Genomic DNA, 144179 nt, shown 5'->3' on the forward strand with positions numbered 1-144179 from the left:
TAAATGTGTGCCATGGTGGTTTGCTGCACCTATCAACCCATCCCCTAGGTATTAAGCTCAGCATGCATTAGTGCTGGGATTACGGACGTGAACCACCTTGTCCTGCCCTGTCTAACCCACTTTGAACATTTAAAAACCTCCACAGCACAGACCCATTTCAATCTTATGGGTCCCTAATCTCTTCCCCTACTCCAACATGTCAAGCAACGTGAACTATTATACTTATGGTTTAATAAGAACACATACGCAGCCAGGCGTGGTGGCTCATGCCTGTAATCCTAGCACTTTGGGAGGCAGAGGAGGGTGGATCACCTGAGGTCAGGAGTTCGAGACCAGCCTGGCCAATATGGCAAAACCCCTTCTCTACTAAAAACACAAAAATTAGCCGGGCATGGTGGTGGGCTTCTATAATCCTAGCTACTCAGGAGGCTGAGGCAGGAGAATCACTTGAACCCAGGAGGAAGAGGTTGCAGTGCACCAAGATTGCGCCACTTCACTCCAGCCTGGGCAAAAGAGCAAAACTCCATCTCAAAAAAAAAAAAAAGAAAAGAAAGAACACATGTGTACTCTTACTCCTGGCCCCACCCCTCCACCCAAAACTGTCTCTCTGCCCTCATATTACCTGCACCTATAAAACAAAGTCTCCCTGTTCCTCAAGGCCCACCTTACTGTCACTCTCTTCCTGCAGCCTTCCTCAGTACCCTACTATTATCTCTTTGACTTTTGGCAACCTTTGTACTTCTTTGATGCTCTATATTACAGCTATTATCTTATTGTCCTGTGTGACAGTTACCTGCACAATTCTCTTAACCTTGTTCATTCAGCCCTGGGACCTATCTAGTAACGTGAACAGTACCCTACTCGTATGTGATCAAGGGTCAATTGATACTTGTTAAATTGATTTTAAATATTAGTGCATATTCTGGGACTTGAAAGTTAACACAATGATGTTGTCAGAAGTGATTGCTAAGATTTTCAGGCTTTGAAAACTTCTGTTTTGCAAAGCTGAATTAGACAGCAAAGTCCTGTAGCTCCCTTCTGGCAAGGGGTTTGAGTTTTCTGTTGAGATCAAGGCAGTCAGCAGCCTTCAAGGGTTCTTGCACTTGGGCAAAGAAGTCATTAATGGAAATTCATATCAGCAATTACAGTATCTACCTCATTTCTTTCTTTCAGTCGCAGTGTTCAAAGGCAGGCTTTATTCTCCTTCTTGCTGGGCACTATAAGCTACACTTGCCTCTCGGTTTTATGTCTTCCTACTCCAGCTGTCTGGTGTGGATTTTCCTTCTGCTCCAAGCTTCCTTCATTTCTTCCTCCTTATGCTTCCTACTCTTAGAGTGGCCTGGAAGTGTTGCTGGGCAACAACTGTCCCCCAGGTTCTCTCCACAGGGGCAGCCTCAGGCCATGCTGACTCTCCTAGTGTCATTCTTGCGTGGGCACATGTCCGGGGGAGATAATATGTATGACCTGGTGTATCCTGAGTACAGTGTTTTAAATCAAGAAATTGCATGTTTAGTGAAGTTCGGTAGACCAAACAAGACCTAAGGGTCAGGAACTCTTAAATGTTTATCCCATTGTGGATTCAGATGTATTGGGGAATTTTAGCAAGTCATTTAACCTCTCCGTGTCCCTGTGAGCTTCCTATATAGTACTGATACGGCTATTTTACAAGATTTAACATTTAACATTTTCATGTGACAGTTTTATTGAAATTAATTTTCAATAGAGAGACTTGTTGCCTTGCAGTTTTATTATTTCTGATTTTTAATATGGATTTTTACTTATGCAGATTTAGATCTTCCCTTTTAATATTAACCTTTCAATGTGGTTACATTTCTTAAAGAGTACTTACATTTATTTTGAAACCACACAAATTTAAATTTTGGGAGGCTTTCTTCTTCTTTTACAAGTAATGTACAATCATAGCGAAGCTATCGGAAAAGAAAAGGATAGAAACATGTTAATGCTTTGAAACTGCAGGAGAGAATTTGGAAGAGGTATTCTGCTAACTACAGATGGAATCTTCATTATCATGTGGACTTCAGATATTCTTTTTGAAAACTTTACATTTATTTATAATCTAAACCTTACCTGTTTAAACAAGTCATGAAATGTATAGCTTAATAATTGCCTTTAAGAAAACTGTTGCCCAAAACAGAAACCATATTGAGTATGTAAAGCCAAGTTTAGTTACCAAGACCTCCTGATTTCCTTTCGTATTTCTATGGTCACATCTCTCACCTGGACTGTCCTGTTTCTTGTTTTACTAGTGGTCCTTTGGCGTACTCCTCTGGGAGCTCATGACAAGAGGAGCCCCACCCTATCCTGATGTGAACACCTTTGATATAACTGTTTACTTGTTGCAAGGGAGAAGGCTCCTACAACCCGAATACTGCCCAGACCCCTTGTAAGTAGTCTTTCTGTACCTCTTACATTCTTTACTTTTACAGAAATGCCTGCCTTCAAAGGGTCTCTTACAGCATTTCTTTCTTTTTGAAACAGATACGAAGTAATGCTAAAATGCTGGCACCCTAAAGCCGAAATGCGCCCATCCTTTTCTGAACTGGTGTCCCGGATATCAGCGATCTTCTCTACTTTCATTGGGGAGCACTATGTCCATGTAAACGCTACTTATGTGAACGTAAAATGTGTCGCTCCATATCCTTCTCTGTTGTCATCAGAAGATAACGCTGATGACGAGGTGGACACATGACCAGCCTCCTTCTGGGAGACATCATAGCGCTAGTAATATGTCAAAGCAACAGTCCACACTTTGTCCAATGTTTTTTTCACTGCCTGACCTTTAAAAGGCCATCGATATTCTTTGCTCTTGCCAAAATTGCAGTATTATAGGACTTGTATTGTTATTTAAATTACTGGATTCTAAGGAATTTCTTATCTGACAGAGTATCAGAACCAGAGGCTTGGTCCCACAGGCCATGGACCAGCGGCCCGCAGCCGTGACAACACTCCTGTCATATTGGAGTCCCAAAACTGGAATTCTGGGTTGAATTCTTTAAAAATCAGGTGCCACTTGACTTCATATGGGAATCTGAAGCAGTGAATTTTGAGGGCTTCTTGATCACAGAAAACTCAGAAGAGATAGTAATGTTCAGGACAGGCGTGGCAGCCCCAGAACAGGCCACTCATTTAGAATTCTAGTGTTTCGAAAAACTTTTGTGTGTTGTATGGTCAATAACATTTTTCATTACTGATGGTGTCATTCGCCCATTAAATAAACATTCCCTTTTAAATTTTTGTTTCTTTGTTTTTTGAGACAAGGTCTCGCTCTGTTGCTGGGACTGGAGTGCAGTGGCGTGATCACAGCACACTGCAACCTCCGCCTCCCAGGCTCAAGCCTCCCAAATAGCTGGGACTACAGGCACACACCACCATCCCCGGCTAATATTTGTATTTTTTGTAGAGACGGGGTTTTGCCATGTTGCCAAGGCTGGTTTCAAACTCCTGGACTCAAGAAATCCAACCACCTCAGCCTCCCAAAGTGCTAGGATTACAGGCATGAGCCACTACACCCAGCCCTTTTAAATTTTTGTATAGACATTCCTTTGGTTGGAAGAATATTTATAGGCAATACAGTCAAAGTTTCAAAATAGCATCACACAAAATGTGCTTATAAATGTACAGGATGTATTGTACATAGATGACATTAAGAAGATTTGTATGAAATAATTTAGTCATCATGAAATATTTAGTTGTCATATAAAAACCCACTGTTTGAGAATGATGCTACTCTGATCTAATGAATGTGAACATGTAGATGTTTTGTGTGTATTTTTTTAAATGACAACTCAAAATAAGACAAGTAATTTGTTGATAAATATTTTTAAAGGTAAGTCAGCATGTTTGTAAAGCAGGATACATCTTATTAAAAGGTTCATTGGTTCCAATCACAGCTCATAGGTAGAGCAAAGAAAGGGTGGATAGACTGAAAAGATTAGCCTCTGTCTCGGTGTCAGCTTCCCACCACACAAGCAATTGGAAACAAAACTTTTGGGGAGTTTTGCTTTGCATTAAGGTGTGTTTTGTGTTAAGCAAAACATACTTTAGAAACAAACAATGAAAAAGGCAATTGAAAATCCCAGCTATTTCACCTGGATGGAATAGCCACCCTGAGCAGGACTTTGTGATGTTTCATTCTGTGGAATTTTGTGCTTACTACTGTATAGTGCATGTGGTGTATGTAGGTTACTCTAACTGGTTTTGTTGATGTAAACATTTAAAGTGTTATATTTTTATAAAAATGTTTATTTTTAATGACATGAGAAAAATTTTGTTAGGCCACAAAAACACTGCACTGTGAATATTTGCGAAAAGGTATGTCAGACTGGGATTAATGACAGCATGATTTTCAATGACTGTAAATTGCGATAAGGAAATGTACTGATTGCCAATACACCCCACCCTCATTACATCACCAGGACTTGAAGCCAAGGGTTAACCCAGCAAGCTACAAAGAGGGTGTGTCACACTGAAACTCAATGGTTGAGTTTGGCTGTTGTTGCAGGAAAGTGATTATAACTAAAAGCTCTCTGATAACGCGGAGACTTACCAGAAGACACAAGGAATCGTACTGAAGAGCTATTACAATCCAAATATTGCCATTTCATAAATCTAACAAGTAATACCAATTCACAGAGTGTTGTAAATGGTGGATGACAAAAGAAAATCTGCTCTGTGGAAAGAAAGAACTATGTCTACCAGGGTCAAAAGAATGAACACATCAAGAACAGAAAGAACTCGGGGAAACATCCCATCAAGAGGACTACCCACTTATATATACATTCTTGAGAACACTGCAATGTGAAAATCATGTTTGCTGTTTATAAACTTGTCCTTAGATTAATGTGTCTGGACAGTTTGTGGGAGTAAGTGATTCTTCTAAGAATTAGATACTTGTCACTGCCTATACCTGCAGCTGAACTGAATGGTACTTTGTATGTTAATAGTTCTTGTTCTGATAAATCATGCAATTAAAATAAAGTGATGCAACATCTTGTATACTGATAGTTGGTTATTGCCAGTCATGCTTGATTACCTACATTTGCATAATGATAGAGGAAGCCTAAGATTGATTTCACCTGGCTGCATGGAGCTCATCCACATAGGAGAGCCTTAGTCAAGTGAATGCTGAGGAAGTAGTAAAACAACATGCATCCCCGAATCTCAGGAAGTCTCTGTCTTTCCAAGGATTTGGTCTAAGTTGCTGATTACCTGCATTTTTCTAATGATCTTTCAACTGCTAGAGCACCTGGTTCCTGTTTTATCATGGTGCTCTTCTCCAGCAAGGTGTCTCCTTAGACTAGAAGACACAAAAATGGAGCAGCAGCCCCAGCGTTGGCACACAGATACCTAGGTGCGGGTTGGAGAGAGAGGCCTTCTTGCCCCATCAAAACTACTCTTTATCTACACAGGTGCCCACCCTTTCACCCCCAGTTACCAGAGAAATTACCTTCAGGTTATCTCCATGTATATTCTTGTAATGGTAAGGGAATTCAAAGGTGATAACTTCAGCTATCTAAGAATTGTGTGACACTTTGGGGAAATCTAATTTTTAAAAAACCCAATTTAAAAGAATGCTTACAAAATACAGTGGAGACTGATTCTTTACTGGGAGATAATTCAGTCCCCGCTCATGGCCAAACTCTCTCCTACTCAAAAGATGCATTTCCACAGGAAGTTCAATCCAACTCTCTCCCATAAGGACAAGAACCTGTCACCTTTACATCTCTAGAATCCAGCACTTAGTAGATTCTCAAATAATTGCTGAACTGAAGCAGCATTTTCTTATTCCCCATCACTTTATTTATTTATTTATTTATTTATTTATTTATTTATTTATAGACAGGGTCCCACTCTGCCCCCACCCCCACTCCCCCGCCTGGAGTGCAGGGGCATGATCTTGGCTCACTGCAACCTCCACCTCCTGGGTCCAAGCCATTCTCCTGCCTCAGCCTCCTGAGCAGCTAGAATTACAGGCACACGCCATCACGCCCAGCTGATTTTTGTATTTTTTGTAGAGACAGGGTTTCACCATGTTGGCCAGGCTGGTCTCAAACTCCTGGACTCAAGTGATCCACCTGTTTCAGCCCCCCAAAGTGCTGGGATTACAGGCGTGAACCACCACACCCAGCCTACTTTAAACTACCAGGGATAGAGTTATTGCCTATGTAGCTCCCATGATGTTTGGAGAACACTGATATGGAGAAGGCAGACTTTTCTGGGGAAAGAGAAATAGAAAGATATAACTTTATATAGTTTGGCTTGGTGCTATGCATTTTTAATTATCACAGGGTTTTCGCTTCACCATATAAGCATCAATTATATTTTTGCTCTCTGACCTACACAGTGGATTCCGTCTTTAAAGAAATAGGGAGAAAGGATATATAACATGTAGAAATACATCACATGCTTGAATGCTGACATCTGGCATTGTTAATCTACCTGATTTAGTTCAGGAAATGAGTTAGCATTATATAAAAGAAATTGATTAGTATTTTATTTAACTCAACGAATATTCATCAAGCACCTATGTATGTCAGACACTGCTAGGTAATGGGGATATAAAAATAAACAGTCCTTCTCACCCCAAGGAATTTGATGAAACAGACAGATAAAATTACATAATTAATGAATATTAGAATTATTCACTTCTTAGATTTGTAAGTTGTCTTGAAGAGGCATCACAGTTTAAACATATACAAAGTGCAGGTTCCTGGGCAAAAGACCAAGCCCTGACTCAGGTTGGGCAACATATTGCACTTCTCTAAACCTGTGTTCTCATCTGTCAAATACGTTAATCATGGTTACCCCCACAAAGTTGTTTGAGAACTTTAAAAAAAAGTGTATAAAGGCACCTGGCACACCATAGTTGCTCAATTATCATAATATCATTATTATCTTTAGTCTTAGACAATAAAAGCCCATGCATAGGTAGCCTTAGTTGGCTAAAGCGAAATGAGGCTAGGAGGGGCATTACAGATGTTTAAATCCAAATTCTTACCCCATTCTTTTTGTCTTTGTTTGTTTTAGTTTGTTGTTGTTGTTGTTGTTGTTGTTGTTTGGTTTTGTTGGTTTTTTTGTTTTTTTTTTTTTTGAGACAGAGTCTCGCTCTGTTGCCCAGGCTGGAGTGCAGTGGCATGATCTTTGCTCACTGCAACCTCCACCTACTGGGTTCAAGCGATTCTCCTGCCTCAGCCTCCTGAGTAGCTGGGATTAGAGGTGTCCGCCACCACACCAGCTAATTTTTGTATTTTTAGTAGAAACGGGGTTTCACCATGTTGGCCAGGCTGGTCTTGAACTCCTGACCTCAGGTGATCTGCCCGCCTCAGCCTCCCAAAGTTCTGGGATTATAGGCATGAGCCACCATGCCCAGCCAATTTCTTACCCCATTCTTCACCTCACACCTGCTTTATATACAGTAGAAACAGCTATGATTCTGCCTCATCCTGAGCATTGATAATGACAGTGAGGGTGAGAGAGGAGAAAGGTGACAAGACAGTGGCACTGGCAAGGGAACTCCCTCACTTCTTTCTCTGCACTCCCCACTATCATTCTAATCACTTCTATGATAGGTTCCTTTTTTCTGTTTTAGCCTTTAGACCTGGAATACACAACAGACATGGAAGAGAACATTCTGTCTAAATGACAGGCATGTTGCATGAGGATGCAAGAATAAGACCATAGTCTTCAGTATTGGTGTCTAGAAATTATTATGGTTCCTTATTTTTGCTCAAATGTTAATAGATGGTTAATGATCATTCAGGTTGAAGAAAACGTAAACTAAGTAAAGTATTGTTTTAGTTATGTGCTATGTGTTCGGAAGACAAGGAATACATGACTAGACACACATAACAAGTTACACAGGCACATATGACTCACTGTTGTAGCACTTCAGACAGTTTCAAGACACAGAGAGGTATGCAGACGTTATGCCCCAAAGGAAGAAATGCTTATTGCTGTTTTTCTTTTTCATATTTGAGGGGTTCTTTCAGGACTATCTCAATTCCTTATCTATCAAAGAATTGGAAAGAACTTCAGTCATAAACCAATGAAATATTTCAGTTGGTGAATTGAAGGTAATAAAATGGATGGTTGCCCAAATTGTCCTTTGCTGTAAATTATTCCAGAGATCTAGATTACGTCAGCCAAAGATATTGATCACAATGCTGAGAGGTTTATAACTACTATTGACTTACTATGTGACCCCGGGGCAGAAATCTAGGAAAATTGCAAAAGCATATCTACTGTAATGAAAAGCCCATCATTAATAGGACTTACTATCTTGTCATCCAACTAGTACTATGTTGGCTTCAAGGCAAATATTTAACAAACATTTGAAACCGAAAGCACTTCTGTCTTCTCCCTTTTATCTTCCATTGATGTTCCCGAGCTATTCTGATGAATGTATTTTTGTTCTTATCAATAAAACATGTAGGTTAAAATAAGCAAATATATTTATAAATATTAGTGTATATAAATTAGCATCCAAATATTCAAATAGCTCCTACTCCTTTATTATTACCCTCATTATTTTAATAAAGAGTTAGCTCCTCATATAGACCAGTTTAGAACAGGGCTCAAGTCCAATTCTCCTGGGTAGTTAAACCCTAACTGTTCAAGCATTCTGAAAACTAATTACTCTCTTTTTTTTTTTTTTTTTTTTTTTTTTGAGGTGGACTCTCTCTCTGTCATCCAAGCTGGAGTGCAGTGATGCGATCTCAGCTCACTGCAACCTCCGCCTCCTGGGTTCAAGTGATTCTCCTGCCTCAACCTCCCAAGTAGCGGGAATTACAGGCATGCATCACCACACCCAGCTAATTTTTGTATTTTCAGTACAGATGAGTTTTATCCGTGTTGGCCAGGCCGACCTCCAGTTCCTGGCCTCAAGTGATCCCCTCACCTCAGCCTTCCGAAGTGCTGGGATTATAGGTGTGAGCCACCACACCCGGTGGAAAACTAGGTACTCTTAGAGAAGCGATTCTGAGATGAAAATGGCCATATTTAGGATGCATAAACCGAAATCTCTGATTTAAATTAACTACTAATTTAACGTTATTTTCAAAGCACTGGGCCCAGATTACAATGAGAATTAATTCTTATTCCTTTCTTGAAAAGAAGCCTTTTGTCTTTGTGCATTCAATTTTTCACTGTCACATGAGTACATTCTTTTCACCACATGAGTTCCAGGCTGGCAGAAACATCCACTAATCCTTAGACCTCTTGGCTGGAACGACAAAAATGCATAAAATCTTACCAGGCCAAAAGAGATCAACTTTAAAAATCTTTGGCATCCAAACATGTCAGAACTGTTTTTTGCTGGTTCTCCAAACCATTTGTGTTGTTCATTTATGGTCCAGGGGATCTGTAATGTCAGTTCCTACTTTTATTGGGCAGCCTGGAATTTTTAAGCACCATATTTCATTTACCTTTCTTGGATGTTTATAATTTTCACCGCTGTTTTTACGAGTTTTCTTCTCTATGTCTCTAAGCCTAAGTGTGGAGATGTGGTAATAGCCCGTTCTCTGCCAGTCAAAGCCCTCACTTTGACGTTGGCCACTTTGTTCCTGTGACATCTGCTCCTTCCATTATAGACAAACTGGGGCTTTCCTTCTGCAGAACTGTGACTAAACAACCACCATATTCATCAGTGGCAACAATTCTTGTAAACAAGAAACGCTGAATTCACAGGCTTTGTGAAATCCTGCCCCCAAGAGGCCACATGTCTAAAGTCAGTCAGGTGGTCCTCAGAAATGATTTTAGAAGTCTCAGTAAAGAAAAATTACGGAGACACTCAGATATCCTAGTGTGATATTGTTGCAAAACTTTTTCTAATTTTTTGTTAAGCTGTGAGAAAGCGCCTATGGAAACACCCGGATGAAGAAGCGGCAAATCACCGTCCCAAAAGCACTAAAAAACATATTTCAGAAAGGAAATATGTAGCGTTAAAACAACATAGATGCGTTTTTGAAAACAAATTTAATTGAGAAAAATAATAATGACAACAATAATGATCTAATCCCAGGACATGTCATGGGAATTAATGACTGCCTAAAAGCAAATGGTCTAAGGTAATGCTCTCAGGAATTAGTCTTGCTTAATGAACTGCTATTGGTTTAGTAAACGAATGCTTACAGTGACAGAAAGTAAAAAATCAGGGCTGCCATTATGGAGACTGGTTGATTCAAAGAGGGGTGGGGGGAGAAGCTAATGCAAAAAAAAAATGCATCATTTGCTGCTCTTACTCAATTTTTTAGATTTGTTTGTTGTTCACAAATTATAGATCCTTTATTACTTTCTTCTTTCATATATCTGTATGAACTTTTACTTTTGTACTTTTGTACTTTTAGTCTAAGGATATGTTTACTTATGCATTGTTTTACTGACAGAGAAGTAATCTGGTAATACAAATTCAACTCCCTCTAGTGCAGGCATATCAAAGATCTAACATTACGTTTACCTCAAATAGTTTTATTTTAAATACTGTGATCTGAAGAAAATGTGGATCCTTGGCCGGGCGCAGTGGCTCACACTTTTATCCCAGCACTTTTGGGAGGACCAGGCGGGTGGATCACCTAAGGTCAGGAGTTTGAGACCAGCCTGGCCAACATGGTGAAACCCGATCTCCTACTAAAATACAAAAATTGGCTGGGCATGGTGGCGGGTGCCTGTAATCCCAGCTAGTCGGGAGTCTGAGGTATGAGAATCGCTTGAACCCGGGAGACGGAGGATGCAGTGAGCCGAGATCAGGCCGCTGCACTCCAGCCTGGGCGACAGAGTGAGACTTTGTTTCAAAAAAAAAAAAAAAAAAGATGATCTTCCACGTGGGCTTTAGAATACTGCTTCAAAATTATACTTCACTTAGAACTTATTACTCAACATCTTATTTTAAGATTATTCTAACAGCTGACTTCTTGATTCTACCTCTCCGTATTGCCTCTGCCTTATAATCCCAAAAGAGCTACTAAAATTATATATCTGATCACTTCACTTTCCTGCTTAAAAACCTATGCCCATTCCTAGATGTTCCCTGAGCAGATCCTTTGTTGTTTCGTTTTGTCTATTTTTATCGTAAAATACATTTTTGAGGAAAAAAATTTAAACTGGACAAAAAGATACAAAGTGAACAGGAAATATCCTCTGACCACTTTCTCTCCCGCTTCATCCTCACTCCCCCGGAGTAACCAATATTAACGCACTTTTCCAGAAATGTTCCACTCTGCATCAGTGGAACTAAACTAAACCAGACAGTCTACTACATCCTTCAATAGCCTTTGTCTTATTGACTGGACTATGACTCAGCACACCCTTCCCCAGTCAAGAAGATTGTTCTTCTACCTCTGTGACTTTGAACTCCCAACAGAAATTCCCCCCTTTGGGGTATGAGCCATATAAACAGGGCTAGACCAAGCTCTGGGAACTGCCCCCTCCCCCACTGACGTATAATTTGATATTACTTCAAACCAGTATCCTTTACATTTGTTTTGCTCAACTTTTATTTAAATGGAGAGGAGATTAAAATGATTTTCTCTTAATAAAAAAATTCAAGAAGCAGATTCACCTGTTTCTATTTGCCAAAGCAGAATAAATATATTTTTAATCAACAAAATAGTATGCTTTTCTAAAATTCTAGTTCTGTTTTTCAATGGAAATTTGCAGTGAAAGTTTCCAGATGCTTGGAAGTTATAAAAAGTTTAAACTTAGGTAATAAAAATAAATCACCCATTTATGATAAGCAGCACTCTGTGAAAGATTATTTCAGAATCTCAGCTGACTGACAACTTTTAGGAGGCTGAACTGTACTTAAGTGTGGCAAACATGCATCATGAAGATGGGTTGTTTACTGTAGCAAGTTACTTGCCTTCGGTCCAACTGTCCTTTTGGCAGAAGCACACCAATCTAATTTTGCCTGTTACATAAAGAGCCACATGTGGAAACCTGAGTCCCCTGACATCATATTACTGACTTAATCCAGTCATAATTCAGTGCCCAGAGACCGCTCAGCAGGCCCACCCACCCCCACTCTCACTCTGGATATATTCATGATAGCACAGAGGTTAGCTGACACACTCGGGAATCAGACACGCTGGGTCAGACTCATTTCCACCACTTATCAGTAGTATGATTTTGGACCAATTGCTTAACCCTCCTAAGCCTCAGTTTCTGAATCCTTAAAGTAGAAATACTAACAGTGGCCTCCTCTTAAGATTGTGCAAAGATTGAATGAAACGATGTGTGCAAAGCTCTCAAAGAGTGGCTGGCAGTCATTGTTGGAGACGTTGATTTTACTTTTGTTATTTTTATTCAAGACTCTAGAATAAAATTACCTCCAAAGGTGTCCAAAGTTTGGCACAGTTCAGAAAAGTCTGAAGTTAAAAATCACGAAAACAGACATTGATTTTCTTCATTCTTTTTGGTAGTATCAACCTAATAGAAACTGGACCAGGTTCCTGATCCAGTTTGACTTTACTACCTGTGTGACCTTCCACATCACTTAATCTTTTTAAGTTGTGCTTTTCTGGTCTATAAAAAATTAAGATTATACCTCACAGCATTGAACGTAAATATTAAATTGTATAAGATTTTATACAAGTACAAAGTGTTATTATGGTTCATCAGAATGTATTTTTTTTGTTTTGTTTTGTTTTTACTTTAAAAATCTCCGTAGAACTCATCTGATTCACAAAATTCCCTCTAACCAACCCCAGCACTTCATTTGCTCCCACATAATTGCTGGAGTTGTTTACACAAATCCGTCCTCAGAATCAAAGAGCTCAAGGCTGGAGAAGGCGGTGAATCTGGCCCCGGGCCTCTGCTTGAACATTCTGGGTGCTGGTCGCTAGCTGACCCTTAAACAACTCCATGTCCTCTTTGGAGTTCAAAGTTTGGGGGTAAAATCACTACCCCCTCTCAAAGATAAACACAAATGGAGTTCCGCGGTGGTGTCCGGTGCTAACATGAGACATGTTGAGCGTGAATCTCATCAGAACAGTGTTTTTCCAACATAATAAACTGCTCTTTGTTCAAATCAGAAACTGATTTCACTCGATTTTCCCAAATCGGCCCTGCCAGGTTTCCTTGATTTAATTGTATATTTTTTGTCGGCTGACAATGGAAAGCAGAAGAAAATAGTCTCGCTAAGGAAATGAAATACTACCAAGAAAAACAGGCATTCTCACACTGTATGAGGGTTTTTTTCTTTCTTCACATTCAATTTTTATAAGAAAAAAGGTCTCTACCCTTTGAAACAACAGCATTATTGCAGTGACTCTTAGGTCATATCTACATGGCCCAAAAGAAAATGTTGGAAAGAAAATTAACTAGTTCATAAGGGTATGGGCAACTTTATTTTTAAAAGGAAATGGTTCTTCATACATAGAAAGAATAATAAATGGGAGCAAAAAAAGATGTGTGTTAGGCAGTTATTTAAATAATTCCAATTTTAAAATATGTACTTAGCCAAAGTATCCATGGAGTTCAGGTAAAATCATTTAGAGGGAACACAAATTAACCAAATCATTACTGAAATTCTTTACCTTTTTAGCTAAAATTGCGCATTATTCCTTTAATACCAGAGAAGACCTGAGTCCTGGTTGACTGTTAGTGAGGAGTTGTATCAAAAGAACAAAGGTTTGAAGCCAGTTAGGGCCAGGTTCCTATCTCAGCTCTGCCATCTAGTCATCATTTGCCCAATGGCAAATTCGATTTTTCATTTATTTGATTTAAAAATATTACTGAGACTCTTCTACAATGATAGGTGCTATTGTAAAGAAGGAAGATACAGCAGGCAATATATTTGCCAAGACTGTTGCTTCCAAGGGGCATTTATTCCAAAGCAGGGAGAAAGAAAGAGAGACAAAAGGCAGGGGGAGGGAGGACGGAAGGGAGAAAAGGGGAAAGGAAGAAAAGAGAAAAAAGAGAAAGATGACAGATAAACAACAAAACTATCAACATTTGGTGGTATGAAGCCATGGAACCAGAATGAGATTATCTAAGGATCGATACCAGAGAGGGCCAAGGATGCAGCCTTAGGGCACTACAGTGTTTAGAGGTCAGGGAGGTAAGATTGAAGAGGCGTTACTTATCTCATCATAAAATGCTAGCTTATCACCTACAAAGATTTTTTTTTTTTTTTTTGAGATAGGATCTTGCTATGTAGCCCAGGCTGGAGTGCAATGGCTTGATCTCAGCTCACTGCAGCCTCCACCTCCCAGGTTCAACTGATTCTCCTGCCTCAGCCTCCTGAGTAGCTGGGATTACAGGTGTGCACCACCATTTCTGGCTTTTTTTTTTGGACTGAATCTCACTCTATCGCCCAGGCTGAAGTGCAGTGGCACAGTCTCAGCTCACTGCAACCTCTGCCTCTCAGGTTCAAGCAATTCTCGTGCCTCAGCCTCCCGAGTAGCTGGGATTACAGGTGTGTGCCACCATGCCTGGCTAATTTTTGTATTTTTAGTAAAGATTATGTGTTATCTGCCCACCTCAGCCTCCCAAAGTGCTGAGATTATAGGCATGAGCCACCATGCCTGGCCGATTTTTTAAAAATTATGTACATTTTGCTACTAGCCTATTAAAGATACCCAACAATGTTAATTTCTTCTTTTTGTTTAAATCCTCTCCCTCCTCACCAACTCCCACCATGCAAATATAATCAATCTCTGGCTCTAAAAAAAAAAAAAGACAACTGAGCGCCTGCATAGCAAAGGAGTAAAAACTAACACTTCCTTTAGCTCAATTTATCTAGGCCCCACTGACTGTAACAGTGAGGAAAGATCATACCCTAGTAAATCATTATAGATCACAACTAGTAATCCCAAATGACAGGTCTCCTCTGTTCTTCTGAATTTCATTTCATTGAAATTGTTCCAGAGTTTGCATGTTAAATTACACAAATTATATCCACTACTGTCTTCTATTTTGAAAGAAGAAAATTATGCATTTCTCTTTTACCTGTTCCCTTTAAACATCTTAACTCCTGCTTACACTTATATGAAAGCATTTATCTTATCATAATTAGACAAAGTTCCTAAAAACAAAAAAAAGCAATGACCCACAACTAACCTACAGCATGTATATCAGAATTAGGTTCAGAAAATCCCAAAACAACTGTAGCTTACAGGAGATGAGCTTTTTCTCTTAGACAAAACAGGTTGAAGGATGGGCAGCTGGGGGCTGGTGTAGAAGCTGCACGATGTTGGCAGGGACCCAGGCTCCCATCCTTCTACTCCACTATCCCCAGGCATGTCTTCTATCTTCAAGGTCACCTTGTGGTCCAGATGGCTTCCTGCCCTTCAGGAAGGAGGAGAGAAAACCTGAGTCAATACACTTTAAAACCTTCCTTATAAAAGAAGGGATTGAGGAAGGTTATGTGGAAGATGCTTCTGAGTTGGGCCCAGATGGATAGCTAGGAAAAGGACATCCTCCATAAAGAGGATCATGTCAGCAGTGAAGTCAGAAAAGTACAAGTATGGTTAAGGAACAAGAAAGATTCATCTGAATATAGTAATATTTGGGAAAAACAGTAATGTGTCTATTGATGATGAGCCTTGGTGTGCAATTTATTATAAGTCTCCCCACCTATAACAGAATGATTCTCTTATTTTCTCATGATCTGGGGAAGTAGGTTTGGATATTCAAGGCTGGGGTTGAGTAATAGGAAAATATAATCAGAATAAAAAAGATGAGTTTTTTTGTTCTTTTGGGCTTCCAGCCCCTCAGCTCTGGCCATGCCAATGCACACCTTTCCGGGATCGAGTCCGCCCAGAACGCTTTGTGCCATGGACATGCTGCAATGCTGTTCACTGGGTTACCTCTCTTGGAAGAACACAAGCACACAGGCTGGTGCACAGGAAGCACTGCAGAAATATTGGGGATGAAGAATCTAGAAACTGGGGTGCATGCTCCAGGAGTGTAGAGAGAGCCCAAATCAAGATGCACCTTTAATATCACTCTAAGGTGTTAGGAAATGGGGAATGAGGAGAGGCTTTCAAAACAGAGGGGCAACAAAATCAGAACTATTATTAGAAATAATAACTCCAACAGCATCAATTGTTAGAGGAAATATATTAAAAGATGAGTTAGGAGACTATTTCAATCACACAGCAGGATCTAGATAACTAAAACAGAAACAACAGTCATATTGAAGAAGATTGGCAAGAGGTCAGCATCCCATGATCACGTTGCACTGTTGCTTTATAGGATTGTGTTTGATGGCACTATTGTTTACAACCCTCAACTTTCTTCCCTGCTTTATCATTAGTGTTACTTTAGAATAATGAAGCCTGTTCCATCCGTTAACTCCACTAACATTTGATCTCCCCATAGGTTGAGGTTAAAAATTAATTACTCTTCCAACATATTGATTACATGACTATAAATATAAAAACAGAACTACAGAGCAACTACAGGGACCCTTTGTTTAAATAGCATGTTTGCTCTTTTTAAAGGAGGTAATTAACGGCAAAGGACTTTGGAACTGGAGGAACATGCTAGAAAAGCAACCCTTGAGTGCCATCTAGTGTTGACAACACATTCAAATGTAGTGTATCAAAGAAGGGTCTGGTTTCTTACACTGTAGGTGACTTAATTGTTGAAAGCAGGCAATGTTTGAATAGTAAAAACCAAACTTACACATACTTTGTTGCTTGCCACCCGGGTATTAACATGAATCTTCATTTTTGAACTACAGTGGGAGGAAGGCTTCATTTCAGCTTCTAGGTCAAAGTGCGTTCACAGAATTGTAGGGCGCTGAATGTAGCTCATACAACTCTTTCTTTTATCATTCCAGGAAAAGGTTAGCCCTAAGGTAAAGCTAGCATGTAACTCCTCCTTTTCCTCCCTTTTACCAGTTAGTTTCAGATCATTTCACCTAATTAAAAATGAACTCATAATATTTCATGAATTAAAGAATACAGAACATGGAAGAGGTTAAGAACTGGTGTTGAAATCTCCTGCCATGGAAATTCATTGTTACTGAGGCGGCTCATATATCAGAGCACTGCCTTCTGCGGACATTAAAATTCACTTTGTTTCGTGTCCCTAATACCGCCCAGCCCTTGGGAAGCACGAAGCTGACATTGTATTAGGCAATTCATGCTGACCTAGTAACTCAAAGCAATCATCACTGGTAACTTAAAGTGACTATACTCCAAAAGAAATAGAGCCTAAGGTCACAGTTATAAATCTTACCACAGGAAGGCCAAAGATTATAATCTTTATGCCAAGTGCTGCAGATTCCTTTCTGCTGAGGAGAGTCATATTTCAAAGACTTTACTAATCTGAAACCTATAGGTGGTTGTGACAATAGCAGATATGGTTTACATGACATCAATCCCACATTTTAAAGAACACTGGGTTAATCAGTAAAAAAAGGGGCAATTACATTTATTATATCTGCAGCCAAGACTGCATACTTTTACCTTCACACTATACTGAAATGCAATGTCATAATTGTTTATGAACTAAAAGGCCTAACATATAATAAAAGCATAGTTAACTAAGGAGGTGTGTGATCCTGTACCAGTGTATATTTGCATAATTTGCAAGCAGTCTCTGAGTTTGCTATGATGATGTGTAAACAGCGGGTATTTGTTCAGTTGGAACTTTGTGCTGTTGAGACTAAAGTCAAAGGTTTGATCCCTAATCAGGACAGACAGCTTCACCATTGGGTGCCTGAAAGCACTGCATCATTATGCTTCCTCAAGATCGACGGGCTTTAGCAGAGTGAACATGTAAGTTGCCCACTGCTAAAGAAAAACATTTTAAAATGTTTTTATTTGACTTTTTTTACCTAAGGAATGTATGCCTTCTATGTGCAAAATAAGATGTGATTTTTTTGTAGCCAACATTCTAGCAGACTCTAACAATCTCCTCCCGCACCCCTCTGTTCCCGTAGATTCTCTCACCTCCGTATTTACATGCCTCTCATTTTTACAGAAAGATATACACATATGTTGATTTTAGAGTTTTAAACAAAAATAGGATCATGCTGTATACATAATTTGCAACAGTTCATTTTGACTTTGCAGCATATCACAGGTATTCCTCCAGTTTCTAATTCAGTCTTTCTCATTGCTACCTGACCATCTGTAGAATGGATGTTAGAATCTCCTCAGGCTGTTTCCAATTTTCTGTGTTTATTTTGTTCACTATTACACACAATGCTACAAAAAAGATCTTTTACATATAATCTAACATATTGGCCTTCTACTCTAGGATACAGTCCCAAAAGTGGGGTCACTAAGTCAAACACTGTATTTTGTTGGATATTAGGCAAGTTATTTTCCCCAAGGCCTGCACATTTTCACACTCCCAACGATATTTGAAAATACCTATTTCCCTATTTTGTACCAGCATGGGACATCAGCATTCTTTCTCATTACTGCCGACTAAGTAAACAATGGTTTCTTACTGTTGTCATAATTTGCTTTTTCATGATTAACAGTGAAGTTGACTTCCTGTGTTTGTGTTTTGTAGCCATCTGCATTTCTTCATATTGCCTTTCCACAGCCTTTGCCCCATTTTATCCTTTCTTCAATTTTTTATTCAATTGTTTGTCTTTCAGCAGGTGGCAAAATCTTCTTGTATAATAGATATATTAACCTTTTAGCTGGGCGCAGTGGCTCACGCTTGTAATCCCAGCACTTTGGGAGACTGAGGAAGGCAGATCAGTTGAGGTCAGGAGATTGAGACCAGCCTGGCCAACATGGTGAAACCCTGTAACTACTAAAAACACAAAAGTTAGCTGGGCGTGGTGGTATACATCTGTAATCCCAGCTACTCGAGAGGCTGAGGCAGGAGAATTGCTTGAATCCAGGAGGTGGAGGTTGCAGGGAGCCGAGATCACACCACTGCACTCCAGCCTGGGCAGCAGAGTGAGACTCTATCTCAAAAAAAGAAAGAAAGAAAGAAAAAGAAAAAAGAAAGATTAACCATTTTTATTTATTACAAATTATTTTCCCAGACAATCATTTGTCCTTTGACTATGTTTATGTCTTTTGTCATATAAAAATTTCAAATTTTCATGTAATCCAACATATCTGTCTTTTCTGGCATTATGTCCTCCACCCTTGAAAGGTCTTAGAGAGTCTTCCTGGACCCAATATTGCAGAAAAACAATTTCAAGCACATACCTTAATGATGGTGGACTTTTAACTCTAAGGATCTCAAACAAACCCCCACAGAAGTCTGGCAGGTCATGGAAAGTTATGATACCCAACGAATAAGAAAGATAGGGTATACCGGGGGCTGTGATAACATGCAGGATGTACACCCCATCTAAAGGAGACAGTCAGGACTGTCAACCTAAACTAAACAAAAGAATCAGGGTCTAATTTAAAGACAGTTTATTCAAGCATAAAGTTTGAGGATGGCCCACATGGAAACACAAACTCCAAAGGAATGGAATCAGTGCTTCAAAATGGGAAATTAAGGTTTCACTTGTTCATACAGAAATAAAGAGTTTTTAGCAAGATTATGACATTTTTCATACAAGGTTGGTGCATAGTTATAGCAATTTAATATGTTACAGGCAGCATTTCTTTTGGGAAGGATACATTTAACATTTTTTACAGAGAGTATAAGTGTCATGAGATTTTTGTCACGTGTTCTAAGCAAAGCAGGACAATAAAGGGAAAGTTAATCCGTAATAAGGACTATTAACTAAGAAAGAGGAGGTTTTTGTCCCTGGCATCACTGACATCACTTAATTCTCTCCAGTCACTGTACAGAACAAGGAAAATAAAATAGCAAGTTAATCTATAATCTGAGAAACAGAAGTTGTAACTATATGTGACTCAGATTATGGTCACATCTCTTTCAAGACTTAAAGTGTTTGAGGGATTCCAGCAGCTTTTTTTTTTTTAGATGGAGTTTCAGTCTTGTTGCCCAGGCTAGAGTGCAGTGGTGGGAGCTTGGCTTACTGCAGTTTCCACCTCCCAGGTTCAAGCTATTCTTCCTCAGCCTTCCAAGTAGCTGGGATTGCCCACCACCACACCCAGCTAATTTTTTGTATTTTTAGTAGAGATGGGATTTCACCATATTGGCCAGGCTGGTTTTGAATTCCTCATCTCAGGTGATCTGCTTGCCTTGGCCTCCCAAAGTGCTGGAATTACAGGAATGAGCCACTGCGCCCAGCCTCCAGCAGCTTCTAAGTTATGTTTATTCTCACAGTTCTAAACTCCAGTCAAGATTGGCCCTTTAGTAATTCACACTAAATGTTACCACATCTTCTTTTTTTCTCTCTGAGAAAAGCCAGCTAACCAGATTTTTATATAAAATTTCCCAGCTTTATAATATATGTTAGCCCTTTTTATTATTTGTTTATTTGGAACAAGGTCTCACTCTGTCACCCAGGGGGCTGGAATGCAGTGGCACGATCATGGCTCACTGCAGCCTTGACTTCCTGGGCTCAAGTGACCCTCTCACCTCAGCCTCCTGAGTAACTAGAACCACAGATGGATGCGTGCCACCACACTCAGCTCATTTTTTAAATGTTTTTGTAGAGGTGGAGTTTCGCTCTATTGCCCAGGCTGGTCTCAAATTCATGGGCTCAACGGGTCCTCCTACCGTGACCTCCCAAAGTGCTAGGTTCACAGGCATGAGCCACCGTGCCTGGCCTTAAGCCATTTTTTTCCCCCGAGACTGAGTCTTGCACTGTCGCCCAGGCTGGAGTGCAGTGGCATCGATCTTGGCTCACTGCAACCTCCACCTCTTGGGTTCAAGCAAGTCTCCTGCCCCAGCCTCCCAAGTAGCTGGGATTACAAGCACATGCCACCACACTCAGCTAATTTTTGTATTTTTAATAGATGGGGTTTCACCATGTTGGCCAGGCTGGTCTCAAACTCCTGACCACATGATCTGCCCACCTCGGCCTCCCAAATTGCTGGGATTACAGGTGTGAGCCACCATGCCCTGTCAACCCATTTTTTAGAAAATAAAATTGCCCAGGCCGTATCAAATGTGTCTGTGAGCCCCCGATATAAAGCTTGGTTCCTCATGGCACTTGCACTATGAAAGGAAAAGAAAAAAGCCAAGGATTTACTATGCATTGGGCATTGAAACCCATATACATCATTTTTTTTAATCCTCCAAATAGCTTACCACTTAGGTGTTAGTATGATCATTTTGCAGATAAAAAAAAAACTGAAATTAAGGATGGATTAAACATTTATCCACATTATTCAGCTAGTAACAGAGCCAAGATTTCAGCCCAGTTTTTCTAGCTCTAAAGAGTAGCTCTTCAACCTTATCATGCTACAACTCTCACCAAATTCCAAAGTAGAAGGTCATCTTTATTTTCCCACTTTTTAGAAAGTGAACTGTAAAGATCTTAAAGGACATCTCCAGCATTGTTTCAAATGTAGAACTCTGCCGGGCACAGTGGCTCACGCCTGTAATCCCAGCACTTTGGGAGACTGAGGTGGGTGGATCACTTGAGGTCAGGAATTCCAGACCAACCTGGCCAATATGGTAAAACTCCATCTCTACCAAAAATACAAAAATTAGCTGGGCATGGTGGCAGGCGCCTGGGATCCCAGCTACTTGGGAGACTGAGGCAAGAGAATCGCCTGTACCCGGGAGGCGGAGGTTGCAGTGAGCCGAGATCGAGCCAGTGTACTCCAGCCTGGGCGACAGAGCAAGACTGTCTCAAAACAAAAAAATAAAAAATAAACAGAAATGTAAAACTAGATGAGAGTTTCCACATGTCAGAGATGAAGATTACTACCCAATTCAATATTAACCTCAGAATTAAAATTGTCACTGGACATCAGGGAAGACTTTTCCAGTGTGAAGTATGGGAATAACATGGAGTTCTTTTGGGATAAGGAGGTGGCAGTGGCTGAAAACTCAAAAATAACCAGCACCAACCTCAAGACCTGCCCTTGGTACTGAGGATCTGCACTTCAGCTTCATGATCCCATAGGAGAGCCTTAGAAAGATGTGTGGCCAGATAAGCTACAGAGATTGCAGACAAACCAGAAAGGAGAATAGAGTGGTGATCAAAGAGGTTCCTTTGAAAAAGGAATGTCGCCGGGCGCGGTGGCTCAAGCCTGTAATCCCAGCACTTTGGGAGGCCGAGACGGGTGGATCACGAGGTCAGGAGATCGAGACCATCCTGGCTAACACGGTGAAACCCCGTCTCTACTAAAAAAATACAAAAATTAGCCGGGCGAGATGGCGGGCGCCTGTAGTCCCAGCTACTTGGGAGGCTGAGGCAGGAGAATGGCGTGAACCCGGGAGGCGGAGCCTGCAGTGAGCCGAGAGGGCGCCACTGCACTCCAGCCTGGGCGACAGATCGAGACTCCGTCTCAAAAAAAAAAAAAAAGAAAAGAAAAAGGAATGTCATTTCTCTCTTTCTAAGAAACTGAAAACCCATTGCGAAGATTAAGATTTTGCCAAACGTGGGAATTTGGAGAGAGCAGTACCTGCTCCATTAGAACTTTTGTTTGAATGAAGTAACCTGTTAACAAGGACAGATAATATTGATTTGTTTTATGTGAATTTGCCTAGGGAGGTAACCACGGTCATAATAATTTATAAGTTCCTGGGTTCTGAGGACCATGGCTCCTGTTCTTGGTATTACTCCCATTGGTTTTCTTTTTTTTTAATATATTGATTAAATTAATCCAGGTCTTGGAATAACATATTCTGCACAGAAATCAAAGAGACAGAAAAGGTGATAAATAATTGATGCAGCCTCTGATATGTTAAACACGTGATGTTGAAAGAAAAGTTTTCTCCTTGACACACAGTAAGTCTGAGCATGTGTCATAACAAAAAGACCTTGCCACATTCTTAAGGTTGGGAAGAAAACTATGAAAAAGAACAATTATGTTGATATCATGATCCTCAGCATACTCTCTGCCAAAATTACATCATATGCAGTGATTTCATAAGATGTAGCAACATTAAATTTTTATCTTTGTTCTGCAATTCAGGTACGAGTTAAGTAAAAATCTAAACAAGACATTCTTGGGCCTAAGATGCTCCCCAAAAGAGCATTTCAAAAGAAATTTGTTTCCACTTGATTTTATAAGTATATGACAAACTTGAATGATATAAAGTTAGAGCAAAGAACTGGTCCAAGGCCTGACTTAGTCACTTTTTAATAGTTAGCATTTATTGAGACATTACCATGTGCCAAACATTACATAAAATGCTTTACATTGATTAACAAATATAATCTTTACCCCATCTGATGAGCTACATACTATTATTATCCTCATTTTGAGTAAAAAAAAAAAAAAAAAAAAAAAAAAAACTGGTCACAGAGGATTATAGAATTCACCCAAGATTGTATTACTACCAGAAACCAAACACAGGTAGTGTTCCTCTAGGAATTCATGCTTTTAATCAATGTCCTATAAGCAGATAACCTTAAGCCCTTTCCTTCCTAAGGCTCAGATAACTTGTCTCAAACATGAGGATAATAAAACCGATTCTACCTATTTCCCTTGGTTATTTTGAGGAACAAGTGAGATCATTACATGTAAAGGTCTCAATAGGCTGAGCACAATGGCTCATGCCTGTAATCCCAGCACTTTGGGAAGCCAAGGCAGGAGGATCACTTGATGCCAGGAGTTCAAGACCAGCCTGGGCAACATAGTGAAACCCCATCTCTCCAAAAATTAAAGTTAAAAAATTGCTGGGCTTGGTGGCACATGCTTATAGTCCCAGCTACTCGGGAGGCTGAGGCAGGAGGATTACTTGGGCACAGGAGTTCAAGGCTATAATGAGCTATGATCATGCCCTTGGGCAACAGAGTGAGACCGTGTCCCTAAAAAAAAAAAGGCTCAGGAAGTTATAAATCATTACAATCTTTAGCTTATTTCCTAACTTTCAGAAATGAGCAAGCTGAACCCTAAGTAAAATTCTTTAGATGTCCCTTTTCAATAGAAAGGTTTCTGTGCTTAGGCAAATCACATAGCATTGACCTTACAACATTAGTGTACTTTGAAATTGGTTATAATATCCTTTCTATAGAAAATATAAGAGTGCTATGTGGAAAGCAGAGTTGAACTAGAGTCAGAGGGCCCAACACTCGGTTCAGCCCTTACCAACTCATATTCACTCACTCTTAAAATGTCCCATCTGTAAAACATGATTCCCCATCTCACAGGTTATTAAAGTTATATACCTGCATGTGCTTTGTAAACTACTGAACAAGAAGCAGTTCTTTGTATTACTGCCATGTCAAAGAAGAATAATGTGCAACTTACCCAGGAGAAGAAGGAAAGGATGTCATCAGCAGGGAGCCAGCCCCAGGGGCCAGTGTCCCAAAGACTGTGGAGAGACTGACTTTGCTGACTTTGGGTGGGTTATTTTGGGGGAAAGGGTTGTTGTTTTAGTCACAGTTGGCTGGTGCTATTTCCTTGATTTTGGCCCCCACCTTCCACATGGAAATTATGTTTTCATTCATCCTTTCATTCATGTACCAAAATATTTGGTGTGCATCTATCATGTGCCTGGCATTGTGTTAATTCTGTTAAACACTGGGGACACAACAGTAATGAAAATAGAGTCCCTATCCTCATAGAATTTACATTCTAGAGAGGGAGACATGTAACAGACAAAACATGAAACTAAATTATAACAGCATGGGATAAGTGCTAGAAGGAAATTAACATCGACAGGCGAGATGCTGGTGTGGGAAAGACCCACTTCAGGTGGGCAGTAGCAAAAGTGGGAATGCTGAATGTGGAAAAGGACAGACAGATTTGAGCCATCTTTTAAAGGAAAAATAGACATACTTCTTGATGGATCTGATGTAGAGGATGAGGAAAGAGAGGATTAGGAGATGACTGCTAGGTTTCTGCATTAAGCAATTAAAGGACAAGGACCCTGTCACCATTCACTCATATGTGGACAATTGGAAGAGGTGGGTGTGGAAGTCAACAACACCATTTGGAATATGTCACTTTTCAAATGCCTGTAAGACATTCAAATGTCAAATTGAATGTATGAGCCCAGAACCCAAAGGAAAGTTCTGGATTGAGAAAAAGGTGGGATGTCATGAGCTTATAGACAGTATTTAAAATCATGCTAACATTCTGTTTAAGCCAGGCGTGGTGGTTCACGCTTGTAATCCCAGTACTTTGGGAGGCTGAGGTGTGTGGATCACCTGAGGTCAGGAGTTCAAGGCCAGCCTGACCAACATGGAGAAACCCTGTCTCTACTAAAAATACAAAATTAGCCGGGCATGATGGCGCATGCCTGTAATCCCAGCTACTCAGGAAGCTGAGGCAGGAGAATCACTTGAACCTGGTAGGCAGAGGTTGTGGTGAGCTGAGATCGTGCCATTGTAGTCCAGCCTGGGCAACAAGAGCGAAACTCCATCTCAGAAAAAAAAAAAAAAAAAAAAAAAATCTGTTTAGTAAGTCTGAAAAAGCTTCAAGAACAGGTTTTCTTTAATCCCTAATAGTGAAATTTCAGGAAGGCAATAATTCAAAAAATATATTTCCACCCAGAAATTGAGAGGGAATTCTTAGGTCCCTGCAAATCATCCCAATGGAGTAACCCACTGCTCCGGTGAGAAAATGGTGTAACAGAATGAGATAGGACTTAAACTAAGAAGGACCTGGGCTTGAATTCCAGCTCTACCATTGCTAATGATGTGGCCTTATGAGAGTTTCTTTACCAGTTTGATCCTCTTTTTAATTATCTATACAATGGAAATTTAAAAATACCTTGAGGGTTGTTGTGAACAATGTAAATAACATCTGCAAAAATGTCTAGCACAGGGTAGAATCAGTAAGCAGTAGCAATATTAAATTTCTCTCTTTTTTTGCACTAAAATGTCTTGAAAGACACAACCTCTACTTGCAGGCCTCCTTCTCTCCTGGATTCAATCCAGTCATGTTTCCTGTCTCTCATTCCACTGGATCTGCTCTTGTCAAAGTCACCAATGGTGTTGATTCTGCCTTCAATTGTATACTCCTTCTCAACAGCATTTAACCCAATTGATCACTTCTTCTTCCTTGGTTAACTTTCTTCTCAGCTTCAGCGACACCATACCATCCTGATTTTCCACATACATCACAGAAAGATCCTTCTCAGTCTCCTTTGCTTAACTGTTTTCCCAAGCAGAAATGCTAAATGTTGGAGAACTTAGGCTCAGTCCTAGAACCTCATTTTTTCGATCCTCTCTCCCTCCATAGGTAACATTATCCAGTCTTATAGTTGAAATAACATCTATCAAATCCCAAATTCACATCTCCCCCTCAACTCTAAATTCATATATTTAATTGTCTCTTTGGCATCATGATGTGACAAGCACCTCCAGTTTAACAAATAAAAATAGAACTTTTGACCACCAACAGCCCTTCCTCAAGTCTTCCACCATCCAGCAAATGGCATCATTATCCATCCAATGGTGCTCTGTTGACATCCTACCTATAAGTACGTACTATTAGCTCCATTCCTAAAATAGAGCCACAATCTGCCTCAACTCTGCTTCCAAACCCCAAGATCAGGCCACCATCGTTTCTCATGCTTTCAGGCTTCCACTTCAATCCATTCTTCCATACGAGACATTGTGACCTTTCGAAAACATAAATCAGGCCATGTAACTTTCCCATCTAAAATCCTTCCATGGCTTTCTGTTGCACTTAGAATGAAATCCAAGTTGTTCACCACAGTTTGTTAAGGCTTACATGGTTGGGCCTCAGCTTCCTCTCCAGGCCGTCTCCTTTCACCACCCCCTCTAGCACACTACCCTCCCACTTCACCAGTCTTCTTTCTGCTAAGCTTCTTTATGCTTCAGGATCTTACCCTAATTGTTTCCTCTGCCTGGAACTCTCTGCTCCAGATCTTTCCATCAGCTGGCCCCTTTTCATAATTTTCAGAGAGGCCTTCCCTCCATCCAGTCTCAAATAGCTTCCACTCTCTCAGTGATGCCCTGTCGTGTAACCCTGTGTTATTTTCTTTTTATTATGTGTAATTACTTGAAATCACTTTGTTGATCTATGTGTTTACATCTGCGTTATCTGTCTCTCCTCCACTAGAATATATGCTCCAGGAGAGCAGGAACTGATTTCTCACTCATCTCTGTATAGTGCCTAGACAGAGCCTGACACATAATAGACATTCAAAAATATTTGTCAAATGGGTGAATGAACGAATTCACAGGAGTTGTCATTGCCCTGCTATGTACAAATCTATGGCACAGGTGGTATGGAATACCACCCTTTACTTGGTTACATTTTTGCCACCTGTCCAGCTCCTTCTACTTTAACCAACTGTGTTTTCTTCTCTTTATCTGCTTCCACCCACATTTTATTTATTTATTTATTTTAACTTCTATTTTAGGTTCACTGGCATATGTGCAGGTTTGTTATATAGGTAAGTTACATGTCACAAGGGAGGCTGAGGCAGGAGAATGGTGGGAACCCAGGAAGCGGAGCTTGCAGTGAGCCGATATCATGCCACCGCATTCCAGCCTGAACGACAGAGCAAGATTCCATCTCAAAAAAAAAAATATATATATATATATATATATATATATATAGCCTGATTAGAGTTAGGATTCAACCTCAAGAATCTCTGGACCCCAGATGATTCCCAGTTCTCCAAAGAAATGCAACCTTTGTTTTGTGCTTACTTACTTCAGTAACAAAGTGAGGACTCCTGAGTTGATGGTCTGCAAAAGCATTGAAGATTACGAGCAGTAGGCAGAGCTCCTAGCTTGGGGTGGGCTTCCCTTACAGAGCCTTCCATGAGACCTGACCAAATGAAACCATTCTACATTTTCATTTTTAATGAAAGTTGAGAAAGTCTGAGAAAACCAAGAACTCTTCCTAAAATGTCAGAACTAGGAGGAAAATCCACAGTACCTTTTATAAAATGGAAGTTTATTTAAATGATTGTAATTGATAACAATATTAGAATCCATCCTGCTTCTGCCAGAGAACTTTGCCTACATTTGGCTGGTCTGCTTTTTAATTTCTCCATTTCCTGCTTCCTACATTGCCACTTGTTTCTATCTCAAAGGTGATCAGTCTTCAGTGGCCTGTTCTACGTACCTACCATTTTGAACTTGCAATATCTCCCATTGATTTCATGCTGTTCTTTCTGGAATCTGTTGGCTGTGGGGGTCTGTTCTGCTATGGTATAGTATGTACAGGCAGTTCTGTGTTTGTCTTATTTCTTGCTTTGTCACAAGAAAAGTATTTCATTACTGTGGTTTTTTGTTGTTGTTGTTTTTGTTGTTGTTTTTTCTTTGAGACAGGGTTTTGCTCTTGTCGCCCAGGCTGGAGTATAATGGCACAGCCCCGGCTCACTGCAGCCTCCACCTCCTGAGTTCAAGCAATTCTCCTGCCTCAGCCTCCAAAGTAGCTGGGATTACAGGAGCCTGCCACCACACCCAGCTAATTTTTGTATTTTTTTAGTAGAGATAGGGTTTCATCATGTTGGCCAGGCCAGTCTCGAACTCCTGACCTCAGGTGATCTGCCACCTCCGCCTCCCAAAGTGCTGGGATTACAGGTGTGAGCCACCAAGCCCAGCCTACTGGGGGTTTTTATAGGTCATTAACTCATGCATTTGAGACTGGGGCAAGAAATAAATAAGATAGTCCTTTTGGAAATACACAGTAATTGGGCAAATTCCTAAAGAAAGATACTTGATGTTATTTTGGTAAGTCCTGAAAATACCCACCAAACAAGATGATCCTGGAGCATTTTCCAGTGCTAGAAAAGTAAGAAAATCCTAAAATAAAGATACATGTATACATTGTGTAAAGATACACAATGATGGGAACATAAAACCTAACTGAAAGAGTTCCCAGTAGCCAAAGCTGGTACAATTTGAGCAACAATATAAAGAAATATCATAGGCTGGGCACAGTGGCTCAGCACTTTGGAAGGCTGAGGCGGGTGAATCACGAGATCAGGAGTTCAAGAACAGCCTGGCCAAGATGGTGAAACCCTGTCTCTACTGAAAACACAAAAATTAGCCAAGTGTGGTTGCAGGCACCTGTAATCCCAGCTACTTGGGAGGCTGAGGCAAGAGAATCACTTGAACCTTGAGGGCAGAGGTTGCTGTGAGCCGAGGTCATGCCACTGCACTCCAGCCTGGGCAACGGAGCGAGACTCTGTCGCAAAAAAAAAAAAAGAAAGAAAAGAAATATCATATTATAACCTAAAGTATAAAATAAAATTTATAAATCAGTAGTAATATAAATAATTGATTGAATAAATAAATGGAGGAGAAGGGAAAAGTCTCCCATGCAGAATTCCAAATAATTTACATAGCCTCTGCTCCTCGAAAAATCAAGCATAATCCCCCATTCCGTAAGTAGGATCTGAGCATAGTGACTTCCTTCCAAAGAGTACAGTTATGGAAAGGGGGAGAGAATGAGAACTTTACAGTAGAGAAACCTGGCAGGCACTACCTCAGCCAGGTGATTAAAGTCAGCATCAGCAATGCTAAGTCATGTTGGTCGTAGGCAACCTTAATACGATATGGTGAAAACAGCACTTGACCTCTGTGGTCTTCCTCCTGAAAACACACAACCCCAGTCTAATTATGGGGAAAATGTCAGATAAATCCCAAATGAGGGACAGTCTACAAAATATCTAACCAGTGCTCCTCAAAACTATTAAAGGCATCAAGAACAAGGAAAGTCTGAAAAACTGTTATAGCCAAGGGGACCTAAGGAGATGTGAGGGCTAACTATAATGCAGTGTCCTAGATGAGATCTTAGAACAGAAAAAGAACATGATGGCATGGCACGGTAGCTCACGCCTGTACTCCTAGCAATGAGACTTTGGGTAATCAGATAAGAGAAATTTTATGTAAATGAAACTATGCCAACATGTTACTTTCTCCAGTTTACATTTATTTTCCAACAAATATTCCACAAATGACCCCGAGCGATATAATGGTCAGGACTGGTCAGCACGGGAAAAATATAGGTAGATACATTCTGTTTTTAAAAATAAGCTTTTAATTTTAGAACAGTTTTAGATATACAGAAAAATGTGGCCAGGTGTGATGACTCATGCTTGTACTTTGGGAGGCCAAGGAAGGCAGATCACTTGAGCCCAGCAGTTCAAGACCAGCCTGGGCATCATAGCAAGATCCCCATCTCTACAAATAATTTTTAAAATTAGCCAGCATGGTGGCACATACGTGTGGTCCCAGCTGCTCAGGTGACTGAGGTAGGAGGATCAACTGAGCCTAGGAGGTCATGGCTGCAGTGAGCCCTGATTGTGCTACCACACTCTAGCCTGAGTAATGCAGTGAGATCCTGTTTCAAAAAGAAAAAAAAATTACCTAAAAACTGAAGAAATCTGAATAAACTAGAGGCTTCAGTTAATAATAGTATATCAATTTTGGTTTAACAATTGCGACAAATGTAGCATACTGATGTCATAGGTTAATAATATGGGAAGCTAGGTGTGGCACATGGGGGAACACTGTGTACTATCTTCACATTCTTCTGTACTTTTTTTTTTTTTTTTTTTTTTTTTTTTTTTGAGACAGGGTGTCACTCTGTTGCCCAGGTTGGAGTGCAGTGGTGCGATCTCGGCTCACTGCAACCTCTGCCTCCCAGGTTCAAGCAATTCTCCTGCCTCTGCTTCTTGAGTAACTGGAATTACAGGGGCACGCCACCACACCCAGCTAATTTTTAAAATTATTTGTAGAGATGGGGATCTTGCTATGATACCCAGGCTAGTCTCAAACCCCTGGGCTCAAGTAATCTGCCCTCCTTGGCTTCTCAAAGTGCTGGGATTACAGGCGTGAGCCATCACACCCAGATACATTTTTTTGTGTATCTAAAACTGTTCTAAAATTAAAAGCTTATTTTTAAAAACTAAATGTATCTACCTGTATTTTCCCCTGCTGACCTGTCCTGACCATTGTATCACTCAGGGTCATTTGTGAAATATTTATTGGAAGATAAACGTAAACTGGAGAAAGTAACGTGTTGGCATAGTTTCATTTACACAAAATTTCTCTTATCTGATTATCCCAAGTCTCAATTTGTGGTCTGTAGATTCTTCAGAAGGCCCTAAGTAATGGTAAGGGCTCCCCAATTTGTATGGCTGTGTTTCTCACCCACGTGCATATGACCCTTGAGTCAGTGGCAACACACCAGCAAATGAGTGAAGTCACATGACAATTTTACCAGAAGATTGGTTCGGCGCACGAGGAGAAGGAGTTAGTGGTTAGGTTTAATACATCATAAAATACAAATTTCAAAGTAAAATACACTTTCAGGGTCCTGGTTACACTTCTTTTGCCATTGAAAATACTCCAGCATAAGAGTTTGAGAAGCACTGCCATGAACAACACAAGTATTGTTCATAGATTGAACACCTGATACATGATATATAACGTGACTACAGATACACATTCATACATATTACTATTTTTCAAGGGAACATGGATGCTGCTGTGATTAATGAAACACACTCATATATATCAATCAGAAGAGGAAGGCTCAGTGGAGGCTCAGCTACTGCCTTAGCCAAAGTCCTTGCCCTGCATTCCCTCACTCCATCCTCAGCACCTTGCCTGGGGTCTCCTGTTTCTGACCTCCAGCTTCTCCGGCACCTGAGTTCCTCTCTAGCTGGGCGCGAATTAGCCCTTCTCTACCTGTCAGCAACTGTTGCCCAGCATCTGCCTGTTGGCCACACTTCCTGCTCCTGCAGCTCAGAATGAATGATTTCAGTGGCACTGTCCCTTAAAACTCCTCCCAGCCTAGCTCTGGTGTCAGAATGCTTCTGTTTTTAGTGTCTGCTGCCTTTCTTATTTTTTTCCCCACAAACTGAAAAGCTGAATCAGTACTCGATTTTCCCAGCTTTAACAAGGATTTACTTTGAAAAGTTGTCCAGCATTTTTAGACTACTTCCTTTGACAGAAACTCAGTCTTATCAAAACATGTATACTCTGCTATGACTGCTTTCCTCTCATGGTTGGGCCCATAGAATATATAGACAGAAGGGAGGCAGAGAAAATGAGAGACTACTTTAATTTCCTGGGACTGCCATAACAAAGTACCACAAACAGGCCAGGCAGGGTGGCTCATGTCTGTAATCCCAGCACTTTGGGAGGCCAAGGTGGGCAGATCACCTGAGGTCAGGAGTTCGAGACCAGCCTGACCAACATGGTGAAACCCAATCTCTACTAAAAATTAAAAAAAGAGCTGGGTGTGGTGGCAGGTGCCTGTAATCCCAGCTACTCAGGAGGCTGAGGCAGAATCGCTTGAACTCAGGAGGTGGGGGTTGCAGTGAGCCAAGATCACACCACTGCACTCCAGCCTAGGCAACAGAGGGAGACTCCATCTCAAAAAAAAAAAAAAGTACCACAAACCAGCTGACTTGCTTACATGACAGAAATGGATTCTCCCATAGTTCTAGAGGCCAGAAGTCTGAGATCAAAGAGTCAATAGGGTTAGTTCCTGAGGAGGGCTGTGAGAAAAAATCTGTAATTATGAAAAAAAAAAAGAGAGAGACAGAGAATAAATAGTAACGGAGCATCCTTTGTGCGCGCTTCCATGTTAAGCTCAAAAACATAATATTGAAGGAAAGGACTGAAATATATAAATATATATATGTAATGTGTGTATATTTTATATATATATATATATACATATCATTATTTTGCTTTTCTTTATATTATTGTCCCAAATAAACACTTACCTCTTGGGATAAATATTTCAGGACATTTATCCTATTATTTGGGATAATAATATAAAGTAAAACAAAACAATGATTAACACAAAACTCAGGATAGTAGTTACCTGGGTGAAGGTGCAGGCAGGAAGGGGATGCAATGGGGGAAGGGGGATATAGTGGCTTCAAAGCACTGGTAAAATACTCTATGTCATTAACCGGATGGATGGAGGGTGCATGAATGTTTATTCTTCTTTAAACAACGTAAATGCCTTATACACCTATCAAAAGTTGGAATTACAGGAAAAGTCTCTGAGATGGAGATTATTATGTAAGAGATTTATCTGGGTGTGTTTCTTGGAATCAACAACTGTGGGAGGAAAACAAACGAAGCAGAATCCAGTAGGGGAAGAAGTTGATCGGCAAAGTAGTCTCAATGGAGGTCTGGCCAACCACATAGAGAGTTTTGAACCTTGGATGGCCCTTCGGAGTTGTCCTGATTTGGTGATGGGAGACAGCTCTTTGTACACCATGTTAGTCAGTCACTGCATGCAGCCCACCTGGGAGAATATCTTGACCTTGGGCAAAGCAGCCCTCATCAGCTGAGGCCATCCACACAGGGTGCTGAAACTAAAGGCTTTTTGCTGGCAACATTCCCAACAGCCAAGACAAAGTCCTTCATTCCTGAAAGGAATTGAGCAGCACCTCAGTGTCCACCACAACGTGGGTCTATATATTTATATATTTTTCACAATAAAAGTTGTCATTTTAAAAAAGAAAATGGTTAGGCAGGAAGGCCAAGCTGTAAAAGGGTATCCTTTAGGAGTGGTACAAAATCTCAGACAAAACGAAGTCAAGAGCATAGCTGGAGGAATACTGATGTGGAAGAAAGCTGAGCACAGGCTTGGGAGTGTCTGCCCATGGAGTTGCACGCAGGTTTTCTGCTGGTGGAGGTGAAACCAGTGAATCAGATGTGATTCGGTAACATAACCCAGGCTATGACTAACAGCCATCGTGGAGTCAGCTTCACCAGGGTGAGTTAGTTTGACAACTCCCAGAAAATTAATGTTGCTAACTGGCCTCTGCTTGGTCCCCACCCAATTGTAAGGAGCATAAGTAGATACAGACTTTTTGTTTGTTTGTTTGTTTGTTTGTTTGAGATGAAGTTTTACTCTTGTCGCCCAGGCGGGAGCACAATGGTGCGATCTCGGTTCACTGCAACCTCCACCTCCTGAGTTCAAGTGATTCTCCTGCCTCAGTCTCCTGAGTAGTTGGAATGACAGGTGCGTGCCACCACGCCTGGCTAATTTTTTTGTATTTTTAGTAGAGACAGGGTTTCACCATGTTGTCCAGTCTGGTCTCCAATTCCTGGCCTCAGGTGATCCATCTGCCTCGGTCTCCCAAAGTGCTGGAATTACAGGCATGAGCCACTGCGCCTGGCCTGTGGATGGAGATATGTGTTTCTTTCATTATACAATGGAAGAGGGTCTGCTCAGGTGCTGAAATATACCATGAGAATTCTAGTGTTAAAATATACTCAAATCATCATAGGAGGCCACTTCGTCTTCTTTTCCATTGCCAACTATCTCATAGGAATAAAAGCTACTGTTTATTAATTCTTTGCTATGGATCAGCCACTGTCCTAAGCGCTTTATCTGTATTATCTCAATCGTTCTTTACAACAGCTAAATGACACAGATACTGTCAATATTTTCATTGTGTTGATAAGAAACGGGAGGTACAGTTGAGTGTGCTTCAATTGCTTACTCAATGTCTCCAAGCCAGTAAGTAATAAGACCAGCACTGTTTGTAGGCTGGCTGCCCCAGGGGCTATCTTTTGTCTGAACACTTATCTGCCTGCCAGAGATAGGAGAGCATCAAGCTCAGTTTTGACAAGAGCTCCATGTGTTGCACAGTTCTCTGGACATGGATACAGCTTGACTTACTGGTCAAGTAGGAAGGGCTCAGTGCTGAGATGCAGACGTGGTGTCCAGGCACGGAGGGCATGCCTGTGGGGAGAATGCTGGTGGGAACAGACAGCAAGCGCTCTGAGGTCCAGAGACAATCTGAACCTGGCTCCAGCTCTGACTCTAAAGCAGCCCCCAGAATCTCCACTCTAAACCCCCAAGACAGTTCCACATGGGAATTCACTCCTCATGAGCACAAATATGGGGATCAACTAGAATCATGGCCCGAAGCTCTTACGTGGAGATGGATTTTGGAGTGAGGCGAGCAATACCACTAGACAAGGAAGGATGCTGAAGATTTCTTAATTCCTTGGAGAGGCGACAGAAGCTAAGTGAAAAATCAAGAGGAAAAAATGTCTTCTCGAAGCAGAAAATGTCAACACGAGGATGGGAACTTTTAGGGTTATTCCCATTGAAGATGGATTAACAGCCAGACCCTGGAGGCAAACTGGCTAGGTCAATGACCTAACTCCAAAACTGGGTAATGAGTGACCCTAGAAAAGTTACTGAAATTCTCTGTTCCTTCATTAGCATGGACACCCACCTCCTAGCACTGCCACCAAGTGTATACAGCAACAGCTGTCAAGTGTTTAGAACAGGGCCTTATCTTTTTTAAGTACCTATGTGCTATTATTATTAGCAATCCCTACTTCTTTCTAGGTAGAAGAACATCATTGTTCACCTTGACAATTCCATCCCAGCCTTTCTTTTTTCCCTCCAGGAAATCAGGGTGTGGTTCAGGGATCAAAATCATTCAGAGTAACAGAGTAGTGAGTCATCATTCTGTCTAGAAGGCAGGCAGGTATCTACACTAATAAGCCAGTATACCTGGAAACACATCAAACTTTATGATTTAAAAAATAGAAGAAGTCAGACTTGGTGGTACACACCTGCTACTCAGGAGGCTGAGGTGGGAGGATCGCTTGAGCCCAGGAGTTCAAAGTTAAAATGAGTAATGATCGTGCTATTGCACTCCAGCCTGGGCAACAAAGCAACACTTTGTTTCTAAAAAAGCAAAAAAAAAAAAAAAAAAAAAAAAAAAAATTAAAGTAACAAAAATTAAAAATAGAAGACACAATCACACTCTCTGGCCCTCTGATTCCTTATGTGTAAAGTGTGGTAGATGTTGTGGATTCTATTGGGGGCTCACAAATTGGGTTCTGCAGGGCCATTCCCCAGAAGTGTACTGGCCTCCCAGGACGTATGGAGGGGAAGCCGTGCAGTGCAGGCAGGAGCCCAGCCCCCACCTCAGCCAGAGCAGTTCCACTTGCATCTGTTTTCTACATTGTAACTGTAAGAATAAAATACCTGTAGACTGAAATGGAGCAGGCCCCTAATGAAAAATGTAATCAACCTTTCCCTGGAGAAGAGTCTCAAAGCTCCTCTTTTTGTAATTAAGGACGCAGCCATTAAAATATTACACCCTTTTCTTTTATTCATGACAAATCCAAATGAGTACAATTTGGAAAGCAGCAGGGAGGGGAATGAACAAATTGAATTAATTTCTATGCTGAATATTAATATCGTGCCACAGAAAGGAAGATGCTTTGCAAATTTAAGGCAGTTAAGAAAATATTTTTATCCTTCTTAGTAATTGAGACAGCACTGCTTCTGAAAAGTGCTTTTCTCCTGGCAGTTGTGTACGTTTGGTCCAGCAGGCAGACTCACTACAGTTGACTTCTCTGTTAGGTATGGTGCCTAGGGCCCATGACACCTTTAGGGGCCCACAAAAATGTTGTAACTTTCGTTTCTATTAAAATCCAAATATATGTGTATACATATATAATTACATATAATAATGAATTCAGCCTGGAATGATTCCTCTTTGGGCCAGTGTAGTCATAAAATACAATTTTTAATATTTGTACGAGGACGGGGTTTATGAAAGCAAAATGCCCACAGCCCCCTAAAGTCATAAATCTGTGCTGATGACTGCAACTCACTGCAGTGAAAGGGTCACAACGGGGACCTGCTGTGCAGAACCCAAGCCCAGCTTAGACTCCACCTTAAGTGTCAAGTCCGTGCAATATGTTGTGGACTTAGCTGTGTCCACAGCCTCCTGTTTTTCCTAATGATCCTTTGCCTGTGAGTGTGATCCCTGTCTATTCAAACTGTGGTGGCAGATCGACAGGATGGACATCACCTGGGGACTTGGTAGAAATGCATCATCTCTAGCCCTACCTAAGACCAACAGAATCAAAATCTGCATTGTACCACATTCTCTTCCCCTATCTAGCCTCAGATTGTAGCGATCATATCCCAATCAGGGCCTGTGCACAGGACTTCAAGGAGGTGACCAGCAGCAAAGTGACCGAGGTGCACAGCCAAGCCAGAATCAATGCAGAAGATTGGAGACACCTACCTTCGGCTTCCAAGTAACCACTTTAGTGGGGGTGAAAGACAGAAACATCTGCTTTCTCCCTATGTCCTAGATAAAAGGGAGACAGATGCTAGTTCTTTGATTACATTAAGTTTTCTTCTTAAAGAGATGTTTGCATCATTTTGAAATGTTTGAAAACTCTCTAAATTGAATGAACTCATAAGTTCCTTCCTGCTATACAGGGCCTATTTCAGCCCTAATCCTCCTGGCCTGGGGAAGTTTGCCAGCACCAATCACTTCTTCTCTCCAGCTTCTAACCGGTTGGAGAAACATGCACAAGCAGCCTGAAGATGATAGAAGGACAGCGCCAGCTTTACTGCCAGTAAAGCTGAATGGGGAAGAAAATAAATTCCCACCCCCTTGGAGAGGCCTGGTTGTCCTATAGCCACATTAATAAGTGGCACTCAGAACCAGTTTGGAACCTGGTCAAGCCAGCAACAGCAATTTGCTTTGGTGAACAGCTTTCACAAGTTGTTTACAATCGGCATTAGCTGCTTACTTCTGAAAGCCAGCCAATCACAGACTCACCTCAATAAATACACCATAGTGGCAACCCACTAACAAGAGCCTCATCTGTGCACCCACACCTCTGCAGATGATGTTGAAGCTCTTGAGCCTCTGCAGCTTCGCCAATCACTGAACTTCACACTTCTGTGAGACTCTATATAAAATGTGGCACATATACACCATGGAATACTATGCAGCCATAAAAAAGGATGAGTTTGCGTCCTTTGTAGAGACATGGATGCAGCTGGAAACCATCATTCTTAGCAAATTATCACAAGAAGAGAAAACCAAACACCGCATGTTCTCACTCATAGGTGGGAACTGAACAATGAGCTCACTTGGACTAGGGAAGGGGAACATCACACACTGGGGCCTATCATGGGGAGGGGGAAGGGGGGAGGGATTGCATTGGGGAGTTATACCTGATATAAATGATGAATTGATGGGTGCTGACGAGTTGATGGGTGCAGCACACCAACATGGCACATGTATACATATGTAACCTGCACGTTATGCACATGTACCCTAGAACTTAAAGTATAATAAAAAATTTAAAAAAATAAACAAAATAAAAAAATAAAAATAAATAAATAAATTAGCGATCTGCTCCGAGAGACTGTACTCCCTTTCCTATGCTTAACAATCCATTCAATTTTGTCTTTTTTTATTTTTAATATGGGTTGATAGTCTCATACTTTGATACCCTGAACCTCGGAATCTGCATGAATATAACCTCCCCAACCAAATCCAGGTAGAGAAGTTTAATTGGCTAACTAAACTTCATATTTTAACTGCATAGAAGAGGCCAAGAGGGCCCTGGCATCCTCTTAGTGGTATGTGCAGCAGGTAGGGGAAGAGAGAGAATAAGAGGAATCCTGGTTTTCACTGTCCATGGAGTGGAAGGTCCACTGGACTCTCTCTCTCCATCTTACCAGCCTGTTAGTTACTTCTCAGGAGAGAGAGGATAGGGAAGAGAAAAGATGAGGGGATGGAGAGAGGAGGTGGAAATAATATTTTTAAATGGTTTACTGTGGTGTGAATGTTTGTGTTTCCCCAAAATTCATATGTTAAAATCCTAACCCCAAAGGTATGATATTTAAGAGGTGGGGCCTGTGGGAGGAAAGTACATCGTGAGGGTGAAGCCTTCGTGATTGAGATTAATGTACTTATAGAAGAGACCCCGGAGAGCTATATAGCCCCTTCCACAGCATGAAGACACAGCAAGAAGACACCATCTACGAAGCAGAAAGCCCTTGCCAAAACCCAAATCTGCAAGTGTCTTGATCTTGGACTTCTTAGCTTCTAATTGTGTGAAAAACAAATTTCTGTTGTTTATAAGCTACCCAGTTCATGGTACTTTGTTATAGCAATCTAAACAGACAAAGATACTGTTCCTTCCAGAGATTGGAGCCAAATCTCCTCATAGAAACAAGAGAAAGAGACAATAAGGGCTTCCCCTAAACATTCTTTATCCTAACAGTTTTTAAAAGTTGGTTGGGGAGAGAAGGTGTAAATACTTAAAGCAATTGATATGGTTTGGCTCTGTCTCCCCACCCAAATCTCATCTCAAACTCTAATCCCCACCTGTTGAAGGTGGGGCCTGGTGGGAAGTGATTAGATCATGGGGGTTGTTTCTAATGGTTTAGTACCATATCCCTAGTGATGGCTCACGAGTGAGTTCTCCCAAGATCTGATGGTTTAAAAATGTGTGGCACCTCCTCTTTGCACTCTTTCTCCTGTGCCATGTAAGATGTGTCGTGCTTCCCCTTTGACTTCTGCCATGACTGTAAGTCTCCTGAGGCCTCCCCAGCCAGGTGGAACTGTGAGTCAAGTAGACCTCTTTTCTTTGTAAGTTACCCAGTCTCAGGTAGTTTTCTATAGTAGTGTGAAAATGGACTAATACAGCAATTGAGAAACACTTTTAGGGAAAAAATATTCTGAGAATAAGACTATTGGTAATAACGTGAAGAAGGACTCGTAGAAAAGATGGAATTTGAGATGATCTTGGAAAGGGGAATTAAATTCATCAAAAATCACCCGGTGATTATGAAGCACCACTGTGTCCAGCATTGAGTCCTGAGCTGTATAAACAAGCAGTCAGCATTTCTACCCTTAAGAAGCTCACAGTCTGAGTCTTCTGGTTCTCTAAATCTAGTTACACTTTAGAATCACCTGAGAAGCTTTTTTTAAAAATGCCCATAATCCTGATTTAATTGGTTTGAGTGAGTCCTGACCATCAGTACCTTTTAAAGTCTCAGGTGTAGGAAAAGAGTTCTTGAAGAGACAAAAGATAACCATAAAAGAAAAAACTAAGCTTAACTTAATTAAAATTAAGACATCACCAGGAAAGTGAAAAGACAAGCCACAGACTGATTGAAGAGATTGACAATGCATATATCCAACAACTGGAAACAACACAAATGTCCCTCAGTAGAAGAATGGATAAATTGTAGTACATTGATACAAGGGGATACTAGACAACAATAAAAATTATGAACTACTAACACATGGAACAAGATAGATGAATCTCATAGACACTTTATTGAGAGAAAGAAGACAAAAGAGTACATACTGAGTAACTCAATTGTTAAAATTTTAAGAACATAGGTAAAACTAATTTATGGCAATCAACAGTCATCTTTTAGTGACTTAACTGGGAAGGGACACAGCAGAATGTTCTGAAGAACTGTGGATGTTTGTTTTTTGAATCTCAAACTGGGGGGCATGATACAGAGGATATATACAAGGGTAGTCCTTAGAGAAGATGGCTGGAGCCATCAGCAACCAACACACCCAGCCACTGGGGGAAATGAGCATCTTAGTCCTGGGAGGGAGGTCTGGGCAGAGTCTCAGCATCCACTACACCCTACACCGGGTGATCCTAATTTGGAACTCGGGGCTGAGACATACTGGTCTAAAACAGTGATTCTCAAAGGGCAGTCCCTGACTAGCAGCATCAGCACCATCTGAGAACTTGTTAGAAACGCAAATTATTGACCCTCTACTGAATTGGAAACTCTGGTTTGAGCCTGGCAATCTGCCTTCACAAACCCTCTGAGTAATTTCAATATGCACTAACATTTGAGAACAACTGGTCCAAAGGGCTTTCACTTGAGATTGAGAGGGGAATTTTTTTTTCTTTTTTCTTTCTTTTTTTTTTTTTTTTTTTTTAAGAAATGGAAGGAATCCTGGCAATGTCACAAAGCATGTCAAATATAACATGAACAGAGAATGCAGTTTGGAGAAAAGTGAACGAGAAAACTGTTTAGCAAATGGGACTAATTACTAGATCTTGTTTAAAATTTTCTCTCTTAAGCCAATAGACCATATAGAAATCATGTAGATTCTTTAAACAGCCTGGCAGAGGAACAAAGATGGAAGACCGTGTCTATACAGTGAAAATTCTAATAAGAGACATTTGAAATCATCTATGTGAAAACTAAGGACGACAAAAAGTATGAGTGTTAACAGTAAAAATGGGAAGGAAAAAATGACTCTGAGAGACTCCACAATGATTTGCATCAGAATTTGAATCTCCAGTGGGGTGAGGAAGCAAACATTCTATAAAGTATTTTTGTTTTTACATTAAAAATAGAGACAGGGTCTTGCTATGTTACCCAGGATGGTCTCAGATTCCTAGACTCAAGTGATCCTCTCACTTCTGCCTCCCGAAGTGCTGGGATTACAGGCATAAGCTACCACGCCTGGCCATTACAAAGTTTTGAGATTTTCATCACTAGGACAATAGGAGTCGCCAGCACAAATGGGGAAGTCAGGAAGAGAATCCACACTGAAAGGAACATGAATTTTGTCTTCTGTTTTGGAAAGTTAAGACTATTACATCCAGATAGAGCTGTTTTATAAACAGCTAGAAATGTATGACAAGCCAAGTGCTGTGGTTTATGCCTGTAATCCCAACACCCTGGGAGGCCAAGGCAGGAGGATGGTTTGAGCCCAGGAGTTCAAGACCAGCCTGGGCAACATATGAAAAAATGTCTTACATGTTGACAGAAATGTGTTTGGTAGAAATCAAGCAAAATGAGGCATAAGAAAGCATCATTGAATGATGATAAAAATGAGGTCCGAAGTGATCTTATTGCATGTTTTGGTCCACATAAACTGAATCCTACACATTTCTCCAACATGTAACACTCCTATAACTAGTCACCTTTCCACTTATACAGTAAGGTATTCAGGAAAGTGATTTGGAGCTGTTAGAGTGGAATCCAGAATGTGACCCATTTCTTCCCTTTGCACTTCTTTCCCTCTTCCTGCCTCCTATCCCCGTAACTTGTCTGGCTCATTTCATCCATCGGGCCTCAGCTCAACTGGCACTCCTCAGAAGGACTTTCCATGGCTACCCTCAGTGCTACCCTCTAGTTACCTGTTTATTTCTCCTACAGTACTTTTAGAGCAAACCCTTCTTAAAAATAAACTCTAAAATACAACTGAGGGCTCTTTTCTCAGATGCTTGACCAGCAATTCATGTTACTTATCATCTTGCTTCCAATGTTCCACCACCCTACATCTTGAATTTGGGTACAGACACCTTTCCCAGGGCTTAGGCATGGCTTTCTAAGATTTACGTTGCTCAACCTAGGGTTAAAACCCTTTCAGGCTGCTGGCACTTCTGCTTGCACTAGTGTGAGGGCTTATCTAACCACTGACATGCTGGTTCTCCTGCAGTTGCACTTGCTGGGTCCAGTTTCCCTTTTCTGTAAGCTACAGAGGGTGGGGAAAAGAACTCTGCCTTTTCCTGTTTCTGTTCACTCTTCTTTCCCCCCTACTCCCTCAGTGGGCCACACCCCAGGCTCCCAGCCTCCTCCAGCCCAGCCAAAGGAAGCCTCAGAAGACCTTTCTCATCTCCCAGTAGGCCCTGGACACTCACAAAAACAATTCTGAATTAGCAGTCAAAAATACGCATATAAGTTTTGTTTACATAGAATCTCAACTCTCTCAAAATCCCCTGTTTACCCCACAACTGGATTTTACATGTATCAACAAGCACAGCAAAATGCAAGATAATTTTTATGAATATAACCCTCTCTGTGACTTATAAGGGGAGAAACGTAGTCTTTTGTTCCCATCTTAGATCTGCCAGAGTTGCCTGCTTAGTTTGAATACAAATTTGAGTTACAATAAATTATCCTGAGCCATTCCAGGCTAACCACTATTTTGGTTTCCAGATCAGTCCCCATTATACATCAGTCCCCATTATACATCAAAACTGCAAGATACGTCACCTCGGTGGAGCCATTGCCTAAATTTGCAATGTTTAATCTGGCACCAATACGGTTTCTTGACTTCTTAATATACTCTTTCTTATTTTTTCACTAAAATTAACAAAAATGAATTTAGTATTTTGCTTAAGTAGGAAACTGAAATATTCCAAGCATTACACATCTTAAATTATATAAGTATGTAAGTATTTTTTTTTTTTCTGCTTTCTTTCACGCTCATTACCACCTCTGCAGGATAAGTAAAAATGAAACCCAGCTGGACACGGTGGCTTACACCTGTATTCCCAGCACTTTGGGAGCCTGAGGCGGGAGGATCACAAGGTCAGGAGATCAAGACCATCCTGGCTAACACTTTGAAACCCCGTCTCTACTAAAAATACAAAAAAAAAAAAAAAAAAATAGCATGATGGCAGGCACCTGTAGTCCCAGCTACTCGGGAGGCTGAGGCAGGAGAATGACATGAACTCAGAAAGTGGAGCTTGCAATGAGCCGAGATCATGCCACTGCACTCCAGCATGGGCGACAGAGCGAGACTCCATCTCAAAAAAAAAAAAGTGAAACCCAAGAATCCTCTAGCTATAGGAAAGGAATGGCTAGAGGCAAGAGAAAATCAAACTTGACTAAAATGTGTCATATAATTTCTTATATTTCATTGGGCTATCCTTCCCTCCCATGAGCACTGGATTTATTTAGGAGAGTCATCACCTTATAAGTTACTTTAATACAATTGTTCCAGAAAACAAAAGAATTATTAGACTTGTATTTTGAAAAATAAGCCTCAAACTCAGCAGCAGGATCCCACATACCACAACAATTAAAAAACGAGCCAAAGGCCAGATGCGGTAGCTCATGCCTGTGATCCCAGCCTTAGAGAGGGAGGACTGCTTGAGACCTGGAATTTGAGGTCAACCTGGGCAACACAGCGAGACTCCATCTCTACAAAAAATAAAAAATTAGTCCAATGTGGTAGTACTGTAGTCCTAGCTACTCAGGAGGCTTAGGCAGGAGGATCATTTGAGCCCAGGAGTTTAAGGCTCCGGTGAGATATGATTGTGCCACTGCACTCTAGCCTGGGTGACAAAGTGAGACCTCACCTCTTAAAAAATAAAGAACCAAAGACCTTAAAAGACACATCACCAAAGAAGACATACAGATGACAAATAAGCATATGAAAAGATGCTCCACATCATATGAGAAATGCAAATTAAAACAACAATGAGATACCACCACTTACCTGTTACGATGGCCAAAATCCAGAACACTGACAACACCAAATGCTGGTAAGGATGTAGAGCTACAAGAACTCTTACTCATTGCTGGTAGGAATGCGAATTGGTACAGCCACTTTGGAAGACAGTTTGCCAGTTTCTTATAAAATTAAACATATTGTTACCATACGATCCAGTAATCACACTCCTTGGTATTTACCCAAAGAAGCTGAAAACTTATGCCTACACAAAAACCTGCACACAGATGTTTATAGCAGCTTTACTCATAATTGTCAAAACTTGGAGGCAACCAAGATACCCCCAGTAGGTGAATGGATAAATAAACTGTGGTACAACCAGACAATGGAGTATGATTCAGTGCTAAAAGAGAATGAGATATCAAGCCATGAAAAGACATAGAGGAAACTTACATAAATATTACTAAGTAAAATAAAGCAGTTTGAAAAGGCTACACACTGTATAATTTCAACTATATGCCATTCTGTGTGAAGGTAAAACTTGAAGACAGCAAAAAAAAAAAAAAAAAAAAAAAAAAAAAAAATTCAGTGCTTGCCAGAGATAAGTGGGAGGAAGGGATAGATAGATAGAGCACAGAAGATTTTTAGGGTTCCTATTGCTTTACTCTGTATGATACTATAGTGGTAGGTATACATCATTATACGTTTGTCCATTTGTATAATGGGTGAACCCTCATGTAAACTATGAATTCTAGTGATAATGATGTGTAAATGTAGGTTCGTCATTTGTGACAAATGCACCACTCTAGTGGGATGTTGATAATGGAAGAGTCTATGTATGTGTGGGGGATGAAGATATATGAAAAATATATCATCTATTCAATTTTTCTATGAACCTAAAACTACTCTAAAATATAAAGTCTGTTTTTTTAAACATGCATCTGTGTTTTAAAAACAAGGACTGTAGAATTGTTAATGTTTTCCAAGATGAAAATCACTGTAATCACTTATCAATGAAAGGAAAATGTTATATATTATCAGTTAGATTCTAATAAACAGAATACAATTTATTTGAAGAAGCACAGAATTGATTTATCTCCAGAGATGATTTTAACATTCAGATCATCAGAGATACAGATTACCAACAATGAAATACTATGCTATAGCATGGTAATTTCCAAGCTTCTAAAGTATAAAGACGTATTTTCAATATCAAAAATATTTTCAGAATGTCACTTCATAATAAGTACCATTTATTAATCATTTAATAAGAAAATGGCACCTAAGAGTAGACTATGAGGCCATATGGAATGAGATCTTTGCCCAGCAGAGATGACAGGTACTAACTCTGCCAATCAGATTCTCCTTATTCCAAGTTTGAAATGGAGACACAGAAAGTCATGAACCAGCAGAGAGCCTGAGGGAGCAAAACCCTTGAGTAACCAAGAAGCCTCTCGAATGAACAGGAGACCAGTTGAGTGGTACTTACCTCCCTCCAACCACATTTCATCTGGTTTATCTTTTTTTATTTATTTTTGCTTTTCCAGACAACTGAGAAGGGGCTGGGCAGAGGGGAGTAGAAGTAAGTTAATTAATTTATAGCTTTGGAAGGGGCAGCAGCAGGGCCAGGAAGGAGTTGAGTCACGTTACCGGCTCAGCAGCATGGGGACTGCTGGGGTGAACAGATAACCTAGAGCTGCCGTGAGCCTGTCTGGAATGATCTTGCCAGTCCAGAAGGAGTCTGTTCTCCAGGAAGCTCAGGCACAATTAGGTTCCTATTTTTCTGCTCAGAGATGGAGGAGTTCCTGTCCTTGATACCTCATCACCTGACTGAGACCCCCATCTTCCTTAATTCCCCCATTTCCTTGTAATAAATACTTCAGAATCGAGGTAACTTGAGTTTATCTTTGTTCTTTACAACTAAAAATTATAGCTAACACAGAAATTAAATTTATTTTATCATAGTGAATATTTGTCAACCATGAAGACAAACAAAAAATATATTTAGTATTGTTCATGATTTTTCTTGCTCCTCCTACTTTTTATCTTTTTAAAAGGAAGGCAGAAGGCAGTCTTTTAGGTAATAAGCAATTGTAAAATAAAGAAAACCTACCTTCTGTTTTAATCACTGGTACAGTAAATGTATTCTTTCTCAACAGGATATAGTTACCTATAAATGAGGTTCTTTTAGTTTAGAATACTGTCCCTTAAAGTCCCAAATGTTTGTAGTGCAAATAACCAGTTTCACTGATGTTTAGAAGGGAAAGTAAAGAGGAATATTATGATTCACAAGCATCATGAATGGTTCTCTTCAAAAGTTCATTTGGATAAAAATTTGCCTAATTTGGAGGTACTGGTTACAGTTACTGTACAGAGCCTATTTTCATATATCATGTTTCAATTTGTTACTTTTGTTAACAAGTGTGTGATAATCATGTTTGTGTGTGTGAATTGTTTTAAGGTTTATCATTTATTAAAGTTAGGGTTATGCAATATGGCAGAATTATAATATTAATAGTATAATGTGATTTAATCTGGAATTAAATGACTATCTTGTTGAGGGTGACTACTAGAATTAGAATTTTTTTTATACAAGACGAATGTTTACTTTCATGTTCAACAATTGAGTAAATGATCTGTAATTTTAGGATATCTAATCCATCAAGGACACTATAACAATTGCAGTGTGGTTATCTTAAATATTTATCACTGAAGAGAATCAAACTCCCAAATCATATTTCCACTTATTTAGGCCTCCAACATTTCTACCTTCCATTTTTATTCCTCAGAATATCCAGGTGTAATGGGTGTAAGTATTAAAGTGTTTAGAGGACATATCTTCACATTCTGATATTACTGTTTTACTGTATTGCTTTTTTGGAGGATTTGTTTGCTTATCATTGCTGTACTCCCAACAACAACGTGGATGCCTAATAAAGAACCAGGCAAATCATTGCCAAAACATTGTGTTGTTTTATATTTTGTTTGTGTTCTAAGGTTAATTTTGTTTTTTGCTTTCATTTGCAAAACTCAAATAATGAAAATATTTTATTGCTGCCTAGAAAGCATCAAGTGGTTTAACTTGACTATATCATCCAGTGATCAAGGGGCTTACAAAGAAGCAAAAGAAGTCCAGTGATGGAGCTGAGAGAATGAGGGAATGTAGTAAAAGATGACCTGGTGACACCAAAAATTGCAAGGCAGAGGTGAATGATTTGAGTACCTAAATGCCTGGGGAGATAATGTGTAAAATGACCATGTATTCAACAAGATGGAGCTGCAAAACCAATGGTCAAATGGAGAGTACAATCCTTGCCTACAGACACTCAAATTCAATTTGACTTTGAAACAAGCAACGCTGTGCTGCAAAAATATATATCTATTTCACCACAAATTTGTGCCCCCATATAGTTTTGGAACTCAGGCTTAGGAATTTGATCTTTATCTAAAAGCATTAGAAAAGAAGCTGATGAAATAGAAGTAGGGTGGAGAGAGTGACACTATCAGATTTGTATTTTGAAAAATAGTGTTTTAGAAAAAAACACAAAACCCCAAAAACTTCTCAATAATATTCTTACTGTGATAGATAGTGCATCCAAGCATCCATGAAACAAAAACCGGATGTTCTTTCCAGCTGCAGTATAGTAACTGCACTTTGAGGCCCAGTTACTCAGGAGGCTGAGGCAGGAGAATCACCTGGGATTATAGGTGTGTGCCACCATGCCTGGCTAAGCTTTGTATTTTTAGTAGAGACGGTGTCTTGCCATGTTGACCAGGCTGGTCTCGAACTCCTGATCTCAGATGATCTGCCCACTTGGGCCTCAAAGTGCTGGAATTACAGGCATAAGCCACTGCACGTGGCCAAAAAAATTATCTCTAGAGGGTTTAGTGAAGAAAAAAAAATCAGACAAGTATTCTGTTCACCAACTCTACCTACAACCTCCTGTTCAGTTACTATCATGCCATGGACCTCTGGGGATTCTGTGGTTACAAATCAGGCTGGTTCTTGGCTTTCACCATCACCAGATTAGGATTTGGCTTTTTGAGGTCTCCAAGTTGGCTACAACCCTCCGTCTGCTTTCTGGCCTCAACATTTCAGGTGCTCTTGTCTCCTTCCTCTTTTTCCATTTTTTTTTTTTGTGTGTGTGCTTGTTAACTTAAAAAAATTTTTTTTTTTTGAGATGGAGTCTTCCAGGCTGGAGTGCAGTGGCGCGATCTCAGCTCACAGCAACTTTCACCATCCCCTCTGTGCAGCTGAGCAACTTGTCCCTTCTGCACCTGGGCTGGGGTGAAGTCTATTCTTTGGAGAGGGTAAAATAAATGGATTCTGGACCAGTGGATACCAAACATAGTTGAGGATTAAAATCTTACACCAAAAACAGGACTTAAGGGAACATGTGGATAGTGGATGCTGAGACAGCTTTCCCTCTTTCTCTACTTGGCTTCTAAAATACTCCTAGCCAGGACTTTCAGATCAGGAGAGTCTTCTGTGCTATGCAATTTCTGACCAAAGCAAGGTGAGAATCATAAAATGGCCCATTCCTACCATCCTAAGGTAAAATTCAACTATTTAATCAAATACTCATAAGCATGAGTCAATAACAAATAACAGGAAAAACTCAGTAGTAGGGTTAGTCAGGACCATTAAAAAGTAGAACCAAAACAAAGATACATTAACTATAAGAACGAAAAACATTTTTTAAAATTAGAGCACCAAACCAGGAGAAAGAACGTTCAAACAACTGAAGTTGCAGGGTAGAAAAAAACAACCAAACCAAACAAAACAAAACAGGGAAAGAGGAAGAATGCAAGTCATCAATGAAATAATTTAAGAAATTTTTTCAAAACAAAAAAACATGATTTTCCAGAATGGAAGGACCCACAGGTCTCTGCTACTGTGATGTGTGGTAATAAGAAATGTATATTCTGTCTTCATCCCCAGTTCCTGGCACAGAGCTTCTAAAACCCTTGGAATTTTCTGTGATAGGAGTGAAAGGTTTTTTTCATAATTTCATTTGTAATAAGTTCCTTTCAACCACACCTGAGTTTACGTTAAGTAGGTACCTCTGAGAGGATGGGGCTGGTGGTCAAAGAAACCAACAACCATGTGGCTAGAGGGTCAGAACTTTCAGCCCCAGCTCCAGGGAGGGAAAAGGGGCTGGAGATTGAGTCAATCAGCAATGGCCAGTGAACACATGGAGGTGCTGGAAGGGTGATATTTCCAGAGAGGGCATGAAAGTCCTACACCTCTTCGCACATACCTTCCCTATACGTCTCTTCCATTTGGCTTTTCCTGACAGGAACTTACCAAAAAAATTCTAGAGATAATGAAGCAGTCTTCAAAATTCTGAACGAAAGTTAATTCCAATCTAGAATTCTATGCCCATCCAAACTATCAATGAAACATAACGGTCAAATAAAGACATTTTCAGATAGGTGCAGTTACAAAAATGGACCTCCTGGATATTTTTCTCAGGAAGCTTTTGGACAATATATTCTACAAACATGAGTAGACCAAGAGAAAAGAAGTCACTGGATGCTGAAAATAAATAGGAAATCTCAAGAGGATTTAACACAGGATACTAAAGGAATTTCCAAGAAAACGAGAGAGGGAGACACCAGATGATGCCTATGCACCTAGCAAAGAAGGGAACAGATCCAGAAAAAATACTTGTCCAGGTGTGTGGCTTACACCTGTATTCCCAGCACTCTGTGAGTCTGAAGTGGGAGAATGGTTTGACGCTAGGAGTTCAAGACTAGGCTGGGCAACACAGTGAGACTCCACCCCTATAAAAAAATTTTTTTTAATTAGCCAGGCATAATCCTAGGTATTTGGGAGTCCGAGTGGGGAGGATCACTTGAGCCCAGGAGTTCAAGGATGTAATAAGCTGTAATCATGTCACTGTACTCTAACTTGGGCAACAGAACAAGACCATGTATCCAAAGGAAAAAAAAAAAAGAACTGGAGGGAGGCTAAATCTGAGGCCACTTCCTAAAATTGATCCCCTTTTATAATAGGTCTATGATTCTATCCTACTTTCAAGCTAGCAAGTTAGCTTGCTATAGTTTCATGGATGCTAGCAGAAAACATAAGACTCCAGATTCAAAGGCAAAGGATTTTATTTCTCATGGCACATCAAACACCAAGAGCATCAGTGTATTTGCATTAGTTTCTCTTATTCCCATGTCTCATGAGACAACACAGATGGCTCCCGATGGAAGCCTGCACACACAATAAGGTGCATGACAGAAGAGAAACCTTGAGCTTAGGGAGCCCAAGTTTCTTATATGGGCAGTAAGCATCCTTGTGCTTTGGTCTCAAGGGTGATGCTATCTTCCAATGCTGTTTGCTATGCAAACTTCCTTTAAAAAGGTAGTCCAGAGCACAAGGTGATCAGTCTGCTTGAAAGTTGTGCAGGAACATGAAAGACCCATCGAGAATTCTCTCTCCAGCCTATGTACTCAAATGACCCTGTACATTTCTTTCACTGTACTTATTACAATTGCAATTGCATAGTTACTTGAGTGATTGTTTACTATTTGTTTCTCCTCTAAATCATAAGCTCTATGAAGGTAGGGACCACGTCCGTTTTGTTCATTGCTACATCTCCAATGACTGGCAGAGTGCAGATATATAGTAGAAGCACAATAGATGTTTTTTGAAGAACTACTCATGGATCACCAAACATCAGTACACTAGATATACAAATGAAAGATGAGCAACAGGCTACAGATGTCACAAGGCATAATGTACTTTAATGATATTTCTTTACATTTACCCGGCACTTATTTTACAAAGCACCTTTCATGCATTATTTCATGGAGGCTTCACAATGAAACTCTGAATTAGATGAAGATGTTAAGAGACTTGTCCAAGATCACTGGACATTTTACGTGGAAAAAAAAAAAAAAAAACAGGCCTGAAATCTGGGCATTTTAGGCCAATACTTTGTCCTCTATTTTTTTTAGTGATACTGTCTCTGTCATCCAGGCTGGAGTGCAGTGGCACAATCACAGCTCACTGTAACCTCAAATTCCTGGCTCAAGCAATTCTTTCAAATAACTAGGACTACAGGCATATGCCACCGTGTGTGGTTAATTATTTTTAATTTTTTTTAGAGACAAAGTCTCACTATGTTGCCCAGGCTGGTCTCAAATTGCTGTCCTCAAGCAATCCTCCAACCTCAGTGTCCCAAAGCACTGGGATAAAGACACGAGTCTCTGTATCTGGTCTTTGTTCTTCTATTTCATAAGATGTTATTACCTATGACAATCACAAAGTGGAATAATGTCAAAAGCAAAACTAGGGGAAATATTTTCAATGTTTACTTTAAATGAAAGGTTAAACATCTGTGAAAATATTTATTTATTACAGTTATCACAGTGAAGATAAAAGAGCAGAATTCAGTTTTCATCATTCTATGAATTAAAAATAGCAATGCTTTATGTATTTATAAAGCGTAAAATATTTATACATCACTTTATTCTCACAAAATGCAATGAGCTAGATATTACACTTCTTTCCCTTAACAGATGATGAAATTGAGGCTCAGAATGCTTTAGCTACTAAACAGAAATCACAGAGCTAATTCTCCCATGAGTTAAAATACAGATATATTACGCTGAAAATATGATGCCTTCTCATAAAAGGAAATTACTTTCGCAAGATGCAGATGTTCCTTTCTTCAATATCTCTCAAAACCCAAACATAATAGAACACACTCAGTGTATTCTAATATGTTCTACTATTCATTACTCTGTTACTTTGTCTTACTATGATACATATTGTGAAATTAAGAAACTGTTTTCTAAAATAAGCCACTTATCTAAGAAGTGATTGGAAAACATTACATGTACACTTATCTTTAGAATTAGATTTTCTCTGGAAGTATTAAGAATTCGATTAAAAATAAATATTACTAGTTTAACATTGTAATATACCTCCAACTCGTATTTCAGTCACGAGATAGTCACTGTAGCAAATTAAGAAATACATAATACAAGTATAATTTTAAAGTTTCAATTTCTTCCTTCTATTCATTGCTTCAATATGTTTCACATCTAATTTCATATATATCAATGAAATGTTTCTCATTTCTGCCATTTATTTTGCACTTATAAATTGCTTTGTAGGGTTATCTTTTTACACATTGATTTCTAGCCTTTCACAACCAGAATGTAAGCTACTTTAGGACATGCATCATGTCCTATAGTTTAAAACTTTCTTTCCTCTCTGGGCCCAGTAGATCATTGTAATCCCAGCAATTTGGGAGGCCAAGGTGGGAGGATCACCTCAGGCTGGAAGTTCAAGGCCAGGTTGGGCAACATAGTGAGGCCTCATCTCTACAAAAATTTAAAAAATTAGCTGGGCCGGGTGCGGTGGCTCATGCCTGTAATCCCAACACTCTGGGAGGCCGAGGCGGGCGGATCACGAGGTCAGGAGATCAAGACCATCCTGGCTAACACAGTGAAACCCCGTCTCTACTAAAAAATACAAAAAATTAGCCGGGCACAGTGGCGGGCACCTGTAGTCCCAGCTAACTGGGAAGCTGAGGCAGCAGAATGGCGTGAACCCGGGAGGCGGAGCTTCAGTGAGCCCAGATGGCGCCACTGCACTCCAGCCTGGGCGACAGAGCGAGACCCGTCTCAAAAAAAATAAATAAAAATAAAAAAATAAAAAATTAGCTGGACATGATGGTACCTTCCTGTAGTCCTAGCTACTAAGGAGACTGAGGCGAGAGGATCACTTGAGCCTAGAAACCCAGAAGCTTGAGGCTGCAGTGAGCTATGATTATGCCACTACACTACAGCCTGGGTGACAGAGCAAAGCCCTGTCTCTAGAAACCACAATCACAACAACAACAAACAAATTTCTCCACTCCACCTCTGTGTTTTGCACCTTGTTAAGCTCAGATCAGGTGAATTCCTGGCTTTGCTCTCTTTATTCCTCTCCCCATTTAAAGTCACCTGAAAAATTAGCCATACTGTATTCCCAGGGTTAACCTAACTGAAGCAAGAGTAGATTACCACCCTTCAAAATCAGCATCTTGGAGCTTATTCTCAAAGACAGGCCAGCCCTGATGACCTGGCTCCAAGGTTAACAACTGGCCTCCCACCTCCAGTCTGGAGCCCAAAGTGGCCTCACGTGTATAACATGCCTTCTGTTCCATTGCTGTTCCCATGTTGCTGATCTGATAATTTTTCATAATAGTCATTCCCAGGAAAGAGGGAAAAGGCAAACAAAGTTGAGACTGGCTTTCTCCCTCAGGAAGATCTGAAATGTAAATTACACCTCAGAGTTTTCCTGACATGAAGCAAGGGAACTGGGTCTTCTTACTCCATCATCTGGCAGCCATTGGTTAAGAGCTGCCCCAGGGGACCTAAACTCCCAGCTCTGTGCTTACTGGCAAAGCGGCCCCAGCCGCACAAGAGCAGTCCTCCAAAGAATAAATACAGGTGCTGTGAACCAGAGGAAAAAAATCACTGAAGCACAGAAATAGTGAAAGTGATCCCAATGGATCTGGTCAAAGCACTTATGGTGTCTGCTGCAGCTCTATCCATCAGAAGAGAACCATAAAAACCTGGGCCCCTACAACACAGCCTGGGACAACTGCTGGGAATGGCCAGAGCCCACTTGCAATAGAAGCAGCTAACTAATCCCACAAGGAGAACATGAGGTGATATGAGCACAGAGCCGTATGTCCCAGGAGAGGAGCATCAGGACGGATTTTAGAGCTGTAACAATGGGAGAGGTCTGATGAAAGGAAGCTCAGAGATGATAAAGGCCAATGTCAAAGTACAGAAGAGGACAGCAGCGTGAGCAATTTTGAATGCAAATGAATCACCGTGGCATCCCCAAAGAGCCAAAAGGAAGGCATTTGAGTGGGTGCTCCTGCAATTCCTTGGGGTAGACCTGAGTTAGAGAAATATAATTGTATTGGAGGTTGGTGTGGCTTGGGGAAAGATAAACCACAAACTTCATTTTCTGCTACACTGCTCTTCTGCTATTACTGAGTCCAAATAAAAGTTATAAGTATTGTCAGACATTAAAGGTAAACAAATTAAAGATACTGGATCTGTCGTTTCACTCTCTACCAGCAAGTCTATGCATTGTGTTGCTTCATCTTTCCAGGTCAAGAGTCTGACTTATCTTTTCATTTATGCCTCACAATTTATACTGCCATATAGGGAGATTTTTAAAAAGACAGTAATCAGTCTAAAGCTCTCAATCCATGTTGTCTACAAAAATATGCAAAAAATACTATTTATTTATTTATTTATTTAGAGACAGAGAGTTTTGCTCTTGCTGCCCAGGCTGGAGTGCGATGGCGCGATCTCAGCTCACTGCAACCCCTGCCTCCCAGGTTCAAGCAATTCTCCTGCCTCAGCCTCCCAAGCAGCTGGGATTACGGGCATGAGCCTCCATGCCCAGCTGACTTTGTATTTTTAATAGAGGTGGGTTTTCTCCCTGTTGGTCAGGCTGGTCTCGAACTTCCGACCTCAGGTGATCCGACAGCTTCAGTCTCCCAAAGTGCTGGGATTACAAGCGTGAGCCACCGCGCCCAGCCTCATAAATATTTTTAAAGTTAGGTGCCACATTAGGCAGATAAAAAAGGAGTGTTCCTGTGTTGAAAAAGAAGCAACATATATGGAAATGATAAACATGAAATTCAGGTTGGTGGTTACCTGAAGGAAGAAGAAAAGGGAATGGGATCTGGAAGGGATAAACCATGTTTTTTTGTATGCCTGAAATGTTGTGTAACAATAATTCAAATACGTAAATGAAAATAGAGGCCTGGCACAGGGGTTCATGCCTGTAATCCCAGCACTTTGGGAGGCTGAGGCAGAAAAGATCACTTGAGTTCAGGAATTCAAGACTAGCCTAGGCAACACAGAAAAAACCTTTGTCTACTAAAAGTTTAAAAAACTTGCCAGATGTGGTGTTGCCTGCCTGTAGTCCCAACTAGTGAGGTGGCTGAGGTGGGAGGATCACTTGAGCCCAGGAGATGGAGGCTACAGTGAGCTATGGAGTCACGCCACTGCACTCCAGCTTGGGTAACAGAGAAAGACTTGTCTCCAAAAAAAAAAAAAAAAGAAAAAAAAGCAGAAAATAGAAGCTTTAGTATTTCCTTGCTTCACCCTAAAGGATCACTTTGAATACTCCCTGTCCCCTGCACTTTATTTGGGACATGGTATGAAGATACTAAAGGCTTGAACTTATAGTGACAGGAGAATTAAAGAGTAAGAAATCAACTAGGGAGATATTTAAGTGGTGACTGAATATGGAGTTGTAAAAACTTGGAGATATTTGTATGATTTTGAGGTTTTTGGGAAAAAATTGTTCACTTTCCCATTCTGGAGTCCCCAGTCTACGTTTTAGAACAATCTCTAAACCCCATATGTGTTGCTAAATCAACTTTTCAGCTATCATTTAGGGATGCGAAATAAGTGTCGTTTAATCAATATGCATTCCAACAAAGCTTTTCTAAGCATTTATTTGCCAGACATTGTATGTGCCAGACATGTCCTTAAAGACCAGATTGGTATTATAACACGATGATAATAGCTAATATTTATTCAGGCCTGCACTATGTGCTAAGCACTTTGCCTGCGTTGTCTTGTTAAATCCTCACAGTGGCCCTACCAAGGTGGTACTGTGGTTATCCCTAATGTATAGATGAGGAAATGGAAGCCTGCAGAGTAAGTTCCTTAAAGTTAAGTAGAGCTGGAGCAAAGACCAGAATCCAGGATTTAGTGATTATAAAATCTTTGTACCGGTCACATGTGGTAGCTCACACCTGTAATCCCAGCACTTTGGAAGGCCGAGGCGGGTGGATCATGAGGTCAGGAGAGTGAGACCATCCTGGCTAACACAGTGAAACCCTGTCTCTACTAAAATTACAAAAAGAAATCAGCTGGGCGTGGCAGCGGGTGCCTGTAGTCCCAGCTACTGGGGAGTCTGAGGCAGGAGAATGGCATGAACCCAGGCGGGGGGAGCTTGCAGTGAGCCGAGATCGTGCCACTGCACTCCAGCCTGGGCGACAGAGCGAGACTCTGTCTCAAATAAAATAAAATACAATAAAATCTGTGTACTTCATCACTGGGATACACAACAAAAATCAATGGAAAAGTTTCTATGGTAATCTAGGAGAAATTATTAGCTTAGTTAGAGGATTCAATGAGTTTCAAAGAAAACAGATAACTGAACAGAATTTTAAAGGATAGGTGGCAAACAACATTCCAGAAAGAACTTCGACAGAAGCCTGAGAGAGTGTGATATATAAGCAGCTTTGTGTGTTTCAATGACTTACGCATTCAGGGGTAGTGGCAGAGGTGGGTCTGGTGAGGTTGGTAGGAAGGAAACTAGGAAGGACAGCACATTCGGGAGGGAGGAGGGGTTGAAAAAGAAGTGTCAGCCGGGCGCGGTGGCTCACGCCTGTAATCCCAGCACTTTGGGAGGCTGAGGCTGGTGGATCATGAGGTCAGGAGATCGAGACCATCCTGGCCAACATGGTGAAACCCCGTCTCTACTAAAAATACAAAAATTAGCCGGGTGTGGTGGTGCATGCCTGTAATCCCAGCTACTCGGGAGGCTGAGGCAGTAGAATCATTTGAACCTGGAAGGCGGAGATTGCAGTGAGCAGAGATGGTGCCACTGCACTCCAGCCTGGCAACAGAGTGAGGCCAGACTCCATCTCAAAAAAAAAAAAAAAAAAAAAAAGAAAAAGAAAAAGAAGGTAACTCTAGAATGATCTGTCAGGCTTCTCCAGGGACACGACTTGTGTGTACCTTTTCAAAAGTAGCTGAGGAAATGGACCACAGGTAGGATACACTCAACTATCAATAACTTAAGCAATTATTTGTTTAGAAAGACAATTACTTTTAAAATATATGTGATTTTTAACACTTTTCCAGAGCCATAAAGGACTTTACTTGAGACCAGTTGTGTTAATTAACTATGACATTAACAAACAACCAAATGTTAGTTGTCTAACATGGATAGTTTTTCTCAGAAGTGAGGTAAGTCAAACTTTTAAGCTGCAGATGTTAGTTTTCTGCTGCAGAGATGGTATTATAGAAGTCTATATCTGGTACAATAATTTAATGATCACACAGTAATACTATTAATCACCTTATTTTACATTATTTGATATGGATATGTACATGAAAGAACATGAGTCTGACCATCAGGATACTTGGATTTTAAAATAATATTAACTAGATATGCAATTTTTATTGTGATGTCATTTATTTATCTAAGGCTCAACTCATCTGTAAAGAGAGAGATTTGTAGTAGATGCACCCTAAGACTGTTTTTCTATGAAATTGGGTAACCTCTGGTCTTGACAAGTTTAAAATGTAGTTGAGTAGTTTCAGTATATCCATAGGAAAATAGATGTAAAAGTATACAATTAACTTAAAAACAAACACTGTAAAAGGAAGAAAAATTCCAGTGATGTTAATTGGAAAGACCAAGATCAGACCACGAATAAGTAAAAGAGAGGTAAGTTTGGCAAGGCGCGGTGGCTCACGTCTGTAATCCCAGCACTTTGGGAGGCCGAGGTGGGCGGATCACAAGGTCAGGGGTTCGAGACCAGCCTGGTCAACATGGTGAAACCCCCGTCTTTACTAAAAATACAAAAATTAGCTGGGCATGGTGGCAGGCACCTGTAGTCCCAGCTACTTGGGAGGCTGAGGCTGGAGAATAGCTTGAACCCAGGAGGCAGAGGTTGCAGTGAGCCAAAATCACGCCACTGCACTCCAGCCTGGGTGACAGAGCGAGACTCTATCTCTGTCTAAAACAAAAGAAAGAAAGAAAGAAAGAAACAAAGGAAGGAAGGAAGGAAGGGAAGAAGAGAGCTAAGTTTGGAAATTAATTAAGAAAAGTTAAAAATTTAGTAGGTAAAATCATGGATAGGATAAATATTTTGTTTTTTTTTTTCTCCTCCTCATAAAATAACTGATTATCCAAGAATACCAGCACATTTCTCCTTGCAGTCATATAACAATCATTTCGTATTGTACCTATTTGTGTAACAACTTAAACTCTTTCTAGAATACAGAGGCTATGTAAATTTTAGAATTCCTTTTAATTCTATCAAGAGGGTGGTATTGGGAGATTACTGAAAAGATTATCAGAAATTATACATAATTGTGGGTTGTGTCACTATGGCAAACCACATACAGTGATACATGTATTGTATCACTAAGGTTACAATTATAAACACACTCTGACTCAAATTATTGCAAAACATTACCATATTTGGGTGAGGTTTCTAGAGGAAGAGAGCAGCCAATGAATCAAGCAATATTTGCTGAGTATCCACTGTATACAAAATACTAATATAGGTGTCGCTGAGTAAACAGTAAAAAAGAACAGAAAAAAACAAAACCAGAAGTATTGCTGATGCAGCACGGGGTGGTGAATTGAATTTACAGGATGGGATAGTAATTGCCTTCATTAAGTTTTATTTGGTGGAGAGTGCCCAGACTTAAGAGGAAGAAAGAAAAATCTTGCAGTGGAAAGAACATGAAATATAAAATAAGATGCCTATGTTCCAATCCCAGCTTGGTCACTTAGGAGCTATGCAATCTTTCTTTCTTTCTTTCCTTCTTTCCTTCTTTCCTTCTTTCCTTCTTTCTTTCTTTCTTTCTTTGTCTCTCTCTCTCTCTCTCCCTCTCCCTCTCTCCCTCTCCCTCTCTCTCCCTCTCCCTCCCTCTCTCTCGCTCTCTCTCTCTGTCTTTCTTTTTTTCTTGACCGGAGTTTTGCTCTTGTTGCCCAGGCAACCTCCGCCTCCTGAGTTCAGTGATTCTCTTGCCTCAGCCTCCCAAGTAGCTGGGATCACAGGTGTGAGCCACCACTCCCAGGTAATTTTTATGTTTTTAGTAGAGACAGGGTTTCGTCATGTTGGCCAGGCTGGTCTCAAACTCCTGACCTCAGGTGATCTGCCCACCTCAGCCTCCCAAAGTGCTGGGATCTATGCAATCTTAAATCATTTAGCCTCATTTTTTTCTTCCGTAAAATGGGTATAATGGTACTGATAAGCACCTCACTTCATGAGGTTGCAGTGAGAAATCAATGAAGCAATGATTTGTAATCTGTAAGAGTAAACATGTTAATTTTCGTCCATTGTTACCCTCGGTTAAACTACGTGGTTTATCCTCTTTATCTTCTTCACAACGTTTATCATCGAAAGGACACCTGCTTTTTTCTGCATGTGTCAGCATGCTTCTCCTTCCTGTTCTCTCCCCAAATGAACCATCAGTTTTTCAATAGCATAGCTGCTGTTTGCTGTCCATTCACAAAAAACAATGATTTGCACATTACGAACACCCAGTAAATTACTTAATAATAGGGTCGTCCATCTGAACATTTATTTGATACGCTCACATTTCATTTATGTGCAGCTGTCAGATTCATCTTGCCGCACGTTTCTGATCATGTCATGTCACTGTTCAAAAGTTCTCAACAGTTCCTCACAGAATCTGAACGCCTGTTTTAAACCCTAAGGCCTTACCACTCAAAACGGGGTCTCCAGATCAGGAGCACTGGCATCAGCTAGGAGCCTGTTATTCCACAGGCTGTATTCTGGAGAAAACAGATTCTCCAGCCTCATGCCAGATCTATTGAATTAGCAACTTCATTTTCACAAGATTTCCAATTGATTCATATATATGCAGCTTTGATTACATGTTTAATCTCTCATAAACTTCAAGCTTCAAAAGCAGGGTTGCTAGATTTAGCAAATAAAAGTAAAGGATGTCCAGTAAAATTTGAAAACAATTAGTAATTTTTAAGTTTAAGTATGTCTCCAATGCTTCATGGGACATACTTTTCAAAAGATTGCTTATCTGCAATTCACATTTGATTAAGTGTCCTATATTTAATATGGCAACCCTATTCAGGAGGGTACGATCCATGTCTAACATAACTTTGTATTCCCCTGGAATAGTACAGTGCCTTCCCCAACTGTTTTTGTTTTGTTTTGTTTTGTTTTTTGGGACAGACTGGCGCAACCTTGGCTCACTGACACCTCCGCCTCCCAGGTTGCAATAACTTCTGCAACTCTCCTGCCTCAGACTCCCCAGTAGCTGGTATTACAGGCATGTGCCACCACACCCGGCTAATCTTTGTATTTTTAGTAGAGATGGGGCTTCTCCATGTTGGCCAATCTGGTCACGAACTCCTGACCTCAGATGATCTGCTAGCCAGGTCTCCCAAAGTGCTGGGATTACAGGCGTGAGTCACCACGCCCGGCCCCAACCGTTCAATATATGCTTGTTTAATGAGTAGAAAAATGAGCTCCTTGAGAACAGAAGTTTCTCTTTTTATTTCAATAGTTTTGGAGTATAGGTGGATTTTTGGTTACATGGGTAAGTCCTTCAGTGGTAATTTCTGAGATTTTAGTGCACCTGAGATTTTAGTATCACCTGAGCAGTGTACTCTGTACCCAATATGTAGTAATTTATCCCCTCCCCAGTCCCCAAAATCCATTTTATCATTCTTATGCCTTTGCACACTAACAGCTTAGCTCCCACTTATAAGTGAGAACATAAAATATGGTTTCCCATTCCTGAGTTACTTCACTTAGAATAATGGCCTCCAGCTCCTTCCAAGTTGCTGCAAAAGGCATTCTTTTGTTCCTTTTTACGGCTGAGTAGTATTCCATGATGTATATACCCACATTTGTTCTATCCACTCATTGGTTGATGGACACTTAGGTTGGTTCCATTTCTCTTCAATTGCTTATTGTGGTGCTATGAACACGCGTGTCTAGCTTGTTTTTTTCCCCCTCAACACTATAGCCCCAGAGACTAACACAGTGCCCCGCAACCCGTTAAAGGACCAAAAAATATTTGTTGGATGAATAAAGAAATATATCAAGAGCAATCTTTCAATTATGGAGCGGGTCGTGTGTGTGTATTTTAATGAAAGTCGACTATTTTATCTAATATTTTTTTAAAAAACAATGTTTAAAAAGCTTCTATTTGTCCACCTTTTCACATTTTTTTTGGCAGAGTTCAAGACTTGATAGAAACATAACGAAGGGCTCAGAATGTACTCATCGCAGACTGAGCCCATATGGTCACTGTGGGGAGAGAACGTTACACTCCCGATGCTAGCAAGCCTGCTGCAGGCGGCCCTGGGAGACACCGTCCCCCGCCCGGCCACCAGGCGCCCGCGCACGCGCACAGCCGCACTCAGTCCCTGAGGGCCGGGTCGAGGGAGGCGCGGCTCCCGGGGCGCGTGCGCGGCGACCTGAGCGGCGAGCCCCTCCCTTAGCGGGGGCGCGCGGCGCTGAGGACCGCACGGAAACGGGGAAGTCAGGTGGCCGCTGCCGCCGCCGCCGCCGCGGTTTGTCGCCAGAAGGAAGATGGCGGATCTGGAGGAGCAGTTGTCTGATGAAGAGAAGGTAAGAGTCGTGGGGGTGGCGACGCCGGCCGTCGGGAGCCGGCTCAGCCCGGGCGGGTGGGCCCGGAGTCTGGTCGCGGGGGATGGGCATTGGCTCGCAGCTGGCGGTGCCCTCGTCTGCCCTTCCTCCCCATCCTTGCTGCGCCGAGTGCCTGCCCCTGTCCGTCACCCGAGGCCCCGCGCGGGGGCAGGTCTTTGCCAGGCCTGCTCGCTCCGCTCCTTGTAGGGTGTGTACTCCGAAAATAGGAAGCAGGAGCCGGGCGATGGCGGGCGGGGGCGAGGGCGCGGGGGAGGGCGGCGGCTGCCCGGGACTCTCTCCTGCTATCCGGCCGCTGAGCCTGCGCTGGGGTCCGGGGACCAGGGACGCAAAGGGGTCTGCGTCCGTGCCTGGGAGCGGCCCAAGGGCAGTGCCCAGCGCGGCGGCCTGGCCTGTGAGTGTAGCGGCGGGTGAGGGGGAAGGGAAAAATCGCTTAGGAAGCAGACCTTCACTTCTCCCTTCTACTTCCCCCTCCCCAAAGCAAAACGCTTCCTTTTCTGATTCTCTACGGTTTATCCTTTTTTTTTTCCCTTTCCCTGTGGAGGCCTCTCTCTCTCCCTCTCTCTTTGGTTTCGTGGCTCTAGCAGTAAGCTTTGCAGCTCCCATGTTCCCCGGGAGGCAAGCGGAGTTGCTCACAAAAAGACAACCCCCTCCCCATAGTTGTTTTCTGCCCACGTTGGCAGCATTCTCCCCGGGGGTCGATTTGGTGGCACCTCACCTTCCTGCTAGGACTTCGTCCGAGAGGAGAAATTGTTCTACTCCTTTTACTGTATGTCAGATGCTGTGACAGCAGTGGAACCAGGTGAACTACTTAAGTTCTCAGATATTTAATACGAGCAATGGAATAATTCATTGAACTGCTGCTCTCTTAATTCGCCCCTTTCGTTTGGCTTTCGTGAACGTCCCATTCCCGAGGGTGGTGGGATAGGGGAGAACCCTGCTAATTTTTACTGTTTCTCGGAAAGGACCCTGACGTTTCTCAAACTTAGAAGTAACTGACAGAACATACGAGTGAGTTAGTTGTAGGGTTGGAAATGTCCACTCTTCGTTAAAGAGTGCTTCATTTTTAAATTTCAAAGCAGTACAGCCAATGGAGGAAAATACAGGTACATTTAGGTACGTCGTGGTGTTTAAGAAATCCTCGTGTAAGTCTGAGAATATTTTCATTTGAGACCCTCTGCTCTAGGTGTTTTTATATGCTGTGTTCTTGCACCGAAATAGAAGGTTCTGTCCCATTCCCAATGTGAATGGTCAGAAGTCAGCCTCATCTTTATTTTCGGAAATCTGTTTTTCTCTTGTGTTGTTTGGTGGAAGTGATAATACAACAACAAAATGGGGGCGAGCAACGTCTCCATAACCCACAGACCCAGTAGGCAGATCCTTGTATCCACAAAAGTTGCTGTACAGTATTCAATGTATAATCTTGGTAAATAACCCTAAGTAGGTGACTGAAAATGTACAAGAGCGCACAAACACATGTTTAAAATTGAGTCGTGCTAAAAAGCTTAAAAAGAGATTGTCGTATTTTTATTCTACCATTCTTAAGTGGTGATTAGTAGCTCAAGTGGCTAGAAATCTAGGTGAAGAGAGAATACTCAGTGTGGGAGTTAATAAGACCTGCCATGTGTTGTAAAGGCCTAAGATTAAAAAGTTTTTTTAAAATGAGATAACAAGATGCCTTATTATCCGGCACTCTCAGGGCACTAAGCTTCATAAAGAGGAATGAGGAGGTTCTGTGTCTTAAAGCCTGCACCGCCTAGTAGCAGAATGTTTTATGGTTAAATGAATGAAAATTCTAATTTGATTTTTGGTGTTTTGTAAGAATATTATGTAGATATTTTACATATAAATTTCATCACTATATTTACTAATTTAAAAACTGACAAAACTTTTAGGTTAAATTCAGGTAACCAGTTAAGTGAAATTTTAACGTTCTTGTCAATTGAGATATCTAAAGGTTGTTTTCATTTTGGGGGAGGAGGATGTGTCCAGTATGGGATCAGAAAACAGAGAGGACTTAAAAGTGATATTTTGATATTACTCTTTCTACGCCTTATTGGAATTTTCAAAAATAAGCTGTCAAGCTGGGCACGGTGGTTTGCACCTGTAATGCCAGCTACTCTGGATGCCAAGGTATAGAGGATCGCTTGAGCCCAGGAGTTGTAGACCAGCCTGGGCAACATAGCGAGACCTCATCTCTAAAAAAATAATACTAAGTTTTGAATACTTTTAAGTTTTTGAGATTTCCGTTCTAGATTGCAAATCTGAGGAAGGGAAGCTGTTAAGATGTATCTAGTACTGTACTTTATATATGCTTGGCTCAGTTAGATCCATTCATTACTTAATTTGTTGTTGTAAGAGGTAGTTGTTCTATTTCCATTTCACAGATGAGTAGAGTGAGGTTCAAAAGCTTTAAGTAGTTCACCCAAGGACAGTCAAGATGAAGGTCTTGTTACATTATGCTCTCTTCTTTTTTTTTTTTTTTTTGAGACAGAGTCCCCCTCTGTTGCCCAGCCTGGAGTGCAGTGGTGCAATCTCGGCTCTCTGCAACCTGTGCCTCCTGGGCTCAAGCGATTCTCCTGACTCAGCCTCCTGAGTAGCTGGGATTACAGGCACGTGCTACCATGCCCAGCTAATTCTTGTATTTTTAGTAGAGGTGGGGTTTCACTATGTTGTCCAGGCTGGTCTTGAACTCCTGACATCAGGTGATCCACCTCCCTCGGCCTCTCAAAGTGCTGGGATTACAGGTGTGAGCCACCGTGCCCAGCCAACATTATGCTTTCTTAAACAAAATTGATAAGAACCTCTTCTGGTTTTGTCTCTTCATTTTTAATTTGTTGACAGCTTATTTTGAAAAAGGAGAAACGTTGGTTCTTCCTCTTTTCTTTTTTAGACAGGGTCTTACTCTGTCACCCAGGCTAGAGTGCAGTGGTGATCATGCCTCCCTGCAACCTCGACTTCCTGGGCTCAAGCAGTCCTCTCACCTCAGTCTCCCCAAGTAGCTGGGAGTACACGCAGGCGTGCCACCACACCCAGCTAATTAAAAAAATTTTTTTTATAGAGACAAGGTGTCATGATGTTATCCAGGCTGGTCTCAAACTCCGGCTCAAGCTGTCCTCCCGCTTGGGCCTCCTAAAGTGCTGGGATTACAGGCATGAGCCATGATTCCTGGCCCTGTTTTAAAAAGTAATACCAAACAAGTAGTGTTAAGTTCTAAATTTTTGTCTTGATCATTTTAGAATAAAGCTTATTATTAACACATTTAAATGTGTTATGCTACTGGTAGGAAGCATTTTAGAAATTAATCTAGAATGATAGTTTTGTTTTTTAAAGTCGTACACAATTGCTTTTTGAGGCTATCACTATGAAATTTAATAATCTTTTCTCCTTTGGCCACTGGGTGAATGGGAAATAAATTTAGCTGAAGACCACAATGAAGTTCTTTAAAGCTCTTGTATAGTGTGTCCCATAGACTTTTTTACATAGTTATAGAAACCCTAGACCCAAAACAGTTCATTTTCATTCCTGGGTCAGCTGTATTGTACAGTAAAGCATTTTTGTGAATTTGAAATTATATGAAATAGTTGTGTAAGACTCAGTTGAAAAGACCCATTCCGAAACCTCTCTCTGGATGAGAGATTCAAGTTCCAGAAGGAATACACTTAGTTACTGATGGGAAAGGATCTTTTTTCTTCCTGTAACCCTTTACTTCAGTGATTACAGTAATCTATCCCATAGCTTCAACTTTTAGGTCTTTGCAGGTGTCTCCCAGGTACATAGCTGTAGCACTAACTTCTTTCCTGATTACTGGTCAGATTTTTATCTGCTAGTCATGTTCACTGGAGATGGTTAGTTAGGTACGTTCAAATGGAGCTTGCCTAGAAGTAAATTTATGAGCTCCCTTCTTCTTTCCTCTCACACAAAGGGGGGTATAATCTATCTTCTCTTGATGATTTTTCTCTTTATATCTTTATTCCCATTATTCCAGTCATCCTGGTTTTTAATTTCAGCTTTATTCTAACTTTTTTTGGCCCTGTACCTTACAATCAACTGGTAAAAGTTGTCACTTCCGTCATCAAAATGTATTATACAAATAACTTATTTCTTGCTTGAAAAGTCCATTCATTTATATTAATACTTGGTTTATTATCTCTTCATTGACCTGATTATTAAATCATGTTTGGTAACAAAATTTCACTGTACAAACAATGCAACTTCATTATACTTGTTCTGTGCCAACAGTTAAGAAGTAAAGTCAAGAAAAATGTCTCATATCCATTCTTTCCCTTCTGTTGTATTTGCCACTGTTAGGTTTTTACTATAAAGTTTCTAGACTAATTCCTCTTGTTTCCTGTATCTAAGCCATGCTTTATTATGTCATTTCTCTACTCTCAAAATTTTAGTGCCTGGATCCTCCATTGCCTTTACAAGGAAGTCCAGCTCTTAAAAAATGGTATTCATGGCCTTGTATTCCGTTTTAACCTAAATAGTTCTGACATTTTCAATATATATTGTTACTTAATCGTGCTGTGAATTTAGAGAGACTTCAGAGAACTGCATACTAGTTCATTTCTGTCTCTCTCTCTTTTTTTTTTTTTTTTTTTGAGACAGATTCTCACTCTGTCACCCAGGCTGGAGTGCAGTGGCACAGTCTCGGCTCACTACAACCTCCGTCTCCCAGGCCCAAGCAATTCTCCTGTCTTAGCCTCCTGAGTAGCTGGGACTACAGGCACACGCCTGCGTGCCTGGCTGATTTTTGTGTTTTTAGTAGAGATGGGGTTTCACCATGTTGCCCAGGCTGGTCTGGAACTCCTGAGCTCAGCTGATCTGCCCGCCTTGGCCTCCTAAAGTGCTGGGATTACAGGCGTAGGCATGAGCCACCACTCCCAGCCACTGGTCCATTTCCAGCACCTCAGATAAATTATTTAATCTTAGCCTCAGTTTGCTCTGAAATGTTAGAATGTGGTAGTAAGTTACCTTCTTCATTAAGTTGTTATAAGTCTATTGGGCTTGGCATGTAGTAAGCACACAATAAATTGTAGTTATTTTTCTCTGCTCATGACTTTTCATCTACTTTGAGTATTGGCACTGCTCCCAGGTCTGTCCCCTTTTTTGCAACATGAAAATCTCAGTCATCCCTCAAGATTTAGCTTAGATTACACAGCTTTTTTAGCCTCTCGTCTGAACTCTACAAGAGATCGTTAGTATTAAATACAATTTTGCGTAATAGTTATTTGCTTACTGTTTTTTCCCTTTTCCATTGGAATTCCTAAGTGTAGACATAATGTCATCTTTATCATCTGTCATTACTCTACGTGTGCTGAATAGGATGGCTCTATCTGTAGTTTATATACGTCTCCCTTAGTAACTGGCTTCAGAAATTTTGTGTATGTAAAAACAATAGAAGCTGCCATTGTATTTCATAATATTAATGTAAAATTAGAAATGCTCTTATTGGCTGGGCGCTGTGGCTCACACCTATACCCCCAGCACTTTGGAAGGCTGAGGCGGGTGAATCACCTGAGGTCAGGAGTGCGAGACCAGCCTGACCAACATGGTGAAACCCCATCTCTACTAAAAATACAAAAAATTACCTGGGCATGGTGTCGTGCACCTGTAGTTCACGCTACTCAGGAGGCTGAGGCAGGAGAATCACTTGAACCAGGGAGGCGGAGGTTGCAGTGAGCGGTGATTGCACCACTGCATTCCAGCCTGGGCAATAGAGCAAGACTCCATCTCAAAAAGTTTAAAAAGAAAAGTTCTTATTAATGAGAAAGTAAACTCAAGCAGAAAGCTATTAATGTAGACAATATTTGTTCCTAATTCCATTCTATAGATAAACTATGTTATTTCACCAATAAAATATGAAAATTTCTGTTGCAGATAGGAACTTGATAGCAGCTATAACATTAGTGGAGTTTTTCAGACTTTACACATTAAAGTAAATTTGTGGTAAATTTTCAGTGCATTTGGGAGCCATTTTTGCATAAGTAGTTGGATAGAATAATTGCACGTTAGTGTGAGAATACAGATATGAAAACACTTAGAGAATTTAAATAATTTTTAAGGTTGAAAAGCATGATGGCAAAACTTGACCTGTGGTTCCAAGCTATGACCTAAAAAAGCCTAATCAGTCACCTGAAGCAAAAATTTGTTAAAGTTATTATAGCAGTAATTTGTTATAAGAGATTCACGCATGTCAAAGAAAATGGGGTCTTTGTCTTCTGAAAACCACTCTTCTGACAGGTTCTATAAACATACCCATGGCTGTTGTCAAAAAAGGAGTATTTCATAAATTTTGTTTTGAGGATTAAGTACAGTTTTTACATTCTTGCCCTTACGACATATTTACATGTCTCACTATGTATCTTAATGGCTGAGAACTTTTCTTATGCATTCTACTTCACAGTGTTTCTACTGAAAATGACTTTTGAAATCGTTTACCTTCATCTTCATTCATTTACCAAATATACTATATTTCACTGATTTCAGTACTGATACTTTTTTATATTTTGAGATCTCTGAAATCAGGCTGCATTGTTCAATCAATGGCTTGTAATATTTCATTGGTAGCATTTTTCCTTTTTTAGTGGTACATAAAGTTAGGCATCTTATATTGATTGTGAATCAGGATAGGCAAGGATATAGTTCAGTAACAAACGTCCTAAAATCTCAGCACAAGAGTATTGAATGTGGGAGCTTTGTACTGCATCTCATTCATTCGATGTATATCTAGTGTGGGTCAACAGAGAGCCCTGCTCAGGGAAGTAATTTAGCTTTCCAGTTGGTTAGAGAGCTTCCATCTAAACTTTTTTCTCAGTCACTGCAGTGGTGGGAAGGAAATGGAATGAATTGCACACTTTTTTTTTTTTTTTTGAGACAGAGTCTTACTCTGTCACCTAGGCTTGAGTACAGTGGCACAATCTCGGCTCACTGCTACCTCCGCCTCCTGGGTTCAAGCGATTCTCCTGCCTCAGCCTTCCAAGTAGCTGGAAGGAGCTCACGTCACTTCTCCTCAGATTTCAATTAGCTAAAGCAAGTTACATGTATAAACCTAATTTCAGAAAGGTCAGGGAAAAAGAGGTGAATTGGAATATTTGTGAATAGCAATAATGACAGCATAGATTAAGTTTTAAATTCACTAAAGTGTAGCGATCACCTGGAAGGTAGATACAATGCAATGCAAAACTATAGATTCAAAGATGAATTGGACCTATATAAGATACATACTAAATTGGGTCTAAAAATTTAGAAGATAGAAAAACTACTTCTGCCTAGGGGCATGGTAAACATCAGTTGGGGTCAAGCTCATACCAGAGAGCACAACATAGGGAAAAATAACAGGAAAAGTGGGAATGAGCAGGCAGTGAGTTTTGTGTAAAAAGAATTCGGTTAAATAGCTGAGTGTCTACTCTATCTTCGGTACTTTTAGAATAAGAGATGCAAAGGTGAATTGTGCTGTTTAACAGCTCACTGTCAGGGTTTTTCCACCTCAGCACTGTTGACAGTTTGGGCCAGATATTGTTGGGCGAGTGGACATCCTGTGCATTGTAGGATGTTTAGCAACATCCTTGGCCCACGTGATATGCCACTACCACCACCAAGGCTTACCAATCCAAAATGTCTCCTGGTGGACAAATTCACCCCTGGTTGAGACCCATGGGTCTAGATAGATTAGAGCTAGTAAGAACAGTTGAGAACCTGGCTTAAGTGGACTTTAGGACCTGGTTTAAAGTCATCCCACAAGAAATGGAGGCAAAAAAGATTGCTAATAGATTTTAGAGTTGGAATCAACAAGACTTGGTAAATGAATATAGGGGAAAAACATGAGTCAGAGAAAACTGTGAACATTGAAGTTTGGATGACTGGGAATTGGTACCACTAGTAACAACTGGACAATACGGGAAAGAGGATACACGGTTGGGAGGAATAATGGTGAATTTAGTTTTGGTTGTACTGAGTTTGAAATGTTAGTTTGTTTATGTGAAAATGCCTAGCAGATACGGGAGACAGAGAAACAGCTTGGAAAAGAGGTCACCTCCAGAGATTATTATATAGAGATTTGAGAATCCTTTTTGTAGGTTAAAGCGAGATGGGATAAGCCCTTTAGGACAAAAAGCTTAGACTTAGGAAAGAGGAGAGGGCAGGAAACATATACTTAATACTTTGATTTGAGGAATAAGAAGTGGAGAGAGACCTAAAGGTGAGGAGAAACCCTTGAAGTCGAAGTGTTACCTATTGATAGCTAGCACAGAGTAGGTGCTCAGGTCACAGAATGTGAAGAGAATTTCAAGAAGGAGCAGTTGCAGAGATTAGGGGTATGAGATTGAAAAAAAGCCTTTGGGTTTAAGAGAAAGGAATGAGAAACAAATTACACCTACTCTCTGCCCGGCACTTTAACATGTATTCTCCCTATTAATTGTGAGAATAACCTTGTTATTATCTTCATTGTTCAGACAGGAAACTGGTGCAGTTAAGGCTATTTAAGTGGTGGACTAGGGATAAGTGGCCTTCAAGAGAATAATTTTGCTAGTGTTTGGAGCAAGGAGTGGAGAAACATAAGCCAGATAACTGGAGTCTGTAATAAAAAGTATGTATTTTCCCTTTTCCAGAAACGGCCTTTCAGTATTGTTTGCATTCTAAACTACTCATCTTTGAATAACCAGACTCAAGGTCTTTCTCCTCTTCTTTTGTATCCTGACCTATCTCTGCTCCCTTAGCAATTTGTACTTATCTTTGTTATAACATTTACCAATTTTAATAGATTTACCCACTGTCCTTATTTCCTGTGTTCTTCAGAGCCAGGCCTTATGTCTTCATCATCTTGGTAATTCCAGTAGAGTGCCTAGCATGTATTAAATCAGTGATTTTCAACTCTGGTTGCACATTAGAATCAACTGGAGAGTTTATAAACAAAATGAACGCGCAGGTTCCTCTTGTGGGTGAAGCCTGGAGTATCCGTAATTCCTTGTTTTTTTTTTTGTTTGTTTGTTTGTTTGTTTGTTTGTTTTGTTGTTGTTTTAAAGCTTCCGAGGTGATCTGAATGTGCAACTAGGGTTAAGTTTCACTGTATTAGGGGCTCAATAAATGTCGACTAAAGGATAAGTGGAGACAGTAAGTATAAATTATTCTTGAAAAAACATTGGTAGTGAAACAAAAGAGAAAAATATGTATTACTACTTTGTTTTTTCCTGCTATTTCATTTTAAGAAATACTTTTTTTGTAAGAGAACATTCTAGGGTGTACAAGGGAAATGATTCAGAAGGGAAAAGGAAATTGAAAACGTAAGATAAAAGAATAGTTTACATAACTTACTCTCTTTTAGTTGATGATAATGCCTACTTTGGATTCATGGGTTTCTTCATATTTTAAATAAATGGTAAAAACATATTTAAAGAAGAATCAATGTTGAGTTCTGTAGGTGACCCAGTTTTAGGTTAAGTGCTGTGGGCCCTGTTTTTAATTACCAATCAAAATGATAATTATAAAGGAAAAAAATTTTGAGAAAAACTTACTAAAACAAATTACCACTCTTAAGTTTACCCATATTAAAATAAATTCACCTGAAACACAGACATGCAATAGTGATCACTTGGTCATAAACTATTTAAATGTCATAGAGTTCAAAAAAGTAGGTTTTTTTCTCCTTTTTTACCTCTAATTCTCAAAAGACAGCCATTTTTTAGAGAGTTGTGGAAAACAACCTCAAATAATTCTTTTAGTTGAAGTGGAAAAGTACATAATAGCTCCTTTAATTTTACTACCAGTGTCTAAAGTAGTGACCCTTTTTGGTGTTTCATTTTCTTGAGAATCAAGTAAAACCTGTAATTCATTTTGCAAAGAGACTAGACGAGACAAATTTTACATCTAAAGGCCCTTATAGGACATGGGTGCGGTATCTGGTCACCCTTCAGAATCACCTGGAGAGATTTTCTAAAACATAGATTTCTAGGTCACCGTTCTCTGAAAATAGATTCACTGGGTCTAGAATAGAGGGTGGGAATCTGTGTTTTTTCCGAGCTTTCCAGGTGAGTCTGACCGCCATTCATATCTGAAAAATTCCTACCGTAATATCTCCTTCCTTGATCATGGTGGCCCATACCATGTGGAAATTATAGGGGCTGTAGGTAGGATTCTCAAATAAAATACTGATGCCTCAGTAAACTTGAATTTAAGCTAAACAGTGAGTCATTTTTAGTACAGGTATTTCCCAGAGTAGTGTACCTTTGGACTGCTGGAGAGTGCAGGGTCCTCTGCCTCTAAATTTAATGCCTCTAGATGGCTGTTTTGGGACTTTTTGTTGTTGGTGGGTTTTTTTGGTTTTCGTTTTTTGTTTTGGTGGTGTGTATTTGTGTACATGTATGTCTGTGTGCTCCCATGCACATTCATTGTCTGCTTTTTATACTTTCATCTTTATTTTTTCAGTTGCTTAAGGTTTAAAAACATTTTTTAAAATTTTTGTCAGTTTACCATTTTTATAGCTGCTTTGGTGAGGACTCCATTTCTTGTTAAGGAATTGTTTTCTTCAGACGGTTTTAAAATCTCCCGAAACTCAAGTTTTACCTTAGTGTTTGAAAACATGTTGCCAAATGTTCAGCAAAGGCAGTAGAACAATCTGGAGAATTCATGGACATAGGCAGCTGAAGTAACTTTAATTTTGCCATCTATTTCTGTAAATTGTGGTAATGAATGACAACCCACAGTAAATTCTCATGTTGTACCCTCATGTTCTAGGTGGTAATTATAAAACTGAAGTAGCACTACCAATTGCTTATGACTTTCAGTAATAAACACATCTTGAAGGGGCATCACAGGCTGAGGGAACCCAGTCACTTCCACCTGTGGCACTTCACCATGGAGCTTGTCTTTGCTTGAGAAAGGTACATTCTGTACCATTAATGCAAAGAGTGACACAGTCAAGGATTGCAAGGCAGAAAGATACATGTGAAGCTTGTGTTCATCCAGCCCTCCTTCCCTTTGTTCTCTTTCCCTGATAAGTTTTTCAGTCTTATTCAGCAGTGTAGGTGTAAGATTGTACATTTCCAAATTCCATATTCCAAGTATCATAGGCCATTAGAAGTACTAGATGTTTTTGCACTCACTACTTTTTCTGAGGTGTCACTCAAGGCCAAAGGCAACAATTCAAAAGCTGCTGATACTTGCCTGGTTCATCAAGGTATCCCGTAATGATACCAAGGCTTTTGATCACAGCTTCTCATACCCAGTATGCCTTACCTTCCATTTAAGGAGGACTAGGGAGTGAGGAACTTCTTGAGGAAAGTAAGGCACCACTACTCCATAAGATTTAGCTACAAGTAGTGTCCTTTCTGGGTCTTTGTGACTCACCTCTTCCCATCACTGTGGTAAATGTTCAGCTTCTGCATGTATTGGTCTGACATGATTTGTGAATGCCATAACACCAGTTGGTATCACTTGCCTTGGCTCTTTATCTGGCCTCTTGATCATACTAGAAAGAATGTGGAGAAGCTGATTTTTCTTTTTAGATTCAAGATGTAGGCATGTTGTATACAATCTGAGGGCATCAGCGTCTCTGTCTGCCAGCAGCACGTCAAGTACAATGTATGGCAAGCAATGTCCAAGCATCGGCACAAGGCGTTTTTCACTGCAGTCAGAGACACTTCTGATCCTAAGCGACATCTGCTGGCACTTGACAAAAAGAAAGTAGTGCATGGTGGAAAGCAGAAAACAGTTTACTGTGGGGTTTATCAAAATGAACTGTGCTTTACCTGATGGAGAAAATAGCATTCTTTCCTTTCTCTCCTAAGAGAAGGGAGTGGGGAATTCTCTTTAAGAATAGTGGAATCAGGCTGGGCATGGTGGCTCATGCCTGTAATCCCAGCACTTTGGGAGGCTGAGGTGGGTGGATCACTTGAGGTCAGGAGTTCAAGATCATCCTAGCCACCATGGAGAAACCCTGTCTCTACTAAAAATACAAAAATTAGCCGGTTATGGTGGTGCTCACCTGTAATCCCAGCTACTCAGGAGCCGAGGTGGGAGAATCACTTGAGTCCAGGAGGTGGAGGTTGCAGTGAGCGGGGATGGTGCCAGTATACTCCAGCCTGGGCAGTAGAGCAAGACCCCATTCCAAAAATAAAAAAAAAAAGTGGAATCAACAACAACTGGTTTTGAAAGATGAATATCCTTGTTTTTTTGTTTTTTTGTTTTTTCCTTGCCTGAACTGTTTACGACTGAATTCTGTTTGCTTTCTTCAGTCTTGTAGGGATTCCAAAGAAGGTTGAATGGAATCACAAACTACCAAATGGCAAAGTGTTCATTTTTGAGGATGGCAATTTTAGGTCTTCTAATTTGCTCCATCAAAGACCATTTGTCACTATGTAATAAATTAATTTTATCTTCCCTATTTGTATACTAACAAGGAGTTCTCTCCAGGTTGAAGAGTAGAACAAGTGAAAGAAGATTGCCTAAAATTGATGTAAGAGCTTCTAATTCATTCTCTTTCACTCTGCTAGCAGTATCCACAAAATCTTTCCCGGTTACTTGATCACTTCCAAAGTCTCAGTAGATTTGCAGTAAATTGGAAGGATTTTTTTTTGTTTTTGAGACAGGGTCTTGCTCTGTCATCCAGGCTGGAGTGTAGTGGCACAATCACAGCTCACTGTATCCTTGACTCCCAGGTTCAAGTGATTCTCCTATCTCAGGCTCCCAAGTTGCTGGGACCACAGGTGCTCACCACCATGCCTGGCTAATTTTTTTTTTTTTTTTCTCATTTTTTGTAGAGACAGGATCTTACCATGTTGACCAGGATGGCCTCAAGTGATCCTCCCATCCCAGCCTCCCAAAGTGTTGGGATTTTATAGGTGTGAGCCATGGCACCTGGCCAAATTGGAGGTTTTAAAATGTTTATTTTATCCTATAACTCAAAGTTCTGATCATTGTTTTCATCTGAGGTGTTTGTTGATGTAAATTTGCATTCTTCAATAAAAATTCAGTTACTTAGAAGTTTAAAGCACTCAAGAGGTTTGATTGGCTCCTGAATTTCAGGGCTCAGTTTGTAATGTTTTCGTTCCTCTGAAGGAACTTCGTTTTCTGCTGCCTTTGTCAGTTTGGCTCGAATCTTCCTTTGTTAAAATATTGTTGTATGTCAACCACTTCTCTACTCCCGTCACATCCATTGGCTGATAGGAAACTAAATAACCACACTTGTAAATTTATATCTGAAAAAAAATTAATATGATCTGTGGAGAATCTTGTGTTCTCTTCTAATGTTTAGACTATATGTCACCTTATTTGCTTGCTTGAAACATGTTTTTAAGTATCTGAATTCCTTGCTTCCTGTGTGCCTTGATAAGTCCCCAGTTACATATCTTAAATTCAGGCTTCACCGGTAAGTGAGATCTTGTTTTAATGGCCTCCTCTTCACTCCATTGGTGGAGGGGTTCTTGCCCTGGAATTGGGGGGTTGACAGAACATACAAAATCTGACACTGGACAGATAAGATTGACAGCAGTTTATTAATCACGAATACTCAGCAGCCCAAGAGAGAGGAGACAGCACACTACGCAGGCCCACATGGGAGTTGTGTTTGGGAACAGAGTGAAGAAGAGTCAGGGGCTGTAGGAGGCAGACTTTTAGTAAGTATCAAGAGGATGGAGTGATCCCTGGTTCTCAGGACGTGATCCATTCATTGTTTTGATAATTCCAAGGGCTGGCGGGGACCTGAAGCTTGCTACTCAGGGATAAGAAGGAACTGTGCCTGTTCCCTGTGATAAAAGATTGTTTGGCTAGGGGACCTTGTCTATGGGAGCAGAGTGAAGAGAACTTGCAGTTAGGCCATTCAAGGTTCTCCCTGTTTTCCCAAAGTGTCAAGGCACTGTAATATTGAGCCTTAATTTTAGGCCTTAAACCACAAGTCTCAATAGTGCTAGCTAGTTATCAAAGGTATTTGCTAATGATTGCTGTACTAAATAATGTATCAAGAAGTTTTTAATAGTATAATTTGATCTTAGAGTTTTCCTTTCTGTATGACCTTTTCTTCTGATACTTTGCAAAGTTTAAGATATTCTGCTGCTGTGTGCAGTTTCACCACAGTAGATAAAAGATGGCCACATCATGTATATGAAGTGATATGGTGACAGGAAAGACAAAAGTTCTTGTTTGAGAGACCTAATGGAGTGATAAGGCTCCAGTTCTGTGTATATGTGGGATGAGAAAGAATGGATAGGTTGTAGGAGCTAGAAAGTGGCAGAAAGATTACAAAGGTAATAGCTATTATTTGAGTGCTTACTCTGTGCCAAGCACTTTTCTAAGTGTATTATCTCATTTACTGCTAGTGAGGAAACTGAATTTAGTTTGCTTAAGGTCATGCAAGTAAGCAGTGGAACTGTAGTCTGAATCCCTGCTTAATGTTATTTAAGAGCTTATGCTGTTAACAGTTAATATTTTACAGCCCTAGAAGAGCCTTATATATCATGCTAAAGACTTTGAACTTAATCTTGTTGGCATTGGGGAACCATTGAGTGATCTTGACAGGGAGGAAACATCAGAATTTACATTGAAAAATACCAGTCTGGTGGCAAAGTGGAAAATGAATTTTGGAGAAAGATGAGGCCAGAGGCAGGACAGCTTTATAACAATCCAGGAACAAAGTGCCTGGGTCCGAATAAAATGGAATGGAATCAAATAAAAGGAATATGGACTTGAGACAGATACTTACTGATCATGTGACTGACTGTAGGAGAGAAGTGTGGAATGATTTCTAAGTAGTGGCAATAATTTTGTCGGGAACAGAAGGCAATACATTTGAATGAGAAGAGAAGTTCAAGGTATCTTTGAGGCATTTTGGTGGAGATACCTAATAGATAAATTATAGTTAGAAAAAGGGTAGGGTCTTTATCTTGAGTGAGGTTATGATAGGTGTGTAGATTTGAGAGTTACTGTGTGGTGATGATGGAAGCAATGATTTCCAAGGATTACCTAGAGATTTATTTCGTAACTCACAAAAGAATCGTCATAGAAGACTTTATGCTGTATTGGGAGGCAGCTATGTAAAAAGCTGAGGACTTCATCCAGAGACTTCATTCAGATCTTAATTCTGGATCTTTGTTTTCTCTTTCATAAATTAAGGGTAATGTCAGCTATATCAGAATAATCATAGATAATATTGTATTTTATTAGGGCCTGAGGTATAAGAGTTGAGAAATAATGATGCATGTCATCTCCCTTAGTTTTTACCTTTGAAAACTGAGGTTTACAGAAGTTAAAATAAAAACAAAATCTTGGCTACAGATCATTTGCCTTTACTTACGTAAAGCCCCACATCTTAACTGCACATTGCCACCGTCTTTCTCTCCTGTGTTGCTATTACTGGTGTTTGAGGTGAGCAGGGTCAAGTGGAGGGGGAAGGGTGACATCCCAAATAAGAAGAAAGGATGTTGATGTATGACAAGTGAACTCACTGCAGACAGCGCAGTAATACATGGGCATAAGCCACCCTTGAACATTGTAGGGCACGACGAAACTAACATATAATCACTTGAATATGTCTGTACTCCAGGTCTATATTTAAGACTATTGGCCAGGCGCAGTGGCTCACGCCTGTAATCCCAACACTTTGGGAGGCTGAGGCTGGTGGATCATGAGGTCAGGAGTTTGAGACCAGCCTGACCAACATGGTGAAACCCCATCTCTGCTAAAAATACAAAAATTAGCTGGGCGTGTGGCATGCACCTGTAATCCCGGCTACTCAGGAGGCTGAGGCAGGAGAATCATTTGAACCCAGGAGGCAGAGATTGCAGTGAGCAGAGATCGTGCCACTGCTCTCCAGCCTGGCGGCAGAGTGAAACTCCATCTCAAACCAAATAAAAGGAAAAGAATACTGGGACTATGCTAATGCAGGCATACTTCTTATCTACTGCTATTGCTGCTAATAATAATAGCTAATACTATTTATTCACCCAAGATCACATAGCGAATGACTAGTAGAGATTAGAAATCCAGCCTAGTCGGTCTGGCTCTAGAGACCATACTATAAACCATTACACCAAACTTGTCTCTTTTTATTAGGATACGTTTTTTGTGATTTTTGAACGTAAGTTATTTGAAAATTAACAATCTATCTACAGCAGCAGTCCCCAGCCTTTTTGGCACCAGGGACCCATTTCATGGAAGACAGTTTTTCCACGGAGGCTAGCGAGGTGGGGATGGATGGGGCAATGTTTCGGGATGAAACTCTTCCACCTCAGATCATCAGGCATTAATTAGATTCTCATAAGGAGCACAGAAACTAGATCCCTCGCATACACAGTTCACACTAAGGTGTGTGTTCCTATGAGAATCTCATGCTGCCACTGATCTGACAGGAAGCAGAGTGCAGGTGGTAATGCTTGCTTGCCCACTCCACCTCCTGCTGTGTGACCCGGTTCCTAGCAGGCCCCAGACTGGTACCTGTCTGTGGCCTGGGGGTTGGGGACCCCGATCTACAGAATTGCATTAGTGATAACTCTCAAAATGTTCATTTCATTGAAATACTACATTCTCTGACCATTTTGAATAAATGGGAATTTATTTGTGCTTATAGATTTATTCAGCCTGTAATCAGTAACTACTGATTACAGAGTATGGGCAGAGGAAACAGATTCTGCCTTGAGGGGAGGTTAAATGTTTGTTTATTCAGCTAATATTTGAGGGTCTGCTATTTGCCAGGCACCATTTTAAGCACTCAGATATGGCAGTATATAGGCAGTTTCTCCCGCTCTGATTTTTTTTTTTTCTTCCCAGACTAAATCAGTGCTAAACTGAGGATTTTGAAAGCAGAGGGCCTGGAAAGTTGGCCAATTTTTTAAAAGTAAATTAAGGTAAATATGTTTAACCATAGATGACATATCAAAAAAGTACTCATTTGTCTTGCTTTATTATAAAGTCTAAATTAGAGCAGTTTATTTTTGAGTTTCCAAAATCATGAGTTGGTTCAAATAATTGTAAACAAACAACAGTAGATATGATTACATTTTAATTAATCAGAACTCAAGTAATTAGAATCCTCTATTTAATCCAGAATTATTTAACTTGATTTTAAGGGGATGATGGCTCATTGTGAACTGCAGCAATGCCTACTAGAATTTTTTTTTTTTTTTTTTTTTTTGAGAGGGAGTCTCACTGTGTTGCCCAGGCTGGAGTGCAATAGTGCAATCTCAGCTCACTGCAACCTCTGCCTCCCGGGCTCAAGTAATTCTCCTGCCTCAGCCTCCCGAGTAGCTGGGATTACAGGCATCTGCCACAGTGCCCAGCTAATTTTTGTATTTTAGTAGAGATAGGGTTTCACCATGTTGGCCAGGCTGGTCTTGAACTCCTGACCTTAGGTGATCCACTCACCTCAGCCTCCCAAAGTGCTAGGATTATAGGCGTGAGCCACTGTACCCTGCCTTTTTTTTTTTTTTTTTTTTTTTTTGAGACCATCTTGCTCCGTCGCCCAGGCTGGAGTGCAGTGGTGCGATCTCGGCTCCCTTTATCCTCCCACGTTCAAGCGATTCTCCTGCCTCAGCCTCCCGAGTAGCTGGGATTACAGGTGCCCAGTACCACACCTGGCTAATTTTTGTATTTTTAGTAGAGACAGGGTTTCTCCCTGTTGACTAGGCTGGTCTCCAACCCCTGAGTTCAGGTGATCTGCCCACCTTGGCCTCCCAGAGTGCTGGAATTACAGGCGTGAGCCACCACGCTGGCCATGGAAAGTCTTTAAAGTCAGTTGGTGAGGAGGATTAGAAAATTAATTTGCTTTTACATTACTTACATTGATATTTTTGTAGTGTTAACCAAAGCCTCTATTAAACTCTAGAATAGCATCACTTCTTGCTGCCTGCTAATATTATTGAATATTTAGGACTTTCTTGAGGAAGTCACATTCTTACAATTACTAGTTGAATGATGACTGCTAACTTCTTTGGATACTTATCAGAAGGGTTGTTGGAATTTACTAAACTATAAGACGTATTTTTTTATATCTCTGACAAAGAAATAATTTATATTGTTTAAATAGAACTAAATATGTAAGATTTTTTTTTTTTTTTTGGTCCAGTGGGGAAAAGAAATATACTTTAGCAAATAGTTCTAGAATGTTGTATTTATCCATATAACAGTGTAATAAAAAAGAAATAGAGCCCCATCACACATAAGACACAAAAATCAATCCTGGGCAGATTGAAGAACTAAGTACAAAGAGCAGAACTTTAAAGTTAGAAAAAATATAGGAGAAACCACCCAACCTCAGAGTAGAGAAGGAATTTTTTCCACAGTCTTTAAATACTTGACTGTATTAAGGGCATTCTCTTACAAAACTACAGTACAGTTATCGGGCCGGGCGCAGTGGCTCACACCTGTAATCCCAACACTTTGGGAGGCCGAGGTGGGCACATCACAAGGTCAGGAGATCGAGACTATCCTGGCTAACATGGTGAAACCCAGTCTCTAATAAAAATACAAAAAATTAGATGAGCGTGGTGGCGGGCGCCTGTAGTCCCAGCTACTCCAGAGGCTGAGGCAGGAGAATGGCATGAACCTGGGAGGCGGAGCTTGCAGTGAGCTGAGCTCATACCACTGCACTCCAGCCTGGGCGACAGAGCGAGACTCCATCTCAAAAAAAAAAACAGATTACATCACTAAAGCACCTTCCCCTCCACCCCCCAGGTCCAGGATCTAAACCAGAATCACATTGAATTTTGTTGTAATGTCTCTGGTCTTGCTTAATTTGAAACAGTTTGTCAGCATTGTTTATTTTTCATGACCCTAACTCTTTTGAAGAGTACAGACTCGTTATTTTGTAGACTGTCCCTCAAGTTTAGTTTGTTTGTTTCCTGATAATTAGATTCAGCCTGTGAATTTTTAGCAAGAGTGTCACAGAAGTGGTGTGTTCTCAGTGTACATTCTCAGGGGGCACATGATGTCTGTTTTTCTTAGTACTGTTGATAACTTTGGTCATTTGATAAAGGTGGTGTATGGCAGGTTTCCTCAGTGTAAAATTACTATTCTTTAGTAATTAAGTGTCATCTGGAAAGATACTTACAAACCATGTAAATATCCTGTTGTTTTATTCTTCTGCCCACCAACTTTAGCCTTCCTTGATGATTTTTGCTTGCAAGAATTACTGTGGTGGTCACCCAAGGTGGTTTTCTAATTCAGTCCCTCCTTTTACATTTATTAATTGGAATTCTATGATGAAGGGCTTTTCATTTTTCCCCATTCGTTAGTTTATTTCTTTATGCCAGTATGGAGTCATAGATTCTCGTTTTATTCTATGGGTTACCATTCGTTACTACCATTATTATGTAATGGGTTGCTTGAAGAATTAGGTTTTTTTTTTTTTTTAAACACAATAAGCCCATAAGAAAAACAAAATATGAAAAAATAAAAAATAATGTTTGACAGTATTACTTTTGTATTGTCTCAGACAGTTGATGGGCAGAAATTGTTTTTTTCCCTCAGGGCTCACATGTATTTTGGATATTTGAACACACCACTTTTCTGTATAGATAGCTTTATAGTGACTAGTGGTGTGTGCTCTTCTACAAGAAACACAATAGAATGGAACATATTTTTTATGTTATATTTGTTACCTATGTGTATATTTTATACCACATAATGTTTGGAATCAAGAGAAAGAAAAAAATATAATTTCAGGATTTAACTCAGGTTATACTTGAAGCTCTATAGGTTAACTTTTCAAAACTACTCTATACTTCTTGATGTGATTGTTGTGAGGTATGCCTGTCTGCTGCCAGGGACTTTATCATGGAGGAATGCGGTTAATTTCCCACCTGTAGCCCCTGGTCCCCAACAAAACTATGCCCCCAAAATCCTGAATTAGATTAGAAATGCAATAAAAGTAATAACTCTTTCATGATTTTGACTCCAGTTTGTCCAGAATTGACTTTGAAGAATAACATGTGGAGGAAGATGGTGGATAAGGAAAAAAAAGATTTAGCAGTGGGCCTAGAAATGTATCTAATAATTCACTAGACTCTTTTTTAAAAGCTATAATTCCCAAGGGCAAATGGAATGTATTTACTTACCCTCCATGTTTGTTAAACTTTAAGGAAATACATTTGTAATTGTTTTCAGAAATTCTACTCTTGGGATCTCTTGTTAACTTGTATGATTTTTTTTTTTCTTTTTTGCATGTAGAAATGAGCTAGAATAAATAATTTTTAAAATTAAAATCAGCGAGGAGGAATGTTGAGTCTGTAGCAGTGGATAAAAAATACCTGGATGATTGAACGATACCTTCTTAGGAAGACAGTCAAACTTTTGCTTTGAGAGAGACACACTTTCTTTTGTCTGGGGCCTGAGAAATCCAAAGGTCAGATTCTTAACCTTTTGAAATTCAGAAAGAACCAGATTAAAGTATTTCAGGCACGGCTGGTTTAATCCACATTGTGTGTGGGGTTCTCAGCCAGTCTGCTCCCTTGACCTCCCAACCCTTTGTGGTACTTTTGACCCACCATTCACTTTGGATGTTGTGGAAGACAAGTAATACCTTTTGATTACTGTGTACATTTAGTGCAACAGCAAGGGCAAATAAGTTCATAGAATAAAAATGCAGTACAGATCATTTTTGCTTTCTTGGTGAAAATCCAAAATAGAGCTGACGAAAATTCTAAATGGTATATTGCCTTTTTTGGAAACAACTAAAATTTTTAAATCTCAACTAGTTAAATGCATTACTAAATATACTATATGTATACTGCTTGCTATCAGGAATTTAATTTAGCCAGTTTTATAGGTAGTGTTTGTATAAGTCATTAGGAGTGTTAATAATTACCTCAAAATTCTAAAAGTGTTTTGTTACCACATTTTTAATTTCTTGCCTGTGGTAGTGATCAAAAGACTTCAGTTTAAATACTTCCTAACAACTCCTTAGCTCAATAGGAAGGGGATGGGGCAGAAAGGGGATAAGAAAATGAAGATATTTACATAATCATAATAGGCTCCAGTGTATGTTTGGCATGCACAGTGGCCTATGCCCTACTCTATCCTTGCCTTTTTAAAATTGTTATGTATGTTTTACCTTTTAATAGTACTCTTAAATGTTTTAGAAGCAATATATTTTGAAAACACATAAAAAATTTTATTTTTTCAATTAGTATATAGTAAGTACTCTTGTTTGATGACTTTTAGCACATGTATAGATCAATGTAACTACCAAAATCTAGAATATACTAGTACAGTTCCATCAACCCCAGAACTCCATTTCTTTTCCCCCTCTCATTTCTCTGTTTGTAGTCACACTCTTCCCCTTCCCCATCCCTCAGCCTCTAGCAACCATCCATCTTTTCTTCATTGCTCCAATATTGTTTATTTGAGAATGTCATATATAGGGAATACTGTAGAGTTACTATGTTACCTTTTGAGATTGGCTTATTTTATTCAACATAATGCTTTTGAGGTTCATTCCAGTTGTCACATACATTAATGGTTTGTTCCTTTTAATTGCTGAGTCATATTTCATTGTGTAAATGTACCACTCTTTATTTGTCTGTTCACCCATTTATGGACATTTGGGTGGTAGATTGTTTCCAGTTTTGAGCAATTGTGAATAAGTTTTTATATGAACGTAAGTTTGCATTTCTAAAGGGTAGATACCTAGGAGTAGGATTGCTGTGTCCTATGGTGTGTGCTTGCTTAATTTTATAAGAAATGACCAAACTGTTTTCCATACTGGTTGAATGATTTTGCATTTCCACAGAAATGTATGAGCATTCCAGTTGTTCTGCATCCTCACTAGCACTGGGTGTTATGTCCTTTTTATTTTAGTCATACTATTAGGTATGTAGTAGTATTTCATGATTTCAATATTCATTTCTCTACTGACTAATGATATTAAGCATCTTTTTGTGCACTTACCTGTCTTATATATCCTCTTTGGTGGCGAAGTGTCAAGTCCTTTGCTTACTGTTTTCTTGCTGTTGGAGTCTTGAGGGTACTTTATATATTCTGAATAAAAATCCTTTGTTGAGTATGCAATTTGATGATATTTTCTCCACTTTGAAACTTGCCTTTTCATTCTTAACAGAAGTCTTCCACAGAGCAGGTTTTACATTTTGTTTAAGTCCAGCTTACCAGTTTTTTGTTTTGTTTTGTTGTTTTAATGGATCATGGTTTTGGTATCATGTCTGTGTGTGGACAAAACACCTATTTTTTTTTTTTTTTCTATTCTCCCACTCAGCACAACAGTCAACACAGAAGACTTCTGTGACCCAGTGTTTGGTGGGGAGAGGTAGGAGTCCCCCACCAAAAATCAAGCAATCAGTTTTGCAGTGGACACCGGCTGGGTGTCATCTAACTTAACTCCAATACCATCTACCTGGAGCTGCCTGGAGATAGTCAGATCCCACAGGTGGAGGGCTCAGTCCCCAAGGTTGCTCCTTCCCCCACTTCCGACACCAGTCGCAAGTCCAGGCATTTGGAACTTCTGACTGACCATCTATAGATCCAGATTCTCATGGCCTCCTTTTTGGGTTCAATAATTTGCTAGAGTGGCCCACAGAACTCTGGGAAATGCTTACTTACATTTACCAGTTTATTGTAAAGGATACAGATGAAGAGATGCATAGGGTGAGGTATGGAGGAGGGGAGCAGAGCTTCCATGCTCTCCCCAAGCACCCTACCCTCCAGAAGCCTCCCTGTGTTCAGTTCTTCCGAAGCTCTCCAAACCCTCTTTATGGGTTTTTATGGAGGCTTTATTACGTAGGCATGATTGATTAAACCACTGGCGATTGATAATAAATATAACCTTCAGCCCTTCTCCCCTCCCTGGAATGGAGGTTAGGAGGTGGGTCAGAAGTCCCAGCCCTCTAATCTTCCCTCATCTTTCAGTGACCAGCCCCACCCTGAAGTTATCAGTCAATAGTACTTTGGAACACTAAGAAGTTTGAAGCAGAATCTATGATTGTTGTCAGATACCAGATAGATAACAAAAAGATGATAAGGTGATAACAAAAATTGGTATTTAAATTAGGGCTTACCAAGTACTTGAGATCATTTACTCTTCCCAAAAATTCTATGAGCTAGTTACTATTTTATATGCACTTTTTAGGTGAGGTAACTAAACAGGAAGTTCCGTCTGATTCCAGAACCTAAAGTTCTATTAATTACAAAATGCTGCTTCTCAAGTTCAGAGCTACAAAAATTCCCTTTGTCTTAAATAGATGTTTTCTGACCTTTTGAAGGCCTTGTCATACATGTGTCCTCTAACTAGGAACATCTTCATTCTAGCCATCTATACCTTTTTTCCATGTTTCTCTCCTCTGAAAACTCTATCTGTACTTAGACACATATACATGCACACATAACACATATACAAACATACACAGCCGTTTCCTTTTCTTTCCATTATTTTTAGTTTCTACATCAAAGCAATGATATTGCTATCAAAGTGGTAGATATAAAAATAAATCAAGGCTTGTTTTTGCCAAGGATGGTCTCTTCATACAGTGAATACTTGAATGTGCATAAAAATCATCTGGAAATGTTTAAATGGTGTTTCCCAGGACCTGTCTCTGGAGATTCTGATTCAGTTAGTTGGTCTGGGGCCAATGAATTTGCATTTTTGACAAGGTGCTGCTGAGGCTGCTTACCTAAGGACTACACTTTCAGGGACACTACCTCAGCTTATTCAGAGGTACCATGTAGTGTGATTGGATGACTCCTATACATACTTAAGGTGCTTTCACTAAACTATTATGTTGGGCACATCATCTACTCTCTCAGATACATTTTCATTAGTGATTAATCTCTTTATCAAAATAGGCTTTATTCTCTTAAAATACGCCTGTTAGCACACCTGTTGATATTTAATCTCCTACTTGTCTTTGAACTAAGATTTCCTAAGATCTAGTCAGATCTCCTGTTAAACCTTTTGAACTTAGACTTTTCCTCTCTCCATTTTTTCTACATGTATTACTAATTTGTGACTTTTTAGTCGAATATGTATATCATTGTTCTTCATTTTATTTATACCTAAATGCATCTTGTCTTCACACATAGAAAATTTTGTGATTGATTTTTTTCACTTTAGTTAAGAAGAAATAAAATTGCTTATAAGAAATTGTTGGCCAGGCGTAGTGGCTCCCTCCTGTAAACCCAACACTTTGGGAGGCCGAGATGGGAGGATCCTTTGAGCTCAGGAGTTCAAGATCAGCCTCGGTAACATAGTGAGATCCCTTCTCTATCAAAAATACAAAAAATTATCCAGGTGTGGTGGCACATGCCTGTAGTCCCAGCTGCTTGGGAGGCAGAGGTGGGAGGATGGCTTGAGCCCAGGAGGCAGTGGTTGCAGTGAGCCAGGATCACGCCACTGCACTCCAGCCTGGTGACAGAGCAAGATCCTGCCTCCAAAAAATAAAATGAAATAAAATAGGCCAGATGCAGTGGCTCATGCCTGTAATCCCAGCACTTTGGGAGACTGAGGCAGGCGGATTATTTGAGGTCAGGAGTTCAAGACCAGCATGGCCAACATGATGAAACCTCATCTCTACTAAAAATACAAAAAATTAGCTGGGCATGGTAGCACATGCCTGTAGCCCCTGCTACTTGGGAGGCTAATGCAGGAGAATCACTTGAACCCAGGAGGCGGAAGTTGCAGTGAGCTGAGATTATGCCACTGCACTCCAGCCTAGGTAACAGAGTGAGACTCCATCTCAAAAAATAAAAAATTAAAGTTAAATAAAATAAGAAATTGTTTATCTGTAGTCAGCTTTGAATCTTTAACTGTATTGTATATTTTATCTGCATTCAGTCTGTATGTTGTGATTATATTAAATTGTTCAAACAGTAGTGATCTTAAGGTGACTGAGTGAAGAAGTGTCACTGTATTTAAAATCTTAAGCCATTTTCAGTAGAACTTTGAAATAGTATAGTTTTGCATGTTTTGTGCTTATTTTAGTGGAAACCTATGATATGGAACATTTATATCTTTCTTTCTATTTTAGGTGCGTATAGCAGCAAAATTCATCATTCATGCCCCTCCTGGAGAATTTAATGAGGTTTTTAACGGTGAGTGTTTGATTTATAACACTAGGCTTGATGTATCAAGCCCTCTTTTTAAAAGAGTACCAAAATAATCAAAATAAGCTAAGGAGAGTATGCAGAAAAATCTGTTTTCTGAATTACAATGAAAATATGTTAGCCTGGATTTTGTAATGGCTAGAATATAATGTATTTATATATGATAATTCTGTTAGCAAATTAACCCTTTTAAAGACTAAAATAAATTTTATTCATATCACTGACTAGAATATATCCTCATTATGGGAAAGGAGAGTCTTTTTGGTAAATTGTTTTATTTAAGTAAAACTATAAGCACATGTAGTAGATATTTCTTCAGTAGAGCTCTTAAATAGTTTAAAAAGACAACAGGGCAGGTGCAGTGACTCACTCCTATAATACCAGCACTTTGGGAAGACGAGGCAGGCAGATCACTTGAGACCAGAAGTTTGAGACCAGCGTGGGCAGTATAATGAAATCTTGTCTCTACCAAAAAAAAGAAAAAAATTAGCCAGGTGTGGTGGCATGCACCTGTAGTCCCAGCTACTTGAGAGGCTGAGTTGGGAGGATCACTTGAGCCGAGGAGGTTGCAGAGAGCCGAGATCACACCCGTTGTACTCCAGCCTGGGCAACAGAATGAGACCCTATCTCAAAAAAAAACAAAAAAACAAAAAAAAAAGACAACAGATGTTTCATCATGACCATATATTTTTTGGAATTGTGAAAAGAATTTTCATATTTCTTTTAAAGAAAATCCTATGAGATCAGTATGAACAGCCAAAAGAAAAAGGGAAAAAACATTTTCATACTGCATAGAGCCTGACAGCACATGTAAAAACAATTTGTTATTTAAATTATGTCTTGTAAATCACTTCACAGTAGGCCTTACCTTAAACTTCACTGGCAGACATTTTTATAATTATTCACCCATAGATCTGAAATTTAAACTGCTGTAAAGTCTCCTGGTTCCTATAGACTGTAACAATAGCTGCTCTTCAGCAGTAAGAACAACATACTTGAAAGAAAAATGGCCTGTAGTGATCTCTTTATAAAACTTCTTATGTTGTTAGAAGAATACATTACTTTCAAGTACTATCTGTAAATATGTTGTTGTTTCTTCTTCATATATATTTGAACTTTACCATGTCTTAAAAGTGAATTTACACAGAGCTCTTCAGTTTCAGTTTTTTAAACATTCTACATGGTAAACTAGTTAAATGTTTTTTAAGAAGTTTAATCATTTTTTTTCTTAGTATAAGATACAGAACTGGGCACTGTGGCTCACTTCTGTAATCCCAACACTTTGGGAGGCTGAGGCAGGAGGATTGCTTGAGGCCAGGTGTTTGCGACCAGCCTGGGCAACATAGTGAGACCCCCATCTCTACCAAAAAAAAAAAGATATAATGGAATCTTAGGAAAGATTAGTTTTGAAAGTCAGAAAGTGAGGCAAAAGTTGTATAAAGTTAAAATTATCCTAGAAGTCCCTGAGGTCATCCACAAACTACAATAATACATGATTTAGTGCTTACAATTACATATGGCAATTCTTACGCATTTTAAAATTTAACCACTGAGCTGTGCTTAGAAGGCAGAATGGAAAATTGACGTTGTAAAAAAATCTGGAAATTAAAATCTGCTGTTTAATATAACTACAAAATCTTATGTAGTGAACTGGGGAGTTGGAGAGAATTCAGAAGTACTTTTACTTCCTGTAAGATTTAACTTCTTTTTTAATATTCAACCTCTGTAACCTACATATACATTAATATATTTGATGATTGGGGGAGTAAAGAAGATAATCTCTTCCTCCTTAGGGTCAAAAAGTGGCATGTAACTTAAATTGATAATGGTGAGACTGCACTAAAGTCAGTAGCCTCCAAACTGTACAATTCACAGAGCCAGGAATAAATAGAATTTTAAGAAGAGTTTTCTACATACTTTTCTTACCTTGAGTTAAATGCCCTGCATATTTAATCAGGAAAGTCCTAAAAGAATGTATGCATCCTAGAAATTGCTTTCCTAAGTCTATTTGAAATTGACATTGAATTAATATATTCTCTGTTGAGTTGTAGTAAATGTGGGCATTCAATATGAGCCTTTATATTAAATAGGCCTGGGTAGAGAGTAAGCTATGGAATAGAAGTGGGGATATAGGATTTATCTAATAAATTTTAACCGAAAGAATATTTAAGAGTTAGACTGGGAGGCTGAGGCAGGAGAATGACGTAAACCCGGGAGGCGGAGCTTGCCGTGAGCTGAGATCCGGCCACTGCACTCCAGCCTGGGCGACAGAGTGAGACTCTGTCTCAAAAAAAAAAAAAAAAAAAAAAAGAGTTAGATAAAAGGGATAAAAGGGCGGGCACAGTGGCTCATGCCTGTAATGCCAGCACTTTGGGAGACCAGTTCCGGTGGATCACCTGAAGTCAGGAGTTCAAAACCAGCCTGGCCAACATGGTGAAACCCTGTCTCTACTTAAAAAAAAAAAAAAATTAGCCAGGTGTGGGTGGTGCATGCCTGTAATCCTAGCTACTCAGGAGGCTGAGACAGGAGAATTGCTCAAACCCTGGAGGTGGAGGTTGCATTGAGCTGAGATCGTGCCACTGCACTCCAGCCTGGGTGACAGAGTGAGACTCCGTCTAAAAAAAAAAAAAAGAGTTAGAAAAGAATTAAATTATTTGAAGGGAAATATCATATAAATGTGATTATTTTCTATTTTTATTGAAAACCACAGTGTCAGAATGATTCCGAGAACAGCCACAAAATTTTAGAATTACAAAGTTAATAAAACCTTAATAGTTAGATGGTTCCCAAAAGCTGCTTCCTAGGCTGACTCTGTTAGAATCACTGAAACATGGATCTCTGGTCTTCATTCTCAAACATGTAGTCATAGATCTGGACTAGGGTTCTGAAATCTATATTCCTTAAGTCTCCTGTCCTCCACCCTGTGGTTTATGTATTGCCTGGCTTGGAACCACAGCCTGATTTCTTCTTTAAGAGAGATATTTTATTCAAATTATCCTCTTTATTTCTTCTACTCTTCTTATGATAAAAGCATGAATTTATTATTTTTTCCCAAAGTAGAGCTAACTGATCAAATAAATCTTATTTTTCAATCATTTACTCATTTGGAACTGGAATAGGCATACTGTCCATGCATTACTGCTGTTCATTGTGTTTAAGCTATTGAAAATAAAATAATCATATTTATCAAATAGAACTTCCCACTTTGTGGGATAAAAATAACAGTAATTATAAATTTCTCATTTTTTAAAATAGTTTTTTAGGCAGAAGCATCCATTGTTTAAAATCAGTTAATTTCAAAATTTAAATAGTAGTATTTCAGTGGTTAGCAAAGGATATTGTTTTTTAAATAAGGACTTGTTGCTGAAAAGAGGTGAGGTATGTGAATAGGCAGTGGGTTTTTTTCTTTTGAAGTGACTTCATTGTAAAAATGATTCATAGTCATTCTAAACTTTCCAAAGTACAAAAAAGAATCTAAACATCACACAAAATTCTACCTTCTAGTTCCCCATTGTTCAAATGAATTACTTCAAACATCTCTCAACTAACAAGTATATTTAACAATACATAAATATGATAATATACATACTAAATTTTTCTCTTCCTGCCTATTATATTACAAATGTATATCCTTGTTGGTAAATATAAGTGTACATTATTTTTCATGGCTGCCTAGCTTCACACTCACATGTAAAAACTATAATCTTTTTACATTTAACCAGTTTTTTAATGTAAGGTATTTAGGTTGTGTTATTTTCATCTAGTGAAAAATTAGGATATATTGTATTATTTACTTTATAATTGCAACTAAGTGAAATAGCCAGGTGCTTGGGAAAAATAATGAAAGAAAATACACTAAGACTAGAAAAGAATTTGGTTTTTTGGTGAGAGCCGTATGTGACTTTTTTTCTTTTATGTTTTACAAAGTTCTTGGATTTTTTTCAATAAAAATATTATTTTTGAAGTCACCTTCAAAAATAAGAATAATCCTAAATCTTTTCTGCAGACTTTAACATACCATATTTCCAGTGTAGCTTATTTCCCCTTTAGTTCCTTGGAGATATATTACGTACAGCAGGGGTGTCCAATCTTCTGGACACATTGGAAGACGAAGAATTGTCTTGGGCTACATGTGAAATACACTAACACTAACAATAGCTGATGAGCTTAAAAAAAAAATCCCACGATGTTTTAGAGTTTACGAATTTGTGTTGGATCGCATTCATAGCTGTCTTAGGCTATGGATTGGACAAGCTTGGATTGTAGTCTGCCTGCATTGACTATTAAGGGTGTAAAGGAATATATATTTGTATTTCATTCCCCTTCATATTTACTAACCAAAACCTCTTTTTTTTTTTTTTTAATACTATGACGTGTGTTTGGTTATTTTGGTCATGGGTGATATTTTGATCTTGCTTGTGTTTGGGGTGGGAGGTGTTAATACATCACCAAAATAATCTGCATTCGTTACATTCTTGAAACATATAAAAATAATAATGTAGATAACACAATAATTGTTTTGCAGATGTTCGGTTACTGCTTAATAATGACAATCTTCTCAGGGAAGGAGCAGCCCAGTAAGTATTATTTGTTATACTAACCTAACTAAAATGACATGGGAAAATGAGAGATGTTTTTAAAGTGTGTGGGGTATTTTTGTGTTTTTGTTTTGTTTTGTTTTGTTTTGAGATGGAGTCTCACTCTGTCGCCCATGCTGGAGTTCAGTGGTGTGATCTCGGCTCACTGCAACCTCCGCCTCCCGGGTTCAAGCAATTCTCCTGCCTCAGCCTCCCAAGTAGCTGGGACTACAGGCACACACCACCACACCTGGCTGATTTTTGTATTTTTAGTAGAGATGGGGTTTTACCATATTGGCCAGGCTGATATCGAATTCCTGACCTTGTGATCCACCTGCCTCGGCCTCCCAAAGATCTGGGATGACAGGCATGAGCCACCACACCTGGCCTAAAAGTGTTTTTAAAGCACTAATCTCTGACATAGATATTTGCACATCAAGTTCAAGTGTGTATGATTTTATATATATCTACTAGGCAGGCTAGGAGAAAGATATTTTTTATCACAGAAGGACTTAGAGGTACAACTATGACATGAGATTATTCACTGTGTGTCTAGCGTGGCTTATACCCTCAGTTAATACTATATTTTGACATTTGCAAAGTTGGAAAAAATTATTTTGAAATTGTGGTTGCTACCATTTTTATGTAGATTTTGCATTTTATTTTATGTTTGACCCTAATAGCTTTTGAGAGCTTTTAAAGTTGGGAGTTTATTTACTCATAAATGCCTAACATAGTACCTGACACATACATGCACACTGAATTTTTGAGTGATTTAAGGAAGTAGGCAATTCTAAATCTTAATACATCATCTTTGGACCAGTGACCCCAGCCATGACTTTTCACATCTATCCCGCAATTTCAGAGAAATACTTGGTTTTCTCCCTACTTCTCCTCCCAAAATAAGGTCTAGAGACTTATTTTAGGCTTACTGATTCTACTACTCATTTGAAAATGACGAAATAGTGCATTCTTTCTTACAAAGAAAGTTTAGTATCCATCCAGTCAGCTACTTTCCATCCTAGTATAATACCCAATATGTAAAATCCTGACTAATGGCTGGGTACGGTGGCTCACGCCTGTAATCCCAGCACTTTGGGAGACCAAGGCAGGCAGATCACGAGGTCAAGAGATTGAGACCACCCTGACCAACATGGTGAAATCCCGTCTCTATTAAAAATACAAAAATTAGCTGGGCGCAATGGCACATGCCTGTAGTCCCAGCTACTCGGGAGGCTGAGGCAGGAGAATCACTTGAACCTGGGAGACGGAGGTTGCAGTGAGCCAAGATGGTGCCACTGCAATCCAACCTGGTGACAGAGCGAGACTCCGTCTCAAAAAAAAAAAAAAAAAAAAAAAGAAAAATCTGACTGATGGTGAAAATTTCTCTCATTTTATTGTTCGAACATTTGAAGTCTTTAAAAAATAAATAATATGGCCTTTATGAAGGTAGAGGTTCAACAGACTTGTAGGCATTTGCTTGTGATGAAAATTCCTGTTATTTGTACCAGTTTTTTAATTGTGGAAAAATACACATAAAACATACTATTTTACCCATTAAGTGTACAGATCAGTGGCTTTAATACATTTACATTGTTGTTTAATCATAGCCACCATCCATTTTCAGAACTTTTTTCATCTTTTCAAGCTGATAACTTGAAAACCCCTGGCAACCACCATTCAACTATCTATGAATTTGACAACTTAGGTACCTCTTAGGAGTGGAATAGTACGGTATTTGCCTTTTGTGACTGGCCTATTTTACTTAGCGTAATGTCTTCAAAGTTTATCCATGTTGTAGTGTGTGTCAATTTACTTCCTTTTTAGGCTGAATAATATTCCATTGTATGTGTACAGCACATTTTGTTTGTCCATTTATCTGCCAATGGACACTTGAGTTGCTTCCACCCGTTAATTATATTAAAGTGCTTCATAGGAATCAGTGTAGTTTATCCTTTTGATTTTAGTTACCAATTTATGAGTAAATGAGCGCTTGCTCCTAAATATTTTAAAGCTTATTGAAATTTTTTATCAATTAAAGTGAGATTAATTTTCTTTATAATTGTATAAAACATGTTGACAAAAGTCTTATGGATGCAAAGGAAACATACAGCGTTTATGAACAGTACTTTCAAAGTAAGCTTTTCCTTTGCGGTCTCTATGTTAAATAAGTTGTGGGTTGTTTCATGTTGGTGCAAAAATTAGTGGATTGTTTTTAAGTCAAGAAAATGAGAAACTTGGTAAGTTAGAGTACTATTCATAAATAGCATGAAATAGTTATACATTTGACTCAAGATAAGTGAAAGTATGGGACTTTTATTTGTCCAAAGAATTATCGATCTGTTAATGATTGTTAGATTTAATTTAAATAAATTGTATTTGTTGTAAGAGAAATGTGAAGATGAGCTACATTTCTCTTTTATTATAAACCAAATTTCTGGAACAGCTGTGGTCCACACTTCATGTACGTTGTAATAGGAAATGCACGATATTCTTTTAAGCAAATGAGCATTTGAGGACGTCGGTAATTGTGATAAAATATGATGCTTATAGTATGACCCTAGGAAAAAACTCATCAAGACCTTTACTAGAAACTTCAGATTTTCTTTGCATGTGGTTGTAATCTCAGCAAATGTTTGCCTACTAGTTAAAAAAAAAAAAAATTACTGAGTTTGATTGACTTCAGTAGTATGCAGTTTCTCAAAACTATCCATTTAAGTTCATGTTGTAGACATCTCTGGATGTCTGTGAAGTACAGAATATATACTGTAAGTCACTGATTGACTTGACTTTAGAATGCTATTACTGTGGTTCACAGTGTGCTCGCTATGAAATAATTTCTGAGCAAAAATAGTGTTACCCTGTTCTTCACCCCACTTAGTTCTGAAATTACTTTTGTCCTCAAAAGATAATAATTTGTTACCTATCATTGAGGCCGTCCAAAACTACATAACAAAAGCTCAGAAGACATTATAAAAGCATTTAGAATGTTTTCCAGTGGCAGTTTCACTAGAGTAAGTGTATAGCTATAGACTGTTTCTTTTTCACTTGCACTTTTTGATATTGAATTTCTTTTATACAAATACATCTTTCCCACATATATGTACGTTTCCTCCTTTCTTCTACCTTTGCCTTGTTGCTTTATCTCCTCTTTTTTTTTCTTTGCCCCTTACCTTTTTTGTAGGGAGGAAAACATGACAATTATTCTTTAGAGTGGTTGTAATGGGACATCTTTACAAAAAGGTACCAATTCAGTATGTTTCAGAGTAAAATTAGACATACTGAAGAGTTGGTATTGTCAAGTCAAGAACACTTTGAAATACCCAGAAATAGCTTCTTATTCAACAGACATTGCCAGACTTTGCTGTGATGATGAGATAAATAAGCCTCTTAGGGATTTTCCAATGGAGAATCAGACATGTTTAATATCAGACCAAGTGAAATGAAATACAATAGAGGCATATGAAAGGCCTTTATAACCCAAAGGAAGAAATTTTTAATTTCTATTTAAAGGTGATTTCTGAGATGTTTTAAATGAGCAGGATTTTAATAGTAAGAGAAACCATGTGGCTAAACTGAGGGAAGAGCATGGAGAAAAGTATAAGATACAACTTGGTGGAAAGGGTGTAAAAATCTAAATACAGTAACAGGTGACTTAGAAATTGATTGGGCCACAGAATTCTGCAAGAGCAGGGAGAACATTGTTTATACTCTGTCTAGTAGAATGCTTAGCTTATAATAATATGAGCTCAGTAAGTATTTGCATAGATGGAGGGGTGGATGAATGAATGATGAGTGGGTGCATAAAGTGAATTTTAGGAACTGAAGAGACTGGAATTTATCTGGTCCAAACTACTGTTTTTATATCTATACAGTAAGTGAGGTGGCCTGTACTGGTTAATGATAGGGTTGAAGCAGTATCTGGATAGTTTCACTCCTAGATGAGTACCTTTTCCACTATACTGTGTAATGTCACCATTTAACTTACTTTGAGCCTTTAAGATAAAATTTTAACCTATTTCGTATTATTTGTCTCCTTTTCAGATTTCCTATTCTTACTCTATCCCCTCCTCCCAAGTTAGAGGTGGATGGCGTTTTATATCATGGGCAATAAAAGGCTTTCATTCCAGCCTGGGCCCAAATTACTGTTTAAACTTATTTAAATATGACCTTATTGGAAAATGAATCCAAAATTTTAGCTAAGTGACTTAGTTTAAAACATACTTTTGGATAAATCATTTCAGGATTAATAATGCCCTGGCTGTATTGAGTTTATTCTTAGGAAAATTACAGTTTTCATGAATTAGGAAAATCAGAAGTGCATAGCTTCTTTTTCTTTCTGACCCTCGTACACTTCTGTATTCACTGTCATCTTTTTTGAGCATGCAGTATCAAGAATTTAACAGCTGATGCTTTAATTCTACTTTGCTGTTTTTACATTTACTAGTCTCCTATTAACTCATCAATAATGCTTTGTTTAACCAAGCTTTCCTTTCTCAGGGAGACTCAGGAGCTAATACCTGAAAATTCAGTGGATGCCTGGCCATCCCGAATAATCTGGAAAGTTTCCAAGAAGATTAAGTTTAGAGATGTATTTCTGAGATTGGAAATTCTCAATATCCTTTCTGTTAAGTGACAGTGATTTCCCAGATTGTAGATTTAATTTAAAAATATAATTTTTAGATAATATTTTATACTCTTGAGAATGTTTTCTACACAAATATGTGGTAATGTATTATTCTTTACTCCTATGAGAGTAGAGAGAGAGTAGCTTTATTCTTGGATCCATCTCGTCACCATTTCCTACTTCACATTCTGCGGTTTTTAACCTTAGCAACGGCCTAACTACTTTTTCTGGCTCTCGTTGCTCCACTGCCCAATTCATCATATATACACTGCTGCCAAATTAATCTTTAGAAGTACTTCTGTGTTCTCCTTTCTCAAAAGGCTTCTGTGACTCTGCTCTGTCTCCCAAATAAAGTAATTATTCCATCATTCAGAGCCTTTCAGTTCATTTCAGTAAATATAACTGAACACCTGCTGCATGCCAGGCATTGAGCTTGGTGCTTTCTGTGATGTTGTACCTAACTTATTTTCTCAGGCGTTGTGCTCATACGGTCCCTCTACTCTTTTCTGCTCATCCCTCCAATTTCCATAAACCAGAGCCTACCCAGTTTTTCAAGTCAGTTTTTCAGTATCACAGTTATTAAGAAATTACCCCAATTCTCTTCTCACTGTTGCCTCAACAGGAGGTAGTCTTTTTTTTTTTTTTAAACAAAAAGCATTCTTTGCAGTGCTTCATTGGTAATTCTCTTACTATGCTTTATACTTTGTGTTATGGTTATGTTTATCCATTATCTCTTATTCACCTGTAGGCCTCTTGATCAGAGAATATATCTAAGTATTCTTTGTGTCTCTCACAGCACCTAGTCTGTTTCCTGGTATAGTAAATATATACTTGAATAATTGGATGCATCTCTTATCAGTAACCTTTATTTTCAGGGTCTTGAATGAAAAGCCCAGTTATATTTGCTGATTTAATTTTGTTTTGCTAAACATTGAAAGCTGGATATCATTGTTCAGTTTTTAAAATAGCCATGTCGATATTTGTAGTTAGTACAAGTTCAGTAACGGAGAATTACAATTTTGTTTATTTTGCCGTGTGCAATATAGGAGGAGACTTTATTGATGGGTGAATTTTTTGACCATTGTTTTTAAAAACCATTAAATATATAATTTTAAGTAATTGCCATTTTCTTCTTTTTAGTGCATTTGCACAGTATAACTTGGACCAGTTTACTCCAGTAAAAATTGAAGGTTATGAAGATCAGGTATGTTTCATATAAACACAGTAGCTAGCTATTCTTTGTTTTGTTTGTAACCGTTAAGGTATCCTGCAAGAGCTGTGAAGTGGTATGCTTCAAGATAAAAAATTATTCATATTTTAATCATAACCACTTATGGGCAAGTAATTGAAGTTTTACTTTCTTTCGTTGATACCAATAATACTATTAGCAGAAAGTCCCTTTTAGAAATACTCAGATGTAATTCATTTAAGATTTTACTTTCTTATTTTTTTCTGAGAAGAAAATCCTATATTAATCCAAAGTCTAGAATATATGTTAGTAGATTTATATCCTAATTTGGTTGCTGTGGAATTCTACAGTTCTTCATGTGAGTAATTTAGCATTTAGTAATTTTTAAATCTCTTCTTTCCAAAATACAAGTTAGATTTGCTAAGCTAAGAAAAGCCACAAAAGATCACTAGCATTTTTTTTTTTTTTTTTTTTTTTTTGGTTTAGAGTTTCTAATAAATAGTGATTATTTGAATGCATTTCATGCTTGCATGAAGGACAGCTTATGTAAAACACTATGAAGAAGAACTGGTAGGTAGAACATAAGCGAAAGTGGTTAAGAAATAACATAAGAGAAAGTTCTTAGTGGCTAATCATGTCAAAGCTTTTATTTGGCATTATTCATTCTGTAATATGTAGTCATAGCTATGGGGACAAGCAAAGACTAGGCTAGAAGGTGACTTGTAACTGAAGGGAAATTTTAAGCTTATTTATAGATACGTGTGTGTATATACAAAGCTATGTAGAGTGTGATTGTATTAATCTGCAAAATTTATTTTATCTCTGGGAAGATTTGGGGTTTTTTTGCTTTTTCTTTACTACTATAAATAATGCTATATTAAACATCTTTGTACCTCTTATATTAACAATTATTTTTGGGCATAAATTGCTGTAAGAAAATTTGCTGTGTCTTTTAAAAATGTTAGATAGCCTCCAAAGTCACTTTATGAACCTGGCATAATTTTAATATTAAATATTTAAAACTAAAAAGATAAAAAAGGTAAATAATATACTAACTTCACATGGACTATAGATTTTAAAACTTTAAGTATGATACTAACGAATAGGATTTAGAAATATATCCAAAGAATAATATATCAAAACTAAATAGAATTTTTACAGAAATGCAAAAATGGTTCCATATAAGACAGATTGGTCTTACATATTAATAAATCAAAAAGAAAAATCTTATGATGTATCAGTAGACGGTGAAAAGGGATTTGAGAAATTCAGTAGCCATTTTCTCATTAAAAACAAAAATTCTAGTAAAATAGGGCATTGAAGAAAACCTCTTAAATATGAAAGACTTTAACCAAAGTTAATAGTAAATGTCATAAACGAAAACACTGAAACAATTTTAGTTAAAATGTGAATTAGCTAGGTATGCCTGCTTATCAGCATTATCATTTATCATAAATGGAGATGTAGCAAATAAGACAAAAACTTGAAAACTTGTAAAATTTGGAAAATAAAAGAAAACTTCTTTGTGACATGATTTATATATTTAGGAACACCAAGAGACACTAGTAATATCACTTCCAACCAAAAAAAAAAAAAGGTATTAGAACTAATAAAAGAATTTGGGGAGAAGTCTGAATTTAAGGTAAGGATACAAAACTCATTAGTTGTCCTTTATTACAGCAAGTAAGGACCTGAAACTAGAAATGGTGGGGGTCAGAGTGTGACAGGGAATTCAGTTTAAAATAATGGTAAAAATAATAGGAATAAGCTTCATCAAAAAAAGGCATAGGATTATGAAGAAAATAGTGATGGTCTTCTCAAGCAACAAAAGCAAAAACTAACACATAGGATCTAATTAAAGAACTTCTGCACAGCAAAGGATACTGTCAACAGGGTAAACAGACAGCCTACAGAATGGGAGACAAATTTTGCCAATTATGCCTCTGACGAAGGTTTAAATCCAGCATCTATAAAGAACTTACATTTAAAAGATAAAAACAACCCCATTAAAAAGTGGGCAAAGGATATGAACAGACACTTTTCCAAAGCAGACATACTTGAGGCCAAACAAGCATATGAAAAAAAAAGATCACCATCACTGATAATTAGAAAAATGCAAGTCAGAACCACAATGAGATACCATTTAAACCAGTCAGAATGGCTGTTATTAGAAAGTCAAAAAATAACAGATGCTGGTGAGGTTACGAAGCAAAAGGAATGTGTATACACTGTTGGTGGGAGTGTATATTCAACTATTGTGGAAGACAGTGTGGCAATTCCTCAGAGACCTAAAACAGACCTAAAACAGAGTTACCGTTTGACCCAGCCATCCCATTACTGATTATATACCCAAAGGATTATAAATCATTCTGTTATAAAGAAACATGCTCGCATATGTTCATTGCAGCACTATTCACAATAGCGAAGACATGGATCAATCTAAATATCAGTGATGATAGACTAGGTGAAGAAAATGTGGCATATATACACCATAGACTACTGTGCAGCCATGAAAAAGAACAAGCTTTATGTCCTTTGCAAGAACATGGATGGAGCTGAAGGCCATTATTATTCTTAGCAGACTAGCACGGTATCTTAGCAGAAAATCAAATATCACATGTTCTCACTTATTAGTGGGAGATAATGATGAGAACACATGACACGTAGAGGGGAACAAAACACTGGGGCCTATCAGAGGGTGGAGGGTGGGAGGAGGGAGAGGATCAGGAAAAATAACAAATGGGTACTAGGCTTTATACCTGGGTGATGAAATAATCTGTGCAACACGCACATGACACAAGTTTACCTGTGTAATAAACCTGCACATGTACCCCTGAACTTTAAAAAAGAAAATGTGATAGTCTTGAAACACATAAAACAGGATCTGACCAATGGAAAGGTGTTCTAAATTCCATTCTTAGATAAAAAATTAAATTATTTTAAAAGTAATATATGAATTTGATGAAATTTGAATTAGAATCCTGATCGGTTTTTTTTAATTGGTCAACATTTTCGTAAAGTTTATGTGGAAAAAAAACACATGCTTGAAATAACCAAGAAATACATACATATATATATATGTGAAAAAACCATTAAGCCTTACCAGGTAGTACAAGTTGTGAGGGAGAATTGCCTTACCAGATAGTACAAGTTGTTTTACAGCCAATGTTATGTCAATGTGGTGGTGTATAGAGCAGACAAAAAATCAGTAGAGCAGCATAGAGAACCAGAATTTAGTCTCAGAATATACGAAAAATTTTATACAGATATTGGCATAACTGGTTTCTATCAAGAAGAAAATTAAGTTGGACCTCTGTTACATACAGTATACAGAAACAGATTTCAGGTGGTTTAAAAATGTGAAAAATGACTAAAATTTTAGAAGAAAATCTGAGTCTACATGTGCAATACAGGGCTAGGGAGACCATCTTAAATAATACTGGATACCCAGGAAGTATAAAAGATGGACATTTTACTATATATTAATGTTTTTAACTGTAGAATGAAACTTATCTTAAAGAACTCTTATAAATTGATAAGAAAAAGACCCCAGATAAAAATATTTTAATATATTTGCTCACAGAAAAGCAAATGACCCACAAATGTGAAAAGCCATACTTAGTTCTATCAGTAGTCAGTGGAATTAAAATGATACATTTTGTACCCATCAGACTAAAAAAACCAGCTATAATGCCTATCATTGGTGGTAATATGGATGGAAACATGCTCTCATATATGTATAGAAATTTGGATTGTCACAGAAGTATATATTAAAAATTATAATACCTGCTGTCCCTACCACCACTGCTTGGGAATTTATTCAATAGAAATAAAAGTATCCAATGGAAATAGAAACATCCGTATGTTAAAATATATGTACAGCAGTACTCATTTCACCTTTTTTGTTGTTATTGTTGAGTCAGGGTCCTGCTCTGTCACCCAGGCTGGAGTGCAGTGACACAATCACAGCTCGTTGCAGCCTCAATTTCCTGGGCTGAGTAGCTGGGACTATGGGCGCATGCCACCACGACTGACTAATTTAAAAAATTTTTTTGTAGAGATGAGGTCTACTGTGTTGCCTGGGCTGGTCTCAACCTCCTGAGCTGAAGCCATCCTGCCCCCTCGGCCTACCAAAGCACTAGGATTACAGGCATGAGCTACTATGCCCAGTCTTATTTCACCATTTTTAATGTGTTCCTCCTTTCCCCCAAAAAGGAAACAGCCCAGAAATAAAGAGATGGCACATCAGTAGTGGATTGGCAGACTAAATTATGTTATAATCACATCATGGGACATTATGTAGCCATTTAAAAGAATGGTGAGAAATATATCAGTTGACTTTGAGGGATTTCCATAGGATGTTTATGTTGAAAGAAGCCAGATACAGAGAAGAGTGTGTGTTTGTGTGTGTGTGTATATGTAGACACACACATTTTCATCGCATTCTTATAATGACCAATCGCTTCTCGGCCTTTTGGCTAAGATCAAGTGCAGTAAAATAATGACCAAAAATTCTGTGTATGTGCAAATATAGACATGTGTATATCTTTATCTGTAAGATTTTATGACTATGAAAAAATTTAGAAAGGTGTATCCTGTGTTGTTAGCATGATATACATCAGAGGGATGGAAAAGTCCCGAGATAGCTAAGGAGTCAAAAGACTGGAAGAATTGCAAGGGAAGGAAAAGGGGAAATTTTTTAAATAAAGCACAGAATATCAGGTAATACATTATGCACTGTGGATGTATAATTTAAATTTATGTAAATGATTATGTTTTTAAATATTTGGAAATCAATTAAAATCAGTTGTCAATGTGGTTTTTAAGAAGCAAGAAGCAGATACTTCAAGTAAGTAAGACTGTGGGCCCAGAGGCGAGGTGGGGAATACACCGAAGAGGATTTGCACCAGACCAAAACCATTCAGGTAACCAACCTGATTGGAGGTTCTCACAAGTTCTGTAGTTTTGAGGAACTGGAGTCTGATATCAGACATTGTAACCTGTTAGAGTTCTCAAAGCAGAAAACCCACCAAACCCGCTTGAACAGTGTTTTTAGAGGTTGCATTTTTTTTCACCAGTAGTTGGAAGTTAGTTATATTGGGAGAAAATCTGATCTGCACTGGATGAGAGTAACCTCATTGTCTGGATAGTCAACTCGTTTGAAGTATTAATAGCCATACCATATGGTTAAAATGTATGCCTGGAATAGGATTGTTTTATAGTTTTAAGGAAGAAGCTTAAATGAGTGTAATTATGATGTATTAGTACTGAAATGCTGCTTTTTTCCTTTTTTTTTTTTCTAAATTCATTCCATCATCAAAGGTATTGATAACAGAACATGGCGACTTGGGAAATGGAAAGTTTTTGGATCCAAAGAACAGAATCTGTTTTAAATTTGATCACTTAAGAAAGGAGGCAACTGATCCAAGACCCTGTGAAGTAGAAAATGCAGTTGAATCGTGGAGAACTTCAGTAGAAACTGCTCTGAGAGCTTATGTAAAAGAACATTACCCGAATGGAGTCTGCACTGTAAGTCATCAGTAGCAGCTTTGTGTGTGTGTTTTGTGTAAATGAGAGTCTTTAGTGTCTCCTAAAATTTACAGTAACTTACAGAATTGACATTGTATAATTTGTCATTTTTTTCCTTAAATATTTCTAAGAATGTTTACTATTTTTTCAAGAAATTCTGGATAATAAATAGATACATTAGGATGGCTTAAAATAGAGAAATGGTTGTACCTTGATTTAAATCCATGTGGAAATTCTAATACGTTGATTAAGGGAGCATGATATGGTGAGATTCTGTAATCTTATGTTCATGACTCGTCTCAGTTTAGATCAAATTTATTTTTATTAAGTTACAGAAATCTGAGAACAAATAAAATTACTTGGAAGTAAAATTATATGTTTATGTATTTTATAGTTACATTTCTTGTGTTTTTTTGTGTGGTTGTTTCATAGGTTCAGCCTGTTTTTATATTTTCAAGAAATACATGGCTGGGCACAGTGGCTCACGCCTGTAATCCCAGAACTTTGGGAGAGGCCAAGGCAGGTGGATCACCTGAGGTCAGGAGTTCGAGACCAGCCTGGCCAACATGGTGAAACTATCTCTACTTTAAAAGAATACGATTAGCTGGGCTTGGTGGCACATGCCTGTAGTCCCAGCTACTCGGGAGGCCGAGGCAGGAGAATTGCTTGAACCCAGGAGGCAGAGGTTGCAGTGAGCCAAGATCATGCCACTCCACTCCAGCCCGGGCGACAGAGTGAGACTCTGTCTCAAAAAAAAAAAAAAAAAAAAAAGAAAAAGAAAAAGGAAATACAAAATATGGTAGTAGGAATACATTTCTTTTTTAAAAATTTCATAATATTGTTTGTATCCTGACAGGCTTTTTTAGCACCCCCAGTTTGTGCTTCAGTGACCTTTTCCATTGCCAAAGTGATCTTTTGAAATGTAAATCAGGTTATCAAAATTCCCTGCTTGAAATCCTTCAGAGATTTCCCATTGCACTTAGAGTCCAGGCTTTTGAAGGTGGCTTAAAGGCCCTGTGGATGGCGTGGCCTCTGCTTACCCCACCAACCTAACTCTATCATATATCCCAGTTTATACCTGCTTTCTCAACGTAATTATTAATATCACCAGTAGCATACCCCATTTCTTTCTTGGAAGTTTCCTGGTTAGGACAAAAATTCATGTGCTCTGCTTAAGTATCTAGCTCTCTAATTATTTGAGAAATATTGCAACATAACTTCAAATATCCGTTACTTGAATTATAACTTGTTCATCAGAATTATTTTGGAGAAATAACGAGAGTAAGGGAGTAAAGTCCTCATTTGTTCTAGAGGATTGAAAGGCAGAAATTAATTATTACTTTTAAAGCAGTAGGCAAGACGTGAAATAACATTGTGATACATCACAGACATTCTCTTAACAACCTTTCTCACTTACAAGTAAGTTAATTTATTCCAATACTTTTAAATGACTAGAGAAGTAGCAGCTCCTAAGATTGTGAAGCGAATGAAGGTGATAACCACAAGCTAGGTCCAGTTTTCACTTGCATGGAAAAAGCTAGATTAGCATCTGTATATTTAAAATAAATTATCTACTTATGAAAGTAGATTATCTAGAATGTTCGTGAATATTTCAGAGTACAATTAATTTTAATAAATTTTATTTAGTGTCCCCTTTTGTGGTCCACTAATAATTTGATTAGGCATAAATATTTGAGAACACGTTTTTCTAGCTACTATATTGGAATGATGGCCTACTTTGTATTTTATGTGTTCTTGTCAAAGTACTGTGCAATTTGCAGTATTTTATAGATTTTTAAAGTTGGACATTCCATGACCCTAAATTTATTCTTATGCTTATTTTCTTTGCCAACAAGGTGTATGGCAAAAAAATAGATGGACAGCAAACCATTATTGCATGCATAGAAAGCCATCAGTTCCAAGCAAAAAACTTTTGGTAAGTTAAAATCTTGGGTATTGGGGAGTTTTGGCATTGTTTTAAGTCTCTGTAGTTCTCGCTTTAGTGATTTGGGCAACACCTTGTTTGTTTATGATTAAGAACAACCTAGACATGATACAAAATTTTAGCCTTTTGATATAAGGAAGGTAAATTTGCTCAACAGCCTAATCATTAAAGGTAGTGGTAAATCCATCGACATTCAGTGAAAAGAGAATGGGACTAGCAAACAGCATCCTGAGGGAGCATGTGTGCCTGCAAGAACACCAGTTGGCAATCCATATGCTCATTCTGTGAAGGGGCTGTTCCTGAATGAAACTAATGTGGAGGAGAACAGAGGTAATTATAAAGCAAAAAATGATGCTGCTTTTGTGAACTTTGTGGCTCTGAAGTAGAGGATTGCTTTGTACTTGGTTAGCCAATGTGAGGAAGTAATGACATGTTTTATACAATGAGGCAGATTACAATCATGCCTTGTAATTTTGTGTACAGATCATTCCATTATTCCTTAGAAACATCAAGCCCTCAGGAGCACTGATTGACCCTACTGATCTTGGACCTTTGACAAGTTGTTGGTCCTTTTTATTCTTAGACAAGACTATTTCTGAGCACCTGTTATAAAATTCTGAGATTCTTTAAGACCTTACAAGTCCATAATTAAATGAAATCTTTACATTTATCCCTGTTTTACATGCTGAGGTCACCAGAATAAGTATGGTCATAATATTTACCTTTTAGTATATTAGGCTTTGACTCACTAGCCAAGTTGGTTGGTGGTGCTATTAAAGGTAAAGTAACAGGTAACCCCTTTGGGCCAGTTGGGTTCATGGCCCAAGGTTGCTCCACTACTTCGCCATCTCAGAAATAAATGCAAGGTTGCAAGGTTAACCAAGAATATTTGGAGGAATGCAGATCCATCATCACTGAAGGAAAACCAATGCCATAAGTAAACATATGCCTTAATGACTAGCCGCAGTTCCCTAAAGGTTCTGGCATATAGAGTTACTTTTATGGACTTAATATAAGTGTAGTTTCTCTATGTTGGGTCTAAAATCTTGTAGCATTAATCTACTGGAATCCTGAAGCAATCAATATTTATAAAATTCTTACTAATTGATGTTATGTATGCCAGGAAATACATAATAAAATCAATCTTGTTGAGATGGAACTACTATTAGAAGAAAATTCTTTTTACTAAGGTTTTCTTTATAATATTGGAGATGTTATAATAAGTTTACTAATTCATTTTAAAATCTAATTCCTTTCAGCTTTAACATATATGAAATGAAGAAAATGTCTGTCCTTGAGTTTTATTTTCTTTTTAGAAACAGAGTCTTGGTGTGTTGCCCAGGCTGGCCTCAAATTCCTGGGCTCAAGTGATCCTCCTGCCTCAGCCTCTCAAGTAGCTGGAACTACAGGTTCACACTGTGCCCGACTTGTCATTGAGTTTTCTATTCTCACTATTTCACTTTACAAGGGTAATTTTTCCTAAACCATCACTATGAGCATTGTATCACTTAAGTTAATGGCTTTCACTTTCTGGAAAAAAAAAGGTATTTTATATGCTTTGATAAGATTTTTCCAAAGTGATAATATCATGGCACAATAGTCTCAGTAAAATCTAAATAGTTAATACAAAGAACTATACTTCAAGCCAGGCATCTATAATCCCAGCATTTTTGGAGACCAAGGCAGGAGGATGGTCAGAGGCCAGGAGTTCAAGAAACCTGGACAACATAGTACAACCCCATCTCTAGAAAAAAAAAAAATTAGCCAGGCATGGTGGTGCATACCTGTAGTCCTAGCTACTTGGGAGGCTGAGGCAAGAGGATATCTTGAGCCCAAGAGTTCAAGCCTGAGTGAGCTGTAATCACGCCACAGCACTTCAGTCTGGGTGACAAAGCAAGACCCTGTCTCTAGAAGAAGAAAAAAAAAGAAATATACTTCAGTTCATCTAAAATATAGGTAGAGTAAAAATCAGAAGCAACTAGTCTTAGATGTTTCTTAGGTTTCAGTAGATACCTTCTCTTCTTAGTCTTTACCATTTCTCCAGGGTCTAGCAGTATTAGGGGCTTAATGTAAATATTTGTTGAGTGAATACATACTTTTAATTAAAGAGTTAATATAAGACAGGGGCAGAATAGAATTAAAGGCTAGGACATATTGGCCATTTACTCCACTAATGAAAGAGTTCTATCTACTCAGTGTCATTTACTGTTACTGTAGTAATTAATGCCTTTGGAAGAATCTTTTGAAATAGTTCTCAAATTGGTAACACTACTTGGTTTGGAATTTTTTTTTTTTTTTTTTTTTTTTTTTTGCTTTTCGTAATCAATGGTTATATAAATGTATATTGTCCTAGTCAGTATTGTATATGCTAAGGACTCACTAGTTGACTTGGCACTAATACCTCAATAAAAGGAATATTTCTTCTGGAATCATGAAACAAAAGTTATTTTTTCAACCTCAATAAAAGGAATACTTTATTTTGGAATCAAGAAACAAAAGTTATTTTTCCAACCAAGCTTCTTTGAAAAATCTTGAATGAGTCACTCAAATCAAGACATGTTTTAATTATCTGTTATTTTGTAAAACATATACATTGTTCTAATAATAATTTCCAAATATTCAGTGTAACTGTAAGTATGAGCATACAGGTTGAATATCTCTTATCCAAAATGTTTGGGACCAGAAGTCTTTTGGATTTCAAATTTTTAAATATTTACATCATACTTACCGGTTTAACATCCCTAATTCAAAAATTCAAAATTCAAAATGCACTATTAATCGTTTCCTTTGAGCATCGTGTCAGTGCTCAAAAAGTTGCAGGTTTTGAAGCATTTCAGATTTTTGAATTAGGAAGACTCAACTTGTACTATCATTCTGTAGACTTTATGATTGGGTAGACTGCATGAATATTGAACCCAGAAATCATTGTCTAGCAAAAGCCAGTATAGTGATTCATTACCCTGTGACTATTATATACTGTTCAAAAAAGCTAACATATCAGAATTTCCTTAGCTTGCAAAGAGCAAACAGAGACAAAAAGAAAAGTTACCATGAAAAGTTTGTCAGCAAAATAGAGTATCAGAAGCTATACTACTCATCCAGAATTTTGTTCAAAAAGAAAGATAAAATTTACTGGTAGACAAAAAGTAATAACATACTAGTTTGTAATTTCTCAGTTTTGAACCATGAGTATGTATTTGTATACCAAAAATCATTTCAGGAGCAGAGAAATGCCTTTTATATGGCGACTTTAAACATAAAATTGGAATATTTTTAAAAACCTCATGTTAATAACTATAGTCCTGTATTTCCAGTTATCAAAACCTCCTTAAGAGTGTTGTATAACATTTACTAGCCATTCTTTTTAAATTATATGGTACTTTGTATCATTCAGTAGATGTTAAACTACACTGAGTGTATTTATAAAATCCCCTGATAATCTAAACATTTATTCCATTTATTTTGGAAATATAAGTGATACAATTGAAGAAGTAGCTTAAAATTTTTCTCCACAGTAGCCTATGACTTAGTTTTGTATTGGTTTTTGTTTTGTTTTGTTTTTTTAAGGCTAGTCAAGTGGAGATGGAACAAAGAAACCTGTAACTAATTGTGATCAATTAGTGGCAAACAGCACTGCACACACACCAGCCTGAATTGTATTTTAAGCCTTAGCTTTAGAATTCTGGCATTAAATCCATTATGTAAGTTTTTTCTTATCAGTAGGGTGAAGATTAAATTAAATATGTATCATAACTGGACTTAACCTTTTGATTGTTTTTGACTGTTTCGGTGATTGAAAATTTAATGTCCAGTGTTCATCCCCCACACACTCTCATACTGTAGCATGAAATATAATCTGAAACTTAAAATTGATTCAAATTATTTTCCCTACCTTATTTACAGCTGCTGTTTTTATTTTTAAGGAATGGTCGTTGGAGGTCAGAATGGAAGTTTACAATCACTCCTTCAACCACTCAGGTGGTTGGCATCTTGAAAATTCAGGTATGAAATAAAAAGAATTTGTTTACTGATCTTTAAGAAGATTCTGAACAGAGAAACAACTAATTCCTAAGTTTACATTTTCATAGTACATTTTATATAGTTCTTTTTCAGGTCTTTGTTTTGGGGTAATGGGAAAAACAATAGTGCTGTTTTAAATATTTTAAATAACCTGGCAGTTCATTCCCTAGTCGTCAAAAATCTGCAAGGATAGCTAACAGATTATAAAACACAGCTAAAATTAGATGCTGCCATTTGGTCTGCTCTTCAGATACAATTTGTTCATCTTCTGAGTTTGAGTTGTGTACTTCTCTCCTCTGAATTGGGTGGAGTGTGGTGAAGTATAATATTAATATATGCATGTGTGTAGTTGTATAACTATATTATATGCATGTATTAACATGTGTATGTATTGGCCAGGCACGGTGGCTCATGCCTGTAATCCCAACACTTTGGGAGGCCAAGGCGGGCGGATCACAAGGTCAGGAGATCAAGACCATCCTGGCTAACACAGTGAAACCCCACCTCTACTAAAAATACAAAAAATTAGCCAGGTGTGGTGACATGTGCCTGTAATCCCAGCTACTTGGGAGGCTGAGGCAGGAGAATCGCTTGAATCCAGGAGGCAGAGGTTGCAGTGAGCCGAGACTGCGCCACTGCACTCCAGCCTGGGCAACAGAGTGAGACTCCATCTCAAAAAAAAAAAAAAAGCATACATGATTGTTGGAAGATTTAGTTAATATGGCTAAAAGGGTTAGAACAGAGACAGACACCGAGTACTTGATGAATGGTAGTCATTATTGTCAGCATTATTATTCCTTCACTTAGGCCTCGGTGGCGCTTACCTGGATAATTACAGCAATTTCTAAAATAGTGCCTCTTGTAGGACCAAAGCTTATTGAGAGCAAGGATTGTCTGGTTTACAGTACAATCTTCAGCATTTGGCATATGATTGTTATTTTGTTGAATTGCTGGACTCTTTGGCATTCACACTGCCATCAAAAAGATAATTTTTTAAATTTAAATGTGGATATGTTACTTGACTATGTAAGACCATTTAGTGGTACACTCTTATTTACTAGATAGTCCAGACATATTTGCATGACATACAAGGCCCGGAGTTGACTGGTTTGCTACCTGTATATATTTCTCCAGCTATTGCTCTCCCCAACTTCATATACCTCTAGTCCTCTCTGAAATAATGCTGAAGTCCTTTTTTAACCCACAAAAAGAATCTGGAGTACTGCTAACATACTTTATACATACCTTTGCCATGTTGTGCTGAAATATGAGATCAGGGACTGTGTCTTTCTAACCCGTATACCCTCAGAACCTTACGTAGTAGCAGTATATTTATTGCACTCACTCAATGTTTGTTGAATAAATTCATGTCTGAGTTTGGGGAATTAAGTGGTTGGTGGAAATACACAAAAGAGGAGCAGGGTTGGGAGGGAATATTGTGAGCTCAGATTTGGACATCTTGGTTTTAGGTACCAGTAGAATGAATGATTGTGAGGCAAAAATGTGCAACAGTCAGGTCAATAGAAGGCTTGCCTGAATAACTACAGGGGTGTCTCTAACTAGTCTCCTCACTCAGCTGAGGGAAGGGAGAGTCTTGCTGGAGTTCACAAGTTCTGGAGCTCAGCAGAGAAGTCTAGACTAGAGCTGAAATATGTAATCCATCTGCATTGATATGCTTGTTGAAGCAATGAGGAGCTTGATGATTCCTGTAATGTGGTTTCTGTAATTTCTTTTTCTAATAGGTTCATTATTATGAAGATGGTAATGTTCAGCTAGTGAGTCATAAAGATATACAAGATTCCCTAACAGTGTCTGTAAGTAATTAATTCCACAATAAAATTTAACCTAATACTTCTTTAAAAACAGAACAGTTTTGGAATGAACATTTTAAGTAATATTTCTGCTTCAGATTAAAGTGTTTTCTGATAGATTAAAGATAAGTAATTGCAAACCTGTACCTAACTTTTTTGCAGCTTTATTGAGATATAGTTTGTATACCATTCAGTTCACTCATTTAAAGTATAAGCTTCAAATTTTTTTTGTATATTACTAAAGGGTTGGACAGCAGTCACCATAATCTAATTTCAGAACATTTTTGTGCTCCTTAAAAGAAACCCTGTACCATTAGCAATCATTCTCCATTCTACCCAGCCCTTCCGCCAGAACCCTCCCAGCCTTAGGCAGTGGCTAATCTACTTTCTAGCTCTGTGGATTTGCTTGTGCTGGACATTTTATATAAATGTAATCATAATATATAGTCTTTTATGACTGGCTTTTTTCATTTAACATGTTCAACATTCATCCTTTTGGAGCATGTATTAGTGCTTTTTTCCTTTTTATTGCCAAATAATACTGTGTAGTGTGGACATACCGCATTTTATCAATTCTTCAGTTAATGGACATTTCTGTTTTCTACTTTTGGTGCTGTGAACATTTGTGTACTATTTTTTGTGTAGATATTTTAATTTCTTTTTGGTATAGACATAGGAGTGGAATTGCTGGGTCATTTGGTAACTATGTTTAACCTTTTGAAGAACTGCCAGACTGTTTTCCATTTTGTAGTTTCACCAGCAGTGTATAAGAGTTTCAGTTTTTCTGTATCTTTTTCCAAAATATGTCCTTTTGATGATAACCATCCTAGTCAGTTTGAAGTAGTATCTTATTGTGGTTTTTATTTACATTTTCTTGATGCTTATGATTTTGAGCATCTTTTCATGTGCTTTGATCATTTGTATATCTTTTGGGGGGAAATACCTATTCAGATCCTTTGCTCATTTCCTAATTATTGAGTTGTAATTGTTCATATATTCTGGATATAAGTCCAGTGTATCACATATATGACTTCAGATATTTTCATCCTTCTGTGTGTTGTCTTTTCACTTTCTTGATGATATTGTTTGCAAAACAGAAGATTTTGGTTTTGATTTTTTTCTTTTGTCATTTGAGATTTGAAATATTAATAGAAACCATTGCCTACCCAAGGTCATAAAGATCTACTCCAGTGTTTTCTTCTAAAAGTGTTACATAGTTTTAGCTCTTACATTTAGGTCTATGATCTTCAACCTAACTTTTAAACTGTATTGTATCTTTTCATTGTGTAGCTATTTGGATCATGATTTAATGAAGTTTTTCTTTTAAGTTCATCTTTCAAATTTAAGAGTTTTTGAACTTGGTTTTATTTCTCCACAGAATTCTTTCACACATTCTTTCCCTTGCATATGCAACTGTTTCCTTGTTGATTTTTTTTTTCTTTTTTTCTTTTTTTTTTTTTTTTTTGAGACAAGACCTGGCTCTGTCACCCAGGCTGGCATGATCTCAGCTCACTGCAACTTGTGCCTCCAGGGCTCAAGCCATTCTCCCATCTGAGTCTCCTGAGTAGCTGGTACTACAGGCACGTGCCACTACACTCAGCTTTTTTTTTTTTTTTCTGGTAGACATGGGGTTTCACCGTGTTGCCCAGCTAGTCTTGAACTCCTGGACTCATGCAGTTTACCCACCTTGGCCTCCAAAAGTTTGGCTTTTGGTTTTCTTACCCCATGGATATTGACAGTATAACATTAACAGTGACGTTTTCTCATTTGTTTGTGTCATATACCTAAAAGTATCTGTGTATTATAAACATCCACTGCTTATATACAATTTACAAATATTAAAGAAAACTTTATTTTTAACTCAAGAAAGCATTTAACTTTAAGAAACATGTATAAATGTGTTAAGCCAGATGCTACCTAAGAAGATAAGCTATATATTTACATATACATATATATATATATATGTGTGTGTGTGTGTGTGTGTGTGTATTTTTTTGAGACAAGGTGTCACTGTATTGCCCAGGCTGGAGTGCAGTGGTGTGAATACAGCTCACTGCAGCCTCGACATCCTGGGCTCAAGTGATCCTCCTGCCTCAGCCTTTCTAGTAGCTGGGACTACAGGCATGTGCCACCATGCACAGCTAATTTATTTTTTGTAGAGATGGGGTCTCACCATATTGCCCAGGCTGGTCTCAAACCCCGGCCACAAGCAACCCTTCTGCCTTGGCCTCCCAAAGTGCTGTTATTACAGGCATGAGCTACCACACCCAGCCACTGAAGCTATCTTTTAAAAAACTTTTTATTAGCACTTAGGTGATTTCTGCTCTGACCTAATTGGTACTGTCCTTGCAAAATTTGCCAGTGAAAAAAACTTACTAATGTCTGATTTTCTATGAGATGTTCTACTCCATATAGTTATATATCATATGTAATTAGTACATTCAATATTATTCACATAAGGGTATGGTGCCATCTTGTTTGGGGGAGGGAGTTTGACATTGAACAAAGATGCCTCCTGGCTGGGTGCGGTGGCTCACATCTGTTATCCTATCACTTTGGGAAGCTGAGGTCGGTGGATCACTTGAGGTCAGGAGTGTGAGACCAGCCTGGCCAATATGGCAAAACCTCATCTCTACTAAAAATACAAAAACCCTGTCTCTACTAAAGATAACAAAAATTAGATGGGTATGGTGGCACATGCCTATAGTCCCAGCTATTTGGGTGGCTGAAGCACGAAAATTGCTTGAACTTGGGAGGTGGAGATTATAGTGAGCCGAGATCACACCCCTGCACTCCAGCCTGTGCTACAGGCTGAGACCCTGTCTCAAAAAAAAAGAAAACAAAAAAACAGATACTTCCTAAGAGAAATTTGTCCACAGAATTACAGAGTGTGGGGTTTTGAGAGATGGTCATAGTAATTAAACTTGACTGATATGCCAGCCTGAGCTCATGTTTTCTAGGAATGACCATTTTTACTCTATCTTAGGAGGTTTTCATTGTTTTATATTTTTACACCATATATATAAAGTATAAGGTATTAGAGAATTTTACATTAACACTGTTTTATTTTTTAAATCCAGATTCTGTTAACTTTACTATTAGGAAAAAGCAAACAAACCCATCTATTGGCATGTTAAAAAAAATTTCCAGAAAAATACGTTCTTCCTGATTAGTGATTTTTTTTTTTTTTTTTTTGGTATCACTGTTCTGTACATAATGTTCAGTAAATATTTAACAATATTTAGATAAAGAGTCATCAATTAGAAATCTTTACCAAACTTCTTACCCATAAAGGTTGTCTGTTGGAATGCATGTCCAGTGTTTAAAATTGAACTTTTCATCAATGTGTATATCATTGAGATTTCACTTTCCTTAACCAGCTAAACATTGAGACTGGCTTATTCTGTAGACTTTTAAAATAATTTTACCTATTTCCCCCTTAGACTTAGAATAATTGATCTTACAATATTTGTTCTTTGTCATAATTTCCTTCTATGTTATTTATTGTAACATTAAATTAACCATACATATATTTTAAAGTAATAGTGGTTTAGTTTTAAATTACAATTTTTATTTTGTTGTTTTTTTTTTTATTCAGAATGAAGTGCAAACAGCAAAAGAATTTATAAAGATTGTAGAAGCTGCAGAAAATGAATACCAGGTATGATTTTTTAAATATTATATAAGCTACACTCACGTATGAATTAATGGCACTGAAATTTGAATTTCAGCCAAAGGCTGAATTTTTCCATTGCATCAGTTAGAGTCTTTTTGTTGTGTGTCTACTTTTAACATAAGGGCAGACTTATTGAAGTGTAGGCAAAAAGAGTGGCAAGTAAATTGAATTCCATTAATATCTTGTATTTTAAAAATACTAAGACTAGGCCGAACACGGTGGCTCATGCTGCGATGTTGAGGCAGGTGGATCACGAGGTCAAGAGATCAAGACCATCCTGGCCAACATGGTGAAACCCCGTCTGTATACAAAAATCAGCTGAGCGTGGTGGCATGTGCCTGTAGTGGCGGGTTCTACTCAGGAGGCTGAGGCAGGAGAATCACTGGAACCCGGGAGGCAGAGGTTGCAGTGAGCCGAGATCATGCCACTGCCCTCTAGCCTGGCAACAGAGCGAGACTCCGTCTCAAAAAAAAAAGACTAGGTTTTAGCCAACTGTAATTTCTGAGTGCAGATTGAGTATCGCTGATCTGAGTTGCGTGGGACCAAAAGTGTTTTAGATTTCAGATTTATTTTGGATTTTGGAATATTTATTATATGTTTACCACTCAAGCTTCCGTATTCTGAAAATTAGAAATCTGCATCAATGCTCCAGTGAGCATTGCCTTTGAGCGTCATGTTGATGCTCAAAAAGTTTCAAGTTTTGAAAACTTCGGATTTTTCAGTTAGGGGTGCTCAATCTGTATCAGTCAAAATATGCCAGACTTTAAGTGGCTATTTTTTTTCTGGTTGGAAATTTTAATTCAGGCTGTCTTACCATTTGGATTATGTGCAATCTGCTTAGATCACATTTCATTTTGTGCTTTACTTTTTATGTTATTTATCAGCTTCTAAACTACACTCTTGAATTTAAGCATTTAATTTGTGAATTGGACAAGTTTCTACTCCTTAAAAATAATAATCCATAAATTGTTTTGACATACTAAAATAAATTCAAAACGACACAAATATTAAATCTAATTTATAATTTTCATTAAGTTTAATTATTCAAAATTATTATAGGCTTTTTCTTCTAGCTGCCTTTAAACAACTTTTAAAACAATGTTGGGATTTTTTTATTTGACTGTTTAAAAACAGTGAAATGGGCTGCTTAAATAAAACTTATTCTGAAAACATCTATATGCTTTATAAATTGTTCTGTTCTTTTGCTTTACTTTAAACTTCTAACTATTGTTTTTCATAGACTGCCATCAGTGAGAATTATCAGACAATGTCGGACACTACTTTCAAAGCCTTACGTCGACAGTTGCCAGTTACACGCACTAAGATTGATTGGAACAAGATCCTTAGCTACAAGATTGGCAAAGAGATGCAGAATGCATAAGATGAACATTGCATGACCGGATCATTTTAGTGTCTTTGCGTTAAAAAATCATTGCAAAAGTATTCTGAACTGTCAAGCTGCCCAGTCAGATGGGCTGTTGCCATTTAAAATCACTGTAATTAATTAGTTTGATTAGAGCACAAAGCTTAGCTAATCAACCATTATTTTTCATTTTGTTCTAAGAGGATTGAAATTCAGTTTAGTTTAAATGTCTTTCTGTTAGGACTTTCTTTCTTAACAATGAAGAAGAGATGATTCTTCTAGTTTATGGTTAAAAGCTTTTGAAGTGTCTCAAAAATATTTTACTAATTGTAACCCTAAAATTGTTGTCTTTTGGTTTATGAAATGGGTAATTTTTGATATTTCCCCAGTTCTTTTTAATGGGGTCAATAATGGACATTCTAGTTTAAGGTGGTTGATGGATTTAGCCATATATGCTGCTAAAGAAATTGTCTACCTTCTCTTCCTCAGCTGTTCCATTTCTGTAAGGTTGAGATTAGAGGAAAAGCATTTTCTATATCAATTGTGTTTAAACCTTTCAAGAAGGTTATTTAGCTAGCTTAGTGTTGAACTAAATTTTTTTTAAACAAGGCAAGGTCTAATGCTGTTTTGAGATTCTGAAATTAAATGAAAATACTTATTTCAGAAATGCATTTAATGCTTTTTTTTCTTGTGACAGTTACGCAAATCAGCTTGAATTCCATATGTCCCTGAGTTATTTTTATCATAAAGCCACAAATGTATTATAACAAGGCAAATTGTAATATATATAATCCTTAACTCATAACCATGTCTCGGTTTTTTTTTTTTTTTCTTGGATTGAAAAGTACTGAAATTCAATGTGACATTAAAATGCAAATTTTCCTATTTATTTGAGTAGAAAATCACTTACCAGTGAGCATATATATTTTAAAATACTTTCTTTGGATATTGTAATTCTTAACTGGTTGTAAATTAGAAAAGCTGGGATTACATATGGTGTGTGGTTACAGTCTAAATTTTTTCATCCTCCTGTGCATCATAAGCATGTTTGTAATATTTTAAAAAATAGTTCTTCTGATGCTACAGGAATTTCAAGCCTGTGGCGAATGTTAGTATTTACCATAGGGAGTGAAGTGGAGTCATGGTTTCATTCAATAGAGTATTGCTTATTATACTTGAGTGGAACCCTTTCCTCACGTACTCCTACAGACATCTGGGCCTGGAAATTTTTTTTTTTTTTAGAAAAACACCACTTTTATTATGTACAATAAAATATTTCGTTAGCTTGAATTGTATAGATTTTTAAAAATTCAATGAAAGCATGTTGTTTAATTTCTTTTTAAAATCACTGTTGGGCTTTGAAAGCATTGAGAATATAATATGAAAATATGACATTTTGGCTAAATCATCTTTTCTTTTAGTTTTAAAACACAAGTTTTGACACATTGGGATTCCTAAAGAAAATGAATTGGTAACATTAATTATCTGTTCCTTTTTAAAATATATACATTTGAAAGTTTGATGATGGTGAACTAAATACTAGATCTAATTGACAAACTTAGTTCTCTCAGGCCATCATGAGTTTCTGTCCCATGAAAGTCATCAGTTTCCTGCCTCTCTTCTAGTCTGGAATGCATTGCTGAAAATGTATGCAACTGTTTGTAAGGTGATTTGCTTGTGAGATGGAAGATTTATCAAAAATAATTTAGAACAGTCTGAAATAATGATTGCACAGAATAGACTAGTCTTTCATTGTGTAAGAATGGCAGCCGGGCGTGGTGGCTCACGCCTGTAACCCCAGCACGCTGGGAGGCTGAGTCAGGTGGATCACGAGGTCAGGAGCTCGAGACCACAGTGAAACCCCATCTCCACTAAAAATACAAAAATTAACCAGGCGCAGTGGTGGGCGTCTGTAGTCCCAGCTAACTCGGGAGGCTGAGGCAGGAGAATGGCTTGAACCCGGGAGGCGGAGCTTGCAGTGAGCCGAGATTGCGCCACTGCACTCCAGCCTGGACAACAGAGTGAGACTCTGTCTCAAAAAAAATAAAAATAAAAAGTGGCATTTATTGGGCCGGGTGCGGTGGCTCACGCCTGTAATCCCAGCACTTTGGGAGGCTGGGGCAGGTGGATCACAAGGTCAGGAGTTCAAGACCAGCCTGAACAACATGCTGAAACCCTGTCTCCACTAAAAACAACAACAACAAAATTAGCCGGTTATGGTGGTGCGCGCCTGTAATCCCAGCTACTCAGGAGGCTGAGACAGGAGAATCATTTTAACCCGGGAGGTGGAGGTTGCAGTGAGCAGAGATGGAGCCACTGCACTCCAACCTGGGTGACACAGGGAGACCCCGTCTCAAAATAATAAAAGAATGGCATTTATTAAAGTGAAAGAAGAATGGAAACCCAGAGTATCCTATAGCTCAGGGATGTAATTTTAGTAGGAGCCATTGTGGCTGCTTTGCTGAGTAGGTTGAAGTGTGGTGGCAAAGGCACAATCAGGGAGAACAGCTAGGAGACTACTGCAGTAATCTAATTGAGAGCATGCTGGCTTGGACTGAGGCGGTTGCTGTAGAGGTGGTATAAAGCAGTGAGGTCTAGATACATCCTAAAGGTAAAATCAGCAAGACTTGGGGAGAGTTTGGTCGTGGAGTGTGAGATAAAGAGAACCATCAAGGATGTTTGGGGCTGGAGATTGAGGAAGATTCTTGTAGGAGGAGGTTGGTTTCGGAAAGGAGGCTGGTCAGGAGTTCAGTTTTCTATTCAAAGGAGAAATATCTCATGTAGCAGTTAGATACAGGAGACAGGAACTAGAGGAAAGCTCTGGGCTAGAATAATGGGAAAGTGAATGAACCTGGGAAACAATTTTATAGGCAGACAGGATGAAGGACCTCAAGGTTAGTGATAATGAATTTAAAGTAAATGAGACCAATGATGAGCATGGCTGTATGTTTTTCTTCAAACGTGTAAAGCTGTATGGGTGCAGGCATGGAGTAGATGAAATAAATTTCACCAAGGCTGTGGTTTTGCCCAGAGTGAATGACCACATGAATAGGGTCAAGGTATAATGATGGTCTGTGGAATTTCAGCTGGGTAAGCAGGGAAGTGAGGGCTTGAGACGGGAGGGATAGTGAAAATGTAGTACAACCAATGGATTATAGGTATGTTAAAGTAGGGGGACTATAAAGAATGACCTAGAAATGTAAGAAGTGGGCTGGGTGCGGTGGCTCATGCCTGTAATCCCAGCACTTTGAAAAGCCGAGGCAGGTGGATCATGAGGTCAAGAGATCGAGACCATCCTGGCAATTATGGTGAAACCCCCGTCTCTGCAGTGAGCCGAGATCGCGCCACTCGCTGCAGGCTGCCGATAGAGCGAGACTCTCTCAAAACAAAAAGTGGTGGGCTGGGCACAGTGGCTCACGCCTATAATCCCAGCACTTTGGGAAGCCACGGCAGGTGGATCACTTAAGGTCAGGAGTTCAAGACCAGTCTGGTCAATATAGTGAAACGCCGTCTGTATTAAAAATACAAATATTAGCCAGGCATGGTGGCACATGCCTGTAGTCCCAGCTACTCAGGACGCTGAGGCAGGAGAATCTTTGAACCCAGGAGGTGGCGGTTACAATGAGCTGAGATTGCGACACTGCACTCCAGCCTGGGTGACAGAGTGAGAGTCCATCTCAAAATAAGAAAAAAGAAATGTAAGAAGTGGTGATTAGAGAATGGTATGCTTAACTAAAATTGAGATTTTGAGTAGTTATTAGTAATGACAAATATGACCAAGGGAGTGACTGGCTGAGAGGAGAGAGGAGAGGAGTTAAGCAACTGTGCCACCCAGGGTTGAAAAGGTCACCTCTGTGACATTAAAATCAAGAATTCTGATAGAAGTAAGAGTTCTGGCATGAGTGCTGCTTTTCCAGAGTACATTTGGTTATACGATTACATTTTAATAAGTTAATAAGTTATATAAATATACAGATATTCATGTGGCTTTTCCTCATTTGGGATTTTGGAAACTAAAACAGTAGTAAAACCATTAAAAGAAAGATGTCCTGGAAGTTCTCGTTCATTGCAAATGTTCTTGAAATGTGAAATTCTTGAAAAAGTAATCAAGGACAACTATTGACAGTTGTATGACATTTGGGTAGCCCTTTCTATAGTTGAAGTCATTTTGACTTTTAGTAACCACACTGAAACCTTTGGAATAATGAAAGACCCTTTCAAAAGATCTTCCATACTGATCATCAGTTTGCACCTTTGCCCTCTATGGAGTATGAAATATAAAGGCACATTTAGCCAGGAGTTAACACAGGTGTTTTGTAATGCGTGCATTATGAAACATCCCAAAAAAGATGTGTATTTCTGTTCACTTCTCTAAAGTGCAATATATAAAAGAATCATAGTGTACTTGCTAGTCTTAAAGTGTAGGTTTTGGGCCAGGAACAGTGACTTATGCCTGTAATCCCAGCACTTTGGGAGGCTGAGGCTGGTGCATCACCTGAGGTCAGGAGTTCGAGACCAGCCTGACCAACATGGTGAAACCCCATCTCTACTAAAAAAATACAAAATTAGCCGGGTGTGGTAGTGCACGCCTGTATTCCCAGCTACTTGTGAGGCTGAGACAGAATTGCTTGGGCCCAGGAGGCAGAAGTTGCAGTGAGCCAAGATCACGCCGTTTCTCTCCAAAGAGTGAAACTCCGTCTCTGAATGAATGAAAGAATGATTGAATAAATGAATAGTGTAGATTTGGGGGCTTGAAACAGAGAACTTCTTAAAAGCAGACACTGTATAGGCATGTCCAAATTTGACATTCTGAGTATTATGCAAAAGCTTTATTGTAAGTTTGGCCAGTAGTGCTAGCTTTTGGAGAATATGTAAAATAGTCACAGATTAAGATTAAAATAGCCAATTAAACCTTTAAGGTCTAGTTGGCATTAGAAATTAATGTCAGGTCATTCACATTTAAGCAGATGTATTCAGAGAACTGTTCTAGGCATTGTGGAGTTCAGAAAATATAAAACCGTTTATAAAGAAATCTACAGACTAGTCATGGAACAACAGTGTTTTCCAACATTTGTCACATCCCAACATATATAGAAAATATTTGTGGCCGGGCATGGTAGCTCACACCTCTAATCCCAGCACTTCAGGAGGCCGAGGCAGGTGGACTCCTTTCAGTCTACGAGTTCAAGACCAGCCTAGGCCACATGGCGAAACTCTGTCTCTACTAAAAATACGAAGGTGTGGCACACGCCTGTAGTCCCAGCTACTCAAGAGCTGAGCCAGGAAGATCACCTGAACCTGGGGAGGCTGAGGCTGCAGTCAGCTGTGATCACGCCACTGCACTCTAATCTAGGTGACAGAGTAAGAACCTGTCTCAAAATATATAAATAAATAAGGCACACTGCAGGAAATGGACAAGGCTGCCTGCCAGTTGTTGTAAGGGTTAAGAAGATCAGTATCTTGGCACACCTTAAACCCATTTAGGAAGATGTGCCATGGACAACACAGGTTGTTTTTAAGATAAACTTCAAACCTTACCTAAGATAACTTTTAAAGAGATGTCAAGCCAAGGGAGGTTTTCTGGAAAGGATGAGTTTGAAACTGCTTTGGCAAGTATGCATGCCACTGATAGCAGGAAATCCTCTTGTATCTCAAGCATTAATATGCAGGTAATAGGTTTCTGCTAAAGAAATGTCATGGATCAGAATGTCACCCAGTTCAAAACTAAATCTGACTTTTTAAAACAGCACAGCACAAAATGAAATTATAACACAGTAAAGTTAAAAATTAGTGTTCTTATAAACTGTAGTATGGCCAATAAGATACTTTATCTCTAGTTTTTGTATAACTAGTACACAAAAAGTGTACTAGTTAACATCAATTTCCATTTTTGCAGTGTGACTGTATCAGAAAACAGATTTTTTTCACACAAACTCGCTAGAAAACACATCACAGGCCCGGCGCAGTGGCTCACGCCTGTAATTCCAGCACTTTGGGAGGCTGAGGCAGGTGCATCACGAGGTCAAGAGATCGAGGCCATCCTGGCCAACATGGTGAAACTCCGTCTCTACTAAAAATACAAAAATTAGCTGGGCATGGTGGTGCGTACCTGTAATCCCAGCTACTCAGGAGGCTGAGGCAAGAGAATTGCTTGAACCCAGCAGGCAGAGGTTGCAGTGAGCCAAGATCATGCCACTGCACTCCAGCATGGGCGACAGAGCAAGACTCTGTCTCCAAAAAAAAAAAAAAAAACACACACACACATCACGAATACCAAATCAGCCACTGACTCTCATAACATGAGCTGTGGGACAATCTGCAGTTAAAGCACTCTGATTAATAGAAGACTGTTAAGGAAGCCCAGTTGGCATATCTTAGAAGATTGATGACTTCTGGGAAAATTTGTGAAATGCCCAGCTCTTTAACAAAATAAATTTTCAAGGAATTTTTTTACTGCAAGGATATCCCTAAAGTCTTGCTGACTAAACAGTGCAAAGTGTCACCTTCCTTTGGGCTGCTAACTTGCTAGCCTCTCAGCGTCTGAATACCTGATCTGGATCTCTTCCATCCCAGACTTTGAGCTGAAAATGAAGGCTTGCCTCCTATTTCCCAAAAGAATACTAAACAGAAATAGCCGGGAGCAATAACTCTCTTAAGTATAAATTAAGGACCTAGGGAAGACTTTAGTTCTTTGAGAAAGGAGAACAAAATATAGGAGATCAGTGTTCCAGGACACTGAAAGCATCTGCAGTGAGGAAAAGGCAAGGTAAAGAAAAGCCTGCCCACATGCACTCATTTGCCCCTACTTTGGGGCTTTACAGAGGAGAAAGAGAAATTTTTAAAGGAAATAAATTTCATTCCAGAGACTTGAAAAGGCAAAACCATAAGTCAACCTAAATATCCACCCACAGCGAATGAGTACAGATACTGTGGTTTGTTAACACTGGGAAAGCATACAACTTTTAAAAACTTGTGAGTCAGAGGTTGTATTAACATACTATAAAAATTCCTGTTGAGAGAAAAAAGCAAGTTGCAAAAACGTATGCTAAAGTTTTAAAATACATAATACAAATGTTTTATTTTATATGTAGTCAGTGTATAAACATACAACGGATTAAAACACCAAATCAGGCCAGACGTGTGGCTCACGCCTGTAATCCAGGCATTTTGAAAGGCCCAGGCATTCCAAGATCAGCCTGGACAATATATCAAGATCCCATTTCTAGAAAAATGTTTAAATTAGCTGGGCATAGTGATGTGTGTGTATGGTCCAAACTACTCGGGAGGTTGAGGCAAGAGGATCACTTGAGCCCAGGAGTTCAAATTACAGTGAGCTTTGATCATGCCACTGCACTCCATCCTGGGTAGCCAAGTCAGACCCTATCTCTCAAAAAAATTGGGATATTATATGTGTGAGGAGGAACATAAGGGAATAGGATTAGGGAACAGTATAAAGGAATTGTAACTTTTTAAAAATTGGATAATAGGTGTTCATTACAACAATCTCAAATTTTAAATGTCTGTTTTGTTATTTAAAAAATTATACAACTTATGCTGACATATAACTCTACATGAGAGGAAATACAAAGATTGACTCAGGCAAAAGTAGAAAAATGACAGGTCATAACCATAGGATGAATTGAATAGAAAGTTTCCTAATACCCCTTTATAAAGTCATTAGACTTATTGTTTTACAGAGAATTTTATCCAACTTAACACATACATATGATTTTCTATGGTACAGAAATTATTTTAGTTGGTAGCAAAAGATAGACATCTAATTTATGAGAATGATTTGTAAGCTTAAATAAGAATAGCACCAAAACCAGAAAACTGATTAAACTTCCCTGTACAGTCAAAAGTAAAATTCCTTAATACATTCATAAAGAATCCTACATTATGATCAAGTATGGTTTATTACTGGAATTCAATGATTGTTCCCTGTTAGGAAATCTAGTAGTGTAGCCTCCTACATTAGCATATTAAGAGAAGAAGAGCACATATAGTGCTCTGAGAAAATAACATTAAACCATTTGATAAAGTTTAGTCCCTAATTCTGACTTTAAGGGCAGCCTCTCAAATCAGTGGGACAACAGATGAATGATGCGGAGACAACAGAGTAGCCAACTGGGGGAGAAAAGTTGGATCTATACGTCATACCTTACACCAAGTTAAAATTGGACCAAAGATTTAATGATATAAAATAATATGAGCCAGGCGCAGTGGCTTACGCCTGTAATCCCAGCACTTTGGGAGGCTGAGGCAGGCAGATCACTTGAGGTCAGGAGTTCGAGACCACCCTGGGCAACAGGGTGAAACCCTGTCTCTACCAAAAGTACAAAAATTAGCCGGGTGTGGTGGCAGGTTCCTGTAATCCCGGCTACGGAGGTTGCAGTCAGCTGAGATTGTGCCACCGCACTCCAGCCTGGGTGACAGAGCGAGCCTCCATCTCAAAAAAACAAAAAAGATATTATAAATGTTCTTTAAGAAATGATATTTTTAAAGTAATAGCAATATCAGAATAATTTTAGAAAAAACCCTTAGAATCCATTCAATAAAAATGTATTTGGCTGGGTGCAGTGGCTCACGCCTGTAATCCCAGCATTTTGGAAAGCCAAGGTGGGTAGATCACTTGAGCCCAGGAGTCTGAGACCAGCCTGGCCAACATGATGAAACCCTGTCTTTACTAAAAAATACAAAAATTAGTCGGGTATGGTGGTGAGTGCCTGTAATCCCAGCTACTTGGGAGACTGAGGCAGAAGAATCATGTGAACCCGGGAGGCGGAGGTTGCAGTGAGCCAAAATGGTGCCACTGCACTCCAGCGTGGACAACAGAGTGAGACTCCATCTCAAGAAAAACAAACAAACAAACAAAAAAATGTACTTGACTTCATAAAAATTAAGATTTTCTACATGGCTTAAAATGCTCTAAACAAAGTCAGTCAGAAGACATCATTCACAAGGGAAAACATTTGCAACTTACTTAACAGATGGATACCTTTTCAAAAATCTAATGCGTACCTACAGCACAATACCATAAGAGTCCAGGAGAAAATTGAAAAGCACAGGCTAGGCATGGTAGCTTACACCTGTGATCCCAGCACTTTGGGAGACTGAGGTGGGAGGATCACTTGAGCCCAGGAGTTCATAGTCAGCCTGGGCAACACTGTGAAACTCTCTGTCTCTACAAAAAAAAAAAAAGAAGAAGAAAGAAAATTGAAAAGCAGTGCCTGCGGCACCTGAACCCCTGACATTATGGAGAGCCTTACAAAACTTCAACTTCCTCACTGGACCTTTATTGAGAAATAACCATATTTAAGCCACCGCTGTTTGGGATTTGTTTTATTTCTTATCACCCCTGCCACCCCTGCGTCTCACCCTATACAGCATTTAGTACCAGAAACAGGATCCTACAAGTATCCAAATCTGAAGTGTGGCATTGCTTAGGGGCAATGTAAGTCAACAGGGGTTCTGCTGGCATCCAAGTCCACTACAATGTGCAAGACTGTTCTCCTGTACCCCTAGACACTAAATGCCAATGACACCTCCTAATCCTTGTGACAGTCAAAAATAATGCCCTAGAGGAAGGGAATATTATGCCAGTGACTAGGGGGATTTAGTAGGCTAAATCTAGGCTAGATATCCAGGCTAGATATTGCAGGCTGGAAAGCTGGTGAGCCTTGTTAGGCCGTGATAAAACATTGAAATTATTGCCTTGAGTAAGTAGATTGGCATGACAATAGGCAAGATGGCAGGGAAGACTCGGAATGGAAGAAAGGAGTTAGCAGCCGTACTGAATTCCTCCTCTCTTGTCTGGGTTATTTGAGGAGACATTTGAGCCCAGCAGAACTTCTTGCAACTCCAAATCTTGCAAGGATTGCCCTTCTGGATGCAGCGGCTCACACCTGTAATCCCAGCACTTTGGGAGGCCAAGGCAGGCAGATTACTGAGGTCAGGAGTTTAAGACCAGCCTGACAAACATGGCGAAACTCCATCTCTAATAAAACACAAAAAAATTAGCCAGGCGTGGTGGCGCGCACCGGTAATCCCATCTACTCAGGAGGCTGAGGGAGGAGAATTGCTTGAACCAGGAGGTGGAGGTTAAGTGAGCAGAGTTAGTTACACTCCAGCCTGGGCAACAGAGCAAGACTCCATCTCAAAAAAATAAATAAATAAAAATGTTCCCAAGTCCACTGAACCAGACTGTCAAGATCCTTCTTTCTCTCGCTTGTAATTTGTGGACTGTAGGTCCAAAGTGATAACATTAACCAGGACAAGGTCATAAGGCAGAGATGAGAATAAGTATATTGCCCTTTCCCCAAGCCCGTTGTCTTAGAAAATATCTTCGTTTTCTATTGCTGTGTAACAAGTGGTCACAAAGTTAGGTCTTAAAACAATCCAACCTTATTATCTCACAGTTCTCACAGGTTCAGGCACATGTCAGCTGGGTCCTCTGTTCATAGTTCCATGAGGCTGAAATCAAGGTGATGTCTGAGGCTGCAATCTCATCTGAGGCTTGGATTCCTCTTTGAAGCTTAGGTGGTTGTTGGCAGTTCCTTGTGAATTGAATTTTGGTATAGAGCAATTATGTAAATTGTTGGCCAAGCTACAATATTTTTGAGAGAAAGGAGAGCTCTTAATTATTACATTGAACTAACAGGTGTAAATAGGAACTATTCTGGACACACTGCTATGTGTGGTCACAATCAACAACAGGGAACTCTGAAAGCTATGCAGCCCCAGTTGGAGCCAGGAAAGATAATAGACAATAAAGAACCTTCCTGGGAAAGATGGACAAGGAGTTTTCCCCAGAGAGCAGAATCAGGGGCTTCCTCGTGAACTAAGCAATAAAACCACGACCAGAGCAGGGAGACCTTGTTTCATTTCTGAATTGCAATTGTTCTGTTCCTACGTTGTATATTAAGAGTGTTGGGGCACTTAGCATCTTCTAATTTACAGTTTGCTGGATGACGAGATACACGTGTTTTTGGTGATGAGAATTGTGTATTCACCCTGCTCTCTTGGACTTGGAGCTAACTGTAGTGAGGGATGGGTCTTGGGGAGGAGGTAAATATACTACTCTGTGTGTAATAAGAAGAATGTGTTCACATAAATCAAAGGGGGTAATCTGTGGTGGAAATTGGTAGTTGCCCCTTCAATATTTATTTTTAGTTATGTGACTAAGTTCTGGCTAACGGGATAAACGAAAGTGTTGTAGGGCAACTCCTGGGATTTGCCCTCAGGGTCAGAACCTGTGTACTCCCGTTTTATTCTCTCTTCCTCCATCCTGCTCTTTGAAACTCTGATGCCACTGTCTTGAGCCATCAGGTCTAGGCACAAATGGAACTGAACACTCTCCCTCACGCTTTGAAACACAATACCGGCTCAAATCATGTACCTGGCTTTTTACCTGAGAAACTTCTATCTTGTTTAAGTCTCTGCTATTTTGTTTGTTGTCATCTGCAGCTTAACCTAGTCTTAAAACTTAGATCCTCAGCCAGAAGAGGTGGCTCATGCCTGTAATTCCAGTACTTTGGGAGGCCGAGGTGGCGGATCATGAGATCAGGAGTTCGAGACCAGCCTGGCCTGGCCAGCATAGTGAAACCACATCTCTACTAAAAATACAAAAAAATTAGCCAAGCATGGTGGCAGGCGCCTGTAATCCCAGCTACTTGGGAGGCTGAGGCAAGGAGAATTGCTTGAACCTAGGAGTGAGCTTGAACCTGGGAGGTTGCAGTGAGCCGAGATTGCACCACTGCACTCCAGCCCAGGCGACAGTGCGAGACGCCATCTCAAAGAAAAAAAAAAAATCATATGGGCTTGAAGATCTGGTCAAACCAAATAGTGAACATTTTGGAACTAATAATCTTGAGTTACAGAAAAACCTTCCTATAAAGTCAACAAATAAAGGAAAAGATTGACAGATTTTTTCCTCCCACAGAATATGTTAAATATTCTACAGAAGAATATTCATGGGAGAGCCCCTTAGAAATGGTTGCACACTTTTATTCTCTCTCCATCTGCTCGCACTCTCTCTCTCTCTCTGGAATCTTGCTTTGTTGCCAGGTTGGAGTGCAGTGGCACAATCACAGCTCACTGCAGCCTCAAATTCCTGGGCTCAAGTGATCCTCCTGCCTCAGCCTCCTGAGTAGCTAGGACTACAGACTTGCGCCATCACACCCGGCTATTTTTATTTTTCGTAGAAACGGGGTCTCGCCATGTTGCCCAGGCTGGTCTCAAACCCCTGGGTTCAAGCAATCCTCCCGCCCTGGCCTCCCAAAGTGCTGGGATTACAGGTGTGAGCCGTTGCCAGGCCTGCCTTTTGTCTTTTAATTTTGTGTTTGGCATCTTTCGTGTTCAGAGATGTTATCACTACGTGTCTCACTTAGTGTTTAAAAATTCTGCTTGAAAGGGAAAATGGTTTGTGTTTCTGAGCATGTATTTGAGTGGGATGAGATCCTGCTTCTGTAATTAACGACAGGAATGGACAAGACTGCAGTTTCCAAGAGGTGCCAGCAGGGGGCACTGTTTCCATTTCTAGCTAATCGCAGTATAGGCAGATGCCGCGCGGAGAAACGAGGCCAGGATATCCTGTGTCCCATCCCTTGGAGCATCTCTGGGCTCAGGGTTCGGCTGTTACTCAGCAGAAGGGCACTGCTCGTCTGGAAAAGAAACTTTAGGATGTGGAAATAGTGATAAGTTATGGTATTCATTGCCCGCTAACACCTGTAGAAAAGTTTGAGTATGTTCAAGCCAAGAATACAAGGATTCTTGACTGTCTTTGAAGTTAGGGACTCATCTTAAATGTGAAGCGAGCTATGATCTCTTTTCTCAGAAAAGTGCATTCGTGTCTGCACATTGCCATTTTTATCTCTGTCTTCTCTCACAACACGCACTCTTCATACAATTAGAGTTCATGGCTTCTATAATCCAGTATCTCTTGACCTGAATAATGTTCACAGATTTCACAGAAAAAAATGTTGCAGACCTCCACTGTTGAATTATTTTCAACACAATTTGTCTTTTAACAAACTTTCCTGCAACTCTTCCTGGTTGCAGACACTATTCTAGGTACTTGGTAAACACGGCAGTGAATTAGTAAAAAGGGCCTTAGTCACTAGACCAGAGAGAGAGAGAGAGACGTTACGTAAGTCAACAAGAACAAAAAATGCCAGATAGTGATAAAGTTATAAAGAAAATAGGGGAAAGGCTTCTGTAAAGAGATGGGGCATGAAAACCAAGATGAGAAGGAAGCAGTAGTCAGAAAACGTGGGGGACAGTATTGCCCGCAAGGAACCAGCTTCTGCAAAGGCCGAGGCGGCAGTGGGCTTGGCTGAATCAGCCGGAGTCCTTGGCATTTCTCTCAATTCCTTTCTTTCTTTCACTAACCACATTCAATTGACAGCAAGTTCTGTCCATTTTACTTCCAAAATACATCTCAAGTAAGTCCACTTCTCTCTATTCTTAGTGCTATCACCCTAATACAAACTGCCTAGACTGGGAATAATCTAACTTTTTTGTTCATTTGTTTTTGTTCGGCATCTACTCTCATTTCCCTGCAATCCATTTCCTATCCAGCCACAGAGGAGTGATTTTTATTTTTATTTTATTATTTTGTTTCTTTTTCTTTTTTTTTTTTTCTTCAGGCAGAATCTTGCTCTGTCACCCAGGCTGGAGTGCAGTGGCGCGATCTCAGCTCACTGCAACCTCCGCCTCACGAGTTCAAGCGAGTCTCCTGCCTCAGCCTCCGGAGTAGCTGGGACTACCTCCATGCACCACCACGCCCGGCTAATTTTTACAAAATGGAGATGAGATTTTGCCATGTTGGCCAGGCTGGTCTCAAACTCCTGGCCTGAAGTGATCCACCCACCTCGGCCTCCCAAAGTGCTGGGATTACAGGCCTGAGCCACCGCTCTGGCCTAGGAGTATCTTTTTATAATGCGAGTCCTGTCATTTTCCTTTCCTGCTTAAAACCCCTCACATTCCTTGCTAATGAGGTCTCTAAATGGCCTTCTCAGGGTAAAGGTAGAAAGAATGGCAGATAAAACAAGAGAGCTGGCTGTTGTGGAGGGTCCTGCCCCTTCCCCCTTACTCTTGTACACTCAGTCACACTTTCGGCGACAGTCACCTACTGACAGTGGCTTAAACCAGGGTCTGCAATCTATGTATGGCCCATGGGCCAAATTCACAAAGATTCTCACCTTGACCAAACTCTCTAGTTAGACTTTTTCGAGCTCGCTTTCTTTCTTTCTTTCTTTCTTTCTTTCTTTCTTTCTTTCTTTCTTTCTTTCTTTCTTTCTTTCTTTCTTTCTTTCCTTCTTTCCTTCTTTCCTTTCTTTCTTTCCTTCTTTCTTTCCTTCTCTTTCTTTCTTTCTTTTTTTTTCTTTGAGACTCTGTTGCTTAGGCATGAGTGCAGTGGCGCCATCTCAGCTCACTGCAGCCTCCACCTGCTGGGTTCAAGCAATTCTTCTGCCTCAGTCTCCCGAACAGCTGGGATTACAGGCATGCACAACTGCACCCAGCTAAGTTTTGTACTTTAGTAGAGATGGGGTTTCACCATGTTGGCCAGACTGGTCTCAAACTTGGTGATCCACCTGCCTTGACCCCACAGAGTGCTGGGATTACAGGTGTGAGCCACTGCACCTGGCCTGAGCTCTTTTTCAACTAGGCTTCAACCTTTGGACTCCCACGTTTATCTCTGTATTGTCCAATTTTAGCAAGAATTCTGCCAAGTCAGTTTAGCCAGAATCCTTTACCTCTGATGTTTCCTCTTGTTAATTTTTCCATCTGATCCGCATCCTGCTCCTTGGCTAAAAGTTTCCACTTGTCTTTGTTGTATTCAAAGTTGAGCTCAATGTCTCTCCCGCACCGCAAAACCCCATTTCAGTGGCCCCTACAACTATCCCAATGGTAAATCTATCTTACCTTCTTTAACAAGTGTCGTGAATGACTTTTAACAAAATCCAGCCTATTGCCTGTTTTCATATAGCTGGAAAGCTAAGAAGGATTTTTACATCACTAAATGGTTGAAGGAATAAAAAGATGAATAACACCTAATAAAGTGCATTAAAGTATGCCATTCACTACTCTAAAATTTTGCACTTGTTAGATCTTTTTATCATTATAATTCTGTGAAGTAGGTATTATTACTTATTTTATAGACGAACTTTGAAACTGATGCTCCAAAAATTGACTGGGCACGGTGGCTCACGCCTGTAATCCTAGCACTTTGGGAGGCTGAGGTGGGTGGATTACCCGAGCTCAGGAGTTCAAGGCCAGCCTGGCAAACATAGTGAAACTCCATCTCTACTAAAAATACAAAAAATTAGCCAGGCGTGGTGGGGCATGCCTGTAATCCCAGCTAGTCGGGAGGCTGAGGCATGAGAATTGCTTGAACCCAGGAGGCAGACATTGCAGTGAGCTGAGATGGCGCCATTGCACTGCAGCCTGGGTGACAAGCAAGACTTTGTCTCCAAAAAAAAAAAAAGTGAAGTAGTAGTTCAGCTGGAATTCAAACTCAATGAGCCTTGGTTTCAAGCCTATTCTCCCCACATGAAAAGGTATCCAGCACTATGAAGACAGGTATGTAAGTGGCAAAAGAGAGATATGGGCAGCAGACGGTGGTGAGTTCCCAGGAAGGAAGATCACTGTGTCTCGGAGAAGCAAGGGAAAGCTGTGTCGGCAAATGAGGCCATGTTTCCACCATGATTGGAGGGAGCACTAGCCCCAGTGAAGTGAGTGTTCTATATCTCTCCCCACTGTCTCAGGAGTAAGCCTGTATTGTACTTGGCTCACTGCAGCCTCGACCTCCCAGGATCACATGATTCTCCCACCTCAGCCTCCCGAGTAGCTGGGACTACAGGCGTGTGCCACCACGCCTGTTTAATTTTTGTGTTTTTTGTAGAGACAGGGTTTCGCCATTTTGCCCAGCCTGGTCTTAAACTCCTGTACTCAAGCAATCTGCCCACCTCAGTCTCCGAGAGTGTTGGGAATACATGCATGAGCCCCTGTGCCTGGCCAGAGCCTGGGCTTTGAGCAATTGCATGAGCCCTGGACTCTGAGCTGTTTGTTCTGTCAGGAAAAAGAAACCTGTTTGATTAAACCACTATTATTTAGGTTTTCTGTTACATCAGCTGAACACAATCTTAAGAAATACAAGTTTCAATCTCCCGTTCCTAAAATGGTGTCACCATAGAAGGCTCTTGATAGTCATGTGTAGAATGAATGAATGAAATGCAAAGGCAGCACTAAAACTTAGTGACAGTAGACAGTTTAAGATGGTAACAAGATGCAGCACCACAGAACTACATGATCCCGGAGAGCCCTCCGCACTGCAGTCTGCACTCATGGAGCATGAATGAACAGAATGTGGACACTGCCCCAGGAATTCTGCCATATAGGGCACCTTCTCCATCATCCCAAATGCATATGTGTCCGTTTTTCATGATTATCACCTAAACAAAAAAAAAAAAAAAACACATTTGGAAAGTTCTTGTAAAAGCTCTTAGAATACTCACAGATACCCAAGGATATCCCACTGTGAGATATAATGTCCGGAAGTGCAATGTTGCCCTGGGATTTGAGATCACTAAGAAGTGCTCACAGAACTCATGGATGGTGGGTGTTTCCTTTGAACAGTTTATTGGTAGCCATGGGCACTATTTGCTACAACCTAGTTGTGTGACTTTAAGAGACAGAAAAATAAAATCTACTAAATGTTCAGCATTCCAAGTTTGAAGCCGGCACAGTTTAGTGTCCAGAGTGGAATTTCACATTCTTCTTTCAACCATAAGGTACCTACCAATTAGCCCAACCTACCCATTTGCTCATAAAGCCCCATTCATCCGCAGCATAACATAAAGCTGCTTTTGATGGGGAAACAGCAAAATTTCAGCCTTTAGAATTAACGCCACTTCTAAACATAGACTTGAGAATGTACATTTTTATTAACTACCCATTTAAAACAACTCTTTCAGTCCCCACATGGCACCACAGAACTACAAGATCCCAGAAACCCCTTCACAACAGGGTCTCCCCTATACAAGAAACAGGTTGATATATAAGTCACTCAGCAAATTAAACTATTTGCCTTATGCACTTAAGATAAAGGTATTTTCTCTTAAGGAAGGATTTTCTTTGAAAACAATGAAGGTGGTTGGGCACAGTGGCTCACGCCTGTAATCCCAGCACTGTGGGAGGCTGAGGTGGGTGGATCACCTCAGGTCAGGAGTTTGAGACCAGCCTGACCAATATGGTGAAGCCCCGTCTCTAATAAAAATACAAAAATTAGCCAGGCGTGGTGGCGGGCGCCTGTAGTTCCAGCTACTCAGGAGGCTGAAGCAGGAGAACTGCATGAACCCAAGTGGCAGAGGTTGAAGTGAGCTGAGATCACGCTACTGTACTCCAGTCTAGGCAACAGAGCCAGAGTCTGTCTCAAAAAAAAAAAAAGAGAGAGAGAGAGAGAGAGAGAAAGAAAGAAAAGAAAGAGCAGCCTGCAAAATCAAACTTATAGATTGAATAAAATAATGTTAAAACTATGCTGGAAAAATACTAAAACACTCACTAACAGTAGATACTTAGGGTCATTGTTCTTCATTATATGTATATAATGTTTTCTATTTTCCAAATGTTATTGTGATTATTTTGACTCCAGATATGAACAGGCCAAAGCCAATTGTTGGTGGGTAATCACTGGCTTTTTGAAATTTGTGGTTGGTATCAATAGCTATACATACAACTTGACCCTTGCACACCCCAGGCTTAAACTGTGCAGATCCACTTATACGTGGATTTTCTTCTGCCTCTGCCACCCCTGAGACAGGAACACCAAGCCCTCTCTTCCTCTTCCTCAGCCTGCTCAGTGTGAAGACAAGAGGATGAAGACTTATGATGATTCTCTTTCACTTAAGGAATGGTAAATCTATTTTCTCTTCCTTATGATTTTCTTAATAACATTTTTCTTTTCTTTAGCTTAACTTATTATGAGAATATAGTATATAATGCATATACAAAATATATGTTAATCAACTGTGTTTGTTATTGGCAAAGCTTTCAGTCAAGAGTAGGCTGTTAGTAGTTACGTTTTGGGGCAGTATGTACAAAGGTTATACATACCAACCTGTGCAAGATGGTGAGACCCTGTCTCTACCAAAAAAAAAAAAAAATTAGCTGGGCATGGTGGTATGTGTCAGTGGTCCCAGCTACTCAGGAGGCTGAGGTGGGAGGATTGCTTAAGCCCAGGAGTTCAAGGATATAGTGAGCTAGGATCATGCCATTGCAGTCCAGCCTAGGTGACAGACAGACGCTGTGTCTATTAAAAGAAAAAAAAAGTCATACATGGATTTTTGACTGTGTGGAAGTTGGTGCTCCTAAGGTCAACTACAGTTACATGGAACTGAGAGAGCTATAGGCTTTTTCCCCTCTCCTTTCTCTACAGCTTGAACATCCTTGCTACCAGGTAACATGTTAAAATGAATGGAAGCCTCAGACCAAATTCTGACAAGTGCTCAGGCACTTGTTAGAAACAGATCCTGAAAGCGTTTATATAACTTGTCCTGTAAGCTGGATGAATTCCCCACTTTCGGAAATTGTAGGTGCTTTGCCACCTTTGCGTCAAAGAAGCTGCGTGAACGAATCAGGACTCAGTTATCCATACAGTTGGCAGGAGGAAATTGGAAAATTTCCAATTATCAACTAGTCCCAGGAATGTTTAGGAATCATGCTTTTTGTACTATCCTCCTGCCCACCTCCTTTTTTTTCTTTTTGGTACACTGGACAGGGTATCTTTAAAGTATTTTAGCCAATCTCGTATCTTGACTTCCACTAATATTATAAATGAAAACTCATTTTTTTTTAACATTTTTTTTTTTTTTTGAGACGGAGTCTCGCTCTGTGGCCCAGGCTGGAGTGCAGTGGCCGGATCTCAGCTCACTGCAAGCTCCGCCTCCCGGGTTTACGCCATTCTCCTGCCTCAGCCTCCCGAGTAGCTGGGACTACAGGCGCCCACCACCTTGCCCAGGTAATTTTTTGTATTTTTAGTAGAGACCGGGTTTCACTGTGTTAGCCAGGATAGTCTCGATCTCCTGACCTCATGATCCGCCCGTCTCGGCCTCCCAAAGTGCTGGGATTACAGGCTTGAGCCAGAAAACTCATCTTTAATACTCTTGCTCTGCCTAGCAGAGGAAAAGGTAAACCCTCTCTGGTAGAAGATATCATCATCTGTAGACTCTACCATTTTTCAAGTAAACAATGTTCAGCATTCATTCAAAAATGCTTAGAAGTATCAGGCTGGGCACCGTGGCTCACATCGGTAATCCCAGCACTTTGGGAGGCTGAGGCGGGTGGATTACCTGAGGTCAGGAGTCCGAGAGCAGCCTGGTCAACATGGTGAAACTCCATCTTTACTAAAAATACAAAAATTGCCGGGCGCGGTGGCTCAAGCCTGTAATCCCAGCACTTTGGGAGGCCGAGACGGGCGGATCACGATGTCAGGAGATCAAGACCATCCTGGCTAACACTGTGAAACCCCGTCTCTACTAAAAAATACAAAAAACTAGCTGGGCGAGGTGGTGGGCGCCTGTAGTCCCAGCTACTCGGGAGGCTGAGGCAGGAGAATGGCGTAAACCCGGGAGGCGGAGCTTGCAGTGAGCTGAGATCCGGCCACTGCACTCCAGCCTGGGCCACAGAGCGAGACTCTGTCTCAAAACAAAAAAAAAAAAAAAAAAAAAAAATACAAAAATTAGCTGGGCATGGTGGCGGATGCCTGTAATCCCAGTTACTCAGGAGGCTGAGGCAGGAGAATTTGGCAGGCGGAGTTTGCAGTGAGTCGAGATGGTGCCACTGCACTCCAGCCTGGGTGACAGAGCGAGACTCTGTCTCAAAACAAAAAAAAGTTCTCAGAAATATCAAAAATTAGCTGGGCATGGTGGCGAATGCCTGTAATCCCAGCTACTCGGGAGGCTGAGAGAGGAGAATCGTTTGAACCTGGGAGGCGGATGTTGCGGTGAGCCGAGATCATGCCATTGCACTCCAGCCTGGGCAACAGAAGTGAAACTTCGTCTCAAAAAAAAAAAAAAAAAAAAAAAAAAAAAAAAAAAAAAAAAAAAAAAATCAAAAAAAGCCAAGAGGGGAAAAAACCCAAATAAACAATAGCAATAGGTCCACAGGTGATCGTGATGTTGAAGTTAACAGATAATGTGGTTTAAAGTAACTATGATTAATAAAAATAAATAGGCAAGGTGCAGTGGCTCACGCCTGTAATCCTAGCACTTTGGGAGGCCCAGGCAGGTGGATCACGAGGTCAGGAGATCAAGACCATCCTGGCTAACATCGTGAAACTCCATCTCTACTAAAAATACAAAAATTAGCTGGGTGTGGTGGTGCTCGCCTGTAATCTCAGCTACTCCAGACGCTGAGGCAGGAGAATCACTTGAACCTGGGAGGCGGAGATTGCAGTAAGCCGAGATCCCGCCACTGCACTCCAGCCTGGCAACATAGTAAGACTCTGTCTCAAAAAAATAAAAATAAATAAATAAGTAAATAAATAAAAAGGGATAGCAGACAAAAAGATGGAGAATTTCTTACCCTTTAAAGAACTGAAATCTAAAAAAGAATGAAGTTGAAATTCTGAAGCCAATGTACATTACCATTATAACAGTATTACATTTTTAGAAAGTTCTTGCTGAGGTGAGCTGAGACAACATATGTGTACTTTTGTGAGGTAACAATCTTGCTACTCCTTAGCTAGGAGCTAAGGAGGCCCCTAAATGCCTACAGCCACTGTGGAGGTTCAGACCCAAGCAGTCACATACTGATGAACTGAAGCCATTGCAAGGAAGCTGTGAGGGTTACATGACATCCTCAGAGTGCATAGATGAGCCAGCAAAATGAGGTCTGCTTCCAAACTTGGGATTTGGCTACCATAGGCAGCAATGTTGTTATCTAATTTAAGGGAACTTGGCAATAAATGAAATAACAGTTAATCTCTAATTTCTCCAAATCACTGATCCTTAAAGTAGGGTTCAGGCAGACCAGAGTATGTAGACATTCTCCTAGGTTTTAGGGAGGAAATGCTAAAACTTATGTTTATGTTTAACTCATGTTTGAAATGCCTTTATATTTATTTTACACCATGTACTTAGTATGTTGGTATTGTAGAATATATTAACTTACAAATAAATAGATATACATCTTTTGGAAGTAAGTTTAAATTTTTTTTTAATTGCTGGCCAAAGTTTGGAGACTTTTTTTTTTTTTTTTTTTTTTTTTTTGAGGCGGAGTCTCGCTCTGTCCTCCAGGCTGGAGTGCAGAGGAATGATCTCTCACCGCAAGCTCCGCCTCCTGGGTTCACGCCATTCTCCTGCCTCAGCCTCCCGAGTAGCTAGGATTACAGGTGCCCGTCACTACGACCGGCTAATTTTTTGTGTTTTTTAGTAAAGACGGGGTTTCACCGTGTTAGCCAGGATGGTATTGATCTCCTGACCTCGTGATCCGCCCGACTCGGCCTCCCAAAGTGCTGGGATTACAGGCGTGAGCCACTGCGCCCGGCCCCTAGATCATTTTTTTCTAAACCTACATATTTATTTACTAAATTCCATGTTGCATCTACTAAATCATGAATAAAATCTTACCACAGTTGGTTAATATCTGAATTTGGAGTTGCATTTGTTTCCTCAGTTTTCTTCATCTATAAATCCTCGGCACTAAGCTGTTTTGTGAACTAGGCTAAAATGGCAATCTCATTTGCAGACAATAAAATAGTTTTCTCAAAGTTAAGTTATTTCCCATAAATTTTTATTCAATCTTTGATTATTGTTATTATTTGTTTTATAGTGCATTAGTAACAATGAAACAGATGAATAAGTAGAGAATTGGTAATAAAATAAACATCAAGGTATAGTTTTTTCTATAGCTTGTCTGCTTTTTGTTTCAGATACGTGCTCCTAAAATAGTTTTTTCAAAGTTATTTCCCATACATTTTTATTAAATCTTTGCTTATTGCTATTATTTGTTTTCTAATGTGTTAGTAACAACAAAACAGATGAATAAGTAGATAATTAGTAATAAAAGAAATATCAAGGTATAGTTTTTTTAATAGCTTGTCTTTTTTTTTAACAGATACATGCTCTTGTGATTTTTTTATTGCAGATGTATAATATATTTATTATAATATATTTATTCTTACCTTTTTTGATGGAATTACATTTATCAGGTAAAGGTTTGGTAAGGTCACTCTGACCCCCAAGATATGCTGATGCCTGGAAAAACTTGTGAAGATTATTTTATTTTATGGCTCTGTTATCTGGTATCTGTTAATAGCACTTGGAAGAATAACAAATTATTTATGCACAAGCAAACTGATAGTTGTAAAAGCAGATTCTGAGAGTAGATAAGGGAAGGAAGTAAAGGCCTGAGACAGCTAAAGAAGTGAGAAAGTCCATTGAAAGGTACAGAAAATAAACTTCCTCCTACCTCCCAAGTTCGCCGGAGGCAGACCCTGCAACTGAGAGTCTTAAAGAGTTGGAAGAAAACTCAGCAGTCATTTAGCCCCACTGTGACTGAAGGGATTCTGAAAACATGGGACTTACAGTATTAAAGCCGGGAAAGGCCCAGCAAGCCAGGATGAGTTGGTCATGCCTCCTAACTTCTGCGAGAATAGCTTTTGACATGATCACATATGCTATTATTGTTCCCAATTTACAGATGAGGTTGGGTGGTCAGCCAAGCCTCTGTTAGAATATTCTCAGTGATGGAAAACTAGATAGTGTAGATAGTGGTTCTACTAGATGCTTCTGCCTCAAAATGAACTATTTTTACCTCTCATTTACATGCATTGGTCCTTTTTATATGAAAATCACATAGGACTTCTATTTGGTAAATCTAGAAAATCAACTTGCTGAAAGGTCCAAAAAATAAATAAATAAATAAATAAATGAATCAAACAACCATCATACCCCTTCTTCCCTCCAACTCAAGTATATTCGTTTCCCATCCAAGTACTAACTAGGCCTGACGCTGTTGAGTTTCCAAGATCAGATAAGATCAGGTGTGTTCAGGGTGATATGGCCATAGACTTCATATTCATTTTAATTTAGCCCGGCACACAGTACTTGTGCTAGGCCCAGGAAGGGATCTGAAAAAGAGCATGGACAAATGAACAAATCTAGAAAGACTATTTGATAAATGTGTCTAAACGTGGTAGCCCAAAATAGTGCCTCTTTGGGAATGAAAGTGAATATGCAATGCATACAAGAAATAGAGGTATGGATAACTAAATCCAGACTGTAGCAAGCTATTTGCTATAGTCTGCTGTAAGTTGCTATAGTTTGTCCAATCAGTCATACTTGACAAGTTAATTCAAATTGGCTTGATTATGTGGACATCTTCAGCTCAAAGGGTAAATGACAAATTTATTCAAAGAGACAAAATTGTACTGTAAAAATAGTATTACAATGATAGTTTTGAAGATCGGACATGGTGGCTTTCACCTGTAATCCCAGCACTTTGGGAGGCTGAGGTGGGTGGATCCCTTGAGCCCAGGAGTTCAAGACCAGTCTGGGCAACATAGCGAAACCTTCTCTCCACTAAAAATACGAAAAATTAGCCAGGCATGATGGCATGCACCTGTGGTCCCAGCTATGTGGGAGGTTGAGGTGAGAGAATCACTGGCACCTGGGAAGTCAAGGCTGCAGTGAGCCGTGATCACAGCACTGTACTCCACCCTCGGTGATAGGAGTGAGATTCTGTCTCATTAAAGAAAAAAAAAAAAAAAGATAATATTGAGGGGGAGGAAGGAAAAAATCAAGGGAAGCCACAGCTGCCATTACAATTAGAATCCATATTCACTATCATTACTAACAAGGATACAAAACCAATTATGGTTAAATGTGCTTAAGGTGCTAAATTTAGCAGGTGTGCAATGACATTGCAATGTAGAATAAAACAGAAACCTGGAGTGATTTTTGCAATGCAAAGTAAAGAAGAGAGACTACAGTTAATATTAAAAATACAATTAATTTAGGTTGGAGTGGGCAATCGCTTTACTTAGTATTAGCCTGAAATGTACTTTTAGATAAAAATAATCTGACTCTTCTTTCTTTCCTTTTTTTGGATTAGGTTTCTGCAGAGGCCAAATATACCAGATGACTGTGAAATGTTGACTTTAATTTGCATGCCTAAGTATAGTCTTGGGTATTAGAAATGAGAAAAAATGAAATGTAACTGATCAAGTGTAAGGGAATACATCCTGATTAAGAGAATAGAATCAATTTTCGGAAATCTAGGAGTAAATGCTCTGTGTCAATAGAAACAAATTTAAGCTTACATCATCATGGCCAGCAGATTTTGAAAATTTCTACTGATAATTCTATAACATAAGTTTAACCTGCTTTCTGACTTTTTTAATGCAAAAGGTTGTTTAATTGACTTGTCTAAATCTGTCAGGTATTTTGGAGGTTCATATGCATGAACTTGAAATTAAAAGCCAAAACCAGAAAACAGCATGCTATGCACATGAGAAGTAAATAGATAGAATATAATTTATGAATTTGGCTTGGAAGCATTTAAAGTGATGGTTATCACTAGTGCCAGGTATTTTTGATATCATGTAATTTTTCAAAGTGATATCTAGATGTGGCTCTTGTTCCTGAAATCTTAGCCAGTTATGGACAAAAAATGCAGTTTTTAAATAAAGTAATAAAATTGGCATAGTTTTTCTTGTTTTTGTTTTTGTTTTTGTTTTTGAGGTGGAGTTTCGCTCTGTCCCCCAGGCTGGAGTGCAGTGGCGCAATCTCGGCTCACTGCAAGCTTTGCCTCCCAGGTTCACGCTATTCTCCTGCCTCAGTCTCCCAGGTAGCTGGGACTACAGGTGCCTGCCACCATGCCCGGCTAATTTTTTATATTTGTAGTAGAGACGGGGTTTCACAGTGTTAGCCAGGTTGGTCTTGATCTCCTGACCTCATGATCTGCCCGCCTCGGCCTCTCAAAGTGTTGGGATTACAGGCGTGAGCCACTGCAACCAGTTGATATTTTACATATACAGAATATTTTAGACAATGGATTTTTATTTTGATTAAAAGTGCTATAGATATAAAAAATAAGAATAAAACCTCTTGGGTTTGAGTGTCAAGAAATTAAAAAATGCATACCATTACATTTCCACACTATTTAAAGTGCAACTGACAAACTGCCCCATCTTAGAGTATCTTCCCAAGAGTAAAGAGGGTGAGTACCAGAGTAAAGAATAAATAGAGTAATTAAAGGAAGTGGGTAATATTGTTACTTTTCATGATTAGTTAGCCTAAGAAGCAAGAGACCTGGCCGAACTTTAGAAGGTTCCTTAAAATAAATTTCTGGTCTTTTTGTTGAACACATCTGGATCTCTCTGTTGTCGCTAAGATTTTTTTTTTTTTTTTTTTTTTTTTTTTTTGAGGCGGAGTCTGGCTCTGTCGCCCGGACTGGAGTGCAGTGGCCGGATCTCAGCTCACTGCAAGCTCTGCCTCCCGGGTTTATGCCATTCTCCTGCCTCAGCCTCCGGAGTAGCTGGGACTACAGGCGCCCGCCACCTCGCCCGGCTAGTTTTTGTATTTTTAGTAGAGACGGGGTTTCACCATGTTAGCCAGGATGGTCTCGATCCCCTGACCTCGTGATCCGCCCGTCTCAGCCTCCCAAAGTGCTGGGATTACAGGCTTGAGCCACCGCGCCCGGCGATTTTTTTTTTTTTTTTAAATCTCATCCATCTTCCTCTGGTCTTGTCTCCTGATTGTATTTTAGCAGTGTAGAGGAGACGCCATGTTCACTTCTCTACTTCTTTCCAAAGAAATTTTCTTTTTTCTTTTTCTTTGAAAATAAGAAAACATCTTTCATTGGCTGGGGCAGGTTTTTAGGGTGGAGATAGCACTAGGTTGCTTTCAGATTTTTTATATTATTATTATTATTTTGGAGACAGATTCTCGCTCTGTCGCCCAGACTGGAGTGCAGTGGCATGATCTTGGCTCACTGCAACCCCCGCCTCCGGATTTAAGTGATTCTCCTGCCTCAGCCTCTGGAGTTGCTGGGCTTACAAGCATGTGCCATCATGCCTGACTAATTTTTGTATTTTTAGTAGAGACAGGGTTTCACCATGTTGGCCAGGGTGGTCTCCTATTCCTGACTTCAGGTGATCCATCTGCCTTAGCCTCCCAGAGTGCTGGGATTACAGGAGTGAGCCACCACGCCCCACCTGATTGTTTTATTTTGTATTCTTGCTATTAGAATTAGTCCATATATCAACACAGCTGGTCTTATTACAGTAATTTTGATATTTTAAACAAATCAGTGATGCTAAGGAACATCACTGAATGTTGACATGTCTGTGAAAGCCTTTATATAGAAACTAAGGTATCTTTGTTAGGAATGGGGAAACAAAAGGTAAATGTGATAATAATGTATCATAATGTCTGAACTTAGTCATTGTGAATCTCTGTCAGGTTAGGATGTATGTGCAGTATATGTTAATTATGGAAATGCATTCTGCCTTATACATGCAGAATTATATCTTAGAGAACCTCTCCCCAAGCTTTTTGCTAACCAAATCATCTTTTCAACTATATACAGGTAGTTGAAATTCCATCTCTTCAATATTTTATGAGAGAGTGCGTTGACTTGAAGAAGTTAGAAATGGCAAATTCCCTTCCAAACCTGGTTTTCTGCTCTTACTATATCTCTAAACTAAACACATTGGATTTGCACTTATTCGGGTCTAGGTAAGTCACTAAATAAGGATAACCAGTTTTGTAGGATGTTATTCATGAGTATAGGATATTGACCAATTCAAAAACCAACCAGTGAACGTGGATGAGATTTTTAAAATAAAAACCAACCAGTTAGAACAGTTATTTCTTGTGTTTAAATTTCAGATGAACTCTCAAAATTGTTTACAAAAGTAGATTCTTTTTTTTTGTTTGTTTTTTTGAGACAGAGTCTCACTCTGTCGTCCAGGCTGGAGTGCGGTGGCCGGATCTCAGCTCACTGCAAGCTCCGCCTCCCGGGTTCACGCCATTCTCCTGCCTCAGCCTCCCGAGTAGCTGGGACTACAGGCGCTCGCCACCTCGCCCGGCTATTTTTTTTGTATTTTTTTAAGTAGAGACGGGGTTTCACAGTGTTAGCCAGGATGGTCTCGGTCTCCTGACCTCGTGATCCGCCCGTCTCAGCCTCCCAAAGTGCTGGGATTACAGGCTTGAGCCACCGCGCCCGGCCCAAAAGTAGATTCTTAAATGTATAACAAACTATAAAACTAAAGACTATGACAGCCAATATAAGCATATATCCCTTCCAAATATCACAAACAAGAAACAAAAATAAATACTTTTAAAGAAATTTTAAAGTTCTTCGCTGATATACTGGTTTCTTATTCAGCTCAGATATTTTATCAGACTAAGATATATACTTTAACCAAATATATAAACCAATTTAAGAGGAATTTAGGAGCATATTGCTTTTGACATAGTTATTATAATTTAATGGTCATTTCACTACTATTATCCGTTCCAAAGGTAGATACACCTTTAGAAATAAACTTTCTTTTCTTTTCTTTTCTTTTTTTTTTTGAGACGGAGTCTTATCTGCTCTGTCACCCAGGCTGGAGTGCAGTGTCACGATCTCGGCTCGCTGCAACCTCCGCCTGTCAGGTTCAAGCAATTCTCCTGCCTCAGCCTCCTGAGTAGCTGGGACTGCAGGCGCGTGCCACCACACCCGGCTAATTTTTTGTATTTTTAGTAGAGACAGGGTTTCACCGTGTGAGCCAGGATGGTGTTGATCTCTTGACCTTGTGATCTGTCCGCCTTGGCCTCCCAAAGTGCTGGGATTATAGGCGTGAACCACCATGCCCCGCCAGAAACAAACTTTCAAGGAAGCTCATCATGTGGTGGTGGCCAAATCTTAACTCTTGCCCCTGAGTTAAATCTTAGCCTTCTTTGTGTCTGTGTTTGTAAAATGTAAGATTTGGAATTTTCTTTTCATGTAACTGATTTTTCATTCCTTTATACAACACTCAATATTCACGAGCATGTACTATGTGCCAAACACAGCACAATTTGTACTAGATTAAAATTCAGAGGACTAAAATTAACCACAACAATAACAAATTACTTAACATTAAAGGCCTCCATTTAATAGCAGAGAGGAAAGATATGGACAAGGTGTTCTGCTCAACATTTTTGGTATGCATATCACTCAATCTTCACAACAACCATATGTAAAAGGTATAAGTGTAACCCATTGTACAGATGAAGTAACTTAATAATTTGCCAAAGAGCACTCAGTTAGTGAAAGGCAGGATCAGAAATACGGTCCAGCACTGTCTACTCTAAACCTGGTTTTTAATGACCTTCTTGGTGCTGCATCTCACAGGGAAGAGACAGTGAGCTCAATGGAGGGAGCTGGTGTCACCAAGGAGGTGGTATTTCAAGTGGTTCTCTAAATACCCTGTTATCAGGCAGTTGAAGCAGGAAAGAATGTTGGTCAGGGAAGTGGAGCACAGAGAAGTGTATTATAGGCAGGTTGTGTGGAGCAGGTCCAAAAGTGTGACAGAGAATAGTAAGTTTGCCAAAATGCTGGTGCTATGAAGGTAGGCAGAAGTGCCCTTGCAGAAGGCCTGGATGCCATCTAAATTTCATCCTTTCGTTAGACACTGGGATAAAAGTAGGAGTGCAGTAGGGGTGGGGCCTTAAATAATTTTAAGCAAGGAGCGAGTTATTGGATTTGTGCTATAAAAGGTAACTGGTAGAGAAGTGTGGAAAGTGGATGGAAGGAGGCAGTGGTGGTGCTGGCCGTGGTGCAGCTAGAGGCAGGGAGCCCACTGCCTTGTTCTCCATGAATGATAATCAGGCTATCACCAAAGGCTGAGAGAAGTGGCGGTCTGAGTCTTAATGCACAGTTGAATGTAGAGAGGAAAGGAGGTACATGATGCTCAGATTTCTGAATTAGGGAACTGGAAGGATGCTGCCCATTCCTTGATGGAACTCTAAAAGGAACAGGTGAGGGTGAAGAGGTAATGCATTCCATTCTGCA

At 39.4% G+C, this 144179-nt stretch overlaps 2 protein-coding genes and 1 pseudogene across 2 annotated transcripts in view; all 3 read left to right on the forward strand.

Annotated features, from left to right (window-relative positions):
* The window catches only part of MET (MET proto-oncogene, receptor tyrosine kinase), a 116441-nt gene extending 111425 nt beyond the window's left edge, over positions 1 to 5016 (forward strand). Inside the window, exons 21-22 of the mRNA XM_023228228.2 lie at positions 2268 to 2404; positions 2500 to 5016. Coding sequence (XP_023083996.1) covers positions 2268 to 2404; positions 2500 to 2710 — 348 coding nt within the window. The 3' untranslated portion in view covers positions 2711 to 5016. The remainder of the gene's footprint in view (positions 1 to 2267; positions 2405 to 2499) is intronic.
* Positions 5017 to 61154: 56138 nt separating this feature from the next.
* On the forward strand, positions 61155 to 116525 carry CAPZA2 (capping actin protein of muscle Z-line subunit alpha 2). Its single transcript, XM_023228162.2, has 10 exons — positions 61155 to 61325; positions 86321 to 86384; positions 90922 to 90973; positions 96741 to 96804; positions 102112 to 102318; positions 104175 to 104254; positions 108187 to 108265; positions 110026 to 110097; positions 113693 to 113755; positions 115011 to 116525. Exons 1-10 carry the CDS (start codon positions 61287 to 61289, stop codon positions 115149 to 115151), a joined length of 861 nt encoding a protein of 286 aa, XP_023083930.1. The 5' UTR covers positions 61155 to 61286; the 3' UTR covers positions 115152 to 116525.
* Positions 101248 to 101372, forward strand: LOC111553443 (annotated as a pseudogene).
* Positions 116526 to 144179: the final 27654 nt, after the last annotated feature.

Source organism: Piliocolobus tephrosceles, chromosome 8 (assembly GCF_002776525.5).
Source record: "Piliocolobus tephrosceles isolate RC106 chromosome 8, ASM277652v3, whole genome shotgun sequence".
Taxonomy (NCBI): Eukaryota; Metazoa; Chordata; class Mammalia; order Primates; family Cercopithecidae; genus Piliocolobus; species Piliocolobus tephrosceles.

What these genes read in the sequence shown, in the direction of transcription:
- CAPZA2 (XM_023228162.2), top strand. Translation starts at nt 61,287, where the DNA reads ATGGCGGATCTGGAGGAGCAGTTGTCTGATGAAGAGAAG. An exon ending in AGTTGTCTGATGAAGAGAAG is followed by an intron (nt 61,326 to 86,320) that starts GTAAGAGTCGTG and finishes TTTCTATTTTAG; the next exon opens with GTGCGTATAGCAGCAAAATT. An exon ending in CTGCAGAAAATGAATACCAG is followed by an intron (nt 113,756 to 115,010) that starts GTATGATTTTTT and finishes TGTTTTTCATAG; the next exon opens with ACTGCCATCAGTGAGAATTA.